This window comes from Phodopus roborovskii, unplaced genomic scaffold (assembly GCF_943737965.1).
Source record: "Phodopus roborovskii unplaced genomic scaffold, PHOROB, whole genome shotgun sequence".
Lineage (NCBI taxonomy): Eukaryota > Metazoa > Chordata > Mammalia > Rodentia > Cricetidae > Phodopus > Phodopus roborovskii.
The window spans coordinates 12,033,297-12,153,536 of record NW_026126413.1 but is presented as its reverse complement, the minus strand read 5'-3'; the positions used below and the strand labels follow the sequence as shown (position 1 = coordinate 12,153,536).

The window sequence follows — 120,240 nt, the reverse complement described above, 5'->3', positions numbered from 1 at the left end:
CAGAGTAGTGAACAATGACCTCATTTTATTTTCTATGTTAGTTATTTATTTCAGAATTTACATTTTAGTTATTTTCGTCTGTGAAGTGTATGTTTCGCACTGCTATTTCCTCTGAGGGTTTAAACAGTGCTTCTCCAGGGTCCCCTCACTGAGGACCCAGGCAGTCTCCTCAATGCTGTGAATCACATTTCCCAAATGTTTAATTTTTTAAAGAAAATTAATATTCTATTTTTGTTAGGCGTCTCTAGGAATGCAGTTTTTATTTATTACCCTATTTCTTTCGAACCCGTAAAAGTAACACATTAAAGGTACAGGAATGTCGTATATGATGGAAAAGTCGTTGTGATGAGAACAGACTCCATTGACTATAAACTCATTTGCTTCGCACTTCATGAGACAAGCTGAATATAGTTAATTAGTGGTAGCTGTTGGGTTGGTCCGCATAAAGCATGAGAAAAGAAGCAATCTGTAGCCCTCTTGCCAAATCCAGATTGCTGGTTGACTTTTCTTTCATAGAAGATGGAGTTACTTTCCCGTTTCCCAAATTAAATTTATTTAGCCTGTATATTGTTTTATTTTAAAGCTACAAATATCCAAAAGGAGCCATAGCCAGCCTTCGGTTACAACCACTCCACCCCACACTTGTTATTGAATGGGGACAATACTTTTCAAAACTGTCATCAATCCACTGGCTCTGATTTCCTGCACAATCTGGCAGCACCCTCCTGCACCCCCTGTTCTCAGTGATGGCCATGGAGCCGAGGACACAGGGTGAACTACATTTGCTTTACAGGTGATTCCTGATGTCCCAGGCACCTCTCCTACTTGCGTGGCTAATCTGATTTTGCTAGTTCCATACATACACAATCAGTTTAGAAGTAGCCATCACAATGGACCATGTATATTTGTGGTGAGAGCTAAAAAGCCGATACAGACTTCTAGAAGATTTGTGCATATGATTCTTAATCTGATTGTATAGATTGAATATTTGAGTGGAAGGGATTTCCACCCTCTTTAAATGATGGGATTCTATTGAGCTAGCACTCCCCCGATCATGACCTTTTTGGTAGTGTTTGTAAACAAAATTCCACAGAGACTAAATCTTAGAGATAATCCTCCATTCCAATTTTAACCAATTCTGTCCTCTTTCCAAACCCCAATTCCCATGCATGCTTTCTCAGTCTTGTGGTGGGACTGGATACAGTGACCGACCCCTCACCCCAAACACCATTTCCCATGGAATTCAAAAGAAAAAATTTTTTCTTAACGTCACATATCATAGTGAATGGTTTCCCCAGAGCATATGGATGTTTTAAGTGTTTCCAGTAGCTTATGAAATTTAGGAGCTTCCTAATACTTATTTTATAAATTTAATTATTTGCTAATGGAAATTTTACCACCTTCCATTTCTGTTACCAAACTCAGCTCCTGGGAGCGGAGCGGCGCTACGATTCTGGAGTTGCTTTTCCTGCCTCTTCTGTCACAAGAGGTTCCTGCTTGGCAATGGGATTTGTGAGTTGGGATAATGACTTTTCTTTCTTTTTTCCTTTTGTACTTCATATTTAGGAGAAAAGATTCTGTTTCCATGTGAAAGGAACTGTAAGCTTTTATCATTTAACCAGCTGAACAACACATCAAAAGCAGCCTAGGGATGAGCAACGCTTTGATAGCAATTAGATTTTCTTCACCTGGTGTTCAAGCTATTCACTATTTCAAAACAAAACTGTGACTTCATGAATTCATTTCAAAGGCAGCATCAAAACTGAAAAGGGAAACAACAGCTAAGAATCCATTCTCCGCAGAGTGGAGCTCCTGCAAACAGGAGCCCTGGAGAAGCGGCTCGGCTCAGCGGCCCCGCCCCAGCGATGGTTCCGAGTCTGCGCCACAGGCAGCGGACAGTCTGGAGCCGGCGGCGAGGCAGCTCATTCCTCTCTCTTGTTCTGAATGGTGTTTGTGTCGGTCTGCAGCTGTGTATGGTATTATGTCTTATAATCCTGCATCACTTCCATCCTATCCAGTCATATCTAATGTAGAAAAATTAGTTTCCAGTGAGAGTAATATGTAGTGCTTTTATGATATTTGTGTGCAATATCCCCTCTTCCATTGAGGATATTTGATGTAAAGGAAAAAAAAAAAAAAAAGACAAAAACAACAAAAAACCCCCAGAAACTCAGTTCCACAATAAAATACAAAGTGGCAAAAGTTCACTGGTGTGCTGAGACATCTTTGGCGTCCTTGTTACCTGGCCTTTGCTGCCATGGCCATGATCAGGTGGTTCATGGTGGGCTCCCTGGCTACCGGTGATCAGCTGAGACAGACCCAAACTGATCTTTGCAGCTTACTTTTGGTGTCTTTCATAGTTGAATTAATAGCTCAGGAGAGGAGGGACTTTGTGCCCACAAGGAGGAGGCTTCTGAATATGAGTTTTGTGATCACGTTGGCATTGGATGACTGCTGCCTGGGAAACACCCCAGCGTGATGGAGGAGGGAGATGTCACCTGGTAGACAGTTTCTGAGGGTATTTTAGGATTAGTATTTTGAACTCTGGAGGTGAAGAAATAATAATTTAAAAAATACTTTTATACCATTAGGTAATCAGAAGACTGTTTATAAATCACATGTCATTTTTTTTTCTCCATAGTCCTTGGTCTGACATTTAAAGCCCATAATGGGATTTATTTTTCAATGGGTGTGACAAGAATAAACTCCCCATCTTCTGAACACGTCAAGAACAGATCTGGAATCTGTTGTGTGTACTCAATCTTAATAAGCACACAGACTAAGTAATAATATTGCTTTACACAAATATTTAAAAATATTTATTCACATGGTTTAAGGGACACTAATTGGCACTCATTTTTGTAAATGGACATTTCTCTCCCACCTATTCCAAAATACCGTATGGCCGCTTCCCAAATTACCAGTCTTATGTTAATCGTAAATGCTCCGGCGATAGCTCAATCACTAACTAACTCTTTCATTTAAAACTAACCCAGTTCTATTAATCTATGTATTACGACGTGGCTTTACCTGTCCTCCGCATCTTGCTTCTTGGATGGCTCACTGGCATCTCTCCTAACCCCACCCTTTTCTGAGTCCTCAGTCTGATTGTCCCACCTTAACTTTATCCTGTCTTGCTATTGGCCAATCAGCTCTATTGTTAACCACTGAGAGAAATACATATTCACAGTGTACAGGATTATTCCACAGCATTTTTTTTTTAAAAAGCGTCTTCATTTTTGTGCATGGAATAGCATCTTCAGGGCCATAAGCAAAGGAAAGGTTACTTTTGAGACAAGAAATAGACTCCAAGGCAAGCTTCCAAATGTCACTGTTGGAAAGCCCTCCTCATGGTCCTCGTTTAAAAAATGGGGTTTTACAAGCGTTATAATTTTCGGTGCCATGGCCCTTGGTGGAGGCTGTTGGGATGTGCACTAGACAGCTCTTAGAGGGTCCTCAGCAGGAGTGAGCCTGCCCTACTCCCACCTAACTGTGCAAACCCCCAGCCAGTTTTCCTTCTTCCCCCCATGAGTGCCTCCCCCCTTCACCTGCCTTCTCGGGACCACTCCAATGGAGTCTTTGTCATTTCTCCTGCTTTTGTGTGGGAGGTTGCGTGTGTGGGGAATATTCCAAGACAATCATCTGCCACGTCTGAGCCACGTCTCTCCAGCCCATTGAGCTTCACCACTTTTCTAAGACTCGGTTTTCATGTGTGTGAAGCATGGCTGCAACGATGGATTAAATATGAAAATAAATATAAAAGGTTTAATATGCCATTGGGCTAGGAACGATCAACAAATGCTAGCTAGCTTTTTTCTTCACCTCCTAGTTGTCTGCTTGGAGGCAGCAAAGCAGATAAGTAGGATACAAGTCACCAGTGATAATGTGTCACAGGATGTGCTCTCCCTCCCCATAAAACCTTTACCCGACCAAATTTCACTTGGTCTGAATTACTTGCAGATATTTCTTGTGGATAGACCTCACCTTTGTCTGTACACAAACACACACACACACACACACACACACACACACACAGAGCATTTAGAAGAGTAATGCAGCTCAGTCCTCAGACTTTGAACCTTAGAGGAACTTACACTCAGTTAATATAAGTGCTTCCCTCCTGGTAAGGACTGTTTATTCTATGGATTCAGTGATTGAGAAGATAAGAGTTCCTATCTTCATGGAGTTTAAAGTCTGAGTTGAGAACTCATAAAACGGACAGGGACAGGGGTGCTGCACACGCGCCCTGGGGATGGCTCACAAAACCTAGAGGAATGAGGGTGGGCTCCCGGGTTCAATCGCAACAATCCTGTGGCGGTGGGGAGCCAGGCATGGAGGAATCAAAATGAATATTTCCTTCACTGGCTTCATTTGGTTCCAAATGGTGCCCACTTCTCCGGGGCACACAGCTGCAATCTCAGTGTTAGGAGACAGAGGCTAGCCTGGGCTACATACCAAGACTCTGTCTTACTAACAGAAGAGCCCAGGGATAGGGAAGGCAGATATAGAACAAAGCTGAAACACCTGATTTGCTCCCGGTACAGCAGGAGCTACAGGTTTAAGTCTCAGGAAAATGGGCTTGCTAGAGTGACGTCACAGGAAGCAGCAGAGGGCCACATTCCACACTCAAGGTCATCAGAATGTAGCAGGAGAGGGCCTTAAGTGGTGGCTCAGAGCTCACAGTAGGAACAGTCCTAACCCCAGTTTACCAGCATTGGTTAGAGAGCCTCAAGCATCTCTAGAGGCAGGACGTGCGGTGCTTCTCTGCTAGGCCTATTTCTACACCCTTTGTCCTTACACAGGTGGGAACCTGCTCCCCCCAAACTTCTGACTCCATCCATTCAATGACCCAAACGACGTGGGCTTCTAAAAATATTCCTTATACCCAGTTGTAATCCCTTGTTCCCACCTCAGCAGCCATTTACATATACTTATTTTCTGTAGTGGTTAAGGGTTCCCCAAAGGGCATCATACAGCTGCCCTTAAAACAAAACAAAAGCATGGTAAGTTGTCAGTATTGAAGCGAAACCAGGAGGCTGTCAGGGCTGGAGGTTTTCAGTCAGCATGAAAAGGAGGTGTACTCTGTTCCTTTTCAAAGCCATTGGTGATCTCTCATGAAATCTACAGCCCCAGGCTGACCTAATGGTGCAATGGGTAGAGAGCTTGCTGTGTAAACATGAGGACTTGAATTACAATCCAAATCACAATACAACCTGCATCTATAAATAACCCCAGTGCTCTGTGTATGTGTGTGTGTGTTACACATGGATCCTGGATCTAACCTGTATCTATAAATAACCCCAGTGCGCTCTCTCTCTCTCTCTCTCTCTCTCTGTGTGTGTATGTTAGACATGGATCCTGGATCTAACCTACATCTATAAATAACCCCAGTGCTGTGTGTGCGCGTGTAGACGTGGATCCTGGATCTCACTTGCTGAATTGATGTCCATTGAAGAAAGGCATGATTGAGGAAGACACCCATCATCAACTTCTGGCTCATGCATGCACGCCCGCCCACATGCATGCGCGCGCACACACACACACACACACACACACATTGTGAATAGGTACATGTATCAAACATCCACACTTAACCATCTTCAGTCTTCCCACCCCCATATGGGATATCCATGGCCCAGTAAAAGGCAGATGGAACACAGAGCAAAGGTTAGTGCCCACAAAGCCTAAGGAGAGGGCATGAAACATTTGTACTTCGTGTTTTCTTGTCTTTTTTTTTTTTTTTTTTTTTTTTTTTTGCTTTGCTTTTTTAGTAAGGTACTAAGTTATGGGCTCACACAGGTTTAATCCAAACTGTTCATTTTTTTTTTCAGTCAATTTCTTCTTCTTCTTTTTCTGAGCACATTTACTCTGCACAAGACGGTGCTCATGAGGGCCACTTACAGATGACAGTTTGTGGCATGTGGGAAGCTAACTAAAGCTCAAAGCAGGTATAGCCCTTCACTAGTGCTTTCCATATCCCTGCCTGCCTGGCTTTTTGCGGCTCCGAGGTACTTCATCTGTGTCTGACACCTGGCAGCTGTGTGTTGACAGATGGGGTAGCCAGCTCCTTCAGCTTCTGAAACACTTTTGTTTGTTTGTTTGTTTTTTCGAGACAGGGTTTCTCTGTGTAGCTTTGGAGCCTATCCTGGCCTTGAACTCACAGAGATCTGCCTGCCTCTGCCTCCCAAGTGCTGTGATAAAGTGTGCCACCTGCCTGAAACAGGTTTTAGTTTATGTGTATGAGGGGTGCCTGCACGTGTTTGTGTACATGTGTCTGGCTGCCTGATGAGGGCATCAGATCCCCTGTAACTGGAGTTAGAGACGGTTGTGAGCCACAATGTAGGTGCTGGGAATTGCAGACTGACCTTCTGGAAGTGCAGCCAGGGCTCTTAACCACTAAGCCATCTCTCCAGCCCCTGGAACCCAAGTTATCTGAAGGTAGGAACTGTATTACTTATCACCATCCATTTCATAGCTCTTATTGTGACACGCTGCATACAGGAAAAGCTGAATAAAAAATTGTGTACAGAGTGTATGTGATGCAGACCGTAAGTTCATCAGGTGTTTTTGGGGACCAGTGCAGGAGCTCAGGGAGAGGTACTAGCTGTGGTTGAAGGTCTTGAGGCACCATGGACTGATATGGCTCTAAGACAAATTTCCCAGGTCTAATCAATGAACCTCCAGCTGGTCAGTGTCAAGCAGTTTGCTGACATACAGAAGCAGAGGGAAGAGCTTGATCAATGGTAGGATAGGGGCACTTAAATCAGACTTCAGACCTAGACAATGACATCAGAGGGATGGCATGTAGAAAGGGAATTCTCGATGGCAAAAGCCCTGGCCCTCTCCCGGAGAGCCTTCCAGGAATATTAACATCCCGTCTTCTGACAGACTGCACTTCAAACCCTACCCTTCTCCATTAATAGAAACATTTGCTCTAAAGTTGTCTGTGTGTGTACATGTGTGCACGCACCTATACCAAAGGGCTATTTTACATATCTGACCATGTATGAGGAAAAGCTACTCCAATACGTCAAAGAAGCCAAATACCTCACACCCGGGGCAAAGTTTCTCCTCAAAAGCCCCCATATTCTGTGAGTGTCCCCGTGGGCTCCTGCAGTCAGAACCTAGCGAGCCTGTGGTCTGGAGACCTGTGCTGGCCTTCTCCCCGAGGGAAGAGGCGGGCAAGGTGTAGTGGGAAAGGGGGGGGGGAGGGGGGAGTGTGAGCTCCCAATCACTGGGATGTCTGCCCTAGCCAGGGACTGTGGGGCACAGGACTCAGGGCATGCAGCTTGTGGCCCTGTGTGCCTGGGCAGGGGCAGGAAACCATTCAAATCACCCATGCTGCAGACCTATGGCTTCTTTTATTACCCTCACCAGACATTGGGAATTTTCACACTCCGTGCTCAAGTCTCCACTGTGAGCCCTGAAAGCCCATAAGAGGGTTAGCTGCCACTGAGTTCCCTGGCCTTTGACACCTGGATGGGCAGTCAGTGTCTTGACATGAAGCACTGTGGTTTTCAGGCTATTGCATGGCTTGTGGGAAAAGCAGGAGAAGGACAGCAGAGGCCGAGTCCCACCCTGTCTGTCCGGGCTGAATGCACACACAGTCCTTGAGCAGGGCCGGCCTAAGGCCCTTTAGGCTGCAGTCTTCACTTCATTCAGTGCCTGGTACTCTTGCTTCGCTCTCTCCCTCTGCTCGCGTTCCCGCTGGATCAACTGCACCCGCTCCAGCTGCCACTCACGAAGCTTCTGCTCATAAGCGGCCAGGTCCTCCGCCTCACATGCTGGGAGTTTTTCTTTAACAAGCTGGGTGGTCAGGGTCAAAAGACTCTCTGACTCAACTCTGCCCAACTCCTGCAGTTTAGATAGAGAAGCCTGTTGGAAACACAGGGAAAAAAAAAAAAATCAAAAGGTAAGGGATCATCAGGTGGGAGAAAAAGAGGAAACGAGACGCAATTAGGTAGTCCGCTAAAGAGCCACGGGATCTGCTTGCAGGAAAAGATGCTTTGTAGGAAGCCACAGGCCTCTTCTCCAGGTGCTGCTGCCTGGAGCTGGTTTCTCTGGCTCAGCAGCACCTGTAATCACACCACCTCGACTCAGAGTGCAACTCCGAGGCTCCTACTCCCTGCGTCCTTGTCACTTCCTGTTTAAACCACAAGGACAGCAGAGGTAGAATCCACATTTCCTCCCGGGCTTGCTCCTAATCAAGCAGTGAGCTCCAAGTAACAGAATTCTAGGATGCAAGCAAGATGGCAGAGACTTCTGAAACCAGAGCCAGCGCATCCTGTCTTCACTTCAGTGACTTCAGCTGAGTCCCTACCTTTGGTTCCTTTAGACAGATGGGACTCATTTCAGCATTTCCCACTAATGCTAAACAGCTGGCCCAGGGCAGGCCTCCACCTGCTGCGCTCCCCTGCAGACCGGCCTTACCTCCCGCCTGCCTACAGTTCCATCTGATGGCTGCCCGTTTGGGTCAGCACAGTATTCCCGGAGAAGTACTAAAAGCATTAATCTACTTAAGTGCTTCAAGATGTACATCACCAAGAGTGGCTTTTAGGGCCCCAGCAGCCGCTTAGTGGCAGATGTCCATGTTCTCAACCCGAGGTGACGTAGTGTTCAAGATAAGGTCTGGCCCGCAAGAATGGGGGAAGGAGGCATAGCCCATGAGCTCCAAGGAACAGACAGGTCTAATTACAGAGAACTAAGCCCCAAACAGATTACCTCAGACTAATGAAAATCAGGTAACAGGAAGAAAAGGAAATGTAAACGGAAAATGATTTCTTTCTGACATCATTTTCCAGGTAGTCTGAAGCCAAAGGGATTGCCAGGGACACCAAGAGGAAATCTCAACCGTGAGGGAGCAGAGCTTTGTCCAAAGCCATCTTCAGTTATGGATAGGCTCCGTGCTGTGTCACGTAAACAGAGACTCTCCCACCCAGGCATCCCGTGAGGATAAAGGAAATGCAGTGAGGTCCAGCACAGCTAAGGTTACAGCTAACAGGCCACAAACATTGTTCCTGCCCTTTCCTGAGCTTTCATAGAGGGTCCTGTGGAAGTATGAGCTGAGAAGCTAAGGAAGCCACAAGTTTCCATCCTTTGATGCCAAAACCCGGGAACTCTTCAAGAGAACACGGTGAATGAGAAATGAGAATCTGTAGGGGAAGGACATTTGTTTTCTTCAAGCTTTGTGCACAGGCAGGCAGGCAAAGTCAAGAGAGGCGGACTGTGTATAAATTCTCCACTTTTCTTTGTCCTGTCCTCGGGGTATGATGGGAACATTTTTTTTTTTTTTTTTTTTTTTATTCTCAGGTTCAGATTATAGAGGAGAAAAGCTGGGCATTGTCTTCCTTTACAGAAGTACCAGGAAACAACTGCCTTAAAAAAAAAAAAAAAAAAGGAATCCCATCATGCAGGGGAAAGACTGCTGCCCATTGCTGCTTCAGAAGACACAGACCTAAGTGTAAGGGACCCAGCAACAGTTCTCCCTGTCCAGTGGGAAAAGGTCCAGCTGGCCAGCGTGGGAAATTTTTCCACTCATACAGTGACTTTATAATTAGAAAATGCCTTTTTCTTTTCATATTAAATAGACAAGAAGCAAGGCAGGGAGGAGGACCATGGAGTTTCTTCCATCAGGACAGAGTTCAAAGCCAGCTTGTGTGCTCAGTGCTGTTCTGTAAATGGGTTTACGCGTCACACAGTGTGCCAGGCACCGTCTCTACTGGCTGCCAGCCACCAGCCACAAAGGGTGCCCGAATGTTAGCACTGCACGCTGGAGACATGCCGAGTGTCTAACTCGTTTCCAATCAGCACATTTGGTGTGGTGTAGAGAAATGACCAGATACTTCCACACTGAGTGGGGGTCGGGCCATTGTTAGGAGGAGGCAAGGCACTTCCCACCTGTCGGCACACAGGAGGGATCACTGGGGCTGGTTAGCTCAAGTACAAACTCAGAAAAATTCCACCTGTTTCTCTTAAGGCCACAGCCTATGGGAAGCAATACAGACACAATTCTCCATGAGAGTTTTTGATGCCTTTGTGTGTGACTGATGCAGGGAAAGACTCAGTTTCTGCTCTGAATCACCTTAAATCGCTCCAGGTATTGGGGAAGCTTGGAATGTTCTGGTTCCTCAATGTCTAGCTGCTCCACCAGGTTTGCCGAGCCCAAGCTGCCTTCACCTTCCTGGGGCTGTGTCTCTGAGGCCTGGTCTGCTGGAGACATCACCTCCTTCAGGACTCCGTCCAGCACATTGAGCTGTGGGGAACAAGAGGGTCAGCATGACATCGTTTGTCATGGGCTTGACTTTGTGAAGGCCAGAGGCAAAGAAAGGGGGAAAGGGACCCCCAAGACTGGGGATAATGCTGTGGGTAAGTGGGGTCACCGAATAACCGGGGGTTACTGAAGTGGCTGAACATGCATGAGGTGTGGAGTTCAACCCCCGGTGCCGCAAACAAGGAAAGAGAAGGAAACATAACAATTATGTTTTTATACATTAGCAATGTCCTCTCAGACCGCACGAGGGACTCAGTACAAAACAGAAGCTACAGACATAGAGACAAGAGCTAAGGAGTGAATCAGCACAATGGTAAATTAAGTGTGTTTCTAATTAACGGGGTAGGAATCTAGGAATTACGTCTGATGGGCATTAAAGGACCTCCTCCACTTTCATGCCTTTCTTTGGAGTGAGTCAGTCTGGAATTGGGACAAAAGGAAAGAAAAGACCACCACAGACCACACACAACAAAAGGCTACTCTGAATGCACATAAAAGCCCCTGGCTATAGGCACCCCCCCCCATCCCAGCTCACAGAGTAGTATAAATTAGGGGTCAGCCTAATCCACACAAGCCGCTGGCCAAGGCCAGAGATACACACAGGAAACTCATTTTAATGAGGGGGTTCTGTGACTTAAACAGCAAGCAACCAAAAACATGCAGGTCCCTTTTGTTTGTTCTAACTTCTCTACCTCCCTTGCGTGCACACCTCCCTAACCCACGCAGGGCTGGCTGGGTTACAGAGACAGTAAGAAACAGCAGCAAGGCCTGCAAAAACACCTGCCTGGATACTGAGTAACCCCATCAACGTCAAAGTAGAACAAAGCACCAACACTACCCCAAGGCTTTATTGCTTCTTATATATCACATTCTTGTTGACATTTAAGTACATTCCTAAAAATGAGAATAAAAAGGATGCAAAGTTGGCTGAAATTTGAAGGAGTTATCCCTGGTGAAGGATTTGTGCATACTTTTGTGTTTTCAATTACCAACATTGGATATAGCTAGTTTCAAACACACACAGGTACAGTGTATATCCTTGGACATTTACAAGTGTGCATCCTTGGTTGCAATGACAGGCAAAGAATGTGAAGGATACGGTCAGCGTAAGATGCCACGGCAGCACCCAGAATGAATGACGGTGAGCCTCAGTGTTCAGGGCCAAGTCCACACAGATGAGTAGCTCCAAGGCAATCTTTCATCTTGATAAGACGGTGTCTGGGCGGTGTCTGGGCCTCTCTCTGGATGGAGCAGCAGGGCTGGGAGGGGACACTACAGTTCTGTGTAAGGCCACTGTGTTGTCTAGTCTGGCTATGTCTGGTGAACTCAGTGTCGGGGTTTAGGTGACTAAGAGATGAACTTTTGGTATGGGCAGGAGGACACTCTTTGAGACAGGCGAAGTGAACACCTTCAACTGTTGACAGGCCCCTGTACATAGATTCAGCATCACACATGGACCACAGGACAGTCCAATGGGAAGGAAGTAAGACGAGTCTTCTCCAGTGTCCAGGTTCTACGTGGCTGCTGAAGACTGTGTGGGTGTGCCTGTGTCTGCACGTGAACTTCACAAGTCAATCTCAGGCAGTGTCACTCCTGAGCATTCTCTGCTTTTTTTTTTTTTTGTTTGCGATGGGAGTAGTCTAGGCTAGCTAGCCAGTGAGCTTACAGCGGTCTGAGTCTCTGCTTTCCACCCTGCCGCAATGGGAGTAGTCTAGGCTAGCTAGCCAGTGAGCTTACAGCGGTCTGTGTCTCTTTGCTTTCCACCCTGCCATGGCTGGGGCTACAGCACGCACTTCCTTTGCAGGGGACCTGAACGCGGGTACTTACACTTGTGAGGCAAATACCAACAGCCAAGGATTATAAAGAAAACTGCTCTCTAGTCTCTCCACACTACAGGGATAAATCCACCAAAATTATTCAATCTTTCTCTTATGCCACCTTAATTCCTTCTGGATGGGGGGAAGGGATGGTGCAGAGGATGGTATTTATTGAGCTGAGTTTGAATGTCAGGGAAGGGGACAGTTTTCCTCTTATACAATATCAACAAAAATCATATTTTCCATTGCCTTTTTGTCGGCAACAGTGAAAATGTCTGTGGTTTCTTTTCATCCTTTTTAACAGAATAAATGCCAACTCTATACCAACACTGACATCAGGGAAAAGGGAAAGACAACAGATACAAATTCAAACCACCCAGATGAATAGTGCTGGCTCCATTGGACGGAGCGGGGGTGCGGGAACATACCGCTTCTCTACATAGCTTGAGGTCTTCAGCAGCGGAGGCCACCTTCTCCATCACTTGAAGGGCTCTGTCAAGGTAGCCTGGTGTCCATATCAGAGGCATGTCTCGGTACACAGCCCGCAGCCCGCGCTGCAGCTCCACCTTCCCTGTGGCCAAAAGAACCACAAAGACGGCTCAGTCCTGCCCCCAGCATGTCTGCAGCCAAAGGCTGGAAGGATGCCAGCAAACACCAAGCTAGACGAGGGACTGCACCCTGCACAGTTTAAATGCAAGCTTTGTGAACTGGCTTTGCGTGTTTCATCTGGCTGGAGGTCCACCAGAGTCCATGCAGCACTGGGCTGAGGGATTCTGAGTTCTTTCTACAGAAGGCTGCCCTCCTTTCAGACACAAGAAGACGGAAATACTATTGTTTCAAGGCCAAAACCTTCCCAAGAAAAAGAAACTTCACAGCATTCCTACTGTGATCCCTGTGAACATCCTAGGACTTTCCCCTTCCACGAAGTGTGTGATGTGTTTTGAAAACTGCCAAACTTCCAATCTATTGCCTTCATGAAAAGAGAAAGGAATAAACAAACAAACAAACAAAAAACCCCAAATCTTCTTTTCTTTGAGCATTATCAGATTCCTAGTAACCCTCTGGCTCTCAGGGCCTGAATTTCCCCTGGGTCCCTCAAACTGCCATGCAAGGTCCTGGGAGGAGCACAGCCTATGCACCAGGGGACAGAGCCTTGGCACTGATGAGCAAAGTCACCTTGAGCAGCTGGGTCTTAAGTCTGCCTCCACCCATCTTTCCTGGGAAGGAGGATTTGGGAAGCTGTAGGAGGATACCAACAGACAAAGCTTATCAGGAGATGGCTAATTTTAGATCTTTAAGGTGCTTGGGCTGCACCGGGATCATTCTGGGTTGCTGGCCTGAGTTGAGTGAGGCTGCAGGGTGGGACACAATGGCAGCACAGATGGGGTGGGGGTGCCTGATGGCATGGCTGCCTATCACAAGGGACCAGGGCCTCTACCCACAAACAACAGTCAAGTACATTTTCTTAGCCTTGCCAACTTTCTGAACAATCCATGCAGAAGAGAAGTCCTGAACATTAATCTGAACATGAAAGGGAAACAATGCAAATCAGTATCTAAATAGGAAGCAAATAAGCAAACTGTGATTTTAAACAAGGGCTGCAGGTTGGGTGTGGTGTCATACACCTGCAGTAACAGCACCTAGGGAGTGGACACAGGAAGACTCAAGTTTGATGTTAGCCTGGGCTATAGCAAGAACTTGTTGCCTCTGGAGGTCAAAAACCAAGGCTGAGGATATAGCTCAGTTGGTAAAGGGCTTGCTTAAGATCTTGGGTTCAATTCACAGCATCACATAAAGCAGGCATGCTTGTAATTCTAACACTTAAGAGGCAGAGGCTGGAGGATCAGAAGTTCAAAGTCTTCCCCCATGACTACATAGTGAGGAGGTCAGCTGGGGATGTACGAAACTTTGTCTCAACCAACCATCCCAAACAAACTCTCTACATAAAACTACAACAAAATCCTCAAATCAAACTAAAAACAACAAAAAGAGTGAATACTCTTATATTAGTTTGCTAGCCAGTCTGACACACTGAGAGACAGATTTCTCAGGAGTTTATATTAGACTCAGCATCCAAGAATTTATACTATATTTTGTTGGCAAAGCGTCAACAGCAAAGAGCTATACCTTAGAAAGACAGGGAGAAGCAAGGGGCAAAGGCCTGGCTTCTAGAAGGCTGGATGGTCTGCCCAGATTCTACACACCCCAGGTGCTCAGGCTGTCCCCTGCACCTGCCCCCTTCACTAAAGCTACCATTGCACCTGTCGGTACAATCGCCCAGGACCAGCAGGTGATTCACCTTCTGCCCCAAGGAAGTGTGCTCGCTGAACCTCTCTTCCCTCACCTGAGACACTGACCTTAACTCTACTTCTTACCTCCGGGATCACAGTTTAATTATTACTGTGAAAGAGCACTGCCACTCTTCTGCTACAGTGTCAGAACTTTCTTTCTGCTTCCCCTTCCTCACAGGGATCATAAATGAATTTTACTGCAGCTAACAGAGTCAGTTCTGAGCCCGCCACTGGTGACAGGTCTTATGACATCTCTTGACTGCCTACAACTGTAAGGCCACTGAGGGTTATTTTGTTGTCTACACAAGTAGGGTATAAGTGGAAGTTCACTAGTAAATTTTAACAAAGTTTTAATTTTATTGGGATAAAAAGCCATGACACATCTTTCCACCAAGAACATATTAATAGGGCTCATTGTAGCTTACCAAGAAGTGCACAGCCATACAGCTGGGAACTCAAGCCCACTGTGTTCTTTTGTTTGAGGCCTGGAAGCAACAGGGACACACCAAAGTTCCTTTCCTCTTCCCACTGTAACAGAGGACAGCAGATCATCGTCTATTGCAGCCATGGGCACTTCTAGCAAAATGTGAATTTTAGAAAAATGTGAATTATTAGGGAAAAAAAATCAGAACAGAAATACCCTCCATATAACTAAAAAGATTCCCAGGTGGTAAAATCATGAGGCTGTTTTGGCTTTCTTCTCATTATTTTCCATACTTTGGGTAATAAACCACTCGCTGCCTTTTACAGTCAGAAAAATGAAAAGAAAATAGAGTACACTCTGGACCCATGCCGCCTTGAGAGTGCCAGAGAGGCCCCACAGGCTGCTCCAGAGGGAGGGAGTGCACTAACCACACAGCAACCTAAGACTCCTTCACGGTGGGTGCTAAAGTAAGCACCACCATTAAGTTGCTTTTAGATAGATTGTGCCTCCTGAAAACAAATTAGGCAATCAGAAACACTTAGTGACTATGACTTCCAACCTAGGGTATAAAATTGTACTTCAATAAAATTGAAGCCTTTTGAGACCTGAAAGGAAAAAAAAGGGGGGGGGGCACAAGCCTTGCTGAGCTTGACACACACCAGTAACAGATGTGACTAGGGCACCCCTTGGAAAGCAGAGCTCAGAGGAGGGGGTGTGGCAACAACCAGCTGTAATCCTCTAGACAGAGCCCTATCCAAGGACAGAGCTGCAGCCCTTCCCCCACAGCACACGGGGGGGAGGGGGCTGCAGGGTCTCTGCCCTGAGAAGCTGGGGAGGAGCAGAGTAAGGAGGAGGTCTGCAGCTGCTGCCGTGGCGAGAGGTTCTTCGGTTTTAAAGATCTCCTGACCCTGCTCCGTGCAGCACAGAGTCCCAGTTCTGGAGATTTTCCTAGGCCTTGGAAAACAGTGGATCCCTGGAAAGGGAAACTCCTTGTAGGCTTCCATAGTACAGATAAGGAAGAACGGCTAATTAAGGACCTGGTCCTTTTCCAATGCAAACCCTTCTGGCTTTTGTGGATGTGCTGGAGAACAAACACTAAACTACACTTCCCAAAGCCCACACCGTAATCTAGGCGAGTTCCCTTCTACTGATGGCCTGAAAAGTGGGTCCAGTGCAGAATAAATAAGAAGCCTGAAAACCTTTTCTTACACTTACTTTTCAATTGAACTTTGGTTTTGAGAAAAGTTTCCCTATGTAGTTCTGTCTAGCCTGGAAGTTGCTTCTATGTAGATCAGGCAGGCTTCAAATTTTATTTGTTCGAGTAGGTATCTGTGTATGTGTGAGACGTGGGACAGGGATGGGGCAGGGTGACATCGTGTAAAGGACAGTACTTTCCTTACACCATGTGGATTCTGGGAGACAATCAGGGTCATCAGATTTGATGGCAAGCACCCTACCCATTGAACCATCTCACTGTCTGAAGCCTTTTTCCTCCTTGTGCAGAAAAGGTGAGCTACGTGTCAGGACACAACAGGGAACAGAAGCTGAATGAACAACAAATACACAAGCTGACAGGCTGGAACCAGTCAGAGTTGACAGGGTCTGAGACGACACAAGTTGAGCATCCCTAATCAGAAAATGCAAAACGTTCCAAGCTCTAAAACTCTTTGAACTTTGAAATGATACTGTAAGCAGAAAATGCCACATTACATGGAACATTTCATGTACAAATTAAACATAATGCATAATCATCGACTTTAGGGTATGTGTCTAAAGTATACATAAAACATGGGTCTAAGATTTGGTTCCTTCTCCAAAGTATCTCACTGTGCAAATATTCCACAATTTAAACAAATCTGAACTCCAAAACAAGTTTTTGTTCCTAAGCACTTTTGAGCATACTCTATCGGTAATGTGGACTGGTAGATCTGCCCATTTTATACCGTGCCTTACCTTCAATGACCCTGAGTTATTCATGTCTTATACTGCCCTTTCTCCTAGGCCATTCTTTCCATGGTTTGTGTGGTTCAACACTCCAAATTTTCCTTCTTAACTTGTGACGGACACTTATTTGTGTTTATGCATTTGACATAAGTATGCTGACATCTCATATGTATATGATGTTGATTTCCATTCAATTTTCTCTTTAGATCATTTGCACATATTTACATATGGATGTAAAGTTCCAACGGTGTCCTGCAGTTCAACCAAGAAATCTTTGGACTGCTTCAATGTATCCCAAGTTTTCAACATGATTAGAGTCAAATTAACCATTTCTTCACAAATCCCTGTCTCGTGAGCAGGGGTCACAGACACATACCGCTGTGCCCAGCTTCCTTTAGCACCTTTCTGCCAGTTTGGCATATGCATATCCTCTTTAGCAACACCTCCACAGTCCATTTCTAATCCATTTAAAATACAAAGAAAACCCTTCAATAAGGGGTTTTCATTGACTGATCTCTCGTCGTTAGTATTCATTAGATTACAGTTTCACAGCCGCACGCCTCTTTTGCCCAAATGTGTGTGTATATGCACCAGGTGCATGCCTGGGGTCTGTGGAGGTTAAAAACAGGGTAGCTGATCTTCTGGGTCTCCAGGGTTAGATGGCTGTGAGGCACCATGTGGGTGCTGGGATCTGAATATTGTGAATATAAGCTATATCACAGGTCATGACACTCAGTAAAGCAGAGCATCTCTGGTCCGCAGAGTGAGGGCTGGACTAGGTGACACTTCAGTTCCTATCCAAACTGAGATTTTTCTGATCTGGTACTGAAACTAAGGAGATCACAGGGCCACAGTGCCTCACGTCATCCATCTACTGGTGCCACGGTTTTCTGTAATACCTCTATGCCTCAATCTCCCTATGGCTGTAGAGTTGCTGTGAAGATTAAAGGCATTAACACATCTAAAACCCAAGGACACAGTGTAGTATAGAGCAAGTGCTATTTAATATCAGTCACTGCTCTTCACACCGTTTCCTCAGGGTAAACCATAAGTAGATATCCTACTCAAGAGCTGAAGGCAAAGCTTGGATTCTGGGACACAACTGGTGTGGAGCAACTGCAGGAAAACCCCGACACAAACAAAATGGTCAGTATTAAATATATACTAGCTCACGGTTAAAACTGGCTGCCCACCTGCTTCCTCAGCCTGCCATGTCTGGCTGCCAGTGATTATTATGGACTCACTGCAGAATGTCTGGGGTTATCCGACTTGGCTCAGGTTTCAAATTGTACACAAGGGGCTAGGGTTGTAGCTCAGTAGTAAAACTCCCACCTAGTATGCAAAGGGCTCTAGGTTCAGCCTTCCGGTATCAAAACAAGACCAACCTCTCCAAACTCCACAAAGTGTGTGGACAGGCTTTTACTTGGAAAGTGTCCAGTTGCACTTTGTTGAAAACAAAGCGCACAGAATGAGCTTTCACTTCTGGCTGCGCACGGTCAGAGCCGCACATGGACATGGACACTCTTCTCCGGATTCTGCGGGCAAGGCTTCCTCTGCCGTCTTCTGCCTGCCCTGTGGTCACTGCATATCTCTCCTCTAGCTCTCAGCTCTGCATCAGGGCACATCACTTACTGTGAGCTCTGTCTTCTTGGCCAGGCAATGGTATAAAACGTAAAGGGAGAGAAGCTGGGTAGATGGTACTTCAAAGGCTTCTTGCATCATGATCTCAAAAACCACAGATAAAGCATCTGGCAAGAAGATGAAGAGAGGAAATTCGTTGTAGGTAGCATCATCAAATCTCTAACCTCTAACCTAAACAAATGTTCTTTCAAAGTGCAGTGCAGTGGCAAAATAAGCAGAATTAAGATCTAGGAAACATGGTTCTGGTTTTTCTACAGAGCAGGTCCTTTACCAGCCACCATACACCCTGTGCATGCACACTCCATCAGAGGCTTTTACATCAGTGACTTCCAACATGCACCAAAGCGCTGATGTCTTTGCCTCCCAGTAAGTAAGTAGCACCTTCATAAACGATCAAATACTGCTTGCTCTATTTACTTCAACCAGATAGTGCCTCATGCGATGTCCCCCCGCCAGGAGAGCTAAGGCACGGGGGGGGGGGGGGGGGGGGGGGCACAACGGCACAGTACTGCCAAGGTCACCCTGACAGGCAAGCAGGCTTTCTTGCTGTTGAGGCTAAGCAAGACAAAGGCTACAGCAACTCCCAAACCCAGGGAATCTTTTCAAAGACAAAAACAGGGCTAATAAAGAGCAGTGTAAAAGAATTCACTGAAGGGAGAGGAAAATGTTCCTTCATAAAGTATAAGCCCCTAAGTATAACACACAACCTTTGTTATTTATAACTATATGAATGCCGGTCATACAAGAACAGGTCCCAGATGACTCCTATTTTCCCACCATACTCTACAACATAGACAAAAGCTAAGAAAATCAAGTACGAGAAATTTCTTTACCTCAGTAATTTGTGGTCAAGGTAGAGAATGTTAATACTAACACTGAAACATGCCACACATCCAACAAATGTTTTCTTTTTTATTCTCTCTCTCTTTTTTTCCGGTTTTTCGAGACAGGGTTTCTCTGTGGCTTTGGAGGATGTCCTGGAACTAGCCTCACAGAGATCCGCCTGCCTCTGCCTCCTGAATGCTGGGACTAAAGGTGTACGCCACCAACACCCAGCTCCAACAAATATTTTCAACTGTGTGTATGTGCTCCTCTGCTCACTCTGCATACACCCATAATTACAGAAAGCTTAGCAGGATGTGCAGCTGTTCCTGGCTAGCTGGTTTGGCAAATGCTGCAATGGTTTTATGGGAGGCTAAGAGGCATCGATTGTTTGCCCTTTTTTGCAAATGGGGAAGCCGAGGCAGAGCAGTAAAGCATCATCTAGTAAACCTAGCAAAATAGGACCTGGAAGAGATTTCCTTTTCTTATTTGAGAATGTATCATTGGTGAGTCTGGGATTAAAGGTGTGTGCCACAGGCTGGGTGAGATTTTCTTTTAAATAATCACATCAATATTTTCAAAGAACACAAAAAATTAAAGCCTATTTTGTCACTGTTGTTAAGATTTATTTTTAACTTTATGTGTGTGTGTGTGTGTGTGTGTGTGTGTGTGTGTGTGTGTGTTGGTTGCACGTTATGTCTGTGCAGTACATGTGTAGTGTCTGAGGAGGCAGGAAGAGGGCACCAGGTCCTCTAGAAGTGGAGTGACAGAGGGTTGCTGGCTGCCATGTGGGGTGCTGGGAACTGAATTGCGTCCTGTACAAGAGCAGTCAGTCCTGACACTCCAGCTAAGTCCCCTCTTCTTCCTTCCTGAAATCACATACTGATTACTACATTATTATTTTACTTCCTATTTATGTGTGTGGCGGTCAGAGGATACTGGCTGGAGTCAGTCCTTCCCTTCTGCCATGTGGACCCCAGACATCTAACTTAGGTTCTTAGACTTGGCGGCAGGCGCCTTTACCCACTGAGCAATTTCACTGACCTTTTTCTGTTTGCAAACCTAACTGCCAACTGTTTGTTATAGATCCCAAAATTACACATGAAAACTAAATCAATTTTTAGTTTATTCTTTATATTCTGCATGTCAATCAGATTGGGATGTGGAATCAGATTGGTCCATATAACTAACTTTTTCTTTAGAATCACTTACATACTTCGGTGTTTTCTATCTCAGCAAAAAAAGGGTGACACTTGAAGTTTTTTGAATAATGATAATAATCTTCACGTAAACTTTTCTGACTAGAAGAGTAATGGAAAGAGATGTAATTAAGAATTAAGAAGGAGGAAGCTGCTTGTATTTGTACACGTCCATTTGGGAGCGGAAAGCCCTGTATTAACTGAATGGTGATTTGGTTTCTTACCTTTGTAATTTTCTTGCTTTATGAAAGAATCCACCAGTAAATTGAATGTAAAGTTATCTGGAAAAATTCCATACTGAACCTGTAATAAAAATGAAAATGGAGAAAGAGTGTGTAATTCAGTGTGTAATATAAGCCTTTGTGACTGTCGTTCCACAGCATATGAAGCTGTGACTCATGAGGTTTGGTAACTGGAACTGTTGGTCAGGGTGAGAAAGTTGTGAGTGGGTGTCTCACAGATGACAGCTGACAGGTGAAAACAGGGATCAGTTCCAACAGCTCGTCATAGCTAAAAACGGCAGCAGCAACAACACCAAGGACCATCCCCCCTTCCTCCACACATAGCTGGTCCAGTGAATGAAAATGCAAAAATAGTTCCTAAGAAAAAAAGCACGAATGTACAGCATGTGTTCTGGCTCGAGCTTCTAAATGCCCAAGAAATATGCCAATGCTTTGTTATGTATTGAGCTCTTTGGATTCTGTTTACCTGCATATTTAAGATGCCAGAACTTAGGAGTAATATTTTAGGAATAAATAAAGATGCTTCAGTGTCTGCCTCAGGGTTTGGCAGGAGCATATTAATGATTCAGCTCTTGAAGCCTCAGGCCCATAGTATGAGCTCTGGAATTGAACCCTGAAGTTTTTAGCAGGCTTCTGTGATTTTCATATACACCTGAGCCTGACTGACTCCCTTCTGCCTAGATCATGGTTAGTTTCACCCCCAGGTCTTACTTCAATAGGATTAATGCCCCTGTTCCACAGCATCACTGACCGCCACAAACGCCTGGGGAACCCTTCCTGCCCCTCAGCCCACCTACTCCCTTGGGAGGTTCCTAGCTGTGAATCACCCACACTGACTCATGACAGCACACAGGATGCCTCAGGTGTGTTGAAGTGAACACCCCCAGGAAGGCTGCAGCTCAGAGAGTCACCCACATTAGCATGAATCCAAGGGAGGTTAAAGCCAAAACACTGCAGAATGGGAATTGATTGGAGCTAGAAAGGACCTTTGAAATTAACTGGTTCAGGCTGAGTGTGGTCCAAACACCTATTAATTCTTCAGAAGGCTGAGGCAGAACTGAGCTGGGTTCTGGGGCAATTTGGGCTATATAGCAAGATCCAATCTGGGGTACAGGGTAAAGTTTGTAGAACAAAGAAAAGGAAGTCAGCCAGCCAGTCCAGGATTTACAATCTAAGGTAAAAGTTCCTAAGGAGGAAAAAAGATAGATCACAGTGACACTTCTAGACTCATGGCATTTCATCCACACCCACACATCAAAAACACAACACTCTAAGTACAGTAGAATAGGACCAGCAGACATCCTATTCCAGGAGCAGGATGCTGGTTAGGGAAGGTTTCTGAGTGCTGGGACAGGTGTGAGAATATCTATGCTTTCCACTCAGTGATGCGTTGCACCCCAATTGCCTAGGCCCAGAAAGACCAAGTTAGTTAGGATATTAGGGGTAAACACAAATATTTATGTTTAGTGTGTACGCACGCGCGTGCGCGCACACACACACACACACATACACACACACACACTCACACACAGGCATGGGTTGCTCAGCTCAACTTCTTCTGTGGGTGATAGGATTCCAAACTCCAAACATCCTGCTCCTGTGGTCCGCATGCTGACTCAGCTGTCTCTGCCCATGGAAGCATCTGTCGATCTAAAATCCTTGGGTGACTCCAGTGGGCAGCTCAGGTTATCAGTCACTGATAAGACAACTCACTCAAGTTGGAGTTAAGAAAACCAGGTCCAGTTGGCTGATGTTCCAGGCAACAGATAGAACCTAAGGGTTTACAGGCTGGGTCCTCTGACCCCTCACCCGGTGAGTTCTCTTTTTAAAGGCCTAGGAGCAACAGAAACGAGGTCCTTACTCTACTTCCCTTGACCTTTCTGGATCTGTTTCCAAAGGGATCTTCACCTCTGAGTATAATCTCTGGGATGAAGAGAACAAGATTTCATCTCTTCCTTCCCCCGAGGCTGTCCTTTCTTTGTCCTACCCTCAACTTGTCCCTTCCAGCTGGACTCCATCTTCTGAACTCCTCTTGTGTGGCACTGAGGATCCCTCTAACGTGAGGTTCACCAGTGAGAGGGGACACTGCTTTATTTCCGCAGGGCAAAGAGGAGACACTGTTCATTTCTGTCTTCACTTACTTAATCAATTCATCTTCCCACACAAAAAATCCATGTAGAGCATATATATATTGGTTTGACTTGAGCCAAAGTTATCGATGAAAATCATTTTTCAGAGAGGAAGGAGTCAAATATACAATCATTATTCCATTTTAACTCTAATTTTCAAGGTCCAGTGACACTATGAAAATAACATTTTCATAAAAATATTGTTAAAGAATATTGCTAAATATTTTTTTTTCTTTTTTAATAGTCTTAGCTGCCTTGGAACTGGATTTATACACCAGGTGGGCCTTGAACTCGCAGAGATCTGCCTGCCTCTGCCTCCTGAGAGCTGGGATGAAAAGTGTGCGCCACCACTGCCAGGATTCAAACTTCATGGTTTGTTTTCTATTTAAAATTACTAGCTTATCTTTATTTTTTTGTGTACTGTTGTTTTGCCTGCATGTATGTCTACACAAGGGTACAAATCCCCTAGATTTGGAGTTACAGCCCCATTAAAATTCTTTAATGGCTCATAATGGTTTTGAGTTGACTCTGGCAACACTAACACTCTACAGCTTGCGTTTACTTTGCATAGACTTCCATGCCATGGAGTCAGTGAAGACTGAAGTGCTAAGTAGAGTAACATCAGAAAGACCTTAACCCCGGGAACTCTGGGGCTTGTGGGAAGGACGAGTAAAAACAGTGCAATAGGTCTGAACAAACTGGAGATCACACTTCATCAAAAGTGGTCACCATTCACCCAAACCTGTGAAAGGGAAGCAGGCGGGAATCCAAGGCTTAAGGATGAAAAGGGAGCTCTGACTCCACCACACTCCACCCTTGCCTGTCCTTCCCTGACCTGACCGCTGTTTGGAGGAGAGGCAGCTACAGGAGCTTTGGGTTTTTAGTTTGTTGGTTACTTTATAACCAGCTCCAGTATGAAAACAGCATGATAAGGAATCTGGGGGGACAACTTAAGAAAGCGGCTTCTGGCACTTCTCTTTGGTACCATCTCTGGTACAAACAGCAGATCACATACGCCCAGGAAGTCTGCCAGCAAACACTCACCTTATTAATGAGGGTGTACAAGGCTTTGCCTTGCGCACCGTATTTCAGACACTGTCTAATCCAGCTGTGGATGGTCCAGTCTCTCAGGTACCAGCAGTTGGGACTGTGTCGAAATCTAAATAAAACACAAAAGACAAAACTGGTGTTCTCTCTTATTAAAACCCAACCATCTTCCATCAGCAGGTCCTTCTCTTCAAATAGTACTGGGTGTAGTCACTATGATCAAAAGTCATGAGAGTTGACAACTAATAACTTTACATTGAAACTCTTAACTATAATTCTGAAATGGAAAGAATTCATTATATATATATATATATATATATATATATATATATATCTCACACATTCATTTATTTGTTTTAATATATGACCTCTATGTAATTCTGGCTGGCCTAGAACTCACAGATCTGCCTCTATCTCCTAAGTGCTGTGACTAAAGGTGTGTGTTAACACTTAGCTTTATTATTTATTTAATACCCCTTGCCTCAGCATCTTGCTTTAATATGACATTTATGGAAATATTCACCACATTGTGCAAATTCATAGCTCACCAGAAGGGTTGAGTGAAACGAAATTGATGCTGGAAATGCAGTCACTGGAGGGGTGGCTCCTACACTGGGGGGATGGCTCCTGCACTGGAGGGGTAGCTCCTGCACTGGAGGGGTAGCTCCTGCACTGGAGGGGTGGCTCCTACACTGGAGGGATGGCTCCTGCACTGGAGGGGTGGCTCCTGCACTGGAGGGGTGGCTCCTGCACTGGAGGGGTGGCTCCTGCACTGGGGGGGGGTGGCTCCTGCACTGGAGGGGTGGCTCCTGCACTGGAGGGATGGCTCCTGCACTGGAGGGGTGGCTCCTGCACTGGGGGGTGGCTCCTGCACTGGAGGGGTGGCTCCTGCACTGGAGGGGTGGCTCCTGCACTGGAGGGATGGCTCCTGCACTGGAGGGTGGCTCCTGCACTGGAGGGATGGCTCCTACACTGGGGGGGGATGGCTCCTGCACTGGGGGGATGGCTCCTGCAGTGCTCTGGCTAGAACCTGGGCTGGACAGCACTTCCCTCACTGACCCAGGCTGCAGAGGAGGTGGTACTATCCAGGCACGCATGAACATTTATTTGTTTCACTAGGACAGAACTTCATGCATCCTATTCAAACAGAAATCCCCACATTTTCTTTAACCATTCAGAAAGAAGGCTAGTCTCTGACCCCCCCCCCCCCAAAAAAAAAAAAAAGATACTGAAGAGGCAGAAACTTGGAGGTGAAAACTTTTTTTCTTTCTTTTCCCCATATAAGAGCCATGGGCATATGCTAATATGCTAATACTGTTTTAGAGGCAATTCTTCAAATTCTTCAGTGTGCCACCAGCCAGTTCCAGCCATGTGACTTTGGGCTTTGTCTCCTTTCTCCAGGTGACAAAGGAAAAGCTTTGGAGGAGGGGCAGGGTAGTGTTTAATTTGGGTTTTTAGTGCTCTGGGAAGAGGCATGTCAAAAATAAATCTGAAAACGTTTTACAGGCTTGGAGTCATGCTGCTCTCTCCAACGCCCTTTTCTGAGGCAAGGAAGGTCCTGTCATGTAGCACAGGCTGCCTGTGAGCTGTCCTCTGCCTCTGCCTCTCTGCCTGAGAGTTAAAGTCATGTACTACTATCTATCACATTTACACACTCAGGTTTGTTTTGTCTATCTACATATCTATCTATCGTAGACTTTTTTGACATGAAAATGTTTCTTATTCTAGTTTCCTTTGTAAAAATAACACTTTTAAAAATGGGAAACACACACGCGCACACCACTTTACAAAATGCTTTGCATACAGATAAAACATACATTTTAGTACTCCACGTGCTCTGTCATTTTCAAACCAGCAGTTAAGCTACTTGAGACCCTCTCCTTGTTACTCTGAGAAAAACTGAGATTTAAAATATAGTCAGTTAATAGTCAATAGTTAATATTTTTATTTAATTTTAAGGGTACTGAAGATTAAACCTAAGACAGTATATCATGCTAGGTGAAGCCTCTGCTACTGAACTACACCTTAGCCAATTTTACTCTCATAAGCAAAACCAAAACCAAACAAAAAACACCAAGTAAAATAGCAGATGTATTTCTCAATGATAGTCATGTTCCCACTTTGGTAGAAATCCATGAGGTATCCTGGGACCCACTTACTCCACAGGATTCTTTGGTGCCTGATACTTTTTAGCCTATACAGATTTTCAGAAAATAAAAGCAGAGCTTCAATCAAGACATTTAAATGCTATATAATTATGTACACCATTATGCTGGCGACACCTATTATTCTACAGATAAAGAATGGTGACTCCTTTGCCTGGGGCACTGTGGCCTCATTATGCATGTCTCTAACAATATAATATAAGGAGGGCATGATCCAAAGGGATTGTTAGGCACAGGGTTTGTGGCTTTGGTGGTTTAGTCTATTTCTCATTTTAAAACAGATAAAAAATGTCAACAATCTCTTTTAGCCAGGAGCACTTTAAACCTGATCTCCATTGTCTTGGATGGCCAGATGTCATAGCCTTTTTGCTGTTGACAGACTTTAAATCACATCGGTGGCTACATTCATGACCACATCCAAGCAAGCACCTTTTTTCTTATGATCAGCAGCAATTCTGAGACTTCCTAGCTTAAATTAACATTCATTTCAAGCTTTTTGCTAACAGGAGGTCAGGCCAGTGAGACCTCTGGACTGTAAGGCTTAACAGTCTATATGCATCAAAAATGTCCAGGATAGTGTTTCTTTTTCTTTTTTTTTCCAAGACAGGGTTTCTCTGTGTAGCTTTGGAGCCTGCCCTGCAACTTACTCTGCAGACGTGGCTGGCCTTGAACTCAAAAAGATCCTTCTGCCTCTGCCTTGTCCAGGGTACTTTTAATTAACTGCCACATCACGCCACTTCAGGAATAGCAGTGTAACACACACACATATTATGAAATATGCTGCCCAAAAGTGAAATCCAGTCTTTCCAGCAAGTGAACCTCTTTCTAGGCCCTATCAGTGTTACAGCTAAAAAGACAAAATGAAAAGAAGGGAGGGAGGGGACGGAATAAATTAGTGCACATCTTCTAGAACATGAAGGAGGAGTCAACACACTAGGCTAAAAAAGAACCAAGTTTGAATGGTATGGAAGAAATTCCTCAGCCAATTTCACAAGCAGCTTTGGTGGGGATGCTTGCTAGGGTCTGGTCAGGCTCTGGAATGGGCTTCACCTAAATGACCCTGCAGACTACTGCCCAGCACAACATTCAGGGAGGGCAAAGAAAACACAAACCAATACACTGATTTCCAAACAGCTTGCTGACAGACTGGCAATTACAGATGCCACTATAGGATGCCCTTCTGTACCTGGTGTCATCAGCTGAGGCCACATCTCAACAGAATCTTTACTACAGCTGAAGCAGCAGGCTGCCAAGAGTGGCAAACTGTGTGAGTATAGAAAAGAAGTGAAACTCAAATAACACGGACAATATTGTGCTCAATAAGGCAGGAAGCAGCTTGTAGCTCAGTTCTGTGGACATGCATTTCTTAGAGGAAGAAGGAATGAATATAAGAGAGGATGGAAGGAGGGTGCTGTCAAGTTTCCACTCTGGTTCTAAAGCTAGTGCCCATGGCGCAATAGATTTCCATTCCCAGTGCTAACTGAGGTTTCCAGAGCTTTCTAGAAGCCCAGACTGTGGCTGAGCCAACAGCAGGAACTGAGAAGCGTACCGTCCCCTCCCCAGGCTGTATCTGGACTGCTCATCCACTTGGGAGCACTCAAGCAGAGAGCACCACAAAGGCAGCAGAGTGGAGTCAGCTTGTCACACAGTCCCGGGTCCAAAACCCTGCAGGCCACCTTAGATTCCTTAGAAGGTAAGAGAGTCACTTAAGAGAGACGAGAGTAAGCGGGAAATACCAGAGCAACTCTATAGTTCTTTGTGACCTGGTGAATCATTTAATAAAAAAATAATAATAATAAATAAAATGGGCTCTAGCTGTTCTTCATGGGAGCCAAACGCATGCCTCATTATTGCTGAATGACAAATGGTCACTCTCACCCGTACTTAGGATCACAACTATAAATGCTGCAGGCCTCAAGCACAATGTCAGGGCCTACAGCTCCACTGCAGCTCTATCACGGAGCTACAGCACAGGCTCTTGCATACGGATGAATAAGCTTTCCACATGGTTTCCCTGATTATATGAGCCACCAGCCAAGCCTAACCTTACACACAGCTTTCTCTCTTTCCCAGTGGATTCTGTATCCTGTGGCAACAGGCTTTCCAGATGGGAACCTCAGCCACCAAGTGAGGGGGGCATGGAGGAGGGGCAGTAGAGAAGGCTGCCAAAGAGAAAACGCAGCTGCTCCCATGGCTGTCCTGTGGAGTGTGCGTCAAATCCACGATGCCAAGTTTGCAATTATCAACAGGGGCAAGCGCTTCCTCCCACCCCAGACTCTGATTCCATTGTTGCTGCCCACTTTCTCATCCTAAAAAGGTAATTAGAAAGATAATTACTTCTTTTCCATCCTGCAGGAAATTCTGCTTTCAGAATTGTTCATTTCAGAATTCACAATCCAACTCCTTCAATTATCACAAATACAAAATGAGAATATCACTGTTACAGATTAAGATCTCGCTACTGCTCAAGATCTCATATTTCTATGCTTGAAGTTTCAGTTAATTTTGACTTTCAATAAACATATACTAATCTTCTATTAAATAAATGTATCATTTTAAAAAAGATGCCTTCCTATTTCATCCCCAAAGGCTAATAGAAAGCTGGATCTGAACACCCACCATTTACTAGCTACCCCAGTGGAGAGGAGATGCCTTTGAGTAAATGTCTAGGCAGTTTGTGAGTTGGGTTTACAGAGCTCTGATGCTCAAACCCCGAAGTTCCAATCTTTCAGTTTTACCACTGCATATTTTATAGGTAGAAGCTGCACAGCTACCCCCCCATAATAAAGATACAAGGAGAGTTCGGCACCCCAGAAGTCCCTCATGTTCCCTTTGCAGTCAACATCTCAGGACTTTCTGGTCATTGCAAGACTTTTTTTATACAGATCATTTCCTTGGGTCTCCTTCCAGAAGCGTTACTTTACAAGAAGAACCTCAAAGCTGGGTATGGTAGCACACTCCTTTAATCCCAGTGCTGGAGAGACAGAGGAGGGGGATGCCTGTGAGATTGAGGCCAACCTGATCTACAGAGTGAGTAGTTCCAGGACAGCCAGAGCCACCAAACACACACACACGAGCTATATTTACATCTGTTGGTTGGTTTATAAGTTGTATTTTGCCAATTTCCAAAAGGAACATGAAAAAAACAATTACAATGCAAGTTTGGAAGCAGCTTCCTGTATGCTCCAGTGTTTAGTCCCCAGGCACTTTGCTGGGCAGCCTGAAAAAGGACAAGTAAGGGGGCTTTTGGTAGAATAATTTTACAATATAGAATTTTACAATATGTAGTGTTAAATTAGTGCAGCATACCAACACATGTTTAAAATTAAGATGCAGGCCAGAGGGACTTCTTAGCTATCAGAGTCTCTATCTGTTAGACCCAAAGCTTAAAAATGAGGTCCCTGGCATTTCACAGGAAGCATGCTGATGTGTAAGACATACTAGAACCCCCTGCAGGAGGAAGGCTTCCGTAAGCCAGAAAGAAAGACGCATGAGACACGTGTCACCATGAAAGACACATGAGACACGCGTCACCATGTTCTATATTGCTGTCTCTGTTGTTGGAGCTTTTGTTTTGCTGTTCTGCCAGATCTACATCTCTCAATCCAGGAGACAGAGACCACACCCATGAAATGACTAGTAGAGTCCTGTGTGAGGTACAATGACCCAAATTCCACCCCTGCTGATCTAGCAATGACCCTAACTCTAGTCTGGAGATGAAATCTCTCTTTCTGGTTGCAGGGAAAAAAAAAAAAATACAAACAGACCATATGGTCCTTTGACTCTATCTTTCATGAGAACAAAGCCTGTTGTGCTCTTTGATGCTGGGAACAGTAGTTTATCTGCTTCCAAAAAGGCAATATGTATAGCTAGATGGGGAGTATTATGGGGAGAGAAGAGAAACAAATATTTACAATGATCACCGATGTGCCTGCTAATGGTCCCCAAAGCAAACGGCTGCCCCTGTGGGGACTGCAGGGCCACTGGAAGGAACAATGCTCACACACAGGCTTAGCTTAAAGTATCATGAAAGCCCGAGGGTCACTACCAGGAGAGGGCCTCTGGCTAGGAGAGGCAGAAAACTGAGAAGAAACTAGATCCTGGAGCTTACCTTCTTTATAAGAACATAAAAACTGAGGAACTGGCTTGGTTTGGGCAGAGATAATGGAATGTTTTGAATAGGAACCTACAGACGAGAAGCAAGCAGGCAGGATTCTCTGTCTGTGTGCCACAGGAAGTGAGCAGGCCCAGGAGAGGAAGCAAAGGCAGAGAAGGAAGTGTGAGCTCAGCGCATGACGAGGCTGCCCTGCGATTACAGATGCCTTGGGCCATTTTTGGAGGGGAGAGAGGCTCAACACTAACCAGATTTGTTTTTCTCAAATAAAGAAGAAAAGCATCCTCCGAGCTTTTCTGGCTCTCCTAATGTATGACAAAGACAAATCCCCAAGGATTTCTCCTGTTTATGGGGAAAAGAGACCGGGTTCCTTTTCAGCTGCACAATCCAGCCAGAGCCAGATTCTATTTCTGTAACTACTGATCCCTGCAACTCAGTTTTTAGGCAGGAGACATGTCATCTATCAGTTTGTATTCACCTCGGGTACCTCATGACAGTGGCTAGGCCCACTGGGATTTACCAGATCTAATACATATGCTGACATTTGTGAGCGATATTTACATGGAAACAGCCATCCACTGACAGTTTGAGCGGAAGCCAGGAAGAAACATTGCCCTTTTCCTACAAAGCAGAGGCACAGGAAGTAGACTAACAGGAAAATCATGTCCTTCCTCCCTTTCCTTTGTACAATCTATGGGCTGAAGGATGATATGTATTCTGCCTTAGGGAACAGAGGCGTTGTCCGGAGGGAAAGTATCAAAATGATGGCAAAAAATGGGGTTCAAGGGTTTAAAGAATACACCTAACAAGGTTTTAATAAAACAAAAACAACAAAAAACTACTCAGAGTATTTAACACTGAAAGATGCTTTAAAAGGAAAAACTCTTAAAAAAAAAAAAAAAAAAAAAAGGGAAAACTTCACACCCCAAAGGAGTGGATGGTAAGAAATAATCAAACTCAGGGTTGAAATCAATAAAACAGAAACAACTAACAATGAATCCATGAAATAGCTGGCTCTCTGGAAAATCAGTAAGACTGACAAAACTTTATTCAAATTAACTAAGAGGGGGTGAGAAATATCCAAATTAAAAAGAACCAGAAACAAAAGAGGGGGCACTAACAACAAACCCTGAGGAAATCCAGAGAACCATAGGACGTACATTAAAAACCCATGCTCTACCAAATTGGTAAATCTAAAAAAACTAAAACTAAATAAAAAAGGATAATTTTCTTGATATATACCACCTACCAAAAGTAAATCAAGATTAGATAAGAAATTTTAACAGCTTATAACCCCTACTGAAATATAAGCAGTAATTACACCTCCCAATCAAAAAAAGCTCAGGGTCACACAGTTGTGGTACACAATTCTTACTAGACTTTCAAAGAAGAGTCAATACCAATATTCCTCCAATTATCCCACAAAATAGAAACAGAAAGAACACTGCACAATTTATTTTATAAGGTGACAGTTGCCCTGATATTCAAACCACATAAAGACCCAACAAAGAAAGAGAATTATAGACCACTCTCCCTTCTGAACATAGATTAAAAAATTCCCAGTAAATAATTGCAAACTGATCCAAGCACACATCAGAAAGACCATTCATCATTATCAAGTGGGCTTCATCCCAGAGATGCAGGAATGGCTCAACATACATAAATTGATAAATGTAATCCACCATAAACAAACTGAAAGACAAAACCACATGATAAACTCATTACACGCAGAAAAGGCCTTTGACAAAATCTAATACCCACCCCTTCACAACAAAAGTCCTGGAGAAACTAGAGACACAAGGGACCTACCTCAATGTAATGAGGCAGTTTAGAGCAAGTTCATAGCCAACATCACCTTAGCTGGAGAGAAACTCAAAGCAATTCCACTAAAATCAGTAAGAAGATGAGGCCTTTGGTACGGGGGCCTTGAACATGCCAGGCAGATCTGCCAGGCAGACTGCCAGAGATCATGGAGATGCCAGAGCCTGTAAGCTGGCATCTACAATTTCAAAATGAAATGATACAATCATGAAAGTTAAACCCAAGGTCTCCCAAGTACATTTTAACTGAAGCTCAAGTTTTGTAGGAAATAAAAAGTTTCAACAATGGACTCTTCCATGAGCAAAACATTTTCTACTCAACTGCCTATTTCACTACATCCTATTTAGATACAAAGACTTAGCCAAAGTAATTCTTTTATGTGATATAAATGACTGTTTCATATACTGTTAGTATTTAAGTGTTTCAGTAATAAATTGTGTTCTTCTCCAATGTCACACACGCTGTGTATTTTGGTAGCTCTTCCCCCATCTTCTCCCATTTCTCTCCTGCCCATACCAACTCCCTCATATTCCTATAACTCTCTTTCCCCCATGCATCAGTCTGTGTCCCACTGAGTTTAATGAAGATCCTCTGTGTGATCCTGAGTTTAGAACTAACCATCAGAGCTTGGTGGGCTCCACAGTGGGTACACAACCTGCTACCATGTCTCCCCTCGTCTCAGAATATCAACAGTATGTAGTATGGCCCCCTTAGGGCCCTTTACCCTCCATAGCTGACTGTTAAGAAAGCCTGATCTCTGTGAACTCACTACCAGCATGCACAGTGCTGAGTCTGTGGCTCCCATATCTATGTCCTGTTTAGGAAATGGGATTTCACAACCCCTCTCCCTATCCTGATGCTCTTATACTTTCTCTGTACCCTATTCCAAAATGTTCCCTGAGCCATAAAGGGTTAGAGAAATGTTTTGCCTAAGGTCTAGCCCCAATGGTCTTTTATTCTTAACATCCTGTGATGTTTTGTCTTTATCTCCATCTCCAAGGAGGAGCGTCTTTAAGGCTGAGCTTAGCCTTTGTCTGGCCTGAGCCAGGCCTTGAATCTGTTACTGCTTTACTCTATAAGTACACTGCTCGTAAGCAGTCATAACCGTCAGCCATTGTGGTGATATATCTTTTATGATTTAATAAAGCTTGCCTGTGGGTTCAAAACACAAAGCTAGCCACAAGTCAGAGCCAGGCAGTAGTGGCACACACCTTTAATCCCAGGACTCAGGAGACAGGCCCTGAGTTCAGGGCCACCCTGGCCTACACAAGAGTGAAAAGTAACAGTGCCCATGCCTTTGATATCAGCACTCGGAATCACATGCCTTTAATCCGCGCACTAGGGAGGTGGAGACAGGGAGATATGGCTGGGCAGAGAGGTCTCTCGTGTGGAAATTTAGTTTCCAGGCAAGGAGCTATTGTCTCTGAGGATTCGTGGAGCCAGGACCAACTTTTCAGTCTGAGGCAGAGGTAAGAGCTAGTGGCTGGCTGCTTTGCTTATCAGCTTGAACCCTAGTATCTATCTCTGAGTTTTTATTTTTCACGTTATACATCATTACTTACATTATGAAACTCCTGTTATCCGGCGTGGGCATAAAGATAATATAATAAGAACTTACTTACCTGACAGTTTCTGGAACCATAAAAAGGACCTAATCATTGTCTGCAGTTTAAAAAAGAAGCAAGTTTGCATACTGAGATTTGTATTTGTTGGTCCAATTTGTTTTCAGAAAGTTTTAATTTGTCACTTAAGAATAATAATAATAAAAAGACTCCTTAGTTGTTTATATATAAAGGCAGGAAAATAAAGGTGACCACTATAGTTTTTTATGTGTCTATATAAGTATATCCATATGTGTACAGAGATCCTCAAAGGGTGTCAGATCACCCAGAGCTGGATTTATAGGCCACTGTGAACTGTTTCACATGTTCACTGGGAACCAAACTCAGGTCCTCTAGAAAAGCAGCGAATGTTCTTAACACTGAGCAACTCCTCCAGTCCCTTTTTTTAGAGCTCACACGTCTCCTTTGTTGGAGGCACTGCTGGGAGGTGGCGGAACCTTTTAGGGGTGGGACCCAGTGGGCACAGGTGGATATAGCGGTGCCAATGAAGGGGGCTGTGAGGCCCTGCCTCGCTCCATGCCTTTTTTTCCAAATCCCAGGCATGAGGTAAGTGGTTTCCCTCTGCCCTATGCTCCCTTCTTTGTCCCCAGCAACCCTACCAGAGGCTGAAATGCAATGGGTCCATGCATCAAAGACTCAAACTTCTGATGTTGTAAGCCAAACGTAGCCCCTTTCTCTTTGTAAGTTTATCCCGTATCACAATGGAAAGAAAGCTCATTAACCTGCTTCTTTCTTGTACTGCCAAATGGTTAGGATGAGGACATTTAATAGACAATTCTTCTGTTTAACTCAAGCCAGCTTCCATATCAAAACTAAACATTAAAAAAAAAAAAACTGAATATCTAAACTATATAAACATAAAATGCTAAGAACATTACTAAGAATGACCGAATGTAAGCTTGACCTCATGGGAAGGCTAAAGGCCACATACAACTCCTCTTGGCACTATGACAACCTCCAGGAAGAATGATACAAGCTTTGAGTATGGGAGAGGTTTCTTTAGTCATACATCAAATACACAAGCCTGAGTTAGCCGTCCTGGCGGATCCTCCATAAAACACTGTGCTTCGTTCCGCAAACCAAAGGCTCTCAGCTGGCCCAGAACAGGGCAATGAACAATCTGAAAAACATCTTTTACTGCCTGTGAAAACGAAAAGAGTGCCTGGAAGGTGCAGGAGAGCTGGTCGACTGACCCCAGGCAGCCTGCCAAGGGGCCTCCGCATTGCTAAGAATGGGTCATAAGGGAAGGAGGGAGAAGGTAGCAAAAATCTAGTCTTTCCTCCCTGGTCCTAGCCCCTCCCCCTCTTTTATTTTATTTTTTTTAAAAAGGCTCTGATGGGTAAATAGTTAAACAGATTCCAGAAAGGCTTAACTGGGAAGTAAGACCAGCTCGGGGACAAAATACCACGGCAGAGGAGTCTACTGTTTGGACCATGAGCTGCAGGCCCTGAGGGTACCCTATACACCCTGAAGACGCAGAACCTGTTGGTCATGGCTACGCTTTGCAGGTTAGAACTGAGAAAGGGCCATGCAAACACTCTGCTTCCTGAGTTTCCTAATGCCATCAGCTCATATGCTGAACAATCACTGAGCAGGAAGGGTGGGGCTTGTCCTGTATGGATGTATGTGCAGTGGCAACTCAAGCATGACAGTAGGAAAGCTGTCACATGTATGATGTCTGTCATACAGCTTTCAGTAGGAAAGGGAATCCAACTGCTCTCTCCTTTTCCTGATATTCTTCTTTAGCTCTGAAAAATATCAGAAATGAGGATGGGACAGGGTCCCCCTTCCTCATGCAAGTTTTTACCCTGTGCAATCCCTGGAATGTGTCCTGCGCTGAGCACTCGAAGGTGAGTGCCCCTTTGCCTCTGCATTTAAGGGCCTGATGCATAATAGAAAAGTAAACCACACAAGGGCAGGGTTGAGAACAGAACCATCAAAATCTGCTCAGCCACATGGGAGGATCAAACCACTTGTACAGTGGCAAACAACTGGCATTGCCACCAGGAGCTTCCTGACGACGCGTGGCTCTGTGTTTGATGAGAACAACTGGCTTAAGCCTCACTGGCTGGCTTAAGTCGTTTATCATGAGAGTTACTTTTGTCATTTATAAAACAGAAGTGATAATGCTGTAATCACTGGGTTACATGAAAATCAAAAGGGAATTAGGCATGTGTTTGATGGCTGGAAGCAACGGAGTACAAATATGTACACATCCAAGCAGAATTATGATTACAGTCTACTTGACTGGGTACTTGATGGCATTGTTCCCAGTACTGCTTATCAAAATCCTTATTAATGCTAAGGACCCCAGTCAGCAGTCAGCAGCTTTCTGTCACTGCAGTGACACACCTGGCACAGTGTGTTTATGAGGGAAGGTTTCTTTTTACTCATGGTTCTGGAGGATCAAGTTCATACTATGGTTTAGTCTCTGATGAGGCAGCACTCAATGGTGGGTGCGGCCTATCCCTGGCCGGGACCCTGGACTATGTCACTGTAGAAAGGGAACTGAGTGACTGCGCATTCGCTGCACGCTTCTTCTCCTCTTCCTCCTCAGATTTTAGTTTGATTTTCTTCTGTGTCTGAGTGTTTTGACTGCATGTGTGAGTGTGCACTGTATGCATGCCTAGTGTGTGGGGAGATCAGAAGACGCGTTGGACTCCCTGGAAATGGAGTTTCAGGCAGTTGTAAGCTGCCATGTGGGTTCTGGAAACTGAGTCCAGGGCCTCAGCAAGTGCTTTAACTGTGAGCTCTCTCTCCAGCCCCTGCTCTTTGGTTCTTGCCCGTGGAAGCAATGTGCCTCAAGATCTTACTGCTGTGATTTACCCACACGATGGACTATAAACTGGAATTGTGAGAACAAACTCCTTTCCTCCTAAGTGGCTTTGTAAGAGTATTTTACCACAAGAAAAGGAAATAAACTTGCTTGAAGATCAGTGTTAGTCTAGGCAGTGGTGGCATATACCTTTAATCCCAGCACCTGGGAGGCAGAGGCAGACCAATCTCCGTGAGTTCAAAGCCAACCTGGGCTACAGGAGACTGATCAAGTCTAAAAGAGAAACAGAGCTCAGAGTTTTGATCCCAGCACTTGGGATCACACACCTTTAATCCCAGCATTAGGGAGGTGGAGGAAGGAAGGGATATGGCTGGGTAGAGAGAGGAATATAAAGTGGGAGGAGACAGGAGCTCACAGCATTCAGTCTGAGGTTTCAAAAAGCAGTCTGATGAGTTCTAGAGTCAGGATCGCCTATTTGGTCTGAGGATTCGGTAGAGCTAAGCAGTCTCTCTAATGTCTGGCTCCTTTACTTCTCTGACCTTGCAGCATTTACCCCAATATCTGACTCTGGGTTCTTATTATTAAGGTCTGTTAGAACTCATGTTACGGAAACTAAATCAGCATGGCAGACACACCACTCACATAGCAAGTCAGGAAGGACAGACAGTACTGGCTAGGACATCTAAACTCCTTTTTTCTTTTATAATGGTACCGAACATTGAACCAAAGGCCCGTTATATATAATCTAACAATCCAGCCCATAATCCCTTCTGATGGCACATTCCCCCAATGACCAAAGGACCTTTCATTAGATCCTGCCTATTAAAGGTACACAGCTGGGAAGAGGGAAGGCAGAGTCAGGATTCTCCAGCCAGACACGGAGAGGAAGCAAGAGGCGCATGATGAAAGAGAGGTAAGAGGTAACACCACTTGGCAGAATGTAGATTAATACAAATGGCTTAATTTAAGCTGTAAGCACTATTTATAATAAGCCTGAGCTATCGACAAAGCATTTATAATTAAGTTTCTGTGTGATTATTTGGGTGTGGCTGCTCGAACACAGAAAAACTCTCCCTATAAAGCAGTATATATGCTACAATGAAAATGAAGTTTCAAAACACTATGCTGAAGAAGCCAGACCCCAAAGAGAGAATATTTCATCAATATACATGATACATGTGATAAGATAATAATAGAATAGATAATGTGATAATAGGTAATAATAGAAGAGGTAAATGGACAGACACAGAAGGGAGACCCGGGGCTGCCAGGGACCAGAGGAGAGGTGGCAAATAGCAATTGCTTCACTTGGTCTCTGCCAAATGGCAGAGAAGTGAGTAGGATTGATTAGCTGCAACGGCTTTCCTTTGGAGTGATGAAAATATTTCAGGCACAGGTAGTTATTGCACAAAATCATGATGTACTTTTAAAATGGTGAGTTTTATGTTATGTGCATTTCATTATTAGAATTACAACCCTTGAAAAGAGATACTAAAATCCTAACCTCCAGCAGCTATGAACGTGACTTTATTAGGAAATACAGTAATCAACTTAGTGTGGAGCTTACTAGGGGTGAGGGGATGTCCTAATTTAATACAAATGGTACCCTTAAGAGAGACCCATACACAGGAAGAGTGTTGGTGATGACACAGAACGATGCATCTACAAACCACACAATGCCAAGGACGCCAGGGTAGACAGATACTATGCAACAGATTGTCCCCTGAAGACCGGAGAGAGTCCTGGCCCAAGACACTCTGAGCACAGACTTTTGGTCCTAACTATAAGGAAATAAATTTCTTTGGTGACAGCCTTAGGGAGGTAGTGTACAATGGAAAAATAAGGTTGGCAGTAGTCTTCAAGGAGGCTAAGTGTGAGAAGTACACAGATCTCCTAGCCTGAGGAGAGCTCACACATGAAAGTCAGAGAACTTCCATGAGGCGAGCTGGAGGACATTAGTCTGAGCTGCAGCTTACAGTGGCAGCCAGACTTCAGCAAAGCCAAGTGGTACACACTAGCCCCTACACTCAGCAGACGCTTACTGCCTGCAGGGTTACAACATAGAAGACCCTATGCAAATTCCGAGGGTTCAGTCAGCAAAGTTTTCTCAAAACAGTGCTATTCTCAGGGCTTGATAATGTCACAGAGCCAGGTGTCCCTGTGATCAATGTACCTGGGAGAAGGGAAAGAAAGCCAACTGAGTAAGCCAGAAGGCCACTGCTAGCTGGAGTGATGCGGAATGACTTCCCATGGCCAGAGCAATGCTCAGTTTAGACAAAAACGTCTGATTAACATTTGTTGAGTAATAATGGAGGAGCCGAGAGAGGTATTTTAGGGACTGGAGACACCTGGCTGGAACCGTATTAAACAGTTTATGCTCTCCCGGCAAGAGGTGGCACCAAGAAAAAAGCTGGGACCTGTGGTTGGGTCATCATCTTATTTCAGAGGCCTTACTGATGACGGAGCCCATGAGTCACAGCGCTTTGTTCCTCAATAGAAACTTTTCTCCACAGATGTCTCAAAGTTATAAAACAACTGGATAATGCCGTCCATCTGCCTGTCCTATAACTGGGAATCACAAACCCAGGAAACCACAAGTGTGTGAAACAGGAGGGTGGTTCTGTCAGAGAAATCAAGATGATAGCCTCAAACAGATCTGCTTATTTTCTGAGACAGAGTCTCGCTACCCAGTGCTGTGTACCAGTGCTCTTTGCAGACCAGACTGTCCTTGAACTCTGAGCTCCTGTCTTCTCAATGATGGGATTAAAGCTGGACACTACCACACATGGCCCTGATACATTGGTTAATGATTTTATTTGTTATTCTTGTCTTTGAAGGTGCTATAAAGAACATACAGATAGTACAAACAAAATCAAAAAAAAAAAAAAAAAAAAGCCTGGCACTTGGCCCAAGATAATACCCCACCATGGGCAGACAGAAAACAGAGGAAAACAACTGCCCCTGGCCCCTGGTGCCCCAGATAACACAGGCAGATGTGCCCATGACCTCTTCATCCTCCTCCAAAGGCCCACAAGTTCCTGGGTGAGCAATTCTAAACCCAGTGAGGAAGAGGGACCATAGAAGGGTATTGAGACACAGCACACACATGGTTGCCCTGAATCCAATTGAGCAGAGGAACCCAAGAGCAGCAGGCCCGGGACTTGTTTCGAGTATAAAGGAAGCCCGCACACAGCCCTGTATTTTCCTCCATGCTCGATGAGTCTGTGGTGGGCTGAGTTCTACAGGCAGAAATGACAGGGAAAGCAGGCTGGGAAGGGCATGTACACACGGAGCCAGAAACCTGCTACCACGGGGTCCATCAGTCTTCTCTTGCCTAAGCAAATATGTCGGGCTTTATGGCTGAGCAGGGTCCATGTCTCTCCAAAGTGGAGCTCAGAGCCCTAGCGACAGCCCCCCAAAGAGCACGGTCTCTCTGTATCTGAGCCCGGCTCTAACCTTCGTGGGGCACGTCCACACGCTCGAGCCAGGGAGGGTGGTTTCTACAGTTTTCTCTGTTTCCTTTTGGATGAAGAAGCTGAGAGCAGCAAGCCTTAAGTAGCCCGAAAGAATGAGACTGTGATTATGTTGGTGGAACCACATTGATCTTTTGGGCCCAGCCCAGTGCTAACTGCCAATCACACCATCACCCTAGATGGATAGATATTCTATGCAATTTATTTGAAACTGTGCTCCCCAAATTATCCCTGCTTGTTCATCACATGAGTTCAAACAATGTATGAGCAGCGGAAAACAACATGAACACAATCAGAATTTTAAACATTCACTGGTTTTATAAATCATATCCCATCATTCAGTCAACAAATATTTACTGAAGATCAGCACTGTTCCGAGCATGGCCAGGTGCCGAGAACATAAAGTCACTAAGATATAATTACCCTGAAAAAGTCAACCTTAGCTGGCAATTCTCCAGAAAATCAACACACCCTGTCTGTCCAAGGGGCCGGGGGCCAGATTTGTTGCTGCCAAAGATGAAGACATGAAACAAATGACAGACTCTGTACTATCTTACCATAGGAAGATAGCAAGATCCTGGGAAATAAAGTGCTCCAAAGTCGCTTTCCAAAGAAGTGTCTGGGGAACTCAGAGTCACCACAAACACTTGGCTTGAAGAATGAGAGCAGAGCCCAGATGATTACACAGAAATGAAAATCAAGAGAAGGTGGGCGGAGGGTGGCAGTGGAGGACATGCCTTAGTGCACCCTCAGAGGGTCCCACTCAATAAACGTGTACATTAAATCAGCCCCAAGGAGCAGCCCTTGGCTTCAAATCTACACTCTGTCGCAAAGTGAAAGCTAACTTTGCTTTGTGGTAGGGAAAGAGCCCCACCCCCCAAAAGTCTTTCGGCCAACTCTTTAAAATAAAATCCAGGAACCATAAATCCGATAAACTTACAGCACTATTATCAGAGTACAGCCTTAACTCGAAAATCATCCTCTTTAAAACATCTCCTAAAAGACAGAGGTTTATAGACCTCTGCAGACCTGACCTCTACAGCCCTGTGAAACAAATGCAGGCACTCTGGCCTCTCTTTAAAAGATCCTCTCTGTACCGTGAGTGTTCCTGAGCAGGAAGCAGTGTTTTGACACCGCTAGAGAAGATGGCATAAACACACCAGAAATACCAGTGTGCTTACAGGAGCTGAACACACCACTGAGATGATATAAAGTTAGCCCAACTCGACATTTGTGGAGTTGGCAAACAATGTTTTTATGAGACCGAATGGTATGGAAACAAATGTTCCTTCAGGCTCAGAGGGAGAAACCAAAGAATTCAGGATGACATCTTTGCTCAGTCACTAACTGTGGCCTTGGGAAGGTTACTTTTGTTTATATCCTTCATCTTTAAAAGAGGGGGACATATAATGCCCGCCTTTGAAATCTGCAGGCTCTTCTATGAGAAGGATGAAGATGAGAGGCTAGTGACTTTTGTACAGATACAAATAACTGTCAGCATTTGGCATTTATCTGACGACACACGATAACTCTAGTTGATGCACAGCCAGCTGGGGTTTGGAGGGCTAAGGGGCCTCACCTATCTGACTGGGCACCCTCAAGGATAGATAGAGCTAATGTGAGCAGCCCCTTCGGCCCCTACCTAGGGAAGTAAACATTAGAGAAGGCAGGGGAGGGCATATGCATCTGGCTTCCAATGGCAGTTCCCCAACTACCTGAAAAAGCAGTTTATTCTGAGCATCACCCAGAGGCGTGACTAGGAACTAAATATGGTACTGGCAGTTGTGTACTGAGGTACAAAGATGCCTTTCTCTCCAGTTCCCTATCCATAAGAAGTAGTCTTTATAATGTTGATTGTGATTATTATTAGCAAAAAGTCCTAAAGACTATTTGAGGTTTGTGGCCACATATCTGAGAATTTCCATAGGGTTAAGGATAGTCAAATAAAGCATTTGGAAAACATGTCTAAGAATTAATAAGGTTGCTAAACATGGTTCAAAAGCAGGCATAATAGAAGATGAGCAATGGTGTAGGTAGAATTATAGAGTGTTTCCTATATCAAAGCATGTCACAGATCATAGATTGTTCAACACATGTGCATAAGAATGACTGGAGCATATGTTCTGTGCACATGAGGGTTATGTATAAGGAAAATCTGTATCTCATATAATTGGCTGTATTTGGACTTTGTGGGACATTCAACACACCAATAATGGCATTGAGACATTAATTACGAAAGCTTGGCCTTTAGCTTAGACTAGTTGCCAACTAACTAGCTCTTATAACTTAACTAGTTTCTATTAATCTACATTCTACCACATGGCTTCTTACCTCTCTCTCATTCTTACATCCGACTTCCTCAGTATTTCATCCCTGAGTTCCTCTCTCTCTCGGAAGTCCTGCCTAACCTCTTCCTGCCTAGTTACTGATCATTCAGCTCTTTATTAAACCAATCAGCTCTGTATTAACCAATCAGAAGGTGCCTTGGCAAGGGCACATCTTCACAGTGTACAAAAGATTATCCCACAATAATTAACCTGAAGTAATTCCACATGAATTATATATACTTACATATGCAAAGCAAAAGCAAACATTAATCAGGGGAAATTTATTGGGATAAAAATGTCATCTCACATAAAACTCAAAAAGACAAGTTTAAAAAATTAAATTACACATGTACACAGCAAACACTACTATAAAGTAAAACAATTTAAAAAATGAAGAAATGAGAAAATATTAATTCAAAACTATTCTGTAAACATTACAAGAGGCCCAATAAATTAGATAAACAACAACAAAACAACAAAACCCCCAGTAACCCAGCAGAATGCTGAAAAGGTAAAAGAGAGTTCTTATTAAGAACAAGCAAATCTTACTACCACTGAACATGACAAACTAGGATATTGATAAGCCATTTATCTATTAAAAAATACTAACCTGTAATTTAAAATAAAAATCTAAGTCCAGATGACTTCATTGGCGAATGCTATCAAATACTAAAGGAATAATATGCCTTATGCAAACTTTGAGAAAACAAATGAGGGAATATTTCTGATTTATATATATAACCTCAATGTCAACGCCAACAGATATGAGAAAAACAAATAAAATCACAGGTAGTGTTATTAATATAGGTACAATCCTACCTTCCCAAGTACAAGCCTAACTTTAACAATATATGAAAATAGTAAGCTCTTTGCAAATGCATCACTATGGACTCTTCCATTTGGTCATTTATCTCAACAAATCATTGGTAGGCTATAAATCTTGCTTGTCTTTACTGTGTCAATATTCTCCTTTATGGTGTGTTTTAAATTTTCAAACATTGAAATTACCGGTCTTTAACCAGCTAGTTTTTCTCACATCATACTCAAAATATACCTTCATCATCACATGTCTAGAAGTCTGTGTATTTCCAAATAGAAGTATAGTTTGCTTTTCTTATTTAGACTGCTGCTCTGACTTAAAACATAATATGTACACCTGTGCACATTTCTCCATATAACCTGACATCCAAGTAGCACTTATGAGCTCACTACCAGTTTCTCCCTTTGACACATAGAACATCTCAAGGTTCCATGTGTGTGTAGAACTATTTCTGGTTTCTCTCTATTCTACCTTGCTGGCCTGAGCATCTTCATCAGACCTACGCCAGTGTATCATTTTTCATTGATCACATCATTCTAATAAGCTGTGTTATCTCTCTGGCCGAGATTGTTCCCTCGGCTTCCTGAGTTGTAGTTATTCTTGGCCCTTTATTCTTTCACTTGATTTTAAGATTATCTTCTTAGTTCTCAAATAATTCTGCAAAAATTGTATTAACTTTATAGACGAAATCTGGATAGTTCACTTAGCTTAAAACAGATAAATGGAGATGTAATAAAAAAGCTTGCCAAGAAGCATCAAAATGCAGTTTTTTTCCTTTACAAGTTAAAAGAAACACCTTTTCCATCATTTTTAAAATATGGAAAATGTGTCTGTTTCGGCCTAACCTTCAGGGTTACAGTAGATCAATCTGCCTTGTAACAATGGGCTACACAAACAGGCCGCTCAGTTTCCATCGGGGAAGGCAGTGCTGACAACAGCCAGCAGCTTCAGCCACACCGAGCTGCGGCTCAGCCCTGTCATCTCTCTGAATACCCTGAGCCCAGAACTGTGTGTATCCACTGGGTATCTATTCTGTGCTTTACCTACTCACCTCACAACACCCGGCCAAGGCTGGGTCTGGGGTGGATTTTCCTACCTGGGAATCGCTTCATACATGACCCCCCTCCTCCCAAAGACAGGACGCAGACGACTCTCTGCTGCCCCCTTTTGGTCCATTATGGTTGCTGTAGGCTTAGCAACTTAACTATAGGGCAGCTTGGAGTAGCTGTCTTTAAGGGGCAGAACCTTTCTCTCAAATCTTTCCCTCTGGGTGTCGATCTAGTAGTTTTCATAGCCCCAATGAGGCCTGACTGTGATGCTCTCCTTACTGAAAGTTGCTAAAGATCACTGGGGAATAATGGCTTTAAAAACCAAAATCGGAATTTAAAGTACATTTTCCCTAAAAGAAAAGTGAAAGGCATAGTCCTTGGTCTTCAAGGACAAAGAACAGCCAATACTGAAGCTAAATCTAACTAAGCACTCCCCTCCCCTGCCCCAGGACCCTTGTAGCCGCTTTTAACGGCCCCCACTTACACTGGGGCAGGGCACTATCAATATCCACTTTACCCGAGAAGGAGGAAGACGGAGCCTGTCACTAAACCACACTGCTAGCACAGACACTCCTGACACACAAAGCCCAGCAGACTGACTCCAGAGTCCATGTTCGAACTACTCTCCAAAACCGCTTCTCAAGGAAAGGAAAATAGATTCTGATTCAATACATAGCTGGAGTATAATTTTAAGGAAAGCTCAGAAAGTACATTAAAGTCAGGGCAAGTATGGATGAGGCTGAATGGAGGACAGGAAACAAGACAGAAAGCCCAAGGCATGCTGGGGATGGCAGGCTGATGTGGCTGTGCTCTGAGAGCATGTGTACATGTGTCAGACACCATATCCCTCACTACCTGGCATTAACTCAGCAAGTAGAGAACCCCAGAGTCTCGTTTTAACAAATGCTTTCCAAGTCTTCCCTATCGACTGTGCCAAGGCTTCATCAATGAAGACTAATGACTGCACCTCTGGATAGCACCCACACCCGAGGAGGAGACAGTGTTGCTTATTCTGGAGTTCAAAGCCTGAGTTTTAAGTCCCAAGCTAGGAGACAGGGATGCTGTCTTCAAACCAGCATCGGTATCAAGAGGAAGGGACCAGGCCTCCAACCCGTGCCTGGTTGAAACAAACACAAGGGGAACTCTATCATGAAAGTACAGCAGTCACCGTCAATGAAGAGAATTCACATCAAAGCTCCTAAGTGTCCACTTCCCTAGACACAGAGCATCTGGAAATACTTAAGAATTTATTTGCTTTTGGCCTCAAAAATTATGATGCAATCAACTGCAACTTCTGCTCCACAGATCCCCCCTGAAGCCTCGGTTTATCTACTCCTCTCTTTTAACCACTGCCAGCTCCTGAGAACTATCTGCATGCAAGCTCACAGGCGAAATACTACCAAAGGAGGGCTGCACAATCGATAGAGGAGCTGAGCTACATCTGTGTTCACCAGCCACGTTCCAGGGACCTTATGTTACAGGCATGAAAACGGCTAGTAGGAAGAGCCGTTGACCCCAGGACTATACTGCAAAACAGAACTCAGAGAAAACTTTTTTACAGGAAATCTTCATTTTCTTAAGGGTCGCCCTTAAAATGTTTGACAGCTATCAGAAGAGCTTTACTTTAGTCCTTTTCTTCCCCATTTATGTACGACTAAGACCCACGACAGATCAGAGACCCCACCCTTTCTCTGATCGAGTCTTACATGTCCTGCTTTTTCTTTTGAAAATCATGAAAGAACTAACCGAAATGTTAATAATGCCATTTACCCAAGCAGAGTTTCTGAGAAGCTAAGCAGACTGGACCCTCATGTTCACAAAGTCTAAGGCTTCCATCTTTGTTTTATTTTGTTTGAGACAGGGTTTCACTACGTAACCCTGGATGTACCAGAATTCACTCTGTATACAAAGCTGGACTGTAACTCACAGAGATCCACCCACCTGCCTCTGCCTCCCAGACCAAAGGTGTGTGCCACCACCACTTGAGGCTTCAATTCTAATGAGAGAAGCCGGGCGTTCCTGAGGGCAGCTTGACATGCTCCACGCTACAGACCACACTACAGCTTATCCTGGCCCCAGCATTCTGGTGTCTCAGGGTGTTTAAGCACTTACCCTCCACAGAACAATGGACTCATACTGTTGACATCTTTATATGGTAGGCTTTCTTTAGACTGACTGTCACTGTATCAAAGTATCTTAAGTCTCTGTCCTGGATATTACTGGGATGCCTCCGAAGGGACCAGGTACGGGCAGGTACACTGGCCTGCTTGACAAGCCTAGGGACAGAGTCAGGTCCCCACCCCAGCTGTGAGAACTTGACCTCCTCGGCCTTTACAAAAGTCACTTCAGCATCAACTTCAGATGCTAAAGCCGACAAGCCTCAGAGGACACCTAGAATCCAACTTCCCAGCTGGTGCCAGAATGCCAGGAAAATCTAATGGTATGTCTTGGCAACTGTTTTTCCTCCAAAGGTCTGTAGCCAGCTCTTTTCTAAAGCTTAAGTGTCATCAGTAGGCAGACAATAGGCAACTTAGAATCATGCATGAGTACAACAAAAAGGTGAAATGTCCAATCTCTTGTCACCTTCTAATTTTCTTCCCACTCAGTACTGCAACCAATGTACTGCCACTTTCTCATTAGCCAGGACTTCATTTTCAACTTTCATTCACTTTGCTGATCTATTTGTCCCCTCCCCTGTGTATAATACTGCTGATTACCACAGGTCAGGGCTTTTAGCACTGCAAGCAGGGAGATTAATTTCCCTCCTACATTTATCCACTAAATAAAAAATTGTTATTACTCTTCATGGAATACCTTCGTTATGAGAGACATTTCTCAAGAGTCTAATGACCATTTAAAATAAAAAAATCCTTCTTGACAAATACACGCTCACAACATAAAATTCAAAAGGTCAAGGGAGAATTCAATGAAAAGTTGCCCAAGAGTATTTTCTGAAAGAAAGCATTGTTAACAGCTTTTGTATGGCAGTGCTTACCACTCCAAGACATGCTATGCACATGTCAATATTACACACACATACACACACACACACACACACACACACACACACACACACACACACGCATCACAGCACACACCACACAAACCATAACTCTTCACCAAATAATTCTGTAACTTACTCTTTAGGAAATACAAATATACATTAAGCCTTTATTCTTTTCAATCACTGCATAACATTTACTACATGATTATAAAATAATTCTCCTACTTAGTTATAGAATAATAATTTAAGCATTCTTGTGCTAATAGGCAGTTTTTCTTCTTGCAATGGACATTATTTTATATTTCATATTAGGTTAAGTATCTGAAACTACCATTGGCTTAAAGAATATATACATTTATAATTTTATATGGCCAAAGTTCTCTCTGAAGACACTCTATAAATTTGTGTTTGTTTTTGAGACAGGATCTTGCCACATAGCCTAGGTTAGTCTTGAACTCATGATCCTCTTGCCTCAGCTTCCTGAGCCATGTTGAGATGATAGGTGTGTGCTAGTATGCCTAACTTGGATAATGTACCAATTTACAAATTTAGTATCAGTATGCAATCATGACAGATCTGCAACCATTTCCCCCCTCTATCTACCAGCCTTATTTCTCGGTCCTTCCCACAGTCCCTCTCTGCCTGAGGGCAGACCCCACAGAGTCAGTTCTTACTGCAGCTCAAGTTCCAACTCAAGCTCTAACTTTTTAAAGTATATTTGTTGATGACAACATTAATCCCTCTTTCAGTCTGGCACAAACATTTTAAAATATTAACTTTGTTATATAAATACAGTGAATTTACCCTTTATTTTTTAATTTGTCTGGACTTTGTACTGCTTCCCTATATACTCATCCTCAACAATTTACAATGTTTTTGACTTGTAATGATTATAGCACATCCTGCCTTTGAATACACTACAATTTTAGTGAATTAAAAAAAAATGTTCTCCTATCTCCTATTAGTTTTATTTACACAGAGCTGATGTACCTTATAGACACAGTAATTGGTATTTGTCCTCCTGTATTTTCATCTCAAACACTGTCAGAGCAGTTTATTTGTTTCAGGGGAATAACAGCTGATTCACAAAATTAACCTTTTTCTTCATGATCTCTATATTCACTCCCTTTCCCTTTTCTTCTAAATATATACTAGACATTCAATACATATTGCTTGAGTTGTTTATTCCTAGTTCCTCTACATTATGGATGCATACCAGGCATGGTGGCACATGTTTTTAATTACAACAGTTGAGAGGAGAGGTAGGGGGATCTCTATAAGTTTGATGTCAGCATGGTCCTGAGCTCCAGGACAGCCAAGGCTAATATTAAGACTCTAGCTCAATAAACAAACAAAAATAAACCAAACAAACAAACAAACAAGAAGAAAGAATGCATGTGTGGACCAGAGAGATGGCTCAGCAGTTAAGAGCACTAAGGTTTGGCTCCCAGCACACACAGCCTAGCTCACACCCATCAATAACTCCAGTTTCAGGTAATCTGATGCTCTCTAGTGGCCTTTGTGGACAACATGCTGCACACACACACACACACACACACACGTATGTATATATATATATATATGTAAGTGTACATATATATATATATATATATATATATATATATATATACGTGTGTGTATGTATGTATGTATGTATGCCGATAAATATAGAACGGAAAAGAGTTGATTATCCAAAAGGACTTTGATAAAGCAGAGTCAAGTTAGAAGATCCATGTTATCTAATGAAAAGACCAAAATCTATAGCTATCAAGACAATATTCTTCTATCACCAAATAAAGCAAAGCAGATGTCATCAGAACAAAAAGTCATATGAAGAAATTATTACCAAGAGGTTCCAGGCAATGTGAAAGAGTATTACGTTTACAGTAAATGGCCTAGATGAAATTAGGTGTTTTTATATCAAAAAAGAAAAAAATTACCTTTAAGCCTTATAATTAATTATAGGTCTAACCCTGGAACCTATTATTATAAAATTTTAAAGCAAAATATCAGAGAAAAATATGTATGGTGTTGAGTTGGGCCAAGATTTCAAAGATGACATAAAAAACGTAAAAGGAAAAAAAAAAAAAAAAACCTAGATTTCCATAGAAGTTTAAACTGTACTTTGAAAAATATGTTAAGTGAATGAAAACACAAGACTAAGAAAAAGAATGTTCAAATTCAGTAAAACTAACCCCCAGAACAGTGAAAAATTTGCCAAAGAAGGGATCATCAGGCAATTACAAATTTAAACCAAAGTAAATACACATTGATCCAGCTCTGTGTGTCATGGAAAGTGCAGAGGAAAGTGCACTAGGATTATAAAATGGGCTAAAGTGCTTTGTAAAACAACAGTCAAGTTCTTTAAAATTTAAACTTCTATCTTCTGTATGTTCTGGCCATGCTACTACAAATTCACCCCAGAAAAACAAAAGGACAAGGTGATACAAAGTTGGGTCCGTAGGTATTCTTAGCAGCCTGGGCTGTTACAGTCTGCCACAACAGGGTGTGGAACCAGCTCCACGACACAGTCACGACAGCAGTCACCTCAGATCACTCTGGGAAGTGTAAGCACAGAAAATGAACAACACCACATTCTCGTTAACAAGAGCAGAGGGAAAAAGTACAGACTCTGACGAAGCAGGGGCCAAAGGCCCTCACTCTCATCAACAAACCCACCACCCTCTGGTGAGGCAGGAACCAAATCTGCCAATTTGCTCCTGTCTAATACAGAGCATCCATAATAGTGACTATCTCTCTGGCTTGGGGTAAAGATTAGCAAATAAAAATAACTACAGTATGCAGCAGTTTTAGAGTAGGGAACTGTTCTTAAAAACGATCTAGGAATTGCTTGCTGCTCTGTGGCTTTTAGACCTAAAAAAAAAAAAAAAAAAAAGTTTGAGCTTCCCAGAGACTAAGAAATGTTAACAGAAAAATACAATCTCCCAAGACCTCAGAGGAAAGCTAGTACTGTGCAATTTCCACGCAGCTCACTCCCAAGGAACCCTAACCTTCCCCCTCTCCCCACAGGCACAGATTCCTACAACACCGCCTTCCAAGAAGCCATCATAGCACTTTTGGTCATTGAAAAATGAAGCTATTTTGGTCCTTCGACAGGCTGCCAAGCTAGGACCTGGAGACGTGCAGGCTACCATCTGCCTCCTCCCAGCTGAACCTGACCTGCCGCCCGGTATCTGCCTGAGGCCACAACACAGCATGGACGGACGAGCTGCCACACCCTAGCCAGCCTCCCAGCTTAGCCTTCTTCTCATTACTGGGTGGCATGTTGTTGCTCTCCATGACAACCCAGGAGTCTGATTCTGAGGGAAAGATCCGTCCCGGAGCTCTGCAGTCTTTTGTACTATGTGACAATGGATTCCACATTCTCCATGCTTTTTCTGGAAGCTATGGGCCACTTTGGAATGGTAAAATTCTCAACAGAGAATATGTTATCTAACTGGAGAGGCCTGTCACCCTTCAGGAATGACCATCACGTTGTGGATTAAATAATCTGGTGACTGATGCTCTGAGGGTAAGGAGGAGAGGTTCAATTCCATGCTTTTGTAAAAACCACAGTCCCCCCAAATGATGCAGAGGCCCAAATAAGCCCTAAAACTGCAATGTGCACACATTCTCAGTAAAGAGGACACCAAAACAGATGGCAGAAGTATTTATTGTAGCTGGAGTTGTATGCCATTAGTATAGTCATCAAATGCTAACACTGGAGCTGTCAAAGCTTGCTATAACCACACAGATAATGGCTTTTATTGATGGCACATTTTTTCCTATGCCATGTAGTTTTATCTTGTGAATATGGAGACACAATCAGCCTCCAGGTCCACTGTCTAAGTATGGACAGTATACATGGGGGGGGGGGTGAGGGTGGGTCTCAGAACCTGACTAGTGGGCCCAGGAAAGGTGGTCTCCAAAATGGAAAAGAGGTGTTCACTGTATGAAGCTTATGGTCAGTCACCATATAATAACACTGACCCCAGGCAGGCAGTGGTCCAAAATGGATAAAGAGGAGATGTCCACAGGCTACAAGACAGTCCAGGGATTTCCTTTGTTTGCAATCCCAATTTCCCCGCCACACTGCACTCTGTGCACACTCTTGAGTCCTTCTGCTGTAGTTCCCTTGGAGCAACCAGCACCCTGCCTGGGTCCTTCACCAAGCACAGCCCTGCCTGGACCCTTCGTGGTCATCCTGCTCTGGAGAAGCCCATGCTGCCTTCGCAGAGCTGCCCTTCCGTCAACATCTGGAGCTGTGGCTTCCCAGCTCAGGGCAGGCAGCTCCCACACACCATACTCACCATGTGGGCAATCTCTCCTCGCCTTCATGTCAGTCAAACAGGGCTACAAAGCTAATGCCTAGGAACGCTGCCTGTGACAGCAAAGGCAGGAACTTTCCCTCTCAAAGGACAGCAGAACAGTAAGATGAAAACAAAAATCCTCTGCTTGGGAAGAAAAAAAATGTTTGGAGCCTAGTTATTTTAAAAATTAGCCGAGGGTATGAAAACTCTTAAGTCAAAAGGATAAATGCCATCCCCACACTGACCGCTGAGTGGCCTTTGTGTCAGCTGCCGTTGGCTGACTGTTCCTGCATCACACCATCTTTACTAACTGCTGCTTTCTGACCGCATCACACACCCGGTGCTGATGATGCCAAAATAAAACAGAAACATTCCACCCCCACCCCCAACCCTGCTCTCCAGCCAGCCTGTTGGGGCCGGCAGAATCTTCTCACCTGCCCCACCCATCTTGATGGGGACTCTAAGGGACTGTCTGTACCTAACCTTTTCTTGGAGATAGAGTACCTATCAGGCTGTGCTTGTCTTCCTTCACAGGGAAAGCTTAGTAAGAGAAGAACACAAAGAGAAATCTGCAAAGGCCTGCGGAAAGAAGCAGAACTAAGACCGGGCGAAAGAGCCTAGACTCACAAGGCCTCAGAGGAGACCCTAACCCTTTTCTATTTTGCACCTTGAGCCCTCCCTCTGGTAAGGGGGCTTATGGACCCCTCCTCCAGACTGGTTCTTCGCCACTGAAACCATGGAAATACAATTATGAAGATACTAAGAAGTTCCGAGGTAAGGCAACATATGGACCGCATCATTAGTGCACGGAACCCCGGAGCCAGGACCAGGTCTAATTGCCGGCTTCTGAGCCGGCGATGTGCAGTTTTTAGAAATCTGCTATAAATGTTAAAAAAAAAAAAAACAAAAAAAAAACAAACAAACAACAACAAAAAAAAAAAACAAAATCAATGACTTTAATTGGTGAGAAAGACAAAATGCTGCAAATAGTACGGGCATCTGTCATCTCATCTACACTCACAAGGGAAGAAAATGCTAAGCTTTATTGAGACGCTAAGATGTGCTTTTTATGCTTACCCAATTTGACGGTCTCTATAAAACATTCCCTGCAGACCCCAATATAGAAAGGAGCAGGAGGCATGGCTTCTCTGGCAGAAGCAAAGGGCCTGTGGCAGCGCAGCTGGGCCTCTCCCTCTGTCTGGCCCTCATTCTTCCCCACCCACGCCTCAGGGGCCCGAAGACTACTCCTTAAACAGTATATTACAGCCCTCGAGGAGCCCATGTGCAGCCTCCCAGCCTCCCACAGCCACTGCATGAAGCTTCTGCCTCAGGTCCTTCCCACCGACAATTTTTATCTTTTGGATGTCTCACTTCAGCTCAAGTATCTCGGTAACACCAAGCCATGGTATTCTTAGCATGCCCTGTTTTCCGAGTGTTGACTCTCACTTTGTTAAAACCTTCCCACTGTCTGAATCACCTTTAGTCTTGCTTATTTTCCCTTCAGATGCAGAGTATCACTGATTCTGGATTTTCGTAAATGCATAGACTGCCTTAAACACTCACTGTTTGCTGTGGTAACTACAGCACCCACTCCTTTTCCTCCATGTTTCCTTTTCTCCCCCAAGCAGAGGATCCCAGTGTGGCTGGCTCCCGGAGAGCACTGCACAGCTCACGCCAAATGTCCACATGTCCCTTCTGCTGTCTCAAAAGTAGCTTTTCTATAATGATCGCTAGGACCCCTAAGATGCTAGAGGTCCCAAGCTTTCATGTGTGTGATGTTTAGATATTCCCAATGTTCTCCAGGGATGAGAAGATGAGGAGGTAGTGTGTGCCACACAGGTCCTGGGTCCTGCTGGTACCCGTGCCCGGATTCCCGGATTCTATGGCGGGAAGTCCATCAGCACTCCACTGGTCACTTAAGCTATGATGGTGGCTATGGGCTGTGACAGGGAAGGAGGTAAGCCTATACTATAGGCAACAATAAGCTTTACTCTAAGTTAGTGCTTCTCAACCTTTCTAATGCTGCAATCCTTCAATACAGTTCCTCATGCTGTGGTGAGCCCCAACCATACATCCATTTTCATTGCTGCTTCATAATATAATTTCGCTACTCTTATGAATCATAATGCAACTATGTGTTTTCTGATGGTCCTGTGAAAGGGTCACTCGACCACCAAGAGGTCACAACCCACGGATTGAGAACCACAGCTCTAAGTGACGGAACCCCTCAGGGAGTGAGAAATGACGCCTGCAGGCGGGACAGCCGGACGCTGTGGGCTACTTAAGATTAAGAAGTTGCTTGATATTTCTTCATGTTAGGTATGCGATTTTTAAGGTCATTCTGAGAGGTCAAAAGTCACTCTGTAAGAATGTTAGTCACAACAACCATAGCAAGCAAGCCTACCTAACGGTAATACCACAGAGCATCGGGTCTCTGGTGTCCAAGTCTCCAAGCTTAACCTCTGATTTCAGATACTCAAGTGAAACTCCAAGAGTTCATAGTTTCTAACTTTCAATTTTCACAAACATTTTTTTTTTTTTTCCCTGAGGCCTTAGTATGTTTTGTGTATTCTCTGAAGGTGGGAAGCAGAAATCATTTAGACAATGAGTAACCATCATTACCACTATCCTTGAACAGGTTTACCCAGACTCCTAAACACAAAAAAGTATTCATAGGTTACCCAGACTCCTACACACAAAAAAGTATTCATGACGTCATGAGAATGTTTCGTTAAAAAAAAAAAAAAAAGCTGAAAAAAGCTAATTTTCTTGCTAATGACAAGAACAGAACTTTAAAAAGGGTATCTTAATAAGAGCATTAGTTCTGATTAAAGTAAATAACGAGATGTCAAATCACAGCAGCTTGACATTTCTTGATATCAAGATATATTTGAAGTGAACAGAGTCTTATACATGGTCTACATGGAAATAGAATCCAGCAACTACATGAAGCTTCTGTTAATGCTCTGGGCCACATGCACTGAGTTCAATCACACACACACACCTTAGCACCACAGAAGAAAAGCAAACAGCCAGTGTTAGAAACAGAGGTGAGGACAGAGCTTACTTGTAAAGATAGTACTCTGCAGAATCTATATCTTCTCGAGATGAAATGTTGTCCACAAACTAAAGGAAAAAAAAAAAAAAAAGTCCTGGTTAAATACATATTATACTGTATGTTTAATCAAGTTCATACACTGATCCTTAAAACTACTGGAATGATGTCCCAGTAGTATGGCTCCATCCTGAAATCCCTTCACACTGGTGAAGATGAATCATATGCTATAGCTTCTCTTCTATGCATAGACTGTTGGTCCAAAACAAAACAAACAACAATAAAGCACCAAGTAAAAGCCAAACCTGCACCTGCTCATGTAAGATGAACAAGATGAGAGCTTTTTATAGTATTGTTTACAATTATCATTGTCTTTATCCCTGGATCTACATCTCATCCTCCAAACACATGGTTGAAATGTTGCAGACTCTGAAGGCTGGAACAATATTGTTCAGAACATAGAAACCTAAGTGTAGAGAATTCGCTCTGTAACCACTTTGACTCTGGCTTTAGTGTTGATATGGAACAACTGTTACAGGACTGAAGGCTCCCTTCAAGCTATAACATCTACCAAGCACTGGCCCTGGGGTGCAGCTCACTGGTGGAGAGCACTTGACTAATATTCATGAGGCTCTAGGTTCAATCTGTAGCACTTGAGGAAAAAATGAAAAAAATTTGTGAGTATGTTGCTTTCCTACGATGTAAATGAGCAGGAAATATTACCCAAGGATGGATGTTGCCCTCAAGTGGGAAATCAGAAGCAGGAAGATGGAGTAAGAGCCAGGCGTGCTGAGAGTGTAACTAAAACCTCATGAAGAGAGGAAAGGAGGAAAAGGGAGACTCTCTAAAAATAACCAGGGCCTGTGGGTTTGATTTAGAAATCCATTAAAGGGCAGATAACATGTGGTACAAACACAGGTCCTGAGCCTGAGAACCAGCTCTCCTGATAGCATGCTGTGGCACAGACAGATGGCACGGGCCCCCTGGGACTTATTGCTCCATCTGTATAAACAGCTATGGCTTCCGCCCTGAGGAGCTTGAGTCTCAGGTTGGAACACGCACACAAAAGCTCTTTGAAGTTCCAAGTGCTGCCTAAATGAAAATCAGACATTACAGCCGCAGAGGGCCGGCCACCCTGAAAACATTGAAAACAATGGCCTTCCCAAATCTCCTCCTCTCTGCTGGACACGAGTCCCTCAAATCTAAGTGATGACAGCTGAGCCATTCCCCTATTAAGGGGGCAAAAGGCACGGAGAAAGGATCAGGACTGGTAGAAAAATTCCTTCCTTTCCCCTCTTCCAGATTTAATACCTCCAACTGGAGGATCCTGCCCACTTTCAGTATAACCCGAAATCACCATGGAGACAAGACTAGGTACATTTAATGGCGGCAACAAAGGTGGACTTTGACATTCCAGCCTATCTGCTTACAAGCTGTAAATCTGGAGTTACCTCATCATTTGTGTCTCACAAACACATGCTCCTGTGCAAACAAACATACATGATGCATGGCAAGAATCTGGAAGAGCACCTGCCACGGAAGTGCTCTGGAGTGGCTCCTACCAACTCCACTCCTGCCTGCCTGCCTGCTATCCGTCCCCTCACTATGTAGGAGCAGTCAGTTTAACGTCAGCATCCACTGTTTCATAGAGTTATTCAGCTACTGAAAGTATGCTTACTATTCTTACACTGAAGCTTTAAAAACACAAAAGGAAGCACACGCCTTTAATCCCAGCATTCGGGAGGCAGAGGCAGGCGGATCCCTGTGAGTTCAAGGCCAGCCTGGTCTACAGAGCTAGTTCCAGTACAGGCTCCAAAGCAACACAGAGAAATCCTGTCTCGGGAAAACAAAACAAAACAAAACAAAACAAAACAAAACAAAAAACAAAAAAACAAAAAAAACAAAACAAAACAAAAAAAAAAACAAAAACAAAAAAAAACCAAAATCACAGAATAGTGTAACCAGACAAGAAAAGAAACTAAATCAGTGACTGCTAACTTGAGTCTGATATATTTATTTCCTTTCTTTTCAGCCACTACATCATAAAATATCTACTGGTAATTATAAAAACACACTACACTGTGGAAAAATGGTTCCCATGGTGACTATTATTTCCACAACACAGCCTTGTCTATACAGTCTTGCTTGTTTACTTCTTTGAAATATGTTTGAAATTTTCTCACCTGTGATAGTGCTAAAGAGCTAACAGACAACTTTCTTTTAAAATGGTCTTACCCGTGATATTGACAAAGAGCTAACAGGCAACTTCCTTTCATATGCCTTGTCCATTAAGGATGCAAGATCAGCTGTGAAGACAAAGGAGAAAGAACCTTGTTAAACATACACATTTCTCCAGAAAAATCCACCAGACCTGACTCCTGCCAGATGGCTGCACACATTACAAAGTCAGTATCAAAACAGAAGCTCACTCTTGCTCTTTTTCAGAAATTGAGGACAACTGACATTAGTCACAGTTTTAAATGATTTGTTGAACTAGAGAATGTAAAATAGTAACTAAGAAATACAAACTTAGCTGTTAAAAATGGATCAATAAGGTACCTCTGTAAGGAAACACAAAGTATTACATTTGTTAATCTCCAGGACGTGAGGCAGCGGTGAGGACCTGTCACCATCACTTAGACCCCAGCGGCACACAACAGTCAAATATATTAGCAACTCTAAACGTTTGTAATGGTCATTTACCAAGGGACTTCAGATATTTCCTGAACAAAGCAGAATCCCCTTGACCACCCTTCCTCATAAGTAGCCTCCACCACCCAGGTGTTGGCTCCTCTCAACAGAACACCCATAAGAACACTTGGAATTTGTGATGTCACATTCACCTCAGACCCTAAGATCACCTGTGATCCTAGACAACACACACTCCAAATGGTTTATGTCACCTCATACCACTGCTCCTCAAACTGAAAATAATTTCTAGCTCCTCATTCTCCGCTCATGACTCAATCCCATTTCACTGAAAGTAATCTAAAGAGCATCGTCCTTCTATCAAATCTACCAGGCCATTACACCTGTACCGACACAGTCTGCCTTCTAGGGATAAACGGCAAAACAACAACAGATCCCCCTGCTCTCGTTTCCCTCATTGCCACCTCTTTCCTCTGTGCCCCTAACAGCAAGCACCGCCAAAGCCACACCCGACAGGACTTAGTATTTCCAGTCTCTCGGATTTGGGTTTCCATCCCCCCCTAACACCGAAGCACACCTCCAGATTGCTAAACCCAGTGGTGAACTCTCTCCATCCTCATCTTACTTGAGCTCTCTTTAGCCAGAGCTATACTTAAGGAAATGTTTATCCTCTCAACCTCACCCCCACCATTTCTCGGGCTCCTCTGCAGTATCCCCTCTTCCGGAATGCCCAAGTCTCAGCAAGGTATGCTAAGGCTTCACCATGGGGGTCAGGTGCTTTACCATGTCAGTCTCTCCCACGGCTTTAATGTCAGGGTTGGTTCTGTGTGTAGACATCTACCCAATTCCACCCTTCAATTCCAGACCTCCATTTCAAGCTGTATAGAGTGATCTCCATTTGTGTGTGTAATAGGCTTTTCAATTGCATGTCCTCTAAATTCTTCAACTCTCCACTCTAAATATGCTTTCTCCATCTCAGTAAAAAGAGATGGTGTTGTTCTTGATCTCACTGTTCTTCATAACTCTATAATAATTGGTCAGCAATATCTATAGGCTCCAGATTTGAATATATTCATCATTCCCCTTGCTAGGCTACCAATCTCTTTTGCTTTAATAACTACGGAGGAGTCTAGGAGATAACTCAAGCAAGATGAAGAGCCAAGTTTGACCACCAGCACAAATGGAAAAAGCTAAGCATGATGGTATGTGCGTGTGATCCCAGTATTCAGCAGGTCCCTGGGGCTATCTGGCCAGCCAGGCAGCCAGCTAACATGTTAAGTTCTAGACCAGTCAGCAACCTTGCCTCAAACAACAAAGTGAAAGAAACTCGAGGCTGTCCTCTGGCCTCTTCCCATACCTACATGGATGTACACATGCAGGTACCATCACCCATGCAAACACACACGTTATCACCCTTCCCTTACAGCCAACCTCCAGTCAAGAAGACAGGCTGAGGGAGGCTTTTAGAGACAGTTCAAAACCTGTTACTCTCTTTCTGAACCAAAATATTTTCTACTAACTACAAATGCCCACACTAGATGGTTCTCCTCCTCCCCTTACATTCAAAGTGTCAGGAAAGAACTAAATCCACTGACTCACCCTCAGTTTATGGGCACCCAGGACATATCTAAAGTAAAGAGAAAAGGCAAAGAGGGAAGGATGAGGAATAAATGATCATACTTCTCAGGCTTTCTCACTCCGGTGGATGGAATGAATAGCAAATCTTGAGACACTCGGCCTGTACACTGTGTACACTGGTACCCTCTACTGTGCATTTAGCCATTTTCTCCTCATTTCCCTGGGGGAAATGAATGGTCCTTATGACTTACAGCAACGGGGGGAAAACAACTTTGTAAAACTCCTGAAAGCTGACATGACATAAACAGCCTTTTTAATGGCCATTGTATTGAAACAGGCGGTTACAGCATCTGTAACACCTACAAACAGACCCTTAAACCCTTCCTATCAGGGGTTGAGTGTACTTGCTCAAAATTAGATACCAAACAGCACTCTCATGCTACCAAGTCTACAGTTACGACCACTCTCACATTCACGATCAAGATGAGAGGAATCACCTCCCTTTCTTCAAAATGTATACTGTATTCAAACGAGCAAGCAAGCAAACAAATCAGGAGCAGCATACTGGCCTAACTGAAATGGCCAGCGAGCTCCCCACCATTGTTCTTTCCATGGTACATGAAGCATCTCACCCATCACAGGGCTGAGACAGCTTCTCAGATCACCTCCAGGCGTGGTAGCCAGATTCTATCTGAAACCTTCACACCCAGGCATCTTCAGTCAAGTGGAATTGGCCAGGGCTTCAAAAAAGGCAACAGCTGCAGAGCCCGCATATGATGAATAACATTTCCATACTGCACGTCAGAAAGGTTTGCTGCAAACACACTATATGACCAATCACCTTGCGTTACAGCGCTGCTGTGATGGATGAGGCAGAAAACAGCAAAGGGCAGGAGGGCTAGGAAAGCAGGGCAGCTGCAGCATACGGCGGGCCAGCACCACAGGCTTCTGGACCCGGCCTTCCACAGCCACAGTCACACTTCATGCATTAGCGAGGGGCCAACAGACGCCCAAGTTCCATTCAATGGGCTGTGCCAAAGACATTGTTTTACTAAGTCCTCAGCTCTCCAGGAATACACACTGAAGCTAAGGATGGCTGTGGACAACACGGACGAGGGGGAAATAAATGGACCTGAAGTAAGGATTCTTCATTTAGCAGGATTCCAACCACACCACGTGGAAACATGTTTAGAAGATGAAACACAGGGCAGTACTAAAGTGTTCTTGTTTGAAGACAGCCGTAGCAGTGAGGATCTAAGGACATAAAAGGTTTCAGTGACGATCCTGACTTTTTATAATGATGGAGTGAATTCCATCTCTGAGTTCGAGGCCAGCCTGGTCTACAGAGCAAGTTCCAGGACAGCCAGGGCTACAGAGAAACTTGTCAGGGGATGGGGGTGGGAGGATAACATAAAAACAAACCTGTGAAGTTCCGGGCCTCCCACCCCGAATAGGTGTGTATTCTATAGGTTTGCAGTAAATGAGGGGCATCCAAGTACATTAGCAACAGAGCCAGCAGCTGGCGGAACAGCCAGCTGAAAAGAACATGAAATGTAAAAGAACTACCACGGAGGGAGGGAGGCAGGTTTTGGATGTGGTGTCTAAGCTCAAATAAAATACTAAGCAGAAATTCAATCTCTGGAATAAGATGAACTATGTTGTTTTAACCACCCTTCTCACCATAAAGCACTTAAATGGTAATTATTTTTCACATGTAAAACTGAGCTTTGAAAAAGGTAGGTATAATTGCCAGGGCACACAGAAACTCACACTTGGAGGGCTGAGGGAATAATCACAGAGGCAAGTCACCCCAGGGCAACAGGGAGACCCTGTGCCATAGAGCCTTGGTTTTAATAATGGCAGCATCAGAGGGTAACAAGCTGAAGCTGGTTAGGGAGCTCTCATGTACAGTCAGACAGGAGCTGCATTTGTACTGAAAAGAGGAACTGGAAAATAATGCCTCTATAAACAAGGACCACTGCTCTCCGAGGATTCTAAACCACAAGTCACCCCCAATGCCTCTGAGGCCTTCACAATATGCCAAGCTAAGGATACTCTTCAAAGGGGTGTTCTTTCACACAATATCTAAAACTAGCTAACGAATCTAATGGACGAGAAGTAGTATCAGCCACTGCCTGGGAGCCTGGCTGTGCGGCAGAGAAAACTGCCTTTGGAGGGCACTGGGACTGTGACAAGTAAGGGCATATCCAGCTCCACATCTGTCAACACTTATTAACCTGTATGCTTTAGGTATGGCTTGTTTTTTACATAAATACTGCCACAAAGCTCAAAAGAAAGGGATGGGTAGGAAAAGAAAGGAAATAAAAACAGGCATAGTGCTGATGTCTCTAATCCCAGCCCCCCTGAGTCCTGCGGCAAGAGGAGCAGTTCGAGGCCAGCCTAGACTGCACATCGTGAGCGTGTCCCAAAGGCAAGCAAGCAGGCCCGCAGTAAGTTCAGGGGCAGGCAAGCAGGCTAGACATAAATGAGAGCCAGTGGATTGAAAGTCAGACCGGGACAGAACTACAGACTGCAAAAGGAAATATGAGGGTGACATTAAGAGACATCAGAAACAGAGTACGTTCTGAGATAAACTTAAAGTCCAAAGAAGTAAATGAAGAGGGTGAGGTGACGAGTAATGGGAAAACAGCTGAGAAGTGAGTGTGTGTGTGTGTGTGTGTGTGTGGTTATGTGTGCGGAGGACACAGGTTACCACCAGCATCATTCAGTTGCTCAGGCACTATCCATACTGTTTTTTGAAACAGGGTCTCTTATTGGTTTAGAGCTTGCCAATTAGGCCGAACGCGCTGTCACCAGGCCCCAGGGATCCCTGGTGTTGATATTCCAGGCAAGCACCATCACACCTGCCTTTTTTTTAAAAAAAAAAAAAAAAAAAAGAACTATTTTATGTGTAGTATTTTACCTGCATGTATGTGTATGCACCATGTCCTTGCAGTGTCTGACAGGTGCCAGGTCCAGTGGAAATGGAGTTCCGGCTGCTGGGAACCAAATCAGATTCAATACAAGAGCAGCGAGTGCTGAGTCATCTCTCCAGCACCCCACATCTGGCTTCTCCACTAGGTGCTGGAACTCAAACTCAGGTCTTCTCACTTTCCCAGCAAGCACATTACCAAACCAGCTGCCTCCTGGACAGTTTTCAAAATTAATAAGATAGTCTTCTAAACATATCAAGTCCAATGAGCAAAATTAGATGTATACTATATGTCGCTGTGAAACTGGAGAATGAAATCACCTTAAAAGCAACTACAAGAAAAAAAGATTTACAAAGGAAAACAAAAACCAAAAAACCTTCTGAACAAACCAAGGACCTTAATTAACTATACCAGCAGGTTTTGTGTTTTAAGTGGTCAAATTGGAAGGCAGAAATAGAATTAGATGACAAAATGACAGAAGTCAATACTCGTAGAGGAGAGTTACACATCTAGAAAGATAAAGGCCTCCCTAAGGAACCCTTGCGAGGTTGATTTCGGCAGCTGCATGGTTAGAAGACCACTATTTACTAAGAGTAAATAAAAGTGGCTACACCTGTGGTACCTTGTGACAGATAAAGCTTTAGTATTGGACAACAACTGTGTGTGTGTGTGTGTGTGTGTGTGTGTGTGTGTGTGTTTGAATGTACACTGTTCTAAAGGATAAAGTGATGAACATTAAAATTTAAGTTAATTACCTTATAAGATGTAGGACAATAATCTTAAGAAATAGGAATAGAGGATGTAACTTTTAGATCAGGGAAATGAGACAAAACACAAAAGTAAAAAACAAACCACCTCTAGCCGGAGGATGAGAAGGGAGTGAGGCGGGAAGGTTCTCTCTGCTTCTTTGTCATCATGTACGTGAGCAGCTTTGCTCTACCCCATGCTACCACCGTTAACAACTACTTCAGGGCCTGGCCAGCACGGGATACTGAAAGCTGGTTATTTCATATTTACCTGAATGCTTTATAACAATGACTTTAAAAATTCTTATCTTTTTGAAATATACAAAACTCGGCGCGCACCTTATTTCCTTCCTCAAAAGAAACCCAAAGGACCAGGTAGGGGTGCAGAAGTAGAGAAAAGGGATACGCGCTAATTGCTGAAAGCATACAGCGGGTGACAGGGGTTCTTTACACATTACTTTCTCTTGTAAAACGTTTTTATAAAGTAGCCTATAGTGTCGCAGGTCAGGATTTCGAGTGTTTCCCAAGAAAGCGAGACGCAACCCGGCCTCCAGAGCGTGAAGAACGCTCCATGTTCTACGCGGATGTGCCCACTTTGTGGTAATTCACGGCATGTAATCTGTGCATCTTTTGGAACGCACAAGGCAATGCAAAAAGCAACTTTCAGGAAAAGGGGAACACACCATTTTAACACTCAAGGACTCCAGGCACAGCGGAAGCAGCCTCTGCAGGGCCGACGGGCGGTGCCAAAGAGGCCACAACCGCTGCTGCGCCAATGGGAGCCACAGGAGCAAATGCCTCATATCGGCCCTCCTCCATCCTCCAATCAGCGTGCCCGATTCGAGCACCTCACGGCCCGCTCATCCCTATGTCCAATCACGAAGCTCCACATGAGCGCGCGCTCCCTGATAGGTCCGCGCCCAGCGCAGAAGGAAGAGCGTTTCTCGCATGGACCACACTGCCATCTACTGCCCGATCAGCGGGGATGCAGCCACAGGATCAGCTCTCAACCTTGCAGTCATGTCACACAGAAATACCAACTTGTATGAACCAGAGGCGGCAGCAGTTACTTTCTGTTACACAATGGGAAAATACAGTTTCCAAGAAGTCTGAATACCACACTTTATTTCACATCAAATATTATATGCAGGGTCCTACCAGGGATTCATTCCACTAGCACGCATCCCCAATTTATAGCTATAGACATAGACAGTGATAAATGAAAGTGGTAGACTTGGGACACCAATTTAGATGCTAATCTCTCAGGTGCAGAATCCACATCACACTTCTTAAGGAAGGCACAAGGCTAGATTAGGAGTAAGAAAACATGCCAGGTGGTGGTGATGCATGCCTCTGACCCCGGCACTCAGGAAGCAGAGGCAATGGGAATCTCTGTGAGTTTAAGGCCAGCCTGATGTAGAGTAAGTTCCAGGAGAAACCCTTTCTCAAAAAAAAAAAAAAAGTAGGTAACACAGTTTTGACCAGATGTACCAAGGTAACGAACGGAGGCAGAGGAGCAACGGTGACTGGAGGTGTTTGGTAAACAGTAATTTCATCTGCTTTTCCAAGTATTCCTCTTAACAGAGAAGAGACAACTGCCCTGTGATATTTATGTCACTGATTGTCATCCTCATTCTTTGGCAAGCAACTTGTTATTCATGTAGCCAGGACAAAGATCCCTGGATTTGTGTCCATATAATAGCTCCAACTATACCTAACACAAGACACAAACAGTGACTGTCTCCATGTCCTCATCTTTCCTTCATACCTAGGAAAATGTTTAAAAAGCTTTCCCAGAATGCACCATTCCTCGATTTGTATTTCCACAGAATTCATGTATGACACAAGAGAACAATATTTGCTATATAATTATTTGAAGCTACATTGGAATTATCACTAGTACAATGGCTTCTAAAGAGGTGAATAACTGACTTCAGAGGGCATCTTAACACATGTGTAGGTTATTTATGACTTTCACAGTGCCTGGAAAGCATAGCTGGTACTTTTTATATGGAAGACAGAGAACTGGTGTAGCATGCAATGCTGTGACTCTCCCCACAAAACCCTACCTCCGCCTGGAGCCAAGATCTGAGCATAGAAGGGAGATCCCAGCAAGGCTGGGGGGAAACCCATGCAGGTGGATGGAGAGCAGAGGTACTGGTGTGAAACTTAGTATGTCTGGGTGAAGATCAAGTGACATTTAACACCCAGATCATGTTTCTAATTGCACTCCCCACCAAAAGGAATGGGAGTCCCAATAGAGGGCTGAGTCCAGGGCTAGGGAAGGGAAGGTACAAGATAAGCCTACAATACACTGTTAAGTGAGTAGGAGGCAAGTGATGAGAAGGGGAATATGGAAGCTAACCGGAAAGCGTTTATACTAGCCAGGCTGGCATGGCACACCGGACTTCCAAGTAATGATAGCGATAACCATTAAAAAAAATCTCACAAATCCATACAATGGCAACATAATTATGACAGATAAATGAGGAAGAAACACAACGGGAAGCGAGGTCTGTTGCCTAAGGAGAAGAGAGTGCTGACCAGTAACTATGGCGGGGCTGGGGGAGATTGCTTTGCAGTCTTCATGAATGGAAAAAAAATCTAAGGGAAAACTTGAGAAGCAGCAGGAAGTCATCACTGAGTGTCTCCTTGCTTATAGGCTACTAGTCAAGACAAAAAGAAGTCAGGGTGTCCAGATGGCACACGCTGTGTCAGAGCTACAACATCAAAGAGTAGTCTGGCTGGGGAGGCAAAACTGGAACCTACCACGAAGAAGTTAAGAGCAGGGCAGGGTGGATAGGGGGCTGGAGATGGCTCAGCAGTTAAGAGCACTGATTGCTCTTCCAGAAGACCCAGGTTCAATTCCCAGCACCCACATGGCAGCTCGTAACTGTCTGTGACTCCTGCTCTATAGACCTGACATCCTCACACAGACATACATACAAGCAAAACACTAACGCACACAAACTAAAAATGAATAAATTATTAAAAAAGATAACAGCACGAGGAATAAGAAAGGCTAAAAAATAACTTCAAATTAAAGAAGACTGGATTTAAATGCAATGTGAATGGATGGTTCCTGTATTGGAGGAGGAAAAAATGTGATAAAGGGTATTTTTGGAGACTAATGACAAAAAAAAAAAAAAACAAAAAAAAAAAAAAAACAAAAAAAAAAAAAAAAACACACACACAGGGAAAAGAAAGGATTAACTCATGAACTTCATAAGTACGCTATGGCATATAATATGTTGGGTAATGCATGTAGAGAATTTAAGATAGAGGACTATAACGTGTGAAACAAACTCTCGGATAATTAAAACAGTATGTGCACACCTCATTGAAAGGGACACACTAGATTTTACACACATGCACGCATGCACACACCACAAAATGAAAAAGCAAAAACAAATGCATCACAATGGTAACAAAACTGAATATGGGCAAGGGATAGGGAGGAACTTGCTAATTTTCTGTGAGTTGTAATCGCTTCCAGGGACTAGGATATGACTCAGTAAGAGTGCTTGTTGCACACACAGTGAAAACCTGGGTGTGAACCCCCAGACCCGTATAAAAAGCCCTAAATGGTCTATAACTTAGGGGTTGGGGTACTGATGAGAAATTTGCTTGGGTTTGCTGGTGGTCAACTCACCTCCAAGTTGAGTGAGAGACATTTTTACTACTTAAAAACCTGTTTCTAATTAACGGGACTAACTTCACATTACACACAAACACAAAGTACTTTCATAATCAACAATAAGCCGCATTTTTCATTAATGCATCTTCAGTGCAAACTGACTAAAGATAGACTTTTGAGTTACCTAGAGCTTTACCCAAAACTGTTCATTCTGCAGCTACTTGCTGTGTCTGATTTCGCCTGTATTACTGTACATCTATGACCATGCCCACTGTATGGCAGTGGCTGTGCAAGCATGTAGCTATTTCCGAATCCTCAGTGAAGCCTAAGTAACTCATTACATTTTGAAACACTACTATATGCCAAATTACTTAGTTTCTTTTTTGCATCATGGTAATTATATAAATTTAAATGTATTAGGTATAGAAGCATTACATTAGCTTTGAATTTATTTTAATTTCAAGACACTATAGAATGCTGATTTAACCTTTAAAGCGAGAGTCAGACTGTAAGTTCCCTAGGGAGGGCTTGATCACTCACCTTCATCCCTGCCCAGCTCTGCTTTGGCACCCATTCCAGAGCTGCTGGCTAACTCTGCAACTCACATTCTCAGGGGAGACCATGATCATTGTGAAACATCCAAAAGGTAGCCAGAACTGACGGCTATGTCCCTGCATTTGTGAAGACTCCGTCACAAAGCGGGCTCTACTCTTATCTACCATAAGGCACAAAGGTGGGAGGGATGTTAGGTCAGCCCTGGAATTCATGTGCATGGTACCAGTCTCGTAACCCATCTCCAATCTGCTCACTCCTAAGTGTCCTGACCATCTTCTGTGTATTACAGGACAGTCAGGAGTGTGCTCGTTAGGACCTGCGTAAAATGTGCTTGTGGGGTCAGTGACTTCTTTTACGCCCTGATAACGTGTATAGGAAAGGCCACCATCTGTGAACCGTGACAAAGGAAGGAGGGAGTAAGCACGAGCTTATTCCCGGGACGCTCACCGTCTTTTCACGGCTTCCATGAGGCGGCAAATTTGCTTTCCAGATCCGTCACTTGGTAATGATACAGAAGTTAAGAAAACAATGGGGTTGAAAATTAAAAAAAAAAAAAAAAAGAAATAGTTCAAAGTATAAAATTCTGTAAAATAGAGACAGGCTGCATGAAAACCACACGAGACAATGAACAGAAAGCGAGGATCACTCACACAACGTCAGTGGTAAAATAATACGTAAGTCAGCATGAGGAATGGAGTGGGCAGCAAAGGCGATTCTGCCATGGGTGAGCATAACTCTCCGTAAAAGTACCCTTTCATGTATGCTTCATGTGAGCAAATGTGAGACATGTGGGGTGACCCCAAATGACAGAAACCTACCCAGGTGGCATTGCTCTTTCTCTCTTGTTTCCCACTGGCGGCTGTCCACGTACGCTGCAGAAAGTAGGCATCTTTTACCTGAGGGAAAGACAGTCAGCTCAATAGGCATGTTGTGCACGGAATACGACTTCTGTTGTATGTGCAACCTCTAGCTTACGTGTTTTTAAAATTCTAACCTGGTACTATAACGAACACTGCACAGTTCACAACAAAACGCAAAGAAATCTGAAAAAGTCCTCAGGAGTTTTATAGGAAAGGTGCTGGTTGTTTTAATCTTTTAATGTTAAAGCAGAAAGTCATTTATACAATTCAATTATAGCCTGGGGTCTTAAAGTCCTTCATAGACCTCAAATAACCTGCTGAACTATTGCTAAGTCCTTAACTAGATGTGTTATAGTTATCAATCCTGAAAAGATTTCCATTTGATTCTGAGTAGCCCAGCAGAGATGAAAGGAACTGGAAAGCTAAACTGGAACCATCACACAGGTGACAGATTCCTGGTGGCTGGCAGTGCCTGGCACCGACAGTACTCAATGAACACTCAGTACACAAAACCTAGAATAAATCAGAAAGATCTGATGACAGCCTCAACCAACGTAAAACCTTCTATACCTAAAAGGATACGCGCAGTAAATGATAGAATAATCTACAACATGGAAAAAAATAAGTAACTTGTATCAGGAACATAAGTACCTTTACAACTTAAATATAAAACAACCCCTACTGAAAGGTGGGCAAAGGATTTGAGCAGATAGTTCTTAAAAAAAAATAAAATAAAATAAAATTGGGGGAAGGGAATATTCTGGACCTGGAACACAAATTTATTAATCCCAGCCACTGATCCTCTGTCATATGTATATATATATATATGTTCCCCTGTCCTACAAAGTAAATAAATAAATGTAATTAAAATTTTTAATAGTACAAAAGGAGCTGGGGCTATTACTGACAGAGTTCTAACCCAGCATGTGTGAGTCCTGTGCTCAAGTCCCGATACCACACACACACACACACACACACACACACACACACACACACACACACACATAAAGGCATGCACAGGCACAAGCAAAGATATTTACCATCACTGGCCAGTAGGAAAATACAAAGCAAAGTGTGATAAGTGTTATCACAATTACCAAGTGACCTAGTAACTCTACTCCTAGGTAGATATAAGAAGAATAAAAACAAATTTACATCAAATTTATATACCAATGTTCACAGAAGTTTTGTTAATATGGATAAAAGCAGAAATGCCTGAAAATCCACAGGTTATATACCAAGACTTGGTACATCATTATAATGGGACATTATTTAGCAATTTAAAAATAAGAATCTTAAAAACATGTTAAGTGAAAAGATATCAGACTCAAAAGAGCACATATTATAACCCACTCCCGTGAAATTTCAGAATAGGCAGATCTAGAGAGGAAGTATGTTACTTGCTGCCTAGAACTGGGAATAGGTTCTGGGAAAGTCAAAGTAATAGATATAGATTTCTTTGGGGTGTGATAAAAATATCCTCAGTTGGTTGTAAAGATTCTCTCTGCAGCCAGGGGCAAAAGATTAAAGGAAGCCAACCAGAAGCAAAGTGGAAGACCTAGACTCTCACACTTTAGTATGCTTATGAATCTCATTAAAATGCAGACAGCAGTTTTGTAGGTCTAGAGTACAGTCTGATTCTGCATATCTAACAAGTAATGACAATGAAAGTCCTCAGACCACATTTGAATGGTACGAGAGACAGACATCAAACTCACAGGCTTAGGGCTCAGCCTGCCCAATTCCTCTCTAAGCATGCCACTCAAAATGTTTACTTAGCCAGGCTGAGGCAAAGGTGGGAGTATCTACAAGTTCAAGGCCAACCTGCCCTATATCAAGTTTCAAGCCAACCAACCCAACATAGCGAGACTCTTATCTCAAAGAACTAGAGTGTTTACAATTGTCCCATGCGAACTATACTTGGATCACTTTCCTTTGAGCAACAATAGTCTTTAAAATAAGTGTCCTCAATAAAAAGAAATGTTTTGTCCATTGATTTCTATAATACTTTTAAGGACCAGAACTTCAAAATATGATGAAAAACATATCTGTTCCTTATACATTTTATTGTTCTTTCAGCCTTTATTGTTTGTTTTTATTTTTTTGAGACACGATTTCTCTGTGTCAGCCCTGGCTGTCCTGGAACTTACTTTGTAGACCAGGGAGGCCTTGAACTCAGAGATCCACCTACCTCTGCCTCCCAGGTGCTTGGATTAAAGGCATGTGCTTCCCTGCCTGGCTCATTATTTGGGCCTTTAATCAAATTCTCCAATCAGTTTTTATTGTTGTTGAAAAAAAGAAATAATGTGATTGTAGATATAGACAAGCTTTTAGAGTCACAATTTAACTTCTAACCCTTGCCCTGCCAAGGCAAATGTTATGAATAACTGGTCAAATCACACACACCTCTTGACTGCCTTTGATTATACACAGAATGAGGGAATACTACCTATCTCAGCATGGTAGTTAAGGACTCACTAGTATATTAATGTCTACTGAACAATGGTAGTAAGGTTCCTTCCTCTGTCCCTTCCATATGCTCTTCTTTGTTGTTGTTCTATCTCAGTTAATTTTTCTTCCATTGTTTTGATCATTTTACTTGTACTTACTTACATCATATTTTAAGTAGACTAGGTAGAAGTGTCAAGTATTGCATATACTGACAAATTTGTACAAAGCAAACATTTCAGATCCAACATTCCAGTATCTCTAAGTCACTTATGCACATCCCAAATCTTAAGTCCTATGCACTTACATTGCCTCTCATTAGCTTCCAAGTATGGCCTAATGTAGCATTTGTCTGATATGACTTACTATAGTGATGAAAATGTTCTATTATAAGCTGTCCAAGACAAAAGCCACCAGCTCCATAGATCCACTGAACACTTAAAGCACCTTCTGCCACTAAGTTTTTAACTTTATGTATCTTCAACTTAAATTTAAATAGCTACATGTACTAGCAACTACCGTGTTTGAATGGCACAGGTGCCGTATAAGTTTACTAGTTTAAGCAAAAATCAAACTACTAAATTAAAGGATCTCTCAAGTTGCTCTGTGTAATTTCTTTCCCTTGTTAGGATGGTTGCCCCAGACACTATTAGCCACCAACACACCCTCCCTTAACTACTAGATAGGGTCTCATTAGATTTCAAGGAATTTACTAGCAACATAATTAAAGATGGTAGCTCTACAGAATATTAGTACCAAGTATTGTTCATATCAATTCACTGTGCGACATGTAACATTTTAACCAGGTAGTTCAATCAGTTAATCCTCAGAAAACTCTCGAGGTCAACTATGAAGTTTCTTAATGGCTGTACATTACATAGTGTGAGTAATACATAGAAAGCTGGTGTTAAGGCAGGTTGATTGAAAAGAGGAGATAAGCGACACTGGAAACATCCAAGTGTTGTTAGTGCATTTTACTCCCACAATGAGACACATCTTCAAACATTATGAGGTTGTAACCATTGCAAACGTGGCTTTTGTAAATACATTAGAACAAGTTTTCATCATCAGATCCACTAACAAGGCTTTGAGTGGCGTGCGATTCAACTCGGACATCAAAGCGCTCTACGAGTAACTATTAATACTTTCTCACCTACACTTGGAAAACGGTTAAAAGGAAATGACAGGCAGAAGTTGTGACCAAGGTCATCGGGGAAAATGAGGCTGGTACTGAAAGGCCCTTTCGAGAGGTGAAGACCGGTGTCCGGACCATCAAGTACGAGGTAGTGAGGAAAACTTTTGCCTGAAGCACCTCCAAAGCAACTTCAGGAGGAAGAAAACTGTTCTAGCCCCCAGGGGTGAATGAATATATTTGGGCTTTTCATGGTGGGCAAAACGTCTACTGACTTAACACATTAAACATGAAAATCTTTCGTGCTATAGCCTTCCTCTCCTTTGCATAATTTTGGACTGGCGAGTACTGTCCTTAAAGAAAATGAGTTAATTCTCCTTTCCACGCTACCAATAACCTAAATGGCTTCTCTAGCAACCGGATCCCAGAAGCATTCACGCTCTTCTTGAGAGCCTATCGCTCCCTTCATTCAGTGATCGGCGTTCTGGGGGGGCTGATGGAGCTGCCCCTCCACGGCAGCAGTCACCAACCTGCCAGGGAAAGGCGAGGCGTTGATACCCTCCGCGCCAGGAGCATCCCGCACCGCGCCATGGGGGCCGCCATCTTGAAGCGTACCAAGTAGAACGCCGGCCCGGGGGTCAGGCCCACCTCCGCCGGAAGTGGACCGCCTTGAGCGTCCCTCCTCCCCCCCCGCCGGGTCCCGCAGTTGGTGCGGTCCGGGCTGGGACAATATGGCTACGGTATTTCGGCCCCTGGAAAGGTTGCGGGCGCCGCGTCCTTCGTGGCACCCCGGGGTGACAGGCTCGGGCTCTGCCTGCGGCCGCTGCACTCTCGGAGGTACCCGCGGCCTCACGCTGAGGAAGGAGGGAGGGAGGGGGAAGAAAGGAGCCTCAGCGGGGTCTGAGTTTGCAGAGGGCGCGGGCGACCTTTCCCTCTAGCTGCACGTGTTTGCAGCCCCGTTTGCCGGGGACCGGGAACGCCTCCCCTCGGTGCCTTGGTGCAAAGGGCAGCTAGGGTTCACGTTGCTCCCGAGACCGTCCCTAATTCATTGGGTTTTCTTTTTCGGAAGGATTTGGTGGTGCGGAGTTTAACAGGCTTCCACGTCCCCCAGGCTATTCCTTTCTGAAAATATTAAAAGTGAGACTGCTACTGAGCGATAATAGAAGTATTTAACGTTCTGGTGTATGGGTTCCTTTTCTTCAGCCACCATCCAGTCGCAGAGGTGGTGTACAGGAATAGGAAACAGACAAGGTTGTCACCTGCCCAAGGTCACATGGAGCTGGCAGAGGCAGTATTTGAACGAAAGACCTGGGTCTGACAGCTTCATAAATAGCTACTTTTATTATTTCTTTCTCTTAGCAGAACTCCTTGCACCATTTTTTGGCTAAGCTTTTGTTTGTTTTTTATCTCGTGCACAGCCAAGGGATAAATTCCAGATTTACTAAGCTGTAGTCAGTGATTTTTGACTTAAGGCTATTTGAGTCCAGATCTGAAAGGCTGTCTTTAATTTAGAAGTTACAAAACTGGAAATCACAATCTAACTTTTTCCAATATCCCATGCTTCTTGAACCAAGATAAACCAAACAAATTTGTGTGTGTATGCAATTCCTTAACTAGATAGAAAATGCCCATTTCTTATTCATATCTTATCTTGTCAACCAGTCTTCATACTCCATTCATTAATCATTACCTACTTTCAAACGTAGAACTTTTGCCAAGATTTGCATTCAGTTGTAGACTGGAGATGTTTGTTTCCCTACAGGGTTACTATTTGTGTCTATCTGGATGGGCCATTTATTGCTATAATAAGTGAAGATGAGTTCATTAGAGGCAATCAAGCTCTAACATGTTATTTGTTAGGGAAAAAAGCAATCAAATCTTTTTTTCTTTTTAGCTAAAAGATATCTACTCACCGACAGCATTGTGAAATTAAAGGAATTCCAACAGAAGAAAGTGGCTGTTGCACATAACCTTCCCAGCACCAAAGGTAATATTAGTATCTGTTTCATTAATTCTTTCATCCATTTGTCGTTCAAACTTCCTCTCTGTCTCTATTTATTCTTTCAAGACCTATCTTTTAGAGAGAGAGAGAAAGTAAGCATTTGCTTAGTTTCCTAGTCTACGTTTCATCTCACACACTGCTACTGGAAATCTACAACTCATCTCTTAGTCCTGCCCCCAGGATCCCAGGGAAATACTGAAATTAGCCCTGTGGCCAGTTGTCTAGATCTGTGCCAGTCAGAATGTGATTGAGGACCTGCATCAGCATCCGTTGGGAGATTGATGGAGATACAAGGTGGAAAGGCAGGAGATTTGTATACACGAATCCAGGTGACTGGCTTTCACATGTTGATTACCTCTTGGTGAAACATAGACTTTATGATATACCTGTAGGTAAATGAGACCATGGTGTGATAGTGCATTTTGGCATTTTTACATTGTGAAATCTAGATTTACTTTGTGAAGTCCATTGTGTTTAGAGTATATAGGAGAATCAAAATTAGCAAAGTATTGGTATTTGTTGAGACTGGTTGGCACTTGAGGGTCATTATATTGGTTTTTTTGTTTGTTTGCTTTTCTACTTTTGAGAGGTAGTTCAGCAGTTAACAGTTTGCTGCTGTTCTAGAGAACCTGAGTTTGTTTCCTAGCAACCACGTGGCATAGCTCACATGTGCCTAGAACCCTAGCTTCAGGTGTTTTTGCAGTCAGAAACATGCACAAACCCGAGCTCAGACACACATACATGTATATAATTTAAAATTTTAAAAGTTGTAAAGAGCACGAGAAGCATGAGGACTCCAGGTCCTTTTTGCATCTTGGCAGTTCTGATGCCTTCATTCCGTGTCCTACAGGTGGAATTTTCTTCTAGAACTTCAAACTCCTTTATAAGCATATCTAAGACTGCCTCTGGCTTTCATTGTTTTGGTTTTTAAGCAACTCTTTTTGTTGCTGTTGACTTGTCATATGAATTTGTTCTCTGAAGACAATTTCATGTATGTTCTTTATACACAGCAATCGCTGTTAACCTCCACTTCCCAACCACTCCTTCCAAATCCTTGTCTCACATTCATGCCCATTTTGTTCCGTGACGCACTGCAGCTAATCCTGTTGACGTCTTCAGATGTAGACCCAACCCTCCTTCCTCTTGCTGCCAGATACTGTTGAGCAGTGGACTAACACTTTGTGCCTTCATCTCCCCATCCCAGTCTATTCTCACTGCTCTGCCAGTCATGGGATGCCACCGTGGAACTCTGAAATAAGCCTTGGCAGTCAGGGAAAATATTTTTCTCTCCAGCTCAATACGCTCAATATGGGTTCACCGAAGTATCTCCTTTTTATTCCTTTTATGTATTTTTAAAGATCTTATTTTATGTATATGGGTGTTTTGCCTGTATGCATGCCTGTGTACCGTGTGGGTGCAGTGCTCACAGACAACACGGGAGAGGGTGTTGAACCCTCTGAACGGGAAGTTACAGGTTCTTGTTAGCTGCCATATAGACCCTGGGCACTGAACCTGCGCCCTCTGCACGAACAGTTGTTAATTGCTCAGCCATCTCCAGCCCCCAAACCTTCCTTTTGGTCTTGGGTATCTTTGAGCTATTTGAGGTTTGCAGTGAGGAAGGGTTCCCTGCTCTGGGCCGTTTGTTACATCTGCTTATCATGGTCTTCATAAAGCTGTGACTGCTGGGCCATATTCTGAAATGCAATCTGAAGGTCAGTGACTCCACTGTGAGACGATATTTATATAACCTTCACACCATTTCAGCATTTTTAGGAACCCACAATGGCAATAGCGCACTTTGTACAGACTTTTCCATAACAGTTCGGTGGTATTCCTCCACTTTGGTGAAACTTCATCTGTCCAGCTACTTAGTCACAATAGACATCAAAGTCAGGCTCTTCTTACTGTGTCTGTATCCTTCACACCTTTTGTATAACAATAGCTTGTCTTCCTGGGTAGACTTTAGTTCTGTGGGAGGAGCCATAACTGTGTGAGAGAGACATTGCTCGGATTATGATTATCTGGTAAATACTTGAAAGTCAAACTGTTTAAGTGCTAATTTGCATTCTTAATGTTTTAGATTCCCTGAGCTTATTATTGGTTACGAGGTGCAGGATGCAAAATCGTTGCTTTGAAATTTTTTAGATGAGCAACTGCTTAGAAATCTCTAAAAGTAAGTGGTTTCGGTTAAACAGACGAAAATGAGTTTGCAAACGCCTTTACTTACTCGGAGCGGAGCCATGACATGAGGTGATTCCTCGGTGCCGAGCTCTGTGCTGTGAGCCGTGACTGAGCTTCTCCTTGAGGACAGCCCCCTTGCAGTCCCAGCCGTCCTGAGTGATTGCCACCACCTTGTGCTTTCTTCCAGCCATCTATTTCAGAAGCTTGGAGGAGAAGCTGACCCAGAACAAACTCATCTTGAAGGAAGAGTTGAAAACAATGCTGCACTTATGCCAGTCCCAGGAAGACGTGGGACTGGCAAAAAGTGTCATTTACAGGTGAGGGCTTCCTGACGCCCCGCCGGCCTCCATCTCTTCTCACGCCGCCCCTCCCAGAGTCCCAGAGCACACTGTCGCCCCGCCATGGCTTCCAGACATCGTTCCCCGATGCCTGCCTTCATCGATACTTATTTCAGGGTTAGGTGTAGGAATGCAACTCAGAAACTACCATCAGAGTGGCCAGTCCCTGCAGTAACCCATCCTCATGTGATGTGAGACTCTAGGGGAACCCTGACAGCTCCCATGGTGGGTGAGGGACGAATACGCCGTGCAGAGAGAGCAGAATTCACATGGGAAGGAAGTTTTATTGGAAGAAGGGATGGGGGTGGGGGAAGGGGAGAAAGAGAAGAGAGAGAGGGAGACAGGTAGTGAGAAACTGGTCTGCCTCTTCAGAGAAATGGGACTTTTTGCGTAGATTCGGGGGTGGCGCACTCTGTCAGGCCCCCAAGGGGTGGGGCCAGGTTTGCCTGGATGATAACAGTGTGATGCTGACCCCACCATAAAATTACTTTTGTAGATACTTCGTAATTGTGTTATGATACTGTTAGGAATCATAATGTAAATATCTGTGTCTCAAGCAACCCCTGTAAGAAGGTTGCTTGTCACCCCTCAGGGTGTCTCGACTCCCAGGTTGAGAACTCCTGTGCTGGAAGACTTGCCTTGAGTGTCTGGTGTTTGTGTGCTTGACCCTGTGTCCTCACCTTCTCCCTCTGGAGCCGCACTGTTTATTAGCCTGGCGTGAGCTGCACAAGCCCACACAAAATTGAAAGCTCATTGTCTCCTGGTCACCCCAAAGTTGGATGTAGGGAAAGGGACCCCCCCTTCTGGGTAGCTGGGGTGGCAGGCACATATGGAGAACGATGAAAATGATGGGGATGACCTGTGACGCCCACTTGCAAATATTTACACGGTTTTTTCGCAGATTTTTATGCAAATGTTTAATGGTTTGGTAGGTTTTCTTTTATACAGTTGGGGTGGCTTTGTTTGGTTGGTTGGTTGGTTTTCGAGACAGGGTTTTGCTATGTAGCTCAGGCTGGACCTGCCTTGAATGCACAGTTTTCTTGCCTTGGTTTCCTGAGTGCTGAGTGAGATTGCAGACATATGTCACCACACTCAGCTCCTTTTAGTTCTACTATTTAGATAGTTTAGTTATTACTATCTGGAAGATAGTGTTCGCTGAATTAATACAGCACACTTTGTTCTTATTTTTCATATATTAAGGAACCATATTTTAGTGACACTACAGTATTTGTCTTTATTTAGTTAGGGTTTCTATTGCTGCAATGAAACACCATGACCAAAAGGCAAGTTGGGGAGAAAAGACATTATTTGGCTTACACTTCCATATTGCTGTTCATTATTGAAGGAAGTCAGGGCAGGAACTCAAACAGGGATGGTAAGTGCTGATACAGAAGCCATGGAGGGCAGCTGCTTACTGGCTTGCTTCCCATGGCTCGCTCAGCCCACCTTATAGAATCCAGGACCACCAGTCCAGGGATGACACCACCCACCATGGGTTAGGCCCTCCCCGGTTGATCACTAATTCAGAAGACGTCTTACAGCCGTATCTCATGGGGGCATTTCCTCAACTGAGGCTCCTTCCTCACTGATGACTCTAGCTTGTGTCAAGTGGACACACAAACCAGCCAGTGCAACATTCCACCATACATTAGGTCTTGAAATCAACTTTGCCCTGTTAGTAGACATCTAGATTAGCACAACCAATGTCGTGGTAAGTAGCTCTAGAAACCTTAGCTACTCTGTGTTTTGGGTCAAAGAGTATATTAGTCAGTTTTTCCTGACAAGTGGGAGTGATGTAAACCCCTCATAACCTTGCTCCAGTGCTGTTTGGTTTAAGGGAAGAGTCTAGATCCTTCTGTTGGCATTAACTTTTGCTTTCTGTTTTTAATCTTATACCCCTTTCTTGAGTACTGAAATATATAGGTTTTGAAGATGCCTCACATGTTATAATAACTAACATTAAGGAATTGCTGCGCGCCAAGCAAAACTTACACAGTACTTCTCAGATGAGGAGGAGAACCTCTAAATGATTTATTGATTTTCTTACGGTTACATAGTTTACAGGTAGAAGAGCTAGATCGGAACCATCATACTGAAGCAATCAAAAGTCCTTAGTCATTACACTTTCTTTCTTGTCCTTGATAACTCAGTTCTCAAGCATTATAACGAAGCAGGTCACATATTTACTGCTAACCATATTTGGCAGTGTGTGTGTTTATAACACCCAGCCCTAAGTCATTCCAGCTTTCCTCTGTTGTTTCAGTAGAAGGTGGAAGGTTTTCTAGTAAAGGCCGACTTTTATGCTGGTATTTTAAAGTCATTTACATCATGAAAATGTGACGTGTGTGTGTGTGTGTGTGTGTGTGTGTGTGTGTGTGTGTGTGTGTGTGTGATCACGTGCCTAAAACAACAATGGATGGTTACTGAAAGTCAGTTTGTGTTGGTCACCTGTAGAACTTATGCCACCTAGTAAGATGTCACTGCCATTAAAAGTGGCCTTCTCCCAGGACTTAAAATTTCAAAGTGCATTTAATCTCTTTTACCTGGGTGGCTGTAGCTCATGCCGGCCTTTACCTGAACTCAGAGAAGCAGAGGTTAATGTAAGTTAGTGTGCTTTTGGTTATGTGACATTCTATGTGAGGGGCACAAAGCCACCTCCTAAAGAAGCAGGGAACACCTCCAAGGACCTTTTCTGTGTTCTGTAGGGGAGGTCCATTCTTAGGCGACCCTGCTGTTCTGTAACATGCTTATACATGTTCTCAGCCCAGCAGGTAGTTGCTTAATTTAGGGGATGATTACAGTGTGTGTTTTACTTCTCTTGATTTTAGAGTATTTGGCCTCTAACAAAACCCTTTGTTTCAATGCCCAGCATATTAAACTCTGGAACCCCTGATAGTATTCAAAAACCTGTTTCTCTTAAACTGGGAGGTCCTTATTCTTTATTGTGTTCCCAGCACCTAGTACTGAGTACACACTATGGTTTGTGTCTGTCCTTTGGGTATGTGTAATATGTGTGTGTTCGTTCATTTATGTGTACCTGTGCATGTGAGGTGCATACACATGGTTAGAGGTCACAGATATCTTCCTCAGTTGCCCTAAACATTGCTTTTTGAGACTAGATTTCACTGAACCTGGAGCTCGATAATTGACTACTCTGGCTGTCCAGTAAGCACCGAGACTCCTCCTATCCCCATTCCCTGACATTGGAGTTCCGGGTGCATGCTACGAAGCCTGACTTTTATGTGTGGGGGCTGGGGATCCAAACTTGGGTCCTTCTACTTGCTAGTTGAGATCTCTACTCATTCCTGTGTCTGTTCTTGCTATACCATGTATCTTTGCTCATAGAATAATCTTGATCACCAGGTACCATGCAGAGAACAAAAACTTCACTGTGGGGGAATACAAGTTTGGACCAGTTTTCATGAGGTTGTGTTATGAGTTGGATCTTGAGGACTCTGCAGTGGAGCTCATCAAAGACAAGGTTAGTGTCTTCCGGTTCCTTCCTCTGCCTGTGATCTGGTGTTCTTGGTGCTGTTAGAAAAGATATCTCTCTATGCCATCTGGTTTCCTGGGTTTCAAGGAAAGGCCACTGAGCTGAATAAATAAGCTCTCTGCTTTTCAAGTGTACCCTTAGTGTTGGCTCTTTGGAGGGTTAGCTGATGCTCATATATGTGTTGTGTATATACTTTGAACGTGTGTGGTACCGAAGGTCATGTAACCTGTCTTAGGAGTTAAGAGGCGAATAGTTAAAAAGCAGCCATTAATTTCCTATCCTGCACCTCTCTCTCTTGTTTTTTGTGTTTTTTATTTTTGATTGAAGACTGTATTTATAACTGGCAAGTTATATTCTGATTTTCTTCTTTTAAAAATTCAACAAAATTATGCACATCATGGTAACTCAATAGATAAAGGCACTTGATTTTTTTTTTTTTTTTTTTTTTTGTTGTTTTTTTGTTTTGTTTTTGTTTTGTTTTTGTTTTTTTAGTTTTTTTGAGACAGGGTTTCTCTGTGTAATAGCCTTGGCTATCCTGGAACTCGCTCTGTAGACAAGGCTGCCCTCAAATTCAAAGAGATCCACCCGCCTCTGCCTCTTGAGTGCTGGGGCTAAAAGTGTGCACCACCACTGCCCGGCTAAAGGCACTTTCCATGTTAGCGGGAGCTGAGTTCACTCTGTAGAACCCATGAAGATGTGGAGGGGGAGAATCAGGTCCACACAGCTGTCCTCTGGCCTCCATGCAGTACCATCACACATACATACATACACACATACATACACACACACACACACACACACACACACACCAAATATAAAAATGTTTTTAATTACTGAGTATTTGCTGTATCTTCAGCCCTTTCCCACAGTTGTTATTCTTATGTAATTATTATTCCCACAACAGCCCAGTCACAGGTGTGATTATTATTTCTGTCTCACAGAAGGTGGAGCTATGCCATTAGAGGCATTATAAATTTTTCCATGGCCATGGGCCTGTGTCCGCTGTGTACAGTTTAGGAACTCCAGAGTGAAATGATTTGGCGTTACTTCCTACTCTCTTTCATTTAACGCGTTCTTTACTAATGGAGCTAGCCCTTTTTATTTGAGACGAGAAACCCAGGCTATCCTCAAGCTTGCAGTCCCGTCCCGTCTCTTCCCCCCCCCCCCCCCGTCTCAGCCTCCCAAATGGTGTGATTACAGATATGTACCACCATGCCTAGCCTAGCATTAGGGTTACCCTTCTTTAAGAGCATTATGTATTAGGAAGATGGTCATAAGTGTTCAAGAACAGTTTCAACATTTGATCTTGTCTTCTACTCTTAAAAAAAGAAAGAAACACATGCAAGGGCTGGAGGAATACTCAGTGGATAAAGTGCTTGAAAGGGACCTGCGTTCCTCCCCAGAACCCGTATTTTTAAAAAGCCCAGCGTGGCTGTTTGTCCTTACAGTCATAACACCAGGGAAGTGGAGATTTGTGGATTCTTGGGGTTCATTGGCCAACCAGCCTAGCCCACTTGTGAGTTGCAAGCCAATGAGAGACTCTGCCTTAAAAACAAAAGATGTGAATAGTAACTAAGAAATGGTATCCAAGGTTGTTCCCTGGCCTTCACATACACTGGCATATATGTGCACCCATAGTGACACATACATGATTACATTCTTGTGTGTGTGTATTAAAACTTGGAAGGCAAATGGTGTCTTTAAGGTTAGAATTATTAAAACCTCACTTTTTCGTGTTAGTAAATATTTTAATGTTAAAGTTTCAGCTATGATTGTGACAGTAGAAACAAAATGTAAATTTAAACCTTGCATGTGAGACCCATGTGTAATAGAGGCAGAGTGACGTGAGTAAGGGTGGAGGACTCGCCGTGCTCTGTGACAGTGTTTTGTCCCCTCCACTGCCACTGTCATTGTTCTCTGGAGCCCCCAGTGGTGACGGAGATTGTGGCTGTCTTGTTTACGTCACTGCTCTAACCCCCTTGCTCTCCTTCCTGCCGACTTGAACCTCAGCTCTCCACACTGCAACCCAACCAGCACTCAGAGCAGACCTTGTCCTGTTCTCCATCCCATATTCTCAGCATCTAGGATCTGCATGGTACTTAGAAAGAACAAAGGAGAAAAGCACTAATGACATCTAAATATCATGTCACACTGTGTGTGGCCTTCAGAATGCTGGGGAGATGTTATAGAGAGAGACTGGTCAGTCAAAGGTTATACAGATGATGTAAAAGAATTGAACTTCTAAAACATGGTGGTTGTGGTAACGATATATTCTTTAAAAATTAGGAAGAGAATAGCTCTTAAGTTTCTGTGTGACATAATACATGTTCCCTGACTTAGCTATTCTGCTAATGTCATTTAAAACCAAATATAATGAGATAAGTACACAGATGTTTTTGTCTATTAAACTAAATGTAAGTCAGAAACAAGGTTGAGGGCTGCTGTTTTAGCAGATGATTTTCAAATGGGAGCAACTCTGTATTATGTGCTTCTGACGACTACAGTTCTGTGAGACATTCTTCCCTTCATTCGAAAATCAACTTGCCGCTGCCATTTGGTATTGCCTGATTGTCCAGTACTCACAACACCGAGAGCTCTCTTGCTTCTTGTCCAGTGTGTCCATTCCCAAAGCTGTAACAATGTTTAAAAGTGAAGCTTTAAAAAATCCTTCTTACACCAGACTAATAGGGGATTCAGGAAGTCACAAAATAAAAACCTGTAGAGCAGAGATTCTCAACCCATGGGTTCCAACTCGACTCTTTGCTTGGCTGAACGATTCTTTGACACAGGGGTAGCCTAGGACCATCAGGAAACACTGATATTTACATTACAATTCATAACAGTAGCATAATTATAGATATGAAGTAGCAATAAAATAATGTTATGGTTGGGGTCAGCACAACATGAAGAACTGTATTCAAGGGTTGCAGCCTTAGGAAGCTTGAGAACCACTGCTAAAAAGATACAGGCCCTATGCAGTGGTTCATGCCTTTAATCCCAGCACAGGGACACAGAGGTTGCTGGGTCTGTATGAAGAACATAGTGAGTTATAAGATAGCCAATATTACCTCGTGAGACCTGGTCTAAAAAGGAAAAAAAAAAGAAAAAGAAAAAGAAAGGGATACAGTTTGTGGCATCCCCCTTAATAGTTTTAACTTTTGACCACTTTCTCTTCACTAGCACTTACGAGGTTTTTTCCCAGACTCCACATCATTCAATATTTTGATGGATATGTTGTTTACCAAAGGCAAATATGAAAGTAAGTACTACAGTCTGTGGTTGTGGAAAACCGTACTGGAAAAGCAGCTGGGGTGGGGAGGGCCATAGAAGTGACTCCTAGGGCCCTGTTGAAGTGTCCCCCTGTGACCTCACTCCTTAGATGTGAAAACATCCAGTTGCATATGATGGCTGAAGTGAGCCACCTCAGATTATCTGAAACCTTAGCAGGGTTTCCATGCTTTCTTCCTGCATGACCTGAACAGTTAGATCATTGCTATTTGACTTTGAGGAATGGCTTTTACCATGCTAAAATCTGCTTTTTGGTAGCTGTTCCTGAACTGATTAGGACTTTGGGAACTGCCCCTAGGTGCCTTTAACCCTGCTGGCCACTGTTCACTTGGCAGGTGCCCTGGAAGTATTGATTGAAATGAAAAACCAAGATGTGAAGTTCAGCAAAGACACTTACATCCTTGCTTTTGCAGTTTGCTACAAACTGGTAAGACCATTCCCCCTAACTCACAGGACATTGGGAATCGAATAGTATTTGGGAGAGGGTTTATTTCCTTCCTTCCTTCCTTCCTTCCTTCCTTCCTTCCTTCCTCCCTTCCTTACTTCCTCCCTTCCTCCCTTCCTCCTTCCCTCCCTTCCTCCCTTCCTTTCTTCCTCCCTCCCTATCTCCCTTCCTCCCTCCCTCCCTTCTTTCCTTCCTTCCTTTCTTCCTCCAGTTCCTCTGGAGTCTGTTTTCCATCTGGTGCAAACATTTTAATTTTAAATGGACCCATTTTTAGAAAACTCAAGTTAGCCTTGTCAGATATTTTTATCATGGGAAAAGCAATCATCTTTCGCCTCTCCTTGGCAAGCATGTAGATTGTGAAAACAAGAGACAAGTTTCTGCTGAGCTCTGTAGAGTCCCCGGTAGGTTAGGCTATACTAGATCGTCTTCACAGTTGCTTTCCTCTGGAAATCATCTCATCCTTCTGGGGCAGACTCCGCATATGATTGCCGACATGTATTCTTTTTTAATATTACTATGATTTTATGCATACAAGTGCTTTGTCTGTAAGCGTGTCTGCACCATACGCATGCCTAGTGCCTGTGGATGCCAGAAGAGGGTGTCTGATCTCACGGAACCAGAGTTACAGATAGTTGTGAACCGTCGTGTGGGTGCTAGGAATTGAAGCCCAGTCCTCTACAAGAGCAGCCAGCGCCCTTACCCACTCAGCCATCTCTTGGGCCCTCTGTCATGTAGTCTTAACTTTTGTTTACACACCTTTATAAACCTTTAAACCACCTTTAGCTGCATGATAGAGTTGGCCCAAGGGCTATGCTTGCTGATGCCAGGATACTATAATTCTTTCCAGTCGTCCAGCGCTAGAATATGGGTTCTTCTGAATGGTGGTTCCTGCACAGGCATACCTCCCGGGGTGCGTGCTGAAGTAGGGAGAGTCTAGTTCTGTTTCCTAAGAGGCCCACACCATGTTTTTTCCTGTGTTGTAGCCAAGACTGCCTTGTCTCATTAAGTGGAGACGACAAGTTTGGGAGGAGCTGCGGAGGTTCCCAGTCACCCTGGCAACTGCCCCAGCCCACATGCATTCAGACTCTGTTCAGAGGATTGAGTGGTGAGCCTGGCTTCTCAGACACACAGATGTGGGGCTGGGGCTGCCGCCGCCATTGTAAACCCATCCAGCTGTGGCGGCTGAGAGTGGGAGACTGGGCTTATGTTGCTGCCTGGACGATTAGTGCATCCCTTTCTTGGATTTAAAACTACATTTGCTTTTTTAGACATATTTATTTTACTTTATATGTATGTAAGTATGTGTACCACGTGTGTTCTGGTGTTGGCAGAGGTCAGAAGAGGGCCTCAGCTCACCTGAACTGGAGTTACAGATACGTGTGTGGGAACTGGGAAGTGAACCCTGGTCCTCTGCGAGAGCAACAAGTGCTCCTAACTGCTGAACCATCTATTCAACCCCCTGGGATTTTCTTTTTAAGTTTCTGTTTTCATGGCATTCTCCTATAACCTATGTTACATTAGTGTTAAGTATATGGCTTATCTGGAGAGTTCAAGCTGGAACTCCCCCAAAGGTAAGTCACCTGTGTTACAGTGCTGCTCAGCTAATAGTCGGCTGACTCCATTGGGGGGTTTGTGCTTAGAAACTAGCCTGCCTGCATATAAAGAAACCTAGGTGTTTACAACTGGCCTACGGTGGGAATGGACAAGCTGAACAATAAAGTTAATTTAGAGGTGAGCTGCTACCATAGACATAGCTCAGTCTGTTTGCAGATGCTCTCTGCATAGCTTACTTTTTTCTTTTATTTTTGAGAGTATAACATATCATTTCCTCTTCCCTTTCCTCCCTCTAAATCCTCTCATATGCCCCTCCTTGCTCCCTTTCAAATTCATGGCTTTTTTCCATCAGTTGCTGTTGTGTGTGTGTGTATATATATACATGCATATGTGTGTGTGTATATACATATATATCCCTCAGTACAGCCCACTCAGTCTGATTGTTACTTACATGTATGTTTCCAGGGCTGACCATTTGGTATTGAATAGCCACTTGGTGTGCTCTCCCCTGGGGAAGACTGTCCCTCCCATCTTCAGCTCCTTAGGTACCTGAGCTTTTTGCGTGGGGTTGAAGCCTGTGATCTTTCTCCTGTCCACGTTGTCATGTCTGTTAAGCTTACTTTTTCAAGTGACTTCGGGTAGGCTCTGGGAAATTCTTACAGAAGGAAATCTGACGTGCTAAGCTCTGTTAATCATTACACTTGAAGATTCGTGGTATTGACTGGGCAATCCCATCTCCTCACAGAATAGTCCGGAGTCTTTTAAAATTTGTACAACTTTAAGAGAAGAAGCCCTAATTAAGGGAGATGTCCTCCCCAGGAGAGCGTCATGTTTTGCGGTGGCGTTAGCTCTGAACCAGGTAAGGCCTTGGGGCAGAGGGAACTCCCGCCTTACTGCTTTCGTTTGTTTTTGTTTTCATTTATTTTTTCCCTCCTAACTGTATTGTAAGGAAACCCTGTAATGAAAGCAGTGCCTTCATTGCCACTGCAATTTGTAGCTATACCTAGGCCTGTAAAGAATGTTTTTGTGAGTAGCTGAAGACCCAGCATGCATTTCTATTTAGAGTAGGTGGGCCAAGATCTTGGGCAGAATCAGAGAAGGAAGCTACAGTCTGAGAGAAATAACCTTGTTACAGTAAGGATGGCACAAGCTTCCTTTGTAGCATTCTTGAGAGCATTTTACATTAGAAAGAGCTCTTGGCTCAACCTTGCTAGTTAGACCCATCTGCCAGTGTTTAGTGGAAGCCTTACCGTTCCCTTAGTCCCTTATCCCCTTCTTGACGAATGAAGCAACCAGGGCCCAGGAAAAAGGGTGAAATCCCTGAGGTTGGTCTCAGTGAGGGACACAGTACTGGAATGTCTGCCATCTTAAAGAGCCCCACCTCTGAGATTCACTCTTGGAAGGCCCAAAATATATGAAATACTTCACACATTTGCCGTGTGGCAAATGAAAGCCTCATGGTAGAGAATTCTAACTAATGTAAGTTATTACCAACCAGCAAAACAAGGCTGAGGAGCTCTTGCTTAAAACTAACTGGAATAGGTACTTAGAACTGAAGGGTGATCAGTTTCTTAATGTCAGGGAAGGCTTAAGGGGATGCACTCCCGCCAGGCACCAACTGCGCGTGATCACTTCTGGCTTACCAGCTTTCCTGTCTGTCGGGGAAGGTGTCTCACATCTCCCCACTCTGTAAGGGGCCGAGTGACATGTCCCCAGTTTTTATGTAGCTCTTGCAGTGTTCCTCTTACGAAGCATAAGCCATCCCATCTGAGCTCAGATGAACCCTCCTGTAGTCTTTGTGACTCTCAGTGGGATCAGCACAGGACTCTCCTTGGTCGTAGAGATCTCGTTTCTGACTTCAGCCTTGTCTGACAGCTTCTCTGCTGCCTTTGTTTCTGTTATCTGTTCATTCTAATCACGTTTGCATTTGTGTACCCGTCCCGTTTTAACCCTTTTATTTGAAGTCTTTCTGAATGCAGAACCTCAACTTGCCTTTATAATAATGACACTAGTCTTTCTTAATCTGTTTGCATTCATACGACACGAATGATCTTGGGTGGAATTTCATTTATGCCTTGTAGTTTCACAACTTAAAATATGGCATATGGTGTTTTTTTTTTTTTTTTTTTTTTTTTTGATGGTTTCTACTCCTGCTGTACTGGTTACTTTTAAAGCAAAGTTGTCAAGTTTGCGGATGAAGCGGGGTAAGTGCTTGAAGAAGGACAGTGACTTTCGTGCTGTTTGAAAGGGGAGGACAGAGGTTTTCTGCAGGCGGTTTGCTCGGTTTGTAGACACCGGGTGTTTAGCCAGGGAGGCAAACCGGAACCAAGAGGTGGGGGCATTTCTCTTCTTATGTCCCCCGTGTTTCCTTATAGCTACTCTGCCTCAGTAACACTGGAGTCCTGAGAAATTCTCTGTATTGGGACTTTACCTTTTGTCGTGAACTCTGGAGACTTGGATGGAAAGGCCAGTCTGAATGGGGCTTGGCACAGCCTCAGCTAGGCTAGGGTCACTGTCACAGGTGACCTGTCCTCCCTGCTGGTTACTTCAAAGCCATGTCATATCTCAGTTTCCTCAATCTAATTCCTTTGACAACAGCTGCCAATAGTGAAGTTAATGACGTTTCTCTTTATTCCTCTTTCTTCATCTCCGTCATGGGGTTTTAGGTGATATACTACCTCTTGTATTATTTGCCCTTCTCTTAAATATACCCAATTTGTCAACTTTAAATAGGGAGTGCATGAGAGGAAGTGGGCACTGTATTTGAGTTTCTTGTGCTCTCGTTCTCCTTTGTGCAGTATAATTCCTTCCTCCCCAGGTGCACAGCATCGTACTGTTCTGTAACCGTATTCTCTGCATGGTTGTGCGCTCCTCTACAGCGAGGCAGACTGTTGTTTGTTGCCATGGCTTGCTATTCTGCATTCTCTCCTTTACCTACAATGCGCCTTCTGATAAGTTCTTCCAGCAAACACACTACCTGAGTTCTTGCCGTTTTAAGTTATTTATTTTTGTACTTATCCTACAGTCTCGCCAGATTTAACGTTTTGACATAGCACTTTCCTTGAGATTTTTTGTTTGTTTTTGAGCTTTGGTCTCTTGTTGTATGTCTTGCCCCACTGATGTGGAGAACCCTGCTTGATTTCATTTCTATCGCTCATCTTTCTCATTTTTATCCTCCGTATGCATGAGCACATATCATACCGGCGTGTCCTCTACTAATCATTTTCTCAGTTTTTGTTTTATTGAGTCCCTTTCCTCTTATTAAAAACAAACAAACAAACAAAACTCTTTACACGGTTCTTACGCTGACTCTCTTTTGATTACTCATCCCTCAAAAATACAAATTTCTTTTTGAACAGCATTGACAGTAAGTAAATTCATGTCAGAGAGACAGAAAGAGCCGAGGCCTAATCCAGGTGGGCAGGCTTTCCTTTGTAGAACAACCCCATGCTGAAACCTGCAGTCCTGTATACGTATGCACACGCTTGTCTCTCCCTGATCTACAGGATTGTAGGATGCAGCCTCTGCTGCTATATAGGCACACTGCCTTCTTCTGTGAGTTGAGCTTGCCATGAATGTCCTCACCACTCACCTCTGCCTCCCGGGGGTCCCCAGTTTGCCCCTTACCTGACTCGTCACTGCAGGCTGGCACTTAGGTCATGGACTCTGGGTTGTGCTGGTGGAGAAACCCCTCCTAGAACCTAGAACATGGAGCCCCTTTCTGTAATGTGTTAGACCTCTGCCTGCTTCCTCCTCAGCTTTGCTGGGCTCCATCTCCAAGAATTCTGACACTGTACCCACATCGTGTCTGGTTTGAGGCTCCACTAATTATGCCAGTGATGAGGTTTGCTTTCTGTTTCCCATTGTCATTTTTCATTAAAGCTGGTTCCAATAGGAGAGGGAAAATGCCTTCAATGCCTCCATCTTAAAAACCAGACTCAGAGAGATTGCTAAAACATAGGGTAGGTACCACGCCGCTGAGTAAAACCCTTAATATAATGTTTGTTTAAGTGTGGTTATTTAAAAAAATCCTATTGTTGATGTAACATTCTGAGGCCCCGTGCTTTCTCTAAGTGATGTGTAGGAGAATGGAGTGATGGCTGCGTGCTGTAGAGTATGACTTTTGTTTTTCCTTCCAGAACCAAGTGGAAAAAGCCATGTCTATTTTTTCTCAAATCATGAATCCAGAGAGTATAACCTGTGCTAACTTAAACGTAAGTGACTTCCTTGGAGTTTAAAATGAGCTGAAATGTGGTAAAATGTCTGCTGTTTTTGTCTGTGTGCAGTGATTGTCTAGTGTTGTCATTCAGTTCAAAAGAATAGTCATTTACCAAACTTGCCTTTGGGAAGAGCCAAGAGATAAGTCAACGGTGGGTGCAGGGGTCTGTTCCGGTGTACGGTAGGGCACCAAACATTTGAGGCACAGCTGAGACGGCTGTAGGTCTGGGAAGAGGGAGTGCTTGGACTTGCCAGAGTCTTCCCAGGCCCTGGGAGAAGCTGTGTGCCCACTGCATCCTACCTCCTGTGGCGTCTAACTTGCCGCATGCTTGTGACTGGTGAGCTCTGTATGTGCCGTCTTAGTTAGGGTTTCTACTGCTGTGAAGAGACATCGCCACCACAGAAATTCTTATAAAGAGAGCATTTAATTGGGGTGGCTCACTTACAGCTGCACTCATTCAGCCAAGATGTGTGAAATACTCAAACTGAAAACAAAATTTTCTTCCAGATCACTAGGTACATTTTAGTAATTAAAAATCACAGCAAATCCTGTAACTACTCCTAGTTTTTGAGCAGTGAGTCAACTAAGGCCTTTGGACAAATGGAAACAAAGACTGTTTTGTCTTTAAAGAAAGCACAGCCTCCACTCAGCCAGCCCTTGCCTGTGCACTGAGTATGTTTGTGCTGCGTGAAGTTGTGAAAGGACAAGCTCCCAACTTTTCCTAACAATCTGTTTGTTTTATGTGTATGAATGTGTTGCCTGTATGTATATAATGTGCTCCACGTGCATGCCCAGTGCCTATGGAGGTCAGAAGAGGACATCAGATCCCCTAGAACTGGAGTTAACGGGTGTCTGTGAGCTACTAGGAACCAAACCTGGACCCTGTGCAAGAAATATAAGTGTTACGAGCCCTTCAAGTTCCCAACTCTCGATGTCTTGTTGTCTTCTAATACAATCCAGGGGTTAAGCTGAGGAATACTCCTTTTTGAACTAGAAATATGTAAGCAGCAGTGTGACATGAACTGGACCACAACCATGCCGTGGGTGTGCTGAGATGGGGGAGTGAAGAAGGGCACTGCCGGGCTGCAGAGCAGCTAAGGAGACTGAAGGAGATCTGCTGAGGTTTGGGCCGAGGCATTCCTATTGGCTTGCGTATTTGGTTCCCATCTGGGGTGCAGCGTTAGGGGCAGTGGGCCCTTTGGGACTCTAGCCTCAGTAATACAAGTGCATCAGTGGAGGTTGTACCTTGAAGGTGCCGTCTGCTCTGGTTCCCGCCTGAGCTCACCCAGACCCAGCCGGATGGAAGAGCTTCTGTCCCTAGCCTCTGCAGCCAGCCGGGCCTGACCCTGCCCCCACGCCCTCCTCCCTTCGTTTGCTTCTGTCGGCTGTTTTTTCACATGGCAAGCAAAGTGACGTATCAAGTCAACTGTGGGACAGTGCTCTGGAGGACAGGCTATGGGGTCGGAGGGATGTAGTTGGGAGCACAGTGCTTCCCACAGATTGCTTTTGGTGAGGGTTACAAGGCTGATTATAGCCTCCTCCTACTAGCTCTGACCCAAGGGGGTCCAGTCCGTAGGATTCTTTAGGCTTTGTGTCTGTGAAAGCTTACCTAGTTCTGAAAGCCCTGTAGGTACAGGGGGGCCTCCGAGGGTAATTCCTATGGGCAGAGCTCTAGTTACTACCTGTAAGTGGTCTCGTTTCCTCAGAAGCTTGGAGCTCCGCCTCGATCCCACTCTAGGACTTTCTACAAAAAGGCTGTTATTAACTTAGCATTGAACACTGACTGCTTCCTTCCCCAGGCTAACTGCTTCGTATCCATTTCATGCCCATTCCTTCCTTCCGTCATCACAACAAGAGGACAGCTATTACTGTTGTCTTCTTGGCTCCCATTAGATCTGGGCGTGTCCAGGTGCATATCTGCTTCCTAGAAAGTGAGTGCAGATGCACTCATTTCCTGATGGGCTGTGAGAGTTGCTGGAACTAGGAAGGAACTCTCCCACTGACCCCAAAGCTAGCCAAGTGGCTGTATTAGGAAGAAAAACTATGCAGGAGCACGCGGGCAGAGATGCGGTGCATGAGTAACTGCTGGCTTTCCCTAGAGTAGAGATGGCGTTGGTGGGAAGCTGAAGAAGGTGAGATGGGCAGATTTTAGTTTAATTTTAGCTAAGGTACCAGATTAGACACCTTGTGATTTGTTAGTTTTGTAGGGTCCTGTTGGAACACGGTTACCCTGTGGCACAGACTGGACAGGGATGATCCAGGACAAGTAAACTGCCAAGTCCTCACAGAGCAGTAGGCAGGAGAGCCAGTGTTTTTTAGCACAGACAACTGACTAGAAAGCCCTGGTCTCTCGCCCCTCTGGGGAGAAGAGACCCGTGAAGATAGGAAGGAAGGCTGTGCCTGTCATCCGGGCCTGGGACTCACTACTGCGCAGTTGTGGGCTGACAGGTACGACCCACTGCCAGTGCAGGCGGCCCATTCTGCGGGCGTAGGTTTCTGCTCATGCCTGTCCCTCACAGTTGTTACAGAAATGTAGTGATTCCTTTTTCCAATAGAAAGTGTTTCTGTGGGGTACACACGCGTTGAGCCTGTTGAGGGTGGGGAGAAATGTGTCCACGCCCTGTGGCTGGCGTGTGGGGCACATGCACTTGCAAGGCAGCTTCTGTTCCCTGACGTGGCAGGAAAGCCAGGCAGCACACAGTAGGGCCACCGTGTGTGGTTAAGGATCACACATAAGGAACCTCGAAGTAATGTTAAATCTGATTCTCTTTGTGAATGCGGTCAAGGAACTATCCACTACTAGTGAGAACCTTGAATAAAAAAAAGTCATATTCTTTAAAAAGCCCCACCTTGGGAAGCTTGCAAATGTCCTATCTAAATTCCCGGTGTCTCATCATAAACCTGTTTCTTCATCCTCTGGGGTGATGAGAAAGAGACGATTTGCATTGAGGAGGCGTTCAGATTCCGTGTCTTTTACTAGCCCAAACTTTTTAAAATGACATAATAAGCTTCTGCGTTTCCAAGGCAGTCATCTACTTGGAATCCGTAAACAGTTTGTTAACCTGACAAATGGGCTGACAGAGTCTGTTGAGTCAATATTAGGAAAAATAGATGAAATTCCTTTTTCTTGGTCTATTTTAAAAATCAGTGTCTCATATTAAAACCTTTTGCTACTGTGCATTAGAATGTAAACTTACCTAACCCTCCCCAACTTAGTTTTCTTCTTATCTGAATTGCTTCCGCTGCCTGTGTGACCCAGAGGAGCTGGTTTCTTATTCGCCCAGCTGATACTTGCTGCACCCTGCATTCATTTAGTCTATGAGCTCATCAAGACACATGCATGTTGACTCTAGCCTGCCAGACTCAGAAGGAACCACGAGCTTCCATTGGCAGTGCCTCTCAGCATCACAGACAGGAGGGTTTCCACTCCCGGAAATATCTGAAGACCACAGAGGCCAGCGCAGGGCAACTTTGTGATTGCGTTTGGATTCCTGACATTTCTCTAGAAATCTGGAAAGACTTTAGAGTCTCGCTTGGAACAGACTTTACCTTGCAAAGGTGTTGACAAGTGGTTAGTTTGCCCTCTGCTCTCATGTATTTGTTAGGACTGGTGAGTGTTTTAATGTTCTGAAATTGTAGCTCATCCTGTTCTTCAGGACCAAAGGTAACCCCTGCCTCGATGAGCTGCCTGCCTTGAGATTTGTTTGTCCTCAGGAGTCCCACTGTTGGAGTCTGGGCCCTTAGTGTGATAAGAATCGGTAGGAGGCTGTTAAGAGGTGGTGCCCAGATGAGGCTCCATCCTTATGTGAGGAGCTGTTGGCAATTAATGGCATCTAGAGAATGCAGATTCATTTTTCTTCAGGAGCATAGCCACTGTAAGCTACCTGTGAGCTAGTAAATAAGCCATGAGTGTGCAACCCTAATTACACTCAGCTATTTTTTAAAAGGACAGGAAAGTAGGAGGGGGTATGCACGGGCAGAAGAGAAGGGAATGAAAGGCTGGGTGTGATCAAAGTTCATTATATACATGTAGGAAATGGTTTTAAAGACACGTTTTTTTTTAAAGTGGGAAGAATAAAAAGGGGGTGCCTAGAGGATGGTACTGGGGGGTGCTCCCAGGAGGGATGCTGGTAGTTGTAAGGATGTTCTAGACACCTAGAGGATGGTACTGGGGGTGTGCCGTCAGGAGGGATGCTGGTAGTTGTAAGGATGTTCTAGACGCCCAGTCAGGCCCCACCATCTGCTCCCTGGTTTCCTCTTTGAGATAGGATCCTTGCTTCCGCACATGCTCACTCGTTGCCACCTGCCATGGTATGACTCAGGTGAGCATGCCTTCCTTGGCTGAACTCAGGTTGGTTCTGTGCCCTGTAACTTTAGAACTGTAAGTGAATTACCTTCTTTCCTTCTGTTGTAACAGTAAAAATCCAAGTACTAAAAGAGCTGTTGGAAACAATACAGCTAGTTCAGTGTGGAGGAGGAAACACTGCCCTTCTTCAAAGGCTTTAAAAGTGTTTATTCCTTTTGGTTTAATAATTTTGAGTTTTAAAACATGACTGGGTTTTGTATTTAAATGTATACACATCAATCACTATAATACAACATGGTAATTACAAATGCATGGCTAATTACTGTGCATTTTTTCAATATGCAATTTTAGTCCAATTATTTCTAGTGTTAAGCAAAAATTATATAGTAACTAGCAAAGGAAAGATCCAGTTTTAGGGGAAATACGTTTTGAAGATACATCAAATTATAAACAGTGGTTAACACTGGTTGGTGAAGTCTCAGTCTCATGTTTTAAAACCTTTCTCTGGGTTTCAGATTGTCCTGGTAAGTACTGATGATTAGAAGGGAAGTGAGCCTTGCTTTTCCATGTGCTGAGTGTGCCAGACTGATGGGAAGGCGCTAGCAGGGCCATTTTGAAAGCTTGGGTTGGCACCCAGCTTTGAAGAGTCTTTAATGGGTGCAGTGCAGACAGATAGGCTTCGCCAGCATCTCAGCCAGCTTGCAGTGCGCTGTAGGTAACTAGCAGATGAGGGGCGCGTTTGCTTGTCATGGCCCTTGATTATGGAGGAAAGAGGGCAGAGGGAATGGATGTTTTCGCGTGTGCCTCCTGTGTGCTGGTATTTCAGTGTTCACTGTGACACACAGTGCAGACTTGGAGATTTTTTTTCCCTCCTCATTTAGCAGATGAGGAAATTAAAAGTGGAGTTTGCAGTTGGAAGTCACAAAGCTGGTGATTGCCAGGGTTTTCAGCCAGGCACCCGGGAGGTGTGTGTGCGCATTGGTTAGAGCCTAACTGTAAAGTTGTTTGTCACCCTTTCTGTGGAATTCAGGAATCAAACTGAGGCTTGTGTGGTAAGCACCTCTGCTCTGTGAGGCATGCCACTGCGCATTGTATAGGAAAGTACATTTTTGATAGTGAGCATGCATGCAAAGCACTTAAAATGTATCTGAGCTAGTGAAATAGGAAATAATATTAAAAACTGGTGTCTACCAGTACAGGCTCATCTCAACATTGAAAAGCCAGCTCAGTCTTGTCTGTTCCTTTATTTAGATTTTGATCCATGTCCGGTCAAATATGCTGGAAAACCTGATAAAGATCTTAGAGGACAATGTTGACAGAAATGTATCCATATTTGTGAAAAGACACGCGTTCTCAGAGGAAGTGGTAAGTGTGCCAGCTGCAGGTGGCACTAAGGGCAAGGACACTCCAGGTAGTCACCGGGTACGGCAGCCCTGAGACCACCTCTTCGGCTGGAGGTCAGGCACAGCGGTCTGTCTCCTGTGCTCGCAGGGGCCGAATACTCAGTGCTCCTGACACGATACGGCTTCTGGGATCCTCAGGGAACTGTCTCCTTCGAGTTGTTCCTTTCTCTGCACTGTTCTTTCCTCTCAAGCATCCAGTACCTTCTCCATGCTCCTCACTCTCAGCTTACCCTTGCTTCCTGTTTGGGGGAGGAAACAGAAACAAGCTGAAGAGAGTGCCTGTCATGGTTACCATGTGTGCTGGTGCCCTCCCTCCCTGTGAGCCTCTGCTGTGGTTACCATGTGTGCTGGTACCTGTGAGCCTCTGCTGTGGTTACCATGTATGCTGGTGCCTGTCAGCCTCTGCTGTGGTTACCATGTGTGCTGGTGCCCTCCCTGTGAGCCTCTGCTGTGGTTACCGTGTGTGCTGGTACCCTCCCTCCCTGTGAGCCTCTGCTGTGGTTACCGTGTGTGCTGGTACCCTCCCTCCCTGTGAGCCTCTGATGTGGTTACCGTGTGTGCTGCCCTCCCTGTGAGCCTCTGCTGTGGTTACCGTGTGTGCTGCCCTCCCTGTGAGCCTCTGCTGTGGTTACCGTGTGTGCTGGTGCCCTCCCTCCCTGTGAGCCTCTGCTGTGGTTACCGTGTGTGCTGGTGCCCTCCCTGTGAGCCTCTGCTGTGGTTACCGTGTGTGCTGGTACCCTCTCTGTCAGCCTCTGCTGTGGTTACCCATGGTGACTGCACATGCCTCTCTCCAGCCTCTCTCTCCAGCATCTCCACTACACATTCTTCTTTCCCTGCTCCTGGACACTGTCACACTTAAGCCTGTAGATATCGACTTCCTTGTGGATCAGTCCTGTCAGCATTATTGTGTATGTTACCTGTCATCTAAAGAAAACAGTTATCCTACACATGAAAAGACACGTGCTGGGCTTAGCTGGGAAAGCTGGATCTTACAAATGCAGTTCTTCCGCACCCACTCCCCCCACCACCCCGAGACAGGGTTTCTCTGTGTAGCCCTGGCTGTCCTGGAACTCGCTCTGTAGACCAGGCTGGCCTCGAACTCCCGAGTGCCAGGATTAAAGGTGTGCACTACCACCACCCAGCTCAGTTCTTCCACAGTTAATATGATAAGGTAATGACCTCAGTAAAAACACTGCTATACTTTTTCTGTGGCTTGCGTTAAAACAAACTAGAAAGCTAGCTTGTTTAAAGGAGGGGATGACTTGAAGATAGAGATTTGCTGTTCTCTTCCTCACCTCTCCGAGTCCTCCCTTCTTATCTCTCACAAGGTCCTGGACTCACTGATCCAGCTGCTCTAGGGACCACTGAGCATCAGAGCTCTGCCTCTCTCTACCCCCCAACTTCTGCTTCTTCCATGGGTGCTAGAGATCAAATTTTAAGTCCTTATTTTTGCAAAGCAGACACTCATTTGGCAAAGCTATCTCCCCGAGCCTCTCCATAAAGTCTTTCCTCACATTTATGTTTTGATATTTTTTACTTTGTGTGTATGTATGGAGTGTGTGGTGTGTGTGTGTATGTATGTGTGTATGAACACACATGTGCCACGGTACATGTGGAAATCATCCAGGTTCTCAGGCTTGGTGACAAGCACCTGCTAAGTCATCTTGCTGGCCCTAAAAATGTGTTTGTGTGTGACAGAAACACCACACAAAGTAAAAAAAAGGTGGGTAACCTTGAAGAAAAATACTTTCAACTTTTAATCACATAACAAGGAGAGTTCTTTTTGAAAATTAGGAGAAAAAAGCCAACAGCTAATACTGAAGAAAGGCGGTGTTCACTCATGACTTGGAATGCCTTTAGGCCATTGGGAAGATGTCAGCCCTAAGAGTGCATTCCTCAGAATCCCCACCGTGAAGGGAGACACACGGCCAAATACATTGCTGTGTTTACATTTAAATTAATGTGGAAACCAAAAATGAAAAAAGTGGCTAAGTAAGGAGCGGAAGTAGGGTTACCCAGAATAGTCTTTGTATATTTGGCTTTGCAACAATAGTAAATGCTTCCCAAACATTAAAATTAAACTGAATGTAAATGAAGAGAAAACAGCAATTAGAAAATTGGAAACAGACGGAAACAAATGAGCTCCTATGAGCACACAGCTGAAGTTACTGCTCATCACTTGAAATGCAGTCACTGTTTAAAAAGCTTCATTTATTGCTTGTGTGTGTCCGGGTGTCCCTCTGAGTTTATGTGCACCAAGTGTACCAAGTGCCTTCAGAGGCCAGAGGACATCAGATCTCCTGAAAGGGGATTCCAGTAGATTTTAAGCTACCTGAAGTGGGTCTAGAAACTGAAGATGGCTCCTCTGTCACAGCAGGAAGCACCCTTGGCCACCGAGCCGTCTCTCCAGCCCCAAATGTAGACATATATACCTCCAGTAACAAACGTGGGGAGGGGGTAAAGATTGCCATTAGCAGTCCTACTCACACGGCCATTTGTTCTGACCAGGTGGCCTGCAGGTTCCTCCTCCTTCCTTGCTCCATGTTCCTGTGCTTTGCCAGTTCTGGTCCAGGCTGATGTCTGAGTTGGCAGCATAGGCGCTAGGGAGCAGGTGATACTTTCCTCCTCCTCATGCACATCCTGGCTTTCCCACCTGTTTCCTGGCTTCCGCCCGTAGCCTTCTTCCTGGTGGTAAGGTGTTTCAGGAATCTCACTGGGCATGATTGGCTTCTTCTGTTAGAGGTCTTCACTCACCTGGGTCGTGATTTTCCCCAGACCATGTTGGAGTAACTTTAAAAAGCAGAGGACTTGGAGATATGAACACACTGTAGAGTGCACAGCTGTGCATCTGTGTGCTGGAGATCATGTGTGTACATGTGTGCGCACTCACATGTGTGATAACAATGTCGATGCAGCTTCCGCTTTTCCTGGTAGTTTATTTTAATAAGTCATTTATGTCTGAAGCATACAGATAAGACTGTCACTGGAAATTCTGACCTAAGACTCTTTCACTTAGAGAACTCAGCCTGTGCTTTAACCTGTCCCCTCTGGTTACTGTGAGACGCACAGTTTGATGAGAAATGTGACTCGCACAACTCCAGGATCTTTTGAGCTAGTTTTGTTGTTGTTGTTGTTGTTGTTCATTTGTTTCTTTGGGTCTCTTGTTGTATTGTCATTGTTGTTTTCCGAGGCAGGGTCCTGTTATCCAGTCCAGGCTGGCCTGGAACCTGGGAACCTCGTACATTAGCCTCTCAAGTGCTGGCACCTGGGAACCTGGTACATTAGCTTCTTAAGTGCTGGCATTTCCACCAAGTGCAGGTGTGTGCCTGCTTAAATCTGTGTGGCTGTGTGTGAGAGACAGAAACAGAGATTGTGTATGGACTCTAATATTATAAAACTATGGGTAGTTTTTTGTTTGTTTTGTTTTTGTTGTTGTTTGTTTGTTTGTTTGGTTTGGTTTTTCGAGACAGGGTTTCTGTGTGTAGCTTTAGAGCCTGTCCTGGAACTTGTTCTGTACCAAGCTGGCCTCAAACTCACAGAGATCTGCCTGCCTCTGCCTCCCAAGTACTGGGATCAAAGATGTGAGCCACCGACGCTGGACGAAACTATGTTTTTAAAGATTTCGTTTTATTTTCTAAATTTTATATATCTTGAGTTTTTTTTTTTGCCTGCATGTGTGTCTGTTCACCTAATGTGTCGTGTGGCTTTGGACTCCAGAAGAGGGCGCCAGATCCTCTGGAGCTGGGGTTACAGACAGGTTGTGAGCCAGCATGTCGGTGTCAGGAGCCAAAACTGAGTCCTCTGGAGAGCAGCTAATGCTTGTAATTGCTGAGCCAGCTCTCCAGGCCCCAAACTCTATATTTTGAAAATACTGTACTTAATGTTCATACCAATAACTATTAAAGGTGTGTTGAGTCTGCCAGCTATTGTAGATAGTCGAGCTTTTGGTTTCCTGTGGTAATGTTATTGAAAGCACTCCAATATTAGCTATTTCTTCGTTGATTTTTTTTTTTTTTTTAAGTAGGTTAACAGAGCAACGTGGTATGATTCTTACCTGTATCCATGGCTGTCTGGAGGCCGAGGAAGGCTTCTGCACTGATAGACCCCCTGGGGCCTATGCAGCTGGGTGAACTTCCTCCAGTCTCTGTGCTTTGCTTCTCTAAGACGCCCATGTCCCACGTGAACTTGGGATGCATGCACCATCCCACCTTGACCTTGAGTGCTAAGCAGGCCGTTCTCATAGAACATGAAGCTGATTGTCTACAGGTTCAGTCAGGAGCCCATGTTTGGAAGGAAGATGGACAGGTGTCAGACAGATTAGGATTTATTTAGAAGGTGCCCGAAGGATGTTTAGTGAGCTTGACCCTGCGTAACTCTCAGTGGAATGTTAGGCTAAGTCCTCAGTTAGAACTGAACTAGAATGCTGGTTTCATTCACATGCCGATTTTGAGCTGACCCATTTTTGTATCGTTAGTACCATGGACTTGTGACCCCACTGTTTCCATGTCTGGTCTTCTGCTGCATGTCTCAGACCTGTCTGGCCAGTGATCTGCTTGGCATGTCTACCTTGATGTTTCACCTCCAGAACAGAATCCTGGATTTCCCCCCCAATTCTGGATCTCCCTGTCCTCCCATCTCAGTAAACGACAGTGTCCATCCATTGTCATGTTCCTATGACCTTCTGCTGACATTTGACCTCTCCCGTTCTTTTCCCCATTGAGTTCCTTTTGAAGGGTAAAATACCATGGCTGGAGCTCTGAACTTTGTGTGTAGCTTAGAGACTCCTACAGTCACTCCTATGTGCCCCGGTGTTTATGTGTATACTAGACATTTCTGAATGTCTGTCTCTGCTTCTTAGAGGACAAGAATATATCATTGTGATGTAATGATTACTCTTTTTCCAGCTGGCCAAAGTGAGGGAAAAACTGAAGGACAGCCCCACCCTCACAGCCAGATTCAATGAGGTCTGTGGGAAGCTGCACATTAACGGCCAAGTCACCGTGTGCACTCTGGATTCTATGCTCTGCCACGTTCCCCGGGACAAGAAACCCAGCACATTCCTGTTAAAGAAGAGGATGGTCAGCCAAAGGACCTTACAACCTCTCAGCCAGTCCCTGCTGACTGAGTAACTGTTTTCAACCTCCCAGGTCTGGAGGTGCACGCTGCTTCAGGCGAATCGTTGGCTTCTCCAAGATGCCAGGCATCTCGCCTCAGTGGCATTATCCTAACACCTGGTCTCCCTATGTCCCCTGAGTGGTGACTTGCTGATCAGAGATGTGTGAAGAGCTAACTCGAGCAAGGGAAGCTCCGTTACCACAGAAAGGCGGCTTCCCCTGTGTCAGGTGCTCCTGAGTAAGGGTGCAGCCCAGCACCAGCGGGAAACTCAGGAAGAACCTGCAGAAGGAATTTCCCATGGCCTGATTGACCTTGATTGACCTTTCACAGAGAGATGTTTTGCAAGTGATAGCCTCACTGAAGAAAAGAGATCTGAAACGCTCTTCTACCATGTTGGGAAATGGCCATGCCATTATTTCTCCAGCTACAAAATAATATTGCCTGTGTGTGTTCGGGTGACTTGACATTTTCATTCAAGGTTCAGTAGCGTTAATCTTTCTCCAAAATAAGAAATAAAAGGTACCTGCACAGACTTGAGATTGCGTTTTTCTTTTCTCAGAATGAAAAAACAAAAAAAAAAAAATCAGAGTTTAGCTTTCAGAATTAGTTAAGTCTGCTAAATTTAAATGATTGTCGTTGGCAAGCCATGAATGCTGATAAGAGCTATGGATGCTTAGTTTTCTGTGGTAGTTTTCTATTTAATATCATAAATACTTGATCCTGCATGTCATCACGTTTGCTATGTACATCATTTTTGTTACTTTGATTATATTGCCATTATTATAAAACTTTCCTGATAACAGGCCGTTTCTGTGACATTTTGAAATGAAGTATTGGATGAATTGTACATATGTGATCATTTACAAAAGGTATCCAGGGGCCATCTCACACATTCTTATTTCTAAAGGGCCCAGCCAGGTGTTGAACAACCAGCAGCAGAAGCCAAGTGTTCTTCAGGCCTGTCCCTGAGGCCATTTACTCTCAGGCAAGAATTGTCCGTAGAATCAGAAAATGTAGAGTCAGAGGAATCTCCCACGTCCTAACTCCTTCATCTTTCAGGTTGAGGAAGTGTCTTGTCCAAACTGGCAGAACTGTCAAGGTTTGCTCATTTGGTAAGTGGGGCTCTTAGCCCTGACTTACTCTAAGCACTGACTTAGAGTAAGTGTGAACTAAAGCAGGCAGACTGTGCCTGGCACAGTAAGTGCTGCCCTACCTCATCACTTGCCACCACCTTAGTGGGTGGCAGAGTATTCCCACCACAGGAGCCCATCTCAATGTCAAAAGGATTTGCCTGTGTTCAATGAAGCGTTAGACATCCTTGTTTAAAAACAAAACTCCAAAAGTTCTGTCTTCATAGAAGAAAACGGAGCCAGGCATTGTGCTGCACGCCTTTAACCCCAGCACTTGGGAGGTAGAGGCAGGCAGATCTCTGAGTTCTAGGCCAGCCTGGTCTATAGAGCCAGTTCCAGGACACCTTCAAAGCTACAGAGAAACCCTGTCTTGAAAAAGAAGGAAGAAAGGGAGGGAGGGAGGGAGGGAGAGATAATGGCTTACTAGCATTTGTGTGTGTGATGTTTTGTAAACAACAAAGCTTTACAGTTTCTCTACCCTCAGAGCCTTGAGAGTAGACCATGCTGCCTGTCCCCCAGCTTAACCTTGTATTTTGCTGAGCATTGAAGTGGCTGTAATGTCTTAAGTCAATGTAGTGATGATGATTGCTAGGTCACAGTCATTCATTAACAAAAAGAAGGAGGAAGGATCACAGAGAACTCTGTACAACAACAGTCCTTGCCAGCATGGCCTCCCTGAGAGGAAGGCAGCTGGTGGTCTCTCTGCTGATGGTAAACAGCTGTCAGACCTGGTTTAAAGTCTTAGTGCCCGGGTCACTAATACACAGTGGTTATAGGTGGGCACTTCCTTAAACTGTGATAATTAAAGAAAAAAAAATTTTTTTAAGGATTGTTTCTTTGACTTACGGCAGTGGTTTTCAACCTGTGGGTCACTACCCCTTTGGGGTCGAACAACACTTTACAGGGGTCACATTAGATATCTTGTATCTCATTTACACTGTGATTCATAACATTATTGAAATTACGGTTATGAAGTAGCAACAAGTAATTTTATGGTTGGGGTTACCACCATATAGGAACTGTATTAAAGGGCCGAGGCATTAGGAGGGTTGAGGACCACTGTTCTATAGGTACGTGGGTGATGGAATTCAACAGAAGCAGGGCCCCTTATGCCAGAGTTAGTTAAAAGAAAGAGTTGACCACCATATAGCAAGCGTTTCTGTTTGTCAGGTTCCAGTAGAGCACCTTAGATGTGTCTCATAGAATGCTCAGGAGAACTCTGTGGGGTAGTCATTACCCCACTACGTGGGTGAAACTGAAGTCCATAGATTTGATGCCATCAGGTGGGAGACAACAAGTTTTAAAAGCAGACCGTTGGGAAACACTTTTTTAATTACACCTCTGTACTCTGTAATCTCTCTCTCTCTCTCTCTGTGTGTGTGTGTGTGTGTGTGTGTGTGTGTGTGTGTGTCTGACTTATTCATGCTGTGTTCTTTTCCAGTTTACAAAACTTAGAAAAGACAGCAGAGGGCGCCCCAAGTCTCTACTTTAGGGTGGTGGGTTACCAGTTTTCAAAAATGTCTTCCATTTCTGGACCTCAGAACAGAGATTCACCCTGCAGGCTACATGGGTAAGGTGTGCCTTAGGATGTTGTTTTCACTTAGGTTAAGAGTTGTCCAATGTGAAGAGGTGTTTTTGGAAGAGAGAAACCATTGGGGTTGGTCCATCACAAAAAAAAACATATGAATGCAAGTGTGTGAGAGCCTTCATACACACTGGAAAACACTAGATGATTCACTGGAATACTCTTGTAATATTCTGTATTTAGGGGAGGAAAATTAAGGAATCCTGGAGTATTCAGTTCTGCCCCATCCAACGAATAGTTCGGCTGTCACATTTTGAGTCCATGAATCAAACTGGTATACTGAGTCTTCAGAGTACTAATTTTAATGAGACTGCCATTCAAATGAAGCCCATCCCCACCAGATACCATGCCAGGGAGGAGCAGAAGGATGAAGGCTGGTGCTCAACGGGATTTACTGAGAAGTCAATAAGTGATTCTCAACATGCTCCAGTGCACCAGAAGGAGGTTCAGAAGCTGAACACGGAGCAGTCCCCGCAGGAGAGCATCTTTAAGGCTGTGAGCATCTCAGGCAGAGAGCTGTGGTGGGCATTGTGTACACACACTGTCAGTACCGGCATTCGGACCAGGGCAGGTAGAGGAAGGGAGGCTTCACCATTTTCTTGAGCCTAGCCCAGAAAGGCTCTGCCATCTTCCCATTGGTCTGAGGCTTTGGTCCTCAACATGGCTGTACCCATGTCAACAGTACACATTCACTCACTCAAGGCCTCCATTGCCCACAGACTCACATATGTTTAAAACCACATGATGGCCAGCTGCCCCAGCTCCTTTAGAAATCTGAAGTTAAATCTGAAGGCCAGAATTATTTCTCTTTACATACGATGTTAAGTAGGCTTTACATAGGCTTTTGTCTTCAGGGGCTGGGGTAGATAGAGAACGCGCATGTCAAGTCTACTGCACTGCGCAGAGAGAAGGTGGCTCTTTGGTCCTGTGGCCTCTTGTCATAATCTGTAGCACGAAGCTTACTTCTATAAGATCTGTGTTCTGGGTGTGTGGGGTAGGAGGGGGTCTTCTTTTATAACCCTCTCTGAACTCAAGGTCCTGCTGCTTTAGTCTGCCCGGTGCCAGGATTGTAGGTGTGTGCCATCATGCTTGACCAGGGTCTTTCTTGACAAACTGACAAGTCAAGATCAGTAAGCTCATTGGGTGAGTAGCAGCTCTGGGCTACCATACCTCATCGTGCCCTGAAGCATGCTGTGATGCTTGGCCCTCGGCTTGTAGCGTGACTTTGAAGGCTGCAGATAGAACCTGTAGGAGGTGTGGCCTGTCTGACAGTAGGTCATTCGGGCCAAGCCCTGGTTCCCATCTGTACTCTCTACTCCCTGTCCCACTCCATGGGATGATCAGAGCTGTCCCGCTGTGCATCCCCCCCCCCCCCTGGGAACTTAAATCTCAGAAACCATGATAAGCCATCCCTTCCTGATGTTGCTTTTGCCAGACATGTTACCAAAGGAACAAGAAGAGAAATTAATCTACCCCTGCGGGGTCCACAGCCTTTACCACCTGCTCAGAACTGAGCTCTGGGTCATGGGTGTAGTCCAGTGACACAAAACTCTTAAGAGTACTCGGGTCTGCACTCATTGTCTGCTTTATTTTGAAGCAGGGCCTTGCTGTGCAGCCCATACTGGTTTGTGACTCACTATGCAGCCCACGCTGGCCTCTAACTCATGATCCTCCTGCCTCAACCTTTAAAAGTCTTTTTCCTCTCCAAGCATTTCAGGTTACCAGTTATGTAAGTCCACTGATATGCTCTTGTGCGTCTTTGTAGAGGTGGAGGATGGGATTCAAGCGGGTGAGCACACACGGCTTCCCCCATGGTGATGGGTCTAAGTCAGCAAGTGATAGGAACTTGCATGTCTTTGTGTTGCAGCATTAGTAAGCGAGCCAGTCTAAAGCAGATCAGGTGACACTGCCTTCTGTTACGCGTCCACAGAGGGAGGTCTTTTGTCCTCCTTGAATTCTACTTCCTCTTCTCCCTTTCTCTGTTCTTCTATTTTCTGTCTTCCCATCATCTTGTTAATGCTTCCGCCCTTTAAGGGAAAAAGAAAAGGAAAGAACAGGGCCGGGTCCCCGTTGGGCTGTTTGGTGACAGGGCTTGGCTTCCTTGCTCATCCTCCATTCCTGACTCAGAGGAGAGGCCACTTCACTGGAATTTAGTAGAAACCCAAGGTTGGCTTCAGTCCTGTGTTTCCCCTAGCCTAACCTCATTAGAAAAGAACGGAACAGGTCAGGATGAGAACAGCGCCACCCTGAGGAACTGTCTTCCTCTCCAGCTGCCCGTGGACAGTAGCAAGGCCATCTGGAGCTGCACATTTGTTCTCTGCACTGTCTCCCAGGCCCAGCATCCTGTGCACCCTTTGACATGAATTACGCCTCTCAGAAGAAGGCACAAGCAAGAAAAGCTAACCCCTATTTTTATTGCACCCCGGGTACATCTCTCTTTTCCTAGTTTGCTCAACAAAGAATATTTAGCAAGCATTTGTTTTACCTGGAAATCATACCGAGAACAGATTAAGAACAGTGTCTGTTCCTTTTACATTCCCATTCCTGATGTGCAAATCCCTGCAAACAACGCCAGACCTTGATTCAGTGCCCAGTCCGTGGTGTGCCCCCATCTTACAGCTTCAGAGATGCCCACCACACCCAAACTCATACTGTCTGGTTGCTTTTGCCTTTATTAATATTTCACTTAATTAATATGACTGTATTTGGTGGTGAGAAATTTTCATTCTTAAGCTGATCCAACTTGCTCTTAGAGCTGACAAATGAATACAGGATTCTCAATCACACTCTGGCTGGAAACGAAGAACTATATGCACCTGAGATTAGAGCAAGTTTCAGAGCTAATGAAGACAATAAACAATGGGGGAAGGATGAAGCGCCATACTCCCTATGACTCAGCTCTGGGGAAAGCCTTCACTGCCAGGAAAGCGCTCCTTCCCAGTACCACCGTCTCATAGCACACTGGAAAATGAGAAGATGTGGGTGTCGCGGAATGCTGTCCTGTGGTCATGTTAGTTGCAGTCTTAAAACTAGAGTCCTGTGATTACCTACAAAATCAGGCCCGCTAACATTCCCAGATAGATGGAGTGGATTCACTATGTATGTGCACACATGTACAAGAGGCCCATGAGTGGTGCAGAAGACTGTTCAAGAGAGCCACACCACTCCGAGGACCTGTGATGGCTGCAGAGGGGACTTTTCTTTGTTGGTGTCCAGCTGTAAGCTGCCCATGTTCCTTGCCCTTGTTGCTGTAACTCCAGTTAAACACATTGGCTCAGCAAGCTAGTCTTGGGTGTAATCATTTCCTAGGTCTGTTGGTGGTGCCCTTTCTGGGGTGAGTAGATATTTGCTCATGTCTCCCCAGAGGTCGGGAACCAACACATGGGGCCGCAGTGCATTTGTCCAGAGTGGTTTCTCACCAGCCAACGTGGGGGTTTCATGATAAAAATAACAATTCCTTTCCTTCTTTCCTTAGTCATACTATGCATCTAAACCAATAAAAGCCAGGACAGCTAATGGAGAGAGCTCGTGACTTGAGTGATTTCAGTCCATGCCAGCAGCTACGGTGGCAGTAACAACAGTAGAATAGTGACTTTGCAGGCTCCTTAGTAGCCTCAGTGGCTCAGAGCTGGAGAAGCCTAACCTGCCTGCAAGTGTGTGGCTGTACTTTCCTGGCAACCAGTCGTTTCACAAAGACTAGAAATGAAAACCACTGTGACCACTGGAAGGTTCCTTTTCACGAGTTTCTATACGTGGGAGAGACACCTCTGTTCCTAATGGCTGCAAGTTTCAGGAATGGGCTGACGCTCTTCTCGGGGCTCTGAGAAGAGGATACCCGTGAGATGATAACCCTTCCCATCTATCCTCAGGCACCAATTTGGAACCCCTGAAGTCTCCTGATAGAACAGTAGCTTGTACGACACATACAGCAAAGCCCTCCAGAGTGACAGGACTACCATTCAGTTTAACCTTAGCAGCCCTGAAGACCACAGGCCATGGGGCACAGCTGTACGTTTTGTCTTTTGACAGAGGGCATTTGGCAGAGCAGAGGAGGGGGGACTGAGAGCCAAGGCCATACCTAAAAGATGATGCAGCTTTTTCAGTCACCCAAACCCATGTGCAGACCACAGGGTTAGAAACTGCCACCCTCTCCCCTCTCATTTGATAGAGAATGTTGAAGGGTTTCTACTGCTGTGATAAAACACCATGACCAAGGGTTTGTTTCAGCTTACAACTCTTGGGTCACTCTCCATCACTGAGGAAGTCAAGACAGGTCCTGGAGACAGGAACTGAAGCAGAGGCCATGGAGGATGCTGCTGCTTACTGGTTTGCTCAGCCTGCTTTCTTATTACCATCCGAGACTACCTGCCCAGGGAGGGCTCTGCCTACAGTGGGTAGGGTCCTTCCATATCAGTCATTAATTTAAAAAAAAAAAAATGCCCTACAGACTTGCCTACAGGCCAAACTTATGGAGGCATTTTCTCAATTAAGGTTCCCAGATATGCCTAGGTTTGTGTCGAGTTGACAAAAATCGGTCGACAGAGAGAACATTTGGAACATGCTGTTCACTCTTGCAAAAGCTCCGAAGACTTCCATCACACTGAACAGAGACTCCAAAGTCCATGTAGCAGGCAGCTGGCCCCTCTGATCTTGGCAACCTCTTCCAACCACACAGGCACCTTCGGCCAGTTCCTAGAAGACACCCCGGCACACGCATGCCTAAGCCTCTGCACTTGCTTTACCCTCCAAGAGGCCTCCCATGTCAACTACTCTCCATTGCCCCTCTGTTCTGTGTTGCTCATTTCTTCCTTAACCAAATCATAATCATTACTTCATAGTCATTCCTCTAGAAGAGGGGTTAGCCTGTTGCAGGCTGTGTTCAAAATCCCACTTGTCTATTTTTGTGAGACAACTTTTCTGGCGGCAGCTACTGTCTTGTCTTTGGTGTCTCCACAACAACAGAAGTGAGTCATGCAATAACTATCCCAGCTCACAATGCTGTATTTGGCATCTGAACCTTTACAGAAGAAGTTCCTACTCTAGACTGGAAGATCTGCTTGCACTCTTCCATCTCAAGCACATAGGAGGTTGCCTGGAATTCAGTGAGTGTTTAATAAATATGTATTAAATGAACAAGCAAATATATGACTACATAATCCATCCAAATAGTTCTAGAAGATACTTTTCTTACCTCAGTAGCTACTTATTGAGCATCATCTTATGTCATCCACTATATTCTGGACAGAGGCAGTGAGGAGGAGGCATCAGGAAAGGATACCACATTACAGGTATTTGGCAGCAGCAATGTTAGCCATAAGGAAAGACCTCCATCCCACGCATGCTCAGGTGGTGGCCTGGCAAACAAGTCTTACAGAGAAGGATGAAGAGGCTACAGGTTGAGTGGAATGAGTTGCTTAACCTGAGCAGGGGGCAGCTCTTGGGAGAAACAACTGAGAACAATTGGAACATGAGAGTTATTGAAAAGGGGGCTTAGACAATCCATGAGATTTGAGTAGTCACTATATTCACCTTTCTGTCTCTCCTTCACACACTGCCTTTTAAAATTGAAAAGCAAATAGGTTTTCACAGAAAGGCAAACTTTTTTTTTCTTCTGGGGTCTTTAGGTCTGACCCAGGACACTTTGTGAAGTGTCCTTTGATGAGGTAGCTTAGGGTATCATTTGGGGCCAGATGAATCTTTGCTGTGAGAGACCATGTTTTTGTGTGGATCATGTGGAGGCCTCCCTGGCCTCTACACTGGATGCTAGTAACATCCCTTAATCATGGCCAATAGCGTCTCCAGACTTTGTCATGTATCATTTGAGGGAGCAATATCACCCTGTGCAGAGAGTCACTGTTTCAGAGAGTGCCACCAAAACACACACTGGCCAGCTATGGGTGGAGTTGTTACTATCAAATGCCGACTGGAGGGGACTATGGTAAGCCCAGTGGGCAGAGCCTCTGCTTCCATGCAGTCCATTTGTTCCTGAACAAAAACCGCTTGTTCCCCCTTCGTCCCCACAGGATCATCCAATATAACCAATGAACTTGAAGAACAAACCTTAGCTATTTTTTCACTTGGTGTCCTGTGTGATTTCTTCCTAGGACTCATTGATCTGTGTTATACTGAGACGTGCTATCTTAAATACATATTAGAACAGTAGAATACTGCATATCAATCAAAAAAGAGCTAGCTATTGATAAACACAAAGCATGTATGACTCTCAGAGGCATGACAGCAATAAAAGGAAGCACAGTCTTAGAAGATGCGTACTCTTTGATTCCATTTCTGGAACTTTCCAGAAAAGACAAGAGCATGCTGAGGTTGGATTATAAGAGGCTTGGTAGGGAAATATATTATTACAAGGGGATGGCATGAGTGTATTATGTGGTCAGAACTGTTGGGTACCCTGATTACATTGTTGGTTGCATGAATCCAAATGTGTAAAATTCAAAATGCATATCAAACGTTAATTCTACTGCATTTTAATTGAGCCTACCCCATGTAGTCTTTGCAGAGGATGATGGGCTTTGAGTAACTGAGTGTCTTCTACTAGACACAGCAAATCATCTAAACCCAGAGTTGCAGCCATGGGCCATAACTGCAGTACTCAAAGAAAAGAAGAAAGCTGAGATTCAGGGACTAAATGAAGAGCATCAGTTTCCTTCTTCAATTCCTCTTCCACTTTCCATAGAACAAGGTGATCTTCACTTCTCAATCCAGGGTTACCAAGTTTCACCCCAGAATTGTCTTGGCCTCTTTGCCCAGAAAGAGAAATGTTTCCAGAACTTGGAGGTCATTGGAGCAGTTGGGCCAGTGTCCTTTGAGGTGTGCCCAAGATCTCAGGATCTCACGTGGTGCTGTTGTTGAGGTGGAAAAGGTGTGTGGGCGTGATAAAGAAGAGTCTGTTGGAGCCTGTAGTGCTGCCTTTCCACTCCAGGCAGAGCAGCAATATAGCTTAGTGGGATGATGGTGGCTTGACTCTCCTGTGCGTACTGTTGTATGAACCCGTCATCAGTGCTGTGATGAGTGGTATATTTAGGTATTTGCCTCTCACCCTGTTATCTGCTCTGATGCTAGTAAGAACACTGGGTGGCCTTCGCATACATGCACCATTTTACAATAATACTTCTCCCTCCCATCCCGTGCGCTCCTTCCCCGCACCTTAGGAACTACAGGCTGCGGTTACAAATACAAGAAAGCACTGTTTACAAGAAAACTACCACTCATCTGCGTATGCAATAACTTACAAAGTATAGCAGTATCAAGTCAGAAAAGAATGTGCCTGGCTTTTCGGAGAGCAAACTGAGTGACTTGAAGTGTCATCCCCATAGCTGTCCTGAAAGAGCTACACAGAGCACAAGCCATGTCACAGCTCCAAATGCTCCTCTCTCTTCCCAGCGGCCCGATTTCAGAGGGGCAGCCGAAGCATCCCCAAACTTCTCAGAGGCAGTCTGGCACAAGGGCATCCTCAGGAGCTGTTAGTACACTCCCTGTTTTCCGAGTGTACACTGCGAAATGAGATAGGCAGTGCAGCTCCTCCTCTGATATGGGTGGGGAGGAGCAAGGATGTGCAGCAGTGTGATGACCCCTGCGTGATGACCCCTGCGGCACCAGGTGTCTCGGAAGGAAAGCGCTGAACTCAGTAGTACTTGGCATGGCTTACTGTGTTTGATCCTCACAGCCAGCCTTCTCCCCACATCCCACTACAACAGGAGGGATTGTTTAATTCTCATTACAGAAGCCATGGAGTGGATGGAGTAGAGTGGAAGAAAACCAGAGCCTTCTGATCGTACAGCCCACACTTCCATTCGGCCAACCGTGGTAAAGTACCACTTGGCCTCACCAAACAGACTGAGAGCTTAGAGACACAGGTGGGAGATCTCTATGTGCTTGGTGAATCTGGTGGAACTCCCTACTCCTGCCCTGGCAAACAAGAGAGGCGGGATTTACTTTGGCTCGTGGTTTCTAAGGGATCATTTGATAGTTACTTAGCCCCGTGCATTTCGAGAGAACACTGATGGCAGGAAGGCGTGACAAAGGATTTTTTTCACTACAGAGAAAGAGACCAGAAGACACCAGTGACAAAGGACCCCACCCCACTTCCTTCAGCTGAGTCCCATCTTTAGAAATTTCCAGAACTTCTCATCTGGGGACCAAGCATCCAGCATATGAGCCTATGGGGAACATTTCCCATTTAAGCTACAATGGTAAGATCACAGAAACCATAGTACATAAAGAATACATACAGTGATTGACTGGCAAGGAAGTTACCTCACACCTTCCAGGAGATTGTGGAAGTCAACTTTCAGGGTAGCCAACAATGGCCTTTACCTCCTGGCATCCATATCTTTGGTAAGTTCCCTCCAAATACCAGATAGGACTGACCTTATGACCAATTTAAGAAATGCTAGAGGGTAGCTTCTGAGCAAAAGCCTTATAGTCATCTAAGCTTGTACTTTATTCTCTCTTCGTAACCCATGGTATGTGGTTAGCCAGATATCATGACCCTTCTGCAGCCCCATAGAGATTCTGCATGCCATGGCTTCCTCCCTACAGCCAGCATCAAGTCGCCATCCTGGGAAGTGCATGAGTATACCATGCTGGTGGCTGCCTCTCCAGTCCCAGTTCATTTGGCTTGCAAATGATGTAGCCCTGACTGGCATCCTGACTGTGACTGCTGCCTCACAAGCCAGCGGCCCCCTGAATTTCTGACCTACAAAAACATTACGAGATGCATGTTGGCTATTGTTTTAACTTGCTCATTTCAAAGGGAAGATGTTCCAAAGCAAGAATGAGTGAGTTATCCTAAATGGCTAGATGGTTCTCAGTAAAAAGATGTACCTTGTCTGGTGGTTTAAGATCACAAAAGCTATAGGACGAGAGAGCCAGTGACCAAATTAGGGCTTTCCTGTCCTCAAATGTGCAGCAGTCATTAAAGTAGATATTGGCAGCCACACAGCCTTTCTGGTTCCTTATCTGACCCAAGGATGACCAGAAGGCCCTCTTAGTGCTGTGTGCCACAGCAGGCAGACTTTCAGGGACACAATCAGAAAACACTGAATCGTGTATTTTTGATGTTATATAACTGTGGCAGGCATGTAGGTGATTCCTCAACACAGTAGAGACATTCTGATCTCAACAGCTCACTTTGGAGTACCCCCTGGGTCCTCTCACCACAACAGCTGTCAGACTTCCCAGGCTAACCTTCTTTGACTTCACCATCCTAAACCTCTCACATCCCCCAAAAGCTGGAAATGGTGGTGTTTTCACAGGAGCCAATATCTGAACAGCCACTCAGAGGAAACCTTGTCTGCGTGGATGACACAGCGCACACTGATATTCGAACTCGGTTGATGGGCATGGATGCTCTGGGCTCCGAGCGCCCACTGGGTTGTAACTAAAACCCATGTCTCCTCCTTCCCTCCCCCGGTGGCTTCTACTGTCACCTCTTCCCAGCCCCATTGACCCACCTGTCTGCTACAGCTTCTTGGGTGTCCTGTTTCTCAACAATTGCTTTCATTCTTGACTGCTGTCCCCAGTTATCCTTCTGTCCCTGACCTGCCTTATTCCTGTCAAAACCAGAAGGCTTGGACCCTGACCTCATCCCGGACTATTTCAGTTCTTGCAGATAACCTTGAATTGTCTGAGCTCTGAGTAACCATAGCTTTTAAAAGCCCCTTGGCATGGTCACCACATAGGAATTTACAAGTTCCCTGGGAAGAGAGAGATAGCTCATTGTCATGTTCAAAGATACCCCTTTGTTATGGGGGGGAAAATGTGTCCCTTCCTCACTCCTGTGAGAGAATTCCATGCTCACCAGGAGCTTGTCCTCCTTCTGAGAGATTGACACAGGTCTGAGCCTTCCTCTTCTCCTTGCTTAAGAATCACTAAGTTCCTGCCACTTACCAATCCCCCCCACACACTCCCCAAGAAGTTTACACACCAAGAACCAGTATTCTCCTATGGCTAGTCTGCTTGGATTCTAAAGTTCTAAGACTAAGACTTGCAAATGCATACATGAGACCCCACCCGAACCTCCCTGGGTTTGAAATAGTTATCACTTGGACAATGCAGAGTTTACTCTAACCAAGTCAACTCTGTTCTGTGATAGTATTTCCTACAACTCCTACCTAAAACTCCAAAACCTTATGTCTACTAAACCCAGCCATAGCAGGGCCAAGAGGAAGACAGGCCACTCGGATCTACTGGATGAGGCACACCCACAGCAGATCTTAATGCACACCCAACAATAGAGCCCTGATGTGTCAGCTTAGGGCTTGCATTTTCACCCACACAGTCCCTGAACATATATGAATCCATGTATGTAAAGTCATAATAGCCCTGGCTTTGAGCACCAGGAAAGCTAAGAATTGATTTTAGCACTGAGCTGAGGAGGTACCGGGTAGGATGTGTCCTTGGAATCCTCATATGGAGTTTCGTTAGCACTGACATTGAACTCGTTAGGAAAGATTGCAGAGTGCTTGCTTCTAGCACAGTGGCTTACACTTTGAGGGTAGACGATTAAGGCTTCTAGTTTGGTCTTTACTGTTTCATTGGGTAAAGGTTAACTTGTGCACAAAAGGCCACCCCTCATGGTTTTGTCAAAGTTGTAAGTTTGGTAAGTTTATTAAAATATGTCGAGGAAGAAAGGCTCCAAATTTTGCCCAGGACAAAAGGAAGAGGCACATGAGTCTGTCACCATTTTGATTCACTGGCTTTGAAGCTACATAATTACTGACCTCCAGAGGGTCTTGGCGTTAAAAAGCTTCTTCTCACCAAGAAAGCTGACTAACTCACCTCCAAACCTTATACTCAGTCTCTGGCGACAGTAATATATGCTTCAAATCTGGGTGTACCATGCCCAAATTATATGACTAGCCTCAGTAGCTGTAAAATGCATGGAGAAGAGTTGAATTTGCTTCTTTTGTTCATTCCTAAGCAAATCCACAAGTAATTTAGCTACTGCCTAGGACTTCTTGCAATCCCTTGGTCATCTTACTCTGGAAGGAAAAAGAAGAAGTAGAAGGTAAAGTCCTGGGAACTTCTCCTTTATCTTAATCATCTCTCTTCTCACACTTGAGTGACAGGAACAGAGAGCAGGGATGGAAATGATGTGATTGATACAGATACAGAATCACACTGGTGGTTAAGACTTTCAGGGGAAATTTAGACCACAGACTCAGCTTCTCGGTGCTCGCTACCCTCCTTAGAGTTCTGTTTTTAAAAATCAAAAACTCAATTTTAGGTAAATCGCTGGCATGCAATCAATCACTAGGAGGATCTGTGTTTGATCCCCACATCCTAAGTAAAAAAGCTGGGAGTGGTGGCCCTTGCCTGTAACCCCAGCGCTGGAGAGACAGAGGCCAGCAGATGGCTGGGTTCACTCACCCTCAGCCCAGCCTGCTTGTCAATGAGAGATTGTATCCTGAGGAATTGATATCCCTAGCTGGCCTCTGGCCTCGATGGTCTCATGTGTACATACACCAGTATATACATGCACACACACACCACATGTCTCCCCAAACCTCAATTTTGGAAGCTTCTGGTAGAATTTATTACAAGAAATTACCAGCATTTCTTTTGTGTGTTGGGGGTGGGGAGAATTTAAGACAGTGAATGTCCTAGAACTCTCTCTGTAGACAAGACTGTCTTCAAACTCAGAGATCTGCCTGCCTCTGCCTCCCAGGTGCTGAAATTAAAGGCGTGGGCTACCACCGATAATTACCAGCATTTCTCTTAATCAAAGGTGATACCGTGTAGCAGAGTTCTGTTTTTAACACAGAGAATTGATAATCCCAAGCTCATGAACATTACAGAGAAGAGATTTGGAACAGGTTTCATGATTGGGAGGATGGAGCCAATTGTGAAACATTCTCCGAGATTAAAAGGCCCCCAGAGTTGAATCACCTTTAGTCTCTTTCTAGTCCAACCCGTGTGACACCTATGTCCAGACAAATCTTCTACACAACTGCCTCAGAGAAGTCGTTCTTGCCTCGCCTTCTGTGATTGCGCATGTCCTCCAAATGTGCCAGTGACTCTGTCTGGCTATCCCACACAAGGACCCCAAAACTTCTCTGTGTCCTCAGTGAGAATCTGGTCCTTCACAGCACACTTTCTATCTGCTTGTCACTGCATGTCTGTTTTCTTCACCTGCAATATTTACATCTTCTCTGCTATCCAGTCAGAGAGTCAATGCAAAGAATGGGGTTGGGAGCTGGACAGATGTAAATTAATTTTCAGGTCTCCTTCCTACACTTGGTGGGTTGCTAGACACTGCTGTATCTTCTCTGGGTCTGTGCCATGAGAATCTCACACCATTGTTGATGCCTAATGAGTATAAAATCCCTTCTTTTGTTTCTCTGCTAACTTCCATGTATCCCTCAAGATCATAAATCAACCAACTTCTATCAAGGGCTATAGGATAGGGTCTGTACATGAGAATGAAGGTTAGGATTAGTACCTCTATGAAATATGTCATCAAGGAATGTCCCAAAGTCAGAGTTAACTAGACCTCAGTAGAAACCTCAGAGGTCAGAGCACAAGGGTTTACTCCCTACCAGAGTCACACTGAAATTTCAGCTTAAGGGGGTGGAATCCAATATTGATTCTTGGAAAAGTGCTAACCAGCTCACAGATTGGGAGAGAATTGCAGGGACTTAGCTAAATAAAGGGTTCCTGAATAATATATTTGTATAAATCATGAGAAATTAGAAAGATCTGCCAATTTAGAAATTCAGTTCTAGAAGAAAGCAAACAAAACAAATGCTTTGGACATACATACAAAGTCTGTGCTTCTTTTTCAAGAAATCACCCCATCAATTTAATTTACTGTGTGATGGAAACTGTCTTTGACCAGCATAAGGTGGGTACTTGACTGACAAGCAGCCAAAGAGATGTATGTATGTATGACATATGCACTGTTGAAAACAATGGGTGGAGCCAATCAGATTCCCTGCCTTTCAAAACTGGAATAAGGAAACAAAAAAGAATGAGCCCACGGCAACAGGAGTAGAAACGGACTGTGCTGTGATATTATGACATATGCATTTGTTCTCCAGCCTTGCTTCCTGGCATACAACTCCTAAGATCCTGGAGTCTTCAAAGTGATGGCTTTTGTACGTTAATGAGATGGCTGATGGACTAGCAGCTTCTAGCAAGCTCCAGGACGGGGATTAGTCATAGATCAGACCTAGGTAGGATTGGTGAATTGGGATGTTTGACCCCCATTCTCCATCCTTGGGGGAGGTTGCCCAGGGAGGCCTGGAGTCTCAACACTCCTTCCCTTGTCCTGTGCATCTCTGCATCTACATCCTCAGTGGTACCTTTTAGAGTTCAAACAGTGAATGGAAATATTTCTCTGAGCTCTGCAAGCCACTATTATTCAAGCCCAGTGCTGACTTATGGGCAAGCGAAAGAAAGCACAGTCCTACCAATCTAGGGTTGAAAACTGGCATCTAAAGAGGGGACTGTCTTGTGGGATTGAGCTTTCAGGCTGGGATCTGATGCTATGTTCCCATGCACAGTGTCAGAACTGAGCTGGTGTCTGCTTCCATGCTGATTGCTTGCTTGGTTGTGAGGCAACCTTCCCTGTCCCTACATGTTTGATTAGGACAGAGACCTGTGTTATGGGAATATAGTAGGAGAAACAGTTTGGTTTGCTCTGTATCCTTAGAGGTGCACTGAGGGACAGTTGGGGACATGACAAACTGAATCTATGCAAAGCCACAGTCCAGGAAGTTTATAAACCTCTAACACGCAGCCTCAACCAGGTAGTAGAGAGAGAAAACTAAGCAGAAGCAGCTTGGGAAGCAAGAAGCCATGAGAAAGAGATGGGTAGCAGGTCCAGAATTTGACCAGTTCCGTAAGCCCTGGGCTGTCTCAGTTTCTAAGACAAAAAGCCCCTGTCTCTAGCAAAATTATGTCAGGGTTCCTTACATCTACAACAGTATAGAAGCCCTGAGACACTTTAGGGCTAGGGAAATAAGATGTAACTACTTTGAAAATATTGTATAAGATCTCAGAACTCACAGATCCTGTAGCACCAAAGGGTCATCTTTTTCCATCACTCAAAACACTCAAAGTGAGACCACTTTCAAGGACAAACTAAACACTTTCTTGGGGTACAGGGAGCAGGGAATGTCTTATTATTTCACCTCTGAGTACAGACACACAGTGCCCTTCGAGACTCTTTTGCCAGCTCTGGGGACACCAACCACCCTATGACATGCCAGCAGTTACCTTCCCTAGACCCTCCTTCTTAAAGCATTTCTCACCATCACCACACTGAGAACCAAGCTCCCAACACAAAAACATTTAAAACAGTCCTGGGGAGATGACATTATTTGCTTGGGGCCATAGGGATGAAAGGCACATGCCAATCACAGGGCTCTCGGGACCTGTTGTCTCATTGCCAAGGCAGGTTCTTTCTAGCATGTCTCTGAATTCTGCCACCAGGGATGGCTGGGACATCTCTGAGTGTCACTGTGGACACTCTCATTCCACCATGTGGTCCCTCTCCTGGGCTCGTAGGAAGATGCCATTTCTCTGTCTCCCTTGAGATAGGTGGTTGCAGATGACCGAGGACTCTCCAATGGAATATAGTTGGATGTGAGGCCCCATAACATCCCTTCCAGCCTCCCTGCCCACTTCCCCCTCATTTACATGGCTGAAGATGGAAGTCTCCAAGATGTTAGAGCCATGTATTGACAGAAAGCCAAGTCTGTACATCCTCTGCAGGAGAAAAGCCACTCAATCCATCTCATTGCATTATGCCCTTCAGTCAGGCAGGTCTGGGTAGAACAGTCAGTAAACAGCTCTGAGCCTTGGTTGCTTGAGATGTTAAATCACTGTGTAGTCAAAGTACCCAATGGTGTCATAAGGATGAAGTCAAAATATGCACATAGAGTTCTAGTAGAGAGGTTGGCAAGCACCCAATAAATGCCAGAAGGCACTCAGTAATGTAACAAGAGCATAATATATTAGCTCCTTTCCCCACATTTAGCTCTTTGAAGGCCGAGGCATGCCCTACACTTCCTAAGGCATTGAGAGGTTCAGTGGCATGTGCCAGCTCATCTGGATAGCACAGCGGGATTCATAATAGGCCTTTGTCTTAATTAGCCTTCCATTTTGTCTGAGGCAATCAAGACTCCTTTTCTTTCAAAACTGGAACTGTTTGGCCAAGGTAAAATATATCTAGTGAGTTTCATGTTGAGTTCTTACGCTTAAACCCAGGTCCCTATAAAACAGTCATATCTTTAGTTTTGACTAAATTTTCACAAACACGCAAATAACCCTTATTATTAAAAACTAGCTGGGCAGTGGTAGCACACGACTTTAATCCCAGCACTCAGGAGGCAGAGGTAGGCAGACCTGTAAGTTCAAGGCCAGCTTGGTCTACAGAGAAAGTTTCAGGACAGCCAGAGCTACACAGAGACACCCTGTCTCAAAGAACCAAACCGACAAACCAAACAACCAAACCTTTTAAAAATTAGTCTGGTGGCTTATATAAAGGGGAGGATATAGTTATACAATGAGTTTAAGAGATTAAAGTGCTCTCGCTCTTTCTAGGTGACCCTGGAGTACTCACTGTCGATGTTTTCCTAGTGTGACTTGGGAGAAGGAAGTGAGCCTTCTACACCCTGTCCTAAAACTGTATCTTTCCCTGTCGCAGCACTTGCTGTGACATACCCTGCAAACTGGTGGGCCGTTCATTGCACCTTCTTCTCTCTAGGCCTACCGCTTTCTGTTTGGTAGTGAATCAGAAGTCTGTCTGTGTTGAAACGTAGCTCATGATAACTTGTCCGGGTGATAGGGTGCGCTCTCTAGGTTGGAAGTGGGGTACAGCCCTAAGCACAGCTCCGCAGGAGAGGCGGAGGCGAGCAACTGTAGAGATGATGAGTGTGAACAGAGAAGAGGAAGACGCTTGGGGAGGATAGAGAGAGCCTCTTCTGTAGGGTGGCGAGAGGGGGCGCCTCTGAGGAGAGCTTGAGGAAGGAGAAGTGGACCCCGAGAAAAGTCCTGCCAATTAAGTCTCCAGCAGGAGGTGGAGGGAGGGCATGGCAGAGTGAGCAAGGTGTGGCCACACGCGAAAGGATAGCTGGGCCACCGTAGCAGTGGTGGGGTAGCAGAGTGCCATGGTGGGGGTGGGGGTGGCCTATGCTGGGAACACAACGGAAGATGCTCAGCGGGAAGGTTAGGATTGAATCTGATTTACATTCTTAAATGTATGTGGAGAACATAGCAGAGACAAATGCACAAAGGAGACAAGTCAGGAAACAGTGTAGTGGGTCAGAAAAATAAGATGGAGGTGGCTTCCTGAGGTTGGTGGCAGCAGAGTTCTCAGGAGGAGAGGCGGGATAAATCTAGAGATATATAAATAAAAACATCTCATAGTTAGACCAACATTTTCTAATGTATGAGATCTGAGTATTTCCAGCCCACGCAGTTTCCAGGAAACACAGTTGCTATAGAATAAATAATGGCTCACTCTTCTAGAGACATGATGTAGATGGGACATGTGTTTTCCATTTTGACTCATCACATCTGGATAGAAAAGACTGCCTGCCCTGACCCTAAACATAGGAGCCTAAGATGTTGGGCCATTGTCCTGTTTGGAAAATGAGCCCAGCCTCAGTCACATGGCAATAAGCTTGTGTATGCAGGGCTGTCTTCAAGCAGGCTGGGCAGTATTGGGAAGTGGGAGGAAATCACACTCTAGGTTATTCTGACTGACTTCCTCCTTGGGCATTGGATGGGCGGGGGGAGGAGGGTTCTGTCACGAAAATGTATCAGGTTATATGGGAACGGTGCAGTGAATGAGGCTGATATGTGTGTACCCATTAGTGTTTGAAAGCACCCACTGCTGTAGTAGACCATGTATCACCACAGCTTGTTACAAACAAAGCCAACCGATAAAAGTCCCCTTTGAGAAAATATTTGGGGAAATAGCTTTCTTTGGTGAAATAAATGCAAAACCTCACCGTGGTAGGCTTTGTGGTGTCTTGAAAGTTCTTGGCAGCAAATGAAACAGGATTTAAATCGCCTTTAAAAATCAGTCTATAGTAGATAGGGTCTGCGAAGCAGAAGGTGAGTCTCTTCTCTAGATGGCGAGTTAATATATGGTCACATATAATACATAATATAGAAACTTATATACAGCTTTGGTTTGAATCCAATAAGGGAAAATAAATCTCAGTGCCTTCCCTTCTCAAATATTTTTTTAACTTCTTGTTTTATTTACTCAGATTTATTTTGTCATTATTTTGTGTGTGTGTGTGTGGGGGGGTTTGCACCACATGCATGTCTGATGCCCAAGGAGGTGGTGAACTCCTATGTGGGTACTAATATCCCAAGCTGGGCCCTTTGCAAGAATAACAAGTGCTCTCAAGCACTGAGCCAACTCTCCAGGCCCCCTTCTCAAAATTTACTTCTACTGCTTCGCAAATCCCTGGAATCAGTGACTTGCTAGGACATGGGACTAGATGCTAATTATGGTTAGGTGATTAAGAAGTTTGAAGGGGAGAAGCCACAGGGAGGAAGGTTTGTCATTTGGAGGCAAAATAAAAAGCTCTTTTTTTTTTTTTTTTTTTTTAAGAGCAAACAATTCTGTCTTTTTGTCTATCTGCCTGCCTTCCTGCCTACCTATGTACCCATCCATCTATCTATCTATCTATCTATCTATCTATCTATCTATCTATCTGTCTGTCTATCTATCTATCTACCATCTATTAAATGATATATTTTAAAGAAGACTAAAATAATGTCTTGTAGGTAAGAAAATTTATTTTAGTAGCTAGAACTTATGAATAAAGCACTACCCAGGATATAGAAGATGTTTCCAAAAGGTAACTAAAATGGGTGTTGTGGTTAAGTTATTAAATAAATGCCAGTCTAAAGCATTCAAACAATCTAGAAGTATATCAACAAAACATGAATTTCCTTTCTTATTCCTTGAGACTTGTCTCCCACCTCTGTGTGCCACTTAAATTATTCCAGATTCCTTCCAATAATAGTCAAATAACATCTAATTTAAAAAATGTGGATTACTTCAGCTATATTGTTCTAAATGGCTTTATTGTGTGGCCATTGTTCTATGTCAGTGATTAAGGACTACCCCATGCTTTTATTAATGAAATTGTCATCAAGCTTTGGATGTATTTATTTTGCCACTCATGATCCTGTGGGTAAACACAGAGGAAAATTACCTTCAAATACACAAAGTGTCTGTGTAACGGAATTTGAGGTGGTAGGTTATCATATGAATGCTTTAGAAGGAATGG

General features: G+C 44.4%; 2 protein-coding genes across 3 annotated transcripts; one reads left to right on the top strand and one right to left on the bottom strand.

Annotated features, from left to right (window-relative positions):
- Nucleotides 1-7,366: 7,366 nt before the first annotated feature.
- On the bottom strand, nt 7,367-71,536 carry Mrps27 (mitochondrial ribosomal protein S27). Of its 2 annotated transcripts, XM_051182830.1 has the most exons (11): nt 71,431-71,536; nt 67,279-67,356; nt 56,598-56,668; nt 54,375-54,433; nt 23,824-23,938; nt 20,633-20,711; nt 18,379-18,494; nt 14,804-14,906; nt 12,516-12,658; nt 10,082-10,252; nt 7,367-7,875 (listed from the first exon to the last, which is right to left on the bottom strand). In XM_051182830.1, the coding sequence occupies exons 1-11, from the start codon at nt 71,501-71,503 to the stop codon at nt 7,636-7,638; spliced, it is 1,248 nt and encodes a 415-aa protein (XP_051038787.1). In that variant the 5' UTR covers nt 71,504-71,536; the 3' UTR covers nt 7,367-7,635. The 2 variants fall into 2 exon arrangements, with proteins under 2 accessions (XP_051038787.1, XP_051038788.1); XM_051182831.1 differs by lacking the exons at nt 67,279-67,356; nt 71,431-71,536 and adding an exon at nt 57,066-57,160.
- A 71-nt stretch (nt 71,537-71,607) lies between these two features.
- On the top strand, nt 71,608-99,776 carry Ptcd2 (pentatricopeptide repeat domain 2). The gene is made up of 10 exons (XM_051182829.1): nt 71,608-71,737; nt 72,795-72,887; nt 75,271-75,400; nt 78,785-78,902; nt 82,095-82,173; nt 82,538-82,629; nt 84,947-85,060; nt 88,341-88,415; nt 93,978-94,091; nt 99,034-99,776. Exons 1-10 carry the CDS (start codon nt 71,632-71,634, stop codon nt 99,256-99,258), a joined length of 1,146 nt encoding a protein of 381 aa, XP_051038786.1. The 5' UTR covers nt 71,608-71,631; the 3' UTR covers nt 99,259-99,776.
- Nucleotides 99,777-120,240: the final 20,464 nt, after the last annotated feature.

Coding starts and splice junctions, on each gene's coding strand:
- Ptcd2 (XM_051182829.1), top strand. CDS start 71,632: ATGGCTACGGTATTTCGGCCCCTGGAAAGGTTGCGGGCGCCGCGTCCT. Junction 85,061..88,340: donor TGGCGTTAGCTCTGAACCAG/GTAAGGCCTTGG, acceptor TTTTCCTTCCAG/AACCAAGTGGAAAAAGCCAT. Junction 94,092..99,033: donor ACGCGTTCTCAGAGGAAGTG/GTAAGTGTGCCA, acceptor CTCTTTTTCCAG/CTGGCCAAAGTGAGGGAAAA.
- Mrps27 (XM_051182830.1), bottom strand. CDS start 71,503: ATGGCGGCCCCCATGGCGCGGTGCGGGATGCTCCTGGCGCGGAGGGTA. Junction 67,357..71,430: donor GCCTCGCCTTTCCCTGGCAG/GTTGGTGACTGC, acceptor TCTTTCCCTCAG/GTAAAAGATGCCTACTTTCT. Junction 7,876..10,081: donor AATACCTGGAGCGATTTAAG/GTGATTCAGAGC, acceptor TGTTTCCAACAG/GCTTCTCTATCTAAACTGCA.